General features: G+C 41.0%; 2 protein-coding genes across 3 annotated transcripts; one reads left to right on the top strand and one right to left on the bottom strand.

The window, feature by feature from the left end:
• Window positions 1-75,971: 75,971 nt before the first annotated feature.
• On the bottom strand, window positions 75,972-126,949 carry Sec23a (SEC23 homolog A, COPII coat complex component). Its single transcript, XM_057783087.1, has 20 exons — window positions 126,787-126,949; window positions 121,790-122,035; window positions 119,990-120,047; window positions 119,181-119,267; window positions 116,138-116,374; window positions 114,492-114,571; window positions 113,090-113,234; window positions 111,390-111,548; window positions 110,251-110,366; window positions 107,556-107,679; window positions 104,463-104,543; window positions 103,496-103,585; window positions 101,505-101,611; window positions 99,101-99,254; window positions 97,579-97,656; window positions 95,899-96,060; window positions 93,531-93,617; window positions 87,871-88,026; window positions 85,508-85,573; window positions 75,972-77,374 (listed from the first exon to the last, which is right to left on the bottom strand). Exons 2-20 carry the CDS (start codon window positions 122,008-122,010, stop codon window positions 77,285-77,287), a joined length of 2,298 nt encoding a protein of 765 aa, XP_057639070.1. The 5' UTR covers window positions 122,011-122,035; window positions 126,787-126,949; the 3' UTR covers window positions 75,972-77,284.
• A 1,678-nt stretch (window positions 126,950-128,627) lies between these two features.
• On the top strand, window positions 128,628-143,443 carry Gemin2 (gem nuclear organelle associated protein 2). Of its 2 annotated transcripts, XM_057783132.1 has the most exons (10): window positions 128,628-128,791; window positions 129,131-129,215; window positions 131,690-131,779; window positions 132,017-132,076; window positions 134,575-134,688; window positions 135,633-135,677; window positions 137,025-137,093; window positions 139,113-139,223; window positions 141,510-141,568; window positions 142,962-143,442. In XM_057783132.1, exons 1-10 carry the CDS (start codon window positions 128,655-128,657, stop codon window positions 142,999-143,001), a joined length of 810 nt encoding a protein of 269 aa, XP_057639115.1. In that variant the 5' UTR covers window positions 128,628-128,654; the 3' UTR covers window positions 143,002-143,442. The 2 variants fall into 2 exon arrangements, with proteins under 2 accessions (XP_057639115.1, XP_057639116.1); XM_057783133.1 differs by lacking the exon at window positions 139,113-139,223 and having other exon boundaries at window positions 142,962-143,443.
• Window positions 143,444-144,179: the final 736 nt, after the last annotated feature.

Genomic DNA, 144,179 nt, shown 5'->3' with positions numbered 1-144,179 from the left:
AATGAACATGGTTGAAAGTGTCTCTGTGGTATGATGGAGAGTATTTTGAGTATATGCCCAAGTGTAGTATAGCTATATTTTGAGGTAGATACACTCTCAGCTTCCTGAGGAAAGATTTCCAAAGTGACTGTACAAGTTTGCAGTCGCATCAGCAGGAATGAGTGTTCTCTCTGTGTTCCACATCCTCACCAGCACGAGCTGTTCTTTGATTTATTGATCTTGGTCATACTGACAGGTGTAAGATTAAATCTCAAAATATTTTTGATTGTTTTTCCCTAGTGACTAAGAATGCTGAACATTTCTTTAAGTGCTTCTCAGCCATTTGTGTTTTCTCTTTTAAGAATATGCCATTTAAATTTGTGCCCAATTTTTAATTGTGTTATTTGTTTTCTTGATGTCCAGTTTTGTTGGGGGGGTGATTTTTGGTTTTGTTTTCTTTTTTTTTTTTTTTTTTTTTTTTTTTTTGGTTTTTCGAGACAGGGTTTCTCTGTAGCTTTGGTACCTGTCCCAGAACTAGCTCTTGTAGACCAGGCTGGCCTTGAACTCCCAGAGATCCCCCTGCCTCTGCCTCTTGAGTGCTGGGATTAAAGGCGTGCGCCACCACCGCCCGGCTGGTTTTGTTTTCTTTTGTTTTGAGTTCTTCATATATTTTCGGTATTAGTCCACTATCAGATATGTAGTTGGAAAAATCTTTTTCCATGTTGTAGCTTGCTGCTTTGTCTGAATTATCATGTCCTTTGCCTTACAGGAGCTTTTCTGTTTTATGAGGTCCCATTTATTAATTGTTGATCTTAATGCCTATGCTGTTTATGTTCTGTTCAGAAGGTTCTTTCCTGTGACAATGCACTCAGGATTATTCCAACTTTTTTCTACCAGATTCAGTGTTCCTGGCTTTATGTTGAAGTCTTTGATCCATTGCGAGTTGTGCTTTGTAAAGGATGGTAAGTGTGGATCTATTTGCTTTCTTCTTCAGGCAGACTTCCAGCCTGACCAGCACCATTTGTTAAAGGTAAGGATAGTCCATGACCCCAGAGAAGCTAGGTAACAAGGAGAATCCTAAGAGAAAAATACATGGATCCCCCTGGGAAGAGAAAATAGACAAAATTTCCTGAGAAAATTAGGAATGTGGGGGTGGGGAGGAGGGAAAGGTGGAAGGGGAGAAAGGGGAAAGATGGGGAGGGGAGGATAACATGAGGGAATGGGATGGTCAAGATGGGGAAGGACAGAGAAGAAGAGCAAGGAAAGAGATATCTTGACTGAGGGAGTCATTATGGGGATAATAATAAACCTGGAACGAGGGATATTCCCAGGAATCTACAGGATGATCCCAGCTAAGAACCTAAACAATAGTGGAGAGGGTGCCTGAACTGGCCAATTGGTGTTTTATTAAACCAACATGAGTGACAAATCTTTACAGGATACGAGAGCATTTTCCCACAGCACCACTGATGACCAGTTCTTCTCTGCATGGTTTCTTGGTGAATGGCTTTCTTCCTCAAGGTCACAGAATACCCACTGCAAGTTCTATCTGGTATTTTATTTTTTATTAATTAATTTATTTAATTATTAAAGATTTCTGCCTCTTCCCCACCACCACCTCCCAATCCCTCCCCGTCCCCCAATCAAGTCTTCCTTCCTCCTCAGCCCAACGAGCAAGCAGGTTTCTCTGCCCTGTGGGAGGTCCAAGGACCACCCACCTCCATCCAGGTCTATTAAGGTGAGCATCCAAACTACCTGGGCTCCCACAAAGCCATTACATGCAATAGGATCAAGAACCCATTGCCATTGTTCTTCAGTTCTCAGTAGTCCTCATTGTCCATTATGTTCAGCGAGACCGGTTTTGTCCCACGCTTTTTCAGACCCCGGCCAGCTGGCCTTGGTGAGTTCCCGATAGAACATCCCCATTGCCTCAGTGTGTGGGTGCACCCCTCGCAGTCCTGAGTTCCTTGCTCGTGCTCACTCTCCTTCTGCTCCTCCTTTGGATCGTGAGACTTCAGTCCAGTGCTCCAATGTTGGTCTCTGTCTCTGTCTTCTTTCATCGCCTGATGAAGGTTAATATTCAGGGGGTATATACGTAAATCTATCTGGTATTTTAAAAAATTCAAATAACTACAATGCTCCTAGGTTTCAAAACCTATATTTCTGTTTGTTTCTGATTTCTGTTTTCTTTTGTTGAGACAGTGGTTCACTTTGTAACTTAGACTGACCTCAAACTTGGTATCCTTCTACCTCTAACTCCAGTGTTGAGATTACAGATGTGCACCATCGTGCCTCAGTCTTTTAAAACCTCCTCTTCCATTCTTCCAGGACAAGACTAAGCCCAATTTTAATGCCACTATTACTTATTGTATTTACTCTCATCCACAGACAGAGAATATATTTTCATTCTAGCCTAGTGATGACTACTTGCCAAGAACCACAGCCAGGAAGGGCAGAGTTGATTGACACAGATTATCAGAGGTTCAGACTCTCATGTTCTGGGCCCCTCCCTCAGATGGGCTGTGGCAACAGACCAGGATTTCATGGAAACATCTGTTGCTCCCCAAAAAGCTGAGACTATTTCCAGCAGGGGTTGGAAGAGAAGAGATAATAAGACAGATTCAAGTCAGCCTTTTAAGTTACAAAACTATTCATCTAGTGTATTATTCATAAAAAGAGTGCTATATATTTCATAAAGAACTAGAAGAAAGGAGTTCAAAGTTATCTACCTCAACAAAATGAATAACAATCAAGGGAACTGAAGTATCAATACCTCTATTTGATCATTACATATTTTATTCATATATGAAGTTACCATACTGCATTCCATGTAAATGTATGATTGTTATATGTCCATTAAAATGGTATTTCATAAAATAAAAACATTCTCATTCTCCAGTTCCAGGAATCCTAAGCCATGGGGACTGAAAAACTTTATAAAGAATGATGTTAATTACTGAATGCCTTTGTCTTAACTACTAGATCTTCCTGTGGGCTAAGTGCAAATAAGAAAATCTTTGTCATCATCTTAATTTAAACACAGCACTCACATCACAACTTCAGGAAAGGCCTCTGCTCACCACAGCAAAACATGAATGACATGACTGCTCAAATGTCATTTTCACAGATGAGCACATATATTCATAACATTTCAGAGAAAAGAATAACCAAAAATACAATTAGAGCCACTAGAAACTTTTAAGAGCTGATTGTATCTAAGGGTCCTAATCTCATGCCTCTATAGGATACTAGGGCTCTACTTGGAGCAAGCAGGTCACTGGGCGTGAGAGTTGGACAGACGTTCTCTCCTCCCCTCTCTCCCTCACTCCCTCCCCACATTCTCCCTGCCTCCCTCCTTCTTTGCCACCATGAACTGACTGGTTCTCCTTCACTGTGAGGTTTATACCCCACCACTGACCAATGAGTAATTTGGACAACCATGAGCCTCCCTAACCATGAGCTAAAAGAGTCAAAATGAGCCCTTCTTGCCTTCCCTGGGTGTTTATGCTCAGGCATTTGTCACCGCAACAGAAAACTAACTGACATCATGCCACCATAAAGCAAGGTGAAGAGAATGCAGTGGTGTGATCAAACTCTATCATTACAGAGATAAAAATATCTTTTTTTTTTTTGATAAGTTCAAACAACCAGAGCACAAGAACTTCACAGACGATGCTGAGAGAGCAGGATCATTGATGGTCCTCAGTTGTTACTCCTGCAGTTTCATTGGGAGGAGAAGGTAAAAGGTCAGGTTCTTGTGGGAAAGGAATAGATCTGCCTACAATTAGAAAGATGAAGGGGGGGGCTGTAGAGATGACTGCTCTTCCAGAGGACCGAGATTCAATTCCCAGCACCCACGTGGCAGCTCACACCTGTCTGTGACTCCAGTTACAGGGGATCTGACACCCCCATACCAATGCACATAAAATAAAGTTAAAGAAACTGGGGGAGGGGGGGATAAGGATAAGATCCTCCTATCTACTCACCTTACTTTAAAAGATTTTCTGTCTTGTGGCCTAAAGTATATGGTCTACTGTTTTGGTTAGGCGAAGGTTTGAAGGTTGAAACTTGAAAGTTAGGTTTTTGTGTTGCTTTTTCTGAACTGAAGTGATTTTTTTACATAAAATTAGTCATCTTAAAGGAAACAATTCAGTAAGGTTTAGCATGTCCACAGTGTGAACAGCTATCGCTATTAGACCCACTTGGCACTCTTTCCACAGGGCACCTCTTCTCCCAGGCCCTAGCAATCGCGCATCTGTCTTTTGTTTCAATAAAGGGCTATGAAGCATATGTTTACGCACGTTATCCCAAGAACATAAACATGCTAAGCCTCAATTTGGTGTTAACTAAGTAAGGAGAATAGCCAGATTTCTGAAGTTGTGGAACTAATACTCGTTTAGACCCAGCATGGCTGCTGGAATTCCGCTGCCTTTTTCTAATACAGCTCAGTATTTTGCCCACAAAATGCACACAGAACACTCTATGCTCTGGATGTCAGTGACTGGAGTGGAAGGTCAGAAGGCCTCCTGGGTCATGAAGACAAGGTTCTCTAGTCTTCCCTGTCCGTGCCTCCTGGCTTTGTAGCAGATTCTGACAAGAACGCTATGTGGACTCTTTGCAATATTCCTGGAACGACTTTGCTTTGTAAATGTCACTCCATCCCCCAAAACAACTGTGAGCTAAATTGTTACCCACAGTATTCTGTTACAGAAAACTAGGAAAAGAAAAGTACTCAATTCACCCCACAGTGTACGGGAAATCGTGGATAACGTGATACCTTCATGATGTGGTGGAGTTCCCATGGACAGATCATACTGTAATAGCTGACTGTGAAAACAATCAAAACCAAGATGCCTAAAAGGCAATCAGTCACTCAGCAGGTGCTATGGTGTTCTAGCCAAGAGAACAAGCTGGTCTAGATGTTTGAATATCAGAAAATAAACATGGGGGGGGTGATGTTGGGAAGACTGTCATTTATATAAGTATAGGTGCTCATCTAATTTTCACACAAAAATTATACAACTCTAGTATCACTGTCATTTCCACCTATCGGGAAATGAAGCTGAGACCCCCCCCCAAGGATGTGGATGGCTTGCCTGCCATCTGCACAGCTCCTAGAGCTGGAGGTCGGTCAGGAACACTCAACTCCTGAGTCCATGCTCCTCAGTCAACAGGCTGTTCAGCTTCTTCACCCGGTAAAGACATAGAGCTCTGTGGTTCAGATGCTGAACTACTCAGGACACAGTTGAGGCCTTTTGTGCGCAGCACACAACAGAAAGGGAATGCTTTGCTGTGCTACACTTCCTGTGGGTGTACCTTAGCTCCCCCGGAGTACCTAAAGGAGAGACTTTCCAAGCCAACTGCGTGGCTTCTCAAACTGTATCACCCGCTTAGAGTAGCAGTCTGCCTACTGAAGGAGCTGGCGGTGTGCAAGGACACTGTGGTAAATTATATCACAGTATCCCTCGCAGAACAGGTCATGTGTTCCAACCCTGCAGTCCACATTGTCAACGTGGAGCTCAGACAAGAGATGCCTGACTCTTGTCTGGCATTTGGACTGACTCATGGGGTGCTCTGGGAATAAACTTACAGGATGATGGGTCTTCATTCTGTGTCCAAATCACAGGTTTGGGCCGAGGAATTCTCAAAACTATAAAAGGGAAACAATAAATACTAATAAGCTCCAAACACTAAGAAGAGGCCTGGAGGTAGATGGCTACGGCAAAGCATGAGTCACGTGAATGTTAAACCGAGGTCAGAAGCACTTACTGCCCTTCCAAAGGACCTGAGTTCAGTCCCAAACACCCATGTCAGATGATTCACAACTGCCTGTAAATGCTGCTTCAACGGATCAGACACCCTCTTCCTGCTTCCAAAGATACCCACATATTTGTGGCATACATGCACACAGATATATACACATAAAAAGCATATACACATAGGTCTTTTTTTTTCAAATAAACTGATTAGAGCAATGACAGTACATAATATTAACAGCTTTAGGAAGCTGGGAACTGTTCAGGCAAGATATCTTCAAAAATAAGAGACAAGGATTACCATCTAGGAGGCACAGGGTTAAGCCCAGAGAACTCCTTGAGCTTCTGCATCTGCCGCCCTATTTCTAGCACACCAGCATAAATGAGATGGGCACACTGCTGGGGAACTGAACTGCAGGGGCTCTGTGCTCCAGGGCAGGGATAAGTGTAACACTGTGGTGGATTAAAACAGGGCACACAGTCAAATCTGCACGCTGAATGGATGGAGACGCTCGACCCTTTCTCTCACTCAATTCTGGGCATACAGACTTGTAACTCTCAAAAAAAGATTCAGTCAATGCCTCCTCCAAGGCATACGCAGCCTCTGAATAAAGAATGATAGTACTATTTTAGACTAATTCTTTAAAAAGGCTTTTGCTATTTTACATACGTATGAAAGCTCTGCTCCTGGAAGGCTAGATTAGTGCCCATTGTAAGGCGCCTTGAACATAATTAAGCATTCAGTAAATGCTTTTCGAATTAAATTTCGGCAAGAAAATTCCTAGGGATGTGTTACTTACTGCTATTAACAGGCATAGAATTCTATTCCCTTTTACATTTTTTTTTAACACAGGAGCTCACTCTGTAGCACAAGACCAGCCTGGCTTCACATGCATGACCCTCCTGGCTCAGCTTCCCAAGTGTTAGAATTATAGGCATTTACCACCACACTCCTCTGTAGCACTGCGCATGAAAGCATTAGCGCGTGCGCGCGTGCGAGTAGGCCAGAGGTTACCTGCAAGTATCAGTCATCAGAACCCATGCAGCTTGCTTTGGGAGACAGAATCTCTCATTGGCCCAATTCACACAGGGCTAGGCAGGCTGTCACCAGTCTCCACCTCCTCGGTCCTGGGATTTTAAGCATCCATCACCATATGCAGCTTTTACATGAGTGCTGGGGACTGAACATAGGTCCTCAGGTTTACCTGGTGCAGAGTTTACAGGCTGGGCTCCCTTCCTGGACTCTAAAGTCTGAATCTTTGGGTTTGTTTTGTTTATCTGGAAGTTGCAGGCCAGAACAGGGTGCTGGTCATTCTCTACCTTGTTTCTCTGAGACAGGGTCTCTCACTGAATCTGGAGCTAGGCAGGCAGCCACCAAACCCCACAATCCCCTGCGTCCACCTTCATAGCACTGGGGATACAGCCACCTTCACAGTCACCCCAGCTTCTCCTGTGGGTGCTGGGATATGAACTCAGTCCCTTCTACTTGCACAGCACGCTCCATTATCCGTGGATCCAGGTCTCCAGCTTCTAAAGTCTGAATCTTAATGAGCAAAACCATTTGGTCAAAACTTCCTAAGTCCAGCTAGAACTCAAAACCCAACCAAAATTGAGTATTCACTATGCTCGCAGGGAACATATCAGCCAATCCTTCCTTCTCTGAGTTCCCTGCCATATGGCGTTTGGACGCCCACTTCATACCCTGTGATCATGGCAGAGTTGGTCTTCATATTAAAGATAATAGCTTGATCACATAGCCAGCCCTCCACACCAGCCTCTTGTTTCTCTGTGGCCTATTTAGTAATCTTAAGACCACCTTCCAAAATATTTACAAACGTAATTTTAAGTTTGAAAGTTTGTTAAAATATTTTTAAATGTTTCTAATACATTTTTGTTTTTAGAGTTCAACCAACTATATTCTGTACTACTTATTTTTGAAAAACTGGTTAAAATGGCAGCTTAGCCCTTAAAATAGTATAGAGGTCTTGGGATGGCGTTCAGTTGGTAGAAGGCTTGCCTAGAATGCGCAAAACCATAGGTTTGATGTCATAAAACTAGGCGAGGTGCTGTATACCCATAACCCCTGCATTGAGAGAAATGGGAGCATCAGAAGTCAAGGTTATCCTCAACTATAAAGTGAGTTTGGGGCTAACCTGGCCCACATGGCACTCTTTCTCAAAAATTCAGTAGCATTAATATAGAAAAAAGCTTTCTTATAAAGCAAAAGTTGAAAATGTTCTGCTTTACTTCTATAATTTTTAACATTCCCTAGCCAAAAAAAAAAAAAAAAAGTATCCCAGACCAGATTGATTTTATGCTGTCAGTTCTGGGAAGTTCTCTGTGGTTTTTATCACCAGCCATTAATATTAGCTGCTGATAAGCATCACTAAGTGATTTTCAGGGCTTACAGAGCAAGAGGTATCTTGGGAGCTCTCGGCAATGCTGTGTTTGCACCAAGGATTGGCAGCAGTTCAGGAATGGGGTGGCCAAATCACCCACCTTCCCTCTGAGTAAGCCATCAGGGTCCAGAGAGAGAGGGGGGTAACAAAGAAAGGCAGAAGCCAGGAATCCTTTGTCTTTTTTCTCACAGATGAGATCATTCTCAAAACATTTACTCGCTGAAAAACAACCATTTTAAAACAAAGTATGATTAAGAGGGACAGCTGTAGGTGTACCCCACAGTGGCCTTCACCTCCGCTGCAGAGAAATAAGAGTGAGGAACAGAAAACAATGACAGAGCACAGACTAATAATGTCTGTGTTCATCTCCCTCTTCCTACATGCCCAACTTCCTGTGAGCTGAGACCCAATGGGGACTTCCTCTCTCTGAGAAAAGCATGTGCTTGAACTCTACCTTCTTGTCCTGGTTCCCACTGAGGAGTCAGCCTCTCTACCAGTGCCTCCCTTCCCTGAGGCTGAGGCCGTTCATAGCTCCACAGGTCCCCAAGCTAAGGAGACGCTGTAAGTACCTTCTATGTCATTAATCCCCCATCTTCAAATAACTAACCAGTCCTGTGAGGCCCGGGTCACTTCTGACTCAGTCGTCTGCCCACTTTCAAAACACATCATCAAAGAAGACTTTGATATAAGAATCACTATAACTGCCAGCAGAATGATGCAGAAAAGAAATACGATTCTAAAATAAAATTAACTTCTATCTTTTTGCCGCGCCTATGACTTTCAATTACCTCCTTGGATACCACTGTGAAGCACCTGTAATCTGAAGGGCTTTCAGCTTTGGCACAGGAGCTAACATACTAATGGCTGAGCTTCATAAGGAAAGAGAGAGGTCTCATGGAGGGAAAACAGAAGAAACGAGATGAATCTACGTCAAGACAAGCAAAGTTCCTCTACTGGAACATCAGCTTGAGCCAGCCGACTTGAGCTAAGGGAGCCAGTCCAGACCACAGGTGAACAGGCTGTTCAGGTAAAAAAAGAACAGCAGGTGTTTCTTTTCTTCTGCGGGTGCAAGAAGTTTCAAAAGCTGTTCTTGTACATGAACTCCCCGGCCTTGTGTTTGGTGGGCTTCAACGTAACCCAGGAGCTGTTGGGTTATCCATCATCCTGCAAGACACTCCCGGCTTGGAATTCAGCCTGAGCCTTATAAAAAGGCCAAAAAGGTACAGGTGCTTGAGCAGCAAGGAAACGCCAGAGTGGAACAGACCACCGATCCACTCCATTGAGCAGCGGGCCAAGTTCATGCTGTATTGTAATATCGGATAAAACACTTCTTGAGTGATAGACATGTCTCCATGCATGGTTGAGCAAAGTCTGACTCCAAGGTTGAAATAGAACGAGGGACAGACACAATATAAAGACAAAATTCCGTGCCTTTTAATTTAGTCATTCATCAGACAGCAGTGGGCTCCAGCAAAGAGTCAACGGTTTTAGCAAATGCAGCCTTTAAATTTAACCCACAAGTCAGAGGTATTATCTCCAGTAAGCTAGTGGGAAGCTAATAATGTATTGCTCAGCTATATGACCTTCAGAATATGTGATTTTTAGGTCAACCACAAGTAAATGCTGTGATCTTGCTCTGAGCTTTTTATCTGGCATCTGAGCTGATTATATTTTATAGGATGGAGATTTTCCTTGGTAATAATTCCCCCTTGAATTGTTTGTCATTTACACGGCCATCTAGAACCCAACTAGCTTTAGCTTGGCTTAGTTATAGAGGCTTTTAATCTATAAACATTCTGGCCTCATGGCCTAATGTGTGGTTTTATGGCAGAGCTGTTGGTAGAGTGCAGGATGAGGCAGAGAGAAGTGCACATCCGGCTTTAAAAGGTAACAGACTAAGTGCCCAGAGCTGGTTGGTGTTGCCAAATATTACTTTACACTTTGTGAAGATGTGTCACTGTGATTGGTTTAATAAAGAGCTGAATGGCTAATAGCTAGGAGAAAGAGGGGTGGACCTTCTGTGAACAGAGTGATCTCAGGAAAGAAAAAAGACAGAGTTGCCAGCCAGACAAGGAGGAAGCAGATGGGCAAAATCAAGATGAGGTAACAAGAAGTAGATAAACATATTGGTTAATTTAAGTTCTAATAACTAGTTAGGAACAAGCCTAAACTAAGACCAAGCATTGATAATTAACAAGAAGTCTCTGTGTGGTTATTTGGGAGCTGGTAGGTGGAAGAGAGAAAGACCCATCTTTTAACTCCACAAAGTGGTTCCTGTGTGACTCGAGCTGTATAGCACTAAAGTATCCACATTTAACTACATACCACTAATAAATGTGGAAGTCTGGGTTCAATCGAACCAAACAAGGTATTGTTTGAAGTACACCTGTAATCCAAGCATGGGTGTGGTTGAATCAGGAGGATCAGGAGTTCAAAGCCAGATTCAGCTCTTTAGTAAGTTTAAAAACCAGCCTGAGCAACATGAGATCCTGTCTCAGAAAGCCAAAACTCATTACCCAGCAACCAATGTGCTATCATATCAAGACAGAGTAGGTTATGACAAAGGCTGTCAGATAGCAACAAAAGGCGGGAAAGAGGTTTCAAAATCTGTATCATTCATTAGTGTGTTCTCTCAATTGATGCTCCCTGTTCCCAGGTGAACCTAGCTGTGTCAAGTTGACAAGAACAATTCGGCCCAGTTGTCTATGTAACTGCCTTGTCTTTGGTCACAATATGCATTTCTTTTTTCCCACCTAGGTCAATGTGACTTGGTGGAGACTGGCCATATTCCAGCTCCAGAGGTGGCTTCTGATTAGTCTCAACTGACAATGATAACCCAGCTCCCTCCTCGGGCATTGGCTCAGAACCCAAGGTTCAGTCTTGCAGTGTGGCAATGCTTCACATTATTCATTGACTCAGGTGGACACAAACTTAACCCTGCCTCACCAAATGACTCTTTGGCTGGGAGAGCCCCTCCCTTAGCATTAAATGTGACCAAGCAAGCATGAGACCCACAAGCAACGGGGATCCATCTTTCCACCACAGGGAACGCTATCTAAAGGCCAGTCAATACATGTAGGGAAACGGGGAATTAAAGCAGCTGAGCCTGATCACAGCATGGGGCTCTCCACCTTCAGACTTCCCTTTCCAAGCTGGCAAATGCCCTCGTGAACAAAGCTGGGCTGAATCAAATTTTCTCTCACTTGTAGCTAAAAGCATTCTGATTGACAGTATTTTATACGTCACAGATGCTTTATGAGTAAAGACAGCTATATACTTCTTTTTTTTTTTTTTGGTTTTTCGAGACAGGGTTTCTCTGTGGCTTTGGAGCCTGTCCTGGAACTAGCTCTTGTAGACCAGGCTGGTCTCGAACTCACAGAGATCCGCCTGCCTCTGCCTCCCAAGTGCTGGGATTAAAGGCGTGCGCCACCATCGCCCAGCACTAGACAGCTATATACTTAAAGTAAATACCTGAAAGTGACTGACCGAACTGAATTAACACTAACCTCTAGTAAATGATGATGGGAACTGTGGGAGACAGCACTGCCCAAATCGAGTGCCACGTTCCACAGGATGTACGTCCGATCTTCTATTCTCGCGATAAGTATGTACATGGCTTTTCTAAGGGTTGTTTTTTAACAGTTTTTTCAGATTTCTACATTTTATTTTATATGTGTAAGTGTTTTGCCCGTGTATGTATATATCCATGTCAGGTGCCTGCAGAGGCTAGAAAAGGGCACCTGATGCCCTGAACCTGGAGTAACAGGTAGTTGTAAGCTGCCATGTGGGTACTGGGAACTGAACCCCATCCTCGGTGACAGCAGCCAGTGCTCTTAACTGCTGAGCCGTCTCTCCAAGCCCAGTATGTGAAAAATTTTAATAAGCATGTGCTAATAAAAGTACGGTGAGGAGAATGACTAGTGGACCTTTCAAGAATACCTTCCCATTCTATTAAGAACCACTTTGTTGTTGTTGTTGTTGTTGTTACTGTTGTAGTGGTTTGAGCCACTAATTATGAGAAAAGCCATAAATAAGACACTTACAGTAGCTTCCCAACCCAAGCATATTCCACTGAGAAATGTTCCGCCCTTAACCTCCCGTCCTCATCTATCTCCTTTTCCTCCTCACCCATACCCTGCTCCAAGAACGACCCCCTACCCAAGACTCCCAGGAGCCATGTTTATACTCCAAACCTTATTCTCCTGGCCACAGCTTCTTAGCCACATGATAGGCGCTTAACCAGATAGGCTTCCTACTGCTGACTGAAACTGTACTCTTTCTGCTAACAACAAGATAGAAAGAGACCTTTTTAGATATCAGCAGCAAGAATTTAAGTTAGAAGTTAGAATTCCTGTCTGGTACGGAGACACAGTCTAGAGACTGTGATGTGACGTGCTCAGCCTGAGGTACAACTTCCACATCACTCTTGCTGCTCCCAAGGCTCAGGGATCATCACAAAGAGGAAGGCAGAAGGATTGTAAGAGTCAGATGCAGTAGGGGACAACCGCAAAATCACATTTCCTGGACGTGGCTGGACTTCGGCACACATGAACTCAGCAGCTGTGACTATCTATGCAAGACCTGTGGAAATTCAACCCAGACAAAACCCTAACATGGGTATGGGAGGGGTTCACAAAGTCCCATGCCTAACCGAGGAGCTATTGGAAATTGATGAACCCCTGGGAGGGAAAGTTTTCTTCAGGGACACTGTCCCTCAAAGACTGTTCTCCAGGGATGGCCCTGTGACCATGTTCACAGAGGTGGCACTCAGTGGACTCAGTGGTTTTAAAACAGAGCACATGGAGCTGGGAAGGAAGAAAGTTGGGGGAAGTATATAAGCCGAGCTGGAGGGGACAAAATAGTGGTGGATTTGATCAAAACACAGTATATGCATTACTAAATTCTCAAACAATAAATTTTTTAAGAATTCAAGTCTAATTGCTATTGAAGACCACTATTGACTAACCTTCATAGGGATGCATTTCATTCCCTGGGTTTCTATCTACTGTGTGTTTCTCTTTCATCCCAGTAACATGTGTCCCCCTAACACTACTCGAATCTTTCTAGGGGATTACTTACTTAGATTTAGAGATGTGTTGCTGACTGTGGCAATCAAGAGTGTTTACTAGGGGTCATATACATCTGGGGAGCATAAAACTAGGGTCTGCTCATCCTAATAGGCAGTACTTGGATTGTTAAAGTCCAGAGAGGGGATCACTAAAAGACCTAACCGTCTCTTTACCAGGATTGCAAAGACTAACTGTAGGCTCCACATGACTCGCAAGTCCCAGTGACCTTAACAGAGAAGGGCATTGCTGTATCTTTTTCAAATGTTAGATAACTCAAAGATAAATTAGATCTCCCTTCCCATATGATTTATATACCTTCCTTCAATGTTAAGAAAATCCTGAAGTGATAGTTTAGTTTGATATCTGTTTCTGTGATGTAATACTCTGGCCAAAGAAACTTACAGGAATAAATGACTTATCTCATTACAGGTCACAGTGCCCCATTAGAAATCAGAGCGGAAATTTAAGCAGGAACTTTAAACAGAAACCATAGAGGAACGCTCCTTGCTGGTTCTTTCCCAGGTCCATGCCTAGCTGACTTTCTTATACAGCCCAGGTCTACGTGCCTAAAGAGTGATGTCATCTACAAGGAGCTACACCCACCTACAATTAACAATTAAGACATCCCCCACAGACGGGCTCACAGGCCAATTTGATCTAGTCAGCTTCTTAACTGAAACTCTCAGGTGACTCTAGGCTGTGCCAAGTTCACAGCCAAAGTTAGTCAGGACAGAGGGATACAGAAGTGCATGAGGCGATGCAGTGGTTGACCTTCCGTATCAGTTGGATCACAGTTAAGCTGTGATACCTAGTTATTCAGCCAGATGTCCTTCTAGATGGTTCTATGAAGGTACTTAAGATGTGATTAATATTTAAAATAATACGTTTTTCAAGGGTGTGTGTGTGTGTTTTCATGTGGTATCTGAGTGTGTGGCACATGTGCCCGTGTACACACACAGAGACCAGAAGAGGACATTAGGAGTCTTCCTGTATCACTTTCCACCTTGTTCCCTGAGACAAATTATTTCAGTCCTCCTCACCTCACCCTTTGCAGCACTGGGAGAGCAAACATGTGCTGCTATGCCCAGAATGCTACATGGACCCCAGACTTGGGGCCTCCTACTTATCCTTATCCATTGACTCCTCACCCCATTCCCACCAAACAGTAGACCTGGAGTAAAACAGAAATGTTAGCGAGCTTCATCCAGTCAGTTCAAGACATTAATAGAAAAAGACAAAGCTTTCCCAGAGCAGAAGAGGTTCTGCTCGTAGCCCCACCCCACCACACTGTCTCCATCCTGGTCCCTAGCCAGCCCGACTTCCCTGCTCATGCTACACCTGAAAGTTTCCATGACTGACTGAGCCTTAAGATGCATAGAGTCAGACAGACAAAATAACATTCTGTTGGTTTTATTTTTCAGAACAATGCTGGTTTATACAACTATCAAAAATATAATAAAATCATAAAATAGTTGTCCTTAAGGTTTGTATTAATAAGAGAATGCTTACGTCCATGCATGAGACCCTGATATCTACCCCCAGAACCACCAAAAAAAAAAAAAAAAGGAGAAAACTAGTAAAGTTAATATAGGTGAAAAGAAAAACCCAAGCATACAATTACCTTCCAAGATGAAGTCCACAGGTTTTGCAAACTTTACTAAATATGGACCATAATTTTAAATGGAAGTTTCCTTAATAAACTGCTCAAAGAAATAATCCTAGTAATGTACACCATCTCAGAATTTTCATGAATTTTTTTAACTATTTTGTTAAACCACACACACATGCACGCACACACACCTGACAAGAATTCTTCCCATAAATCTGAGCAATATAACCATACTGCTTTCTCAAAAACATTATTTTTTTAAACAACCACTTGAAAGGGCCATTTACATTCCCGAAAGGCAAATTTTCTCAACCTTCATTGAGAAGGTTGATAAGTCAGGTTCCCGCTGGAGTCCCAACACCAAACACCTCTCCCCACCACACTGCTCAAAGCCACAGCAACACAGTAGTTAAGGACCACTAAGTCAGACCTGCCTCGGCAGCTCGTTAGGCTTTTGGGCGTTTCTGAAATGTGAAACAGCTACGTGAATAACTGACAAAGCTATCCAAAAGACCCTTAAAAGGGAACCGTGTGAGTTCCGATTCTTCACTGAGAAGAATTCTCTAGGGCCATACCACAGGTCTAGAAACATCCAAATTCCAGGGTCTACCTATAATCAATAGGAGATTTTTTTCCCCCTTAATTCACGTGGTAGTTAGAATAGGAATGCCCTCCCATAGATTTCTGTGTTTGAGTACTTGGTCCATAGGGAGTGGCAATATTAGGAAGTGTGGTCTTGATGGAGTAGGTATGTTGGAAGAAGTATGTCAACTAGGGGGTGGACTTGGACATCTTAGAAGCTCAAGCCAGTTCACTTTCTGCTGCCTGGGACTCCAGATGTAGAATTCTCAGCTTCTTCTCCAGCACCATGTCTGCCTGCATGCTGCCATGCTTCCTGGCATGCCAATAAGGACTAAACCTCTGAAACTGTAAACCAGACCCAATTAAATATTTTCCTTTATAAGAGTTGCCATGGCCATGATGTCTCTTCACATCACTAAAACCCTAAGACAGTTTCCTTTTTCCTTAGTTTATAATGAATACTAGCTCCCTTCATAATTCCTCCTACCCAGACAGTAATGAAAACTGTATTGTCCATAGAAGTTGAGCAAAGGTTACCTCAGAATGAGTTTAAAGCATGGCAACTCATAGATAACCAGAAGAATAATCAACATAGAAAATATGTCATCTAGACAGTGAAAACAGTCAAAAGACTAGAAACAAACTTGAAGTGTGGTCTGCATCCTTAATTGGCCATATAAAAATTTTTCCTGGTTTGTTTTTTATCTAAATGTTTAATGTGGTGTAGAATGAAACTGACTAGTGTAAAAGCTCTAGACATGTCTGCTGAGCAAAGACTGTCTTTTTTAGTAACAGGGAGCAGGGCACTATAAAAACAGGATTTTATAAATTATTACATTTATTTGTTGGGAAGAAGGCATGTGCTTACACTTTGAGGGAGTCAATCCCTTCCTTCCCATACTGTCCCAAAGTTCAAGCCCAAGTAATAAGGCTTGTCACCAAATGCCTTTACCCACTGCACCATCTTGCTAACCCATGAACCTTAATGTTGTTTCATCTGTATTACCAAAGAATGCTATGCAATCACTAAGAACTAAGGATTTCCTGATGTTTTTAGGAAATCATTGTTAATTCCAACATATACATCTACACCCCGACAAGCTACCTATTTTATCAACTCTAAATGATGCTTAAAATATATGTAAGAGGACCTGTGTGATGGTTCTGTGAGTAAAAATGCTTTGTAGAACGAGTCTAATAATTTGAATTTGATCTCCAAAACTCACAAGAAAGTGGAAGGAGAGAATTAAGGTGTCCTCTAACCTCCATATGCATGCACCATGGCACACTTCCTATACACACCCTATAATAAATAAATATATATTAAGAATTATATGTATTTACAAGAATTTCTCCCTCTTGAATCCATCACCATCACTTCTTATTAATTGCATTTGTTTATTTGAATTACTTATTCAAAACAGCATTTGATTATTCAAAATAGTGTTTCTCTGTCTTAATTGAATCCTGCAGCAAGCTGGTATGCAGCTTCTCGGCTTGCATAGTAATTTATCAATACACTCATTATGCATTTGGGATGGGGAGGACATAGATTAAAATGACAGATCTGGCTAAAGCTATGTCTGTTTTTCTTTAGGCAGAACAAAAGAGAAGAAACAATTGGAAGTGTAAAGGGACCCTTTTTCTTAAGAAGTCTAAATACTTTATCATATCATGTCAGCAATATTTACTATTATGAGGCATCTTTATTCTAGGGAAACAAAAATCTGCCTCTACCTACAACCCCAGGAGTGACATTTTTATATTCAACCAAGTCTGAATGAATTGAAGACGGCAACAACTAATTACTTGATTGAAAGTCACAGATGGATCAATGGAAGAGAATCTTCCACAACCTGGCAGACCAAACTCTTTCCTCATCCAGCACATTTTCTTTCTTAAACTAAACATGTTTACTTTTGCAGCAAACTTTTAGAAATAACACACTGCATCTCCATAGAATTGGTATTCTCTCCACAGCTACATACTATCACCAGGCAGATCTAGGCTCCAGATATAGAAATGGTTTTCTGGCCGGTGTATTGTTTGTGATTTTTATGGTGGTGATTGTTAATGGACATAAATATCAGGTCAGGATACAGTACTCAATTTGCCCACGGATTATCTCCACCAACCACACTGTTGACCTCACCTTTCCAAAAGTTCTACAAATCTGAGGGCCTTTGAGTTTATGGCCTGAACCATGTAGATTAAGTATTCTATTCCAACGAAAAGCATCTCTGTTCTTTGGCTTTGAAGCCATTTCCTACTTTACCGTTTTATTTTTCCTTCTCATTCTTTCACTCTTCCCATCCAATGTCATTAAGTAAGATTGAAAATTTGTGCATCATCAACTGTACTCATTCAGCAAATTCTACTGCATCCTTGCATGGTTGAGAGCAACAAAATGGCAAGCAGAATGTCCTGACTTCCAAAGAGAAACTTTCTGGAAGAGGCACATTGAGTTTGCTGACCCATGGGAAGGGGAGGGTTTCTGGAAGGTGTCTGATGGGAGAGCAGTGTGTGCAGTATGTGAATGAGAAGGCATGGGTCCCAGGCATTACTAGAGAAGAACCGCAAGGGAGGCGCATCTTGTATACCTGGAGATAGGCAAATGTAGAAAGCTAGGTTGAAGGGGTAAGCAAGCATCACTTCATATCTGGCCTTCTAGGCCATACTGAAGATGCTGAACTTTCTCCAAATGTGAGAAGAGCTACTAGAGATTTTTATGCTAGGAAATCACATAATATCAATTTATACTTCTAAGAACTGAATCTTGGTACCATATTTAGAATGAAGTGTAAAAGGGCCAAAACAGATGAAGACACAGGAGATGCTCCAACAATAGAGATGATAAGGGTTTTGTGTTGTAAAGGCCTTAGCACTAACAGTCAGGTATGAACTACACTTTGGAGCAGGAGCTAAGAAATAATCATATGGGAGGCATTTACTGAAGGAAGGGTTTACAGGATTTGTTGATGCAAGGATAGAAAGTATATCAGTGGGTTCTTAAGAGAAGCAAGCAGGAGCTCTGGATAATAACGAGTTGTAATTTACTGTCTTACATTCTGGTGTCTACAAGATGGGTACCCAGTGCATTAGTCAGGGTTCTCTAGAGAAACAAAATAAATACTAAAGTAAGAGAGGATTTATTAGATCAGCTGACATGTCAGAGGCTAGATAGCCTCACCATGATCATCATCTGCAAGCTGAAGGAGTAGCAAAATCAGCAATTGCTCAGTCCTAGAAGCTAGAGCAAGTAGATCTAACTACACAGCCTCAGTATGAGGCAGGAGGCTTGGCAGCGCTCTGGTAATCCATGAAATACCATATCGCATCCAAAGACTGAAGAAGCTCTAGTCTAACATCCACAGTGATGGCAGCAGAAGAAACTGTACCGCTAGAGACAATCAGGCTTCCGCAGTCAAGGTCCCCACTAGTCTTTTCTGGCCCACCAGGCTCTCAGCATTTCCACCCAATTTTCTTTGGAGGTAATTCTTCCTGACTCTGTATACAGACCCACATGTGAATCATCTACAGAAACATTCTAATGACTACACCCAGAAACATGTTTTACCAATTTTCTAGGTCTCTCTAATTCAGTAAAGTTGACAACCAAGACTAACAGTCCTGCCCAGGAAAGCCATGGTGTAGTGCTGGTCCTGAGTCTGACGGCCTGAGAATGGCAGGAGCTAAAGGTGTAAATCCCAGAATAATGGGAGGACAGAAGAAAACTAATGTTCAAACAATCAAAGAGGCATAAAGAGGAAGTAGAGAATGAGGGAGATGAGGGGAGGAGAGAAAAAACAGGGAATTCTCAGTAGGCTGGAGTGTACCCATATTGGGAAGTACAATCTGCTTAACTTTGTCTACAAAGCTGAATACACCGAATGCAATCACATTTGGAAACACTATTATAGACATTCACTATGTCCCAGTAAATAAGGTGCATAAAATTATACATCATGAAGATTAAAAGATGAGTAAGGGTGAATCTAAGGTATTCTGGTTGAGCAACTATACAATTGTGTCAATTCCTAAAGTAAAGAAGGCTAAGAGAAGGTTTTCAGATAAAATCAAGACTTAGGTTTTCATCAAGCAGATTATGAAATGCTTATTAGACACTTAAACGGAAATAGCATATAGGCAATTAGGTATACAGTTCCAGAATTTAAGAGAGAAGGGTTATCTATTTAAAAGTATAAATAAATGCATGGTATATGATGCCATGGAAGGGAAAGAAACATCAAGGAACCAAGTATACACAGAAAAGAGGTCTTAGAAGGAAGAGATTGGGATCAATGACACCAACTAGCATGAAGTGTGGCACTGGAGTAAAATAAAGCTTGCAAGGGCACGATTTTTGTTATTGTTGCTGTTGCTGCTGTTGTTGCTGTTGTTGTAATTGTTATTGTTGTTGTCTGTTGTGGAATATTATTTTGAGATGTGTTATATTTGTTTATGCTATGGAACATTTGTTTGATGGTGCAAAGGTGTGTTGCATTCTTTCATATTGCATTTGTTTAACTCTGTGAACCTGTTACTTTGTCTGTCTAAAACACCCAATTGATCTAATAAAGAGCTGAATGGTCAATAGGAGAAAGGATAGGCAGGGTTGGCAGTCAGAGAGAATAAATGGGAAAAATTCAGGAAGATCGAGGACTGAGGAGGAGAAAGAAAGGAGAACTCCAGGGACCAGCTACCTAGCTACACAGCAAACCATAAAGTAAAAAGTAAAGAAAGATACATAGAATAAGGAAAGGTAAAAGCCTAGAAGCAAAAGATAAATGGGATAATTTAAATTAAGAAAAGCTGGCTAGAAACAAGTCAAGCTAAGACCAGGCATTCATAATACTCTGTGTGTGATTTGTTTGGAAGCTGGGTGGCGGCCCCCAATGAGTAAAGAGTGAAAAACAGTCAACGACACATGCTGTCATCATTGTCATCGCTGTTATTGTTTCTGTTGCTCTTGTTGTCATTGCTGATCCACCAGGCCCCCAGCCTGTTGAACAATGTGACCCCCATTCAGAGTAGATCTTACAGACTCTAAGAATGCCATACTCTGAAAACCAAGGGCAGACAAAAGCAAAGTTGAGAGAAGCAAAGACCAACCTCAACTGGGAACTTCTCTGACTACACCTCAGAAGACACAGAAAGGAACAATATGGAGGTTAGACTTGGAGGTCCTTTACAGTTAGTGTGCATAAATAATAACACATGCTGAAAGCAAAAGAATGTGTGGCAAAAACATGAGAAAGAAAAGTTAGGACCTTCTCTGATTTTTAGCCCCACCTGAACTAACCAATTAAAGCCCTTAGGTGGTTCTGGGCAGATTTTGCACTAAATGACATTTTACTGGGATTCGTAATTCTAGGGAAAATGAAAGGCAGGACTAAATGGCAACTGGGATTCTTTTTTGTGGATCTAACCTTTATGATTCTATTTATAAGTCCCTTACTTCATCATTTCCAGTGAGTTCCTTGAAGTATTCTTTGCTGGCTTTTTACTTCTGCCTCTCTCCATTATGGGAGAATAATTGTCAAATCAGGTGGGCAATAGTTGGTGGGTCTTTTTCATTAATTTCACAATAGCCAGTCCTGTGTCCACATTCCTGCAGCAATCAGCCTGGAACAATAGTGACCTGTCTCCAAGTTTTGTTCTGGATGCTTTGCAACTTGAGTACAATTTTTTTCTTTTCTTCTTCTTTTTTTTACTAACATAATACCTTAAACACACACAAAAAATAATAAAAAAGTAGATAGGTATAAGATAGATAGATAGATAGATAGATAGATAGATAGATAGATAGATAGATTAATATACCACATTGACCCCGAAAAATAAAACTCTGAAGTAAGCATGACATTAGCTAAATCTGATGAGACAAGCATTCCTGTATCTGTAGCAGGTCATTTTTCTCAAGGGATTTAATGATATATGAAGATTAAAATACCCATGGGATGGAAACTACACCTGCTATTTCCAAGTTCACTTGACACAATCCAAAATCAATTTTCTCCTTTTTCAGAAGTTAGTTCTAATCTGTCAAGACCCATCTCTCTCTGGCCTCATCTCCAGCTACATCCATTTTTTCCATCATATTATTTAAGGACCACGATTGCAGACCACAGAGATGGAGATTCAGTGAGAGATAAAATATTGCTGAAACGGTCCAGTAGTATCACAGAGTAGATAGTGGATACAGTAGTATCCACATGGACACTGCCTTGCTGAAAGCTCACAAGCTTGGTCCCAGAAACAACTCTAATTATCTAAGTCATATCCAAAGAAGATTTCAAGAATTACAGAGATCTATAAATAAAGCAGAACAGCACAACTGAGCTTATTAAAAACCTTTCTCCTGAAACCTGCCTCGAGCTGTGTCTCTGGCCTGTGTTAGCGATATGTGGTGACTTATTCCACTTCCCAATAAAGACTTAAAGGATGAAAGCAGTGGAGAAAACAGGATGATTCACTCTGGAAGCCCAAGTTCTTTTCCTCTTGTATCCTGGCAATTTTTTTCCTGGCAAATGATCTCTTTAAAGGCAGTGCCAGGATGCAGTAGAACTAACTTCCTGGGTTTCTTTTTGAATTTTTTCAGCAGGAGTTTGGGTGAACATGATCAAAGAACATTGCGTGAAATTCTCAAAGAATTAATAAAGATACAACAGTTTATACAAAAATGTCAGTACCACACCTATTCGCTGTTCCTTGGATCCGTCTTACTAGCTTGAAGGGTGGGAGAAGAGAGCATATGGCAGAGATTTGAAAGCTAACAAGTTGATTGATAAGGACAATGTCAAAACAAACATCACACACTGTGAAATCCAGCAATGTGTACCTGCTACAAAGGCCATAAAGCTCGGAGTATACGTGGTGCATAGCAAAGATGGGGGTCTTAGCTGTATAAGATAGGTGGACAAGATAATTTTTTGAAGGGTATGTCAGATTTTTAACTAGATTTTGAAATATCAGTAATGTTCAAAGCCTTAATATTTTGTGGGTACCTTCTGTGTCCTGTCACTTCTGACACCTAAGCAGATTTGACAACTGCTCCCTCTGTCTGTCTCTGATGCTGCAATGGCCTCATTTCTGCTTCCACCTTGCACTCCCAAATCTACTGATTGTACGGGCCAACTTTTAGCTCTTGGAACATTCCAAGGATCTTCCACCACGTCACCCTTGTCAACTGTTTTTATGGATTTAGAATGTCTGTCACATAATAGCTGACCAATAAATATATATTCATTCAGTTCATTTTCTTCCTCTCCTGATTCACACAGCTATTGATGGAACCAGGGGAGAAACGGAGGAAAGAAGAAAATATGGACAAGAGGGAGAAAATAAAAGAGGAAGGAAGGGAGAGGAAGGAAGTTGGGGAGAAATAAGCCAAATCCACATAATGACTTTTGTTCTAATAATAAATATCTTCATTATTATTGTCATAGTTCTTCCCTTAGAAACAATCACATCATGACCCATCATGTGATAAAGGTGATTCTGTTAAATTGTTTTATAGCTATTTGCCTATGTTGTTTTAAACAATAAAAAAAATCGTAGTAATAGTTTCTCAATTGCTGTCAAAGAATTGTCACTAATATCTACTGTGTGTCTGAATGTTAATAATTAAATACATGTTTCCAGTCATCTTAACAAGCCTATTACATGGATATTTTAAGACTACTTAAACAATAGAAGTTCTTATTAACATTCACATAAGGTAGTTTGATTCCTATAAAATAAGCACACATGCTCAGAGAAATACAATGTTTACACATGCTCAGAGAAATACAATGTTTACACATGCTCAGAGAAATACAATGTTTGCACATGCTCAGAAAAATACAATGTTTACACATGCTCAGGGAAATATAATGTTTACACATGCTCAGAAATACAATGTTTCCACATGCTTAGGGAAATACAATGTTTCCACGTGCTTAAGGAAATACAATGTTTCCATGTGCTTAGGGAAATACAATGTTTCCAGGTGCTTAAGGAAATACAATGTTTCCACTGCTTAGGGAAATACAATGTTTCCACGTGCTTAGGGAAATACAATGTTTCCACGTGTTTAGGGAAATACAATGTTTCCAGGTGCTCAGGGAAATACAATGTTTCCACTGCTTAGGGAAATACAATGTTTCCACGTGCTTAGGGAAATACAATGTTTCCACGTGCTTAGGGAAATACAATGTTTCCAGGTGCTTAGGGAAATACAATGTTTCCACGCTGAAGGTGCTATTACTTCAGTTATGCTAGCTACATGAATTGATCTTTTTTGGTGGGGAAGCCTTGTTAACCAATTATCTTTAAGAGGTGGGACCAAGTTAGGATGTGGTTTCTGGAACCCAGAGAAAAATGACGCGACTCAGGTGCACGCTCTCTCTGTGTTTTCTCGCAGCACAGCCGAGCTTGGACTTCTCGTTCCTGTTTCGAGAGTTTTCCCCTTACAATAAATAAAAATATAAGTGTTTTATCTTTTAGCTAGCCTGGTTATTTCCCGAATTGAGTTAACTTCTACACTTTTTAATAATCATTTCTAATTTACGTATATAAGTATTTTGCCTATATACATGACATGCACCACATAGGTGTCTGGTGCGACAAAGGCCAGAAGAGGGTACCACATAACCTGGAACTGGAGTTACAGAAGGCGATAAGCTGGAAATTGAACCCAGGTCCTGAAAAAAGCAGCAAGCGCTCTTAACCACCAAGCCATCTTTCCAGGCCCTGAATTGTACTTTTTTTATTCCACTAAAGCGTGTATCTGTTGGGTTTAAGAAACAGCACCATGAACAGTGTCGTATTTAGTGCACCATGTGATGATACTTGATTCTAAACCGAGCATTGCTTTTCACCCTTTCCTATAAATTCTTCTTTCCTCTCCTTTCTTTTGCCGTTTAAGAGCTTTTCAGGTCACACTTCCCAAGCACAGAAAGGTACACGTAACCTGAACAAAATAGGAATAAAAGTGTGCTTTGTTAGTCTGCCAGGAAGTGTAACACGGTATTAAAAACATCATAAACACAGACAATGGAGGGAGGAAATATTTTTGCTGGAGAAAGATGTAAAGATCTTCCGTGGATAAGGAATTTAAATGCATATAATATGGGTCATACATAAGACCTGCAATGTATAAATTTGGCTTCACTCAGCACAATAAAAAGTTTGATCCAGCCGGGCGGTGGTTGCGCACGCCTTTAATCCCAGGACTCGGAAGGCAGAGGCAGGCGGATCTCTGTGAGTTCGAGGCCAGCCTGGTCTACAAGAGCTAGTTCCAGGACAGGAACCAAAAAACTACAGAGAAACCTTGTCTCGAAAAATTCAACAACAACAAAAAAAAGTTTGATCCAATATAAAACTCTGTCAACAGTCTTTCTCCAATAACGAAAAACTATTTGTTTTTAGAAGAAAATAAATGCAATTTTTAAATGTACTTATGTATATATTTGTTTGAGTGGGGGGCACAGAAAACAATGTGTGGAAGTTGATTCTCTCCTTTCCCCCACACGGGTCCTGGGGATCCAACTCAGGTCACTGGGCTTGGTGGTACCTTTATCCACTCATTGGCCCAGTTAATTCAATTTTAATAAAGGAAAGTGAAACTAAAATTGCTTAAAATTAAACTTGTAATTTTTTCTCCATCTTTAAGAGACAAGAATTCTCCAAGCACAGCATATTCATTACACAGGAATCATTTCTCTGGGACTAGAGTGACCTTGATAAGTCTCTCAACACACTTTGTAGTCCCAGCACACCCGTAATCCCCACACTATGAGAGCTGGGGCAAGAGGACAATGAGTTCATGGCCAGCCAGAAAACATAGCAAGACATTTCTTTAAAACAAAATTCTTTTTCCTGTCCATTTTTATAATGAACTGAATTCTCTTCCCAATGTGTTAGTAACATTCTCCTGCAGCAGACTAACCAGCTTCATTCTCTCCTATTCACACTGACCACTAAAGAGAACACCATGTACCTAACGACAATTCAGTGAGTTTACAAATTAACCTTTTGTACTACTCTTAATCAGTGCCTTCTACAGAGAAAAAAAAAAGAATTTTTTTAAAAGTTTCAAAATGCTACCATAATTCTGCCCTCAGAAGTTAATCACTGATAGTGTTTCTGTGTGCTCTTTCCTAGTTAAGAGGTCATCCCTTCAATCAATCAACAAATACTTGTAGCTTATCTCATACATGCTGATCATCACATTAACAACACCATAGAGCAGAGCAAAGCTGGCTCCCAGTGTGGAACTAGCAATTGGTAATGAGCAAATTTATAAAACAGGAATACAGATACTGTGAGGTAGAGGCCTTTAAACTAACTAGTATCTGTAGCAATGGGGGACAGTAGAAAAGGAGGACATTAAAGGAAATAGAGAGTCTGGTTGAGACATATTCCATTTATAAAGGACATTAGTTATCTGGTGGTATATACTGTTTCTAATGGTTCGTGTTCTGTTTCTCCATTTGACATTTAATGGGTATTTTTTTATTCAAAAACATACAAGGGACTAGAGAAATGGCTCATCCATCCATAAAGAGTACCTATTGTTCTTGGAGGAGACCCAGGTTTGATTCCCAGTGCCCACATGGTGGCTTCATAACCATCTACAACTCCAGTTCCAGGGAACCCAGTGCCCTCTTCCGACCTATGTAGGTACCATGTATACATGTGGTGCACAGACATATATGCAGGCAAACCACTCAAACACATAAAAAAAATAAAATTAAATAAAAATATACATTCTGGACAAGTGTGATAGCCCATGCCTGTAATTCCAACACTCGGCACAGGAAGATTGCCATGAGTTCAAATCCAGCCTGGGCTACAAAGTGAGACCCTGTTTCAAAAAACCAAAAACAACAACAAAGCACAATATACACATGCCTATATGGTGTTCTCAAAAATAGAAACCTGGCTCAAAATTCACAAAATTGATGTAACTGATTACCTATTGCTGAATATTCATTTATGCTTTGTATAATTATAAGAAACTGTCAGCATAAATTCTCTTCATACATATTAATTAAAACCCCTGATTATTTTATTATAGTAATTCCTAAATGTGGAAATACTTGATCAAAGCATATGTACATTTTAATGCTTTTGATTAGCACGGCCAATGTTTTTCTCCAGAAAGATTATATCAGTTTTCATAGTCACCGCTTGTCACTTTGTATGTTTTTCTTTTGTAGAAAATAAAGCTCTTCCCTGTTTTTAATACAATACAAAAATGGTGGCTAACTTCTATTGAGAAATTACTACATAAAAAGTCCTATGCTTGCCGGGCGGTGGTGGCGCATGCCTTTAATCCCAGCACTCGGGAGGCAGAGGCAGGTGGATCTCTGTGAGTTCGAGACCAGCCTGGTCTACAAGAGCTAGTTCCAGGACAGGCTCCAAAACCACAGAGAAACCCTGTCTCGACAAACCGAAAAAAAAAAAAAAAAAGTCCTATGCTCATGCAAACATTATTTGAAACTTTCACATCTTCTTTGAAAGTTAAGAAATCCAAGCTTACAAAGCGCTAAATCATTTGCCAAATTACCCTCAGATATCAACTCGGAACTAAGATTTGAGTTCAAGTTATCCAGGCTTCATGCCCGTTTTCCACTAAATCACACCCCTGTAGGTGATTTACTCAACTGATGACTAATTGACAATTAGTGTTTGGTAGTTGCATTGTTCTTTAAATGTTATAGTATATTTGATTGTTTGGTGTAAAAACATACCACGACCAAAAGCAACTTACATAAGAGTTAATTTTGGCTAATGGTTTCAGAGGGAAAATCCATAACCGCAGAGGAGGTACTGCAGGAAACAGCGGGAAAGCTGGCCCATCACGTTCCCTTCCACACATGTGGGACGGAGAGAGTAAACCGGAAGTGGGACAAGACTATAAGCCTCAAAGTGTGCCACAGTGATGTGCTTCCTCCAACAAGGCCTGCACCTCATCAAAGTGTCATAACCTCCCAAAACAAAATCACAGACTGGGGGCCAAGCGTTCAAACAGCTGAGCCTATGAGGTACATTTCTCATCCACACCACCTTACCAAAATAATCCTTTGTCCTCTTTAGACAAGCACCTCATTCCAACAGGCTCCCCTCTAGCAGGATCTTGAGTTTCTACCCCCTAAAGTAGCAGCATCTTGCGAGAGAAAAACAGATGAAGTTATGAGAAAAGTGACCCTTGATCCATTCCATCATCCAGGACCTGATGTCATATATGACTAGGATAAACAAGTGCAGAAGACGGCCGCTGGATAGACAGCTAGGGAGAGACATCCATACCGAGCTAAACGCTCCACTCCTGAGAATATCTGTCTGCTCAAATGTGCTGTGTTGGTCTTGTCGGACAGCCAGTGTGAGGAGCTACAGTGTCGCCAGAACACACTTCCCTGTGTACTGTACGTGCCGTTGTCAGCAGATGTAGACTCAAATGTTTAGAAGCTCATTAAAAGTATGGATTCAAGCATGCTCAACGAACGCTTTGTCTTCTTCCTACAACTCAAGCTAAGGACCCTCCCCACACCATTGTTTTACATAGATCCCTGAACAGTTAAGTAAAGATCTTGGCTCCCAGAATAAAAACAAACAGATGTGTAACTTCTGTTACAGAATGCTGGAGAGCACATTTCTCCTGAGCATGCTCCACTGTTCTTTCCTCTGTATTATTTCACTTCTTCCTTACAATAGTCTTGGGATCATTGAGGAAATAGATTCCACATGAATGGCCTGGCTAATACATACAACCAGTGAGTGAGGCCTGGGACTCTGGCTCCTATTCAGCTCCTAATCCAGTCTTTCATTTTTTTCACTTCATCAGGTGTTCATATATTATCATTCCGTTGAATTATATTTTTTAAAGAATATATATATACGTGTGTGTATATATACATATATATATATATATATTTCAGTTCAATAAGCTTATCATGAAACTTGCTTTTCCGTGGAAGAACCAGTTGGTGGTGACGGCTGTAAAACCCTCCCACAGCTTTGAGAGCTTTGTTTACTGCTCATTGATGGCCATGACAATGCTACCATAAATAACCCCAGATAGATTGCTGCGTATAATCACAGAAGACATCCATATGCATGAGTCACCTGTCAGCGCTCCAATCCCATCATTCCCAATACCTGTCAACATGTCATCAAGGACTCTCTCAGCTGTGACACAAACTAAAACTCTCCTAGGAAGTTGAAAAGAATGCACTGCTACACACGTTTGCGGCTAAAGGCTACAAGATAATTAACGCCCACTGTTTAGGATGAATGTGGATAGATTAGCTAGGTCACTCAGAGGTGTTCTTTTTCCCACCTCCGTGATGTCAGGACGGTCTTGAGGGCAGAAATTCAGATCCACTTCTCTCTTCTGCTTGAGGAGTCCTCACTTGCTCACTTCACACGAATCACAGGGCAAAGCACCGAATTCTCTCCCGGTGTGTTCTAGGTCACTTTACAGAGAGCAACCTTCCCTGACGTGTTCATCTACCACAAAAAATTTTTAGGGAAGGATCTGACCATGTGATCAGAATGAGTTGTGATGGTATGAGTGCCCAAGAATAAGCTTAAAGTGAGGCATCCAATGATAATACAAGCTAGGAAGTGATCTGGACTCAAGAAAGAGCCATCCTGTGGAGTAGCAAGCCCAGTAGGCTGCAATTAGTCTTCAAAACAGGGGGGAGATGGAATTTGAGCATGCAAGAGCCAGCCAACAACAGAGAGAAGGAAGTAACACTTAGGCAACCCGTGGGTAGGAGGACTCAAGCAGTAAATGTCTCAGTAAAATGCCAAAGCAAAGGGACAAATGATGCCAATTTGACTCTGATAAAAGCTTTGTCTCACCCAAGTACCTACAGATACTCTCTGCCAAGTACAGTGCACAGGTGCAGATAAGTGAGTTCACCTGTCTCAGACAGTTTTTTGTGGTTCTAAAAAAAATGCAAGCTAAAAATAAAAATTCAAATAAATTTGCATTTTAAGTTATCTAGCAAGTACATGTGAATAAATGCATTGTCATTTAAATATTTTAGAAGGCTAATGCATAAATCTGTACCCTTGTGTCTATTTCACTCATTCTATAAAATAACCAGTATAGATAACAATAATAATGATAGTAATAATAGTAAGAACTAATGTTGCTACACATCGGGCACTTCTCATGAATAATAAGTGTGCTGGCTAGTTTTATGTCAACTTGACACAATCAGAGTCGTCTTAGAGGAGAGAACCTCAACTGCCTTCACAAGATCAGGCTGTGGGCAAGCCTATGGGGCATTTTCTTAGTGAATGTGGGAGAGCCCAGCCCATTGTGGGTTGGGCCAAACCCAGGCCGGTGGTCTTGGGTTCTATTAGAAAGCAGGCTAAGAAAGCCACAAGGAGCGAGCCAGTAAGCAGCACTCCTCTATAACCTCTGCATCAGTTTCTGCTCCAGGTCACCCCCGAGTCTGAGTTCCTGTCTTGGCTTGTGTGGTAGTTTGAATATAACTGGCTCCCATAAGCACATAGGGAGCGGCACTATTAGGAGGTGTGGCTTTGTTGGAATAGGTATGGCCTTGTTGAAGGAAGTATGTCATTGTAGGGGTGGGGTTTATACATGCTCAAGTCACGCCCAGTGTCCCAGACTATTCCCAGTTGCATGGAATATAGGAATATTTCCAGTCAATATATAGGAATCTCAGCTCCTGCTCCACCGCCATGTCTGCCCACACATGCCACCATATCACACCATGATGATAATGGATTAGATCTCTGAAAATGTAAGCTGCTCCAATTAAATGTTTTTCCTTTATAACAGTTGCAGTGGTCATGGTGTCTCTGCACAGCAATGGAAACCCTGAATGAGAAACTTCCCTCAATGGACTGTGACTCGGGATATGTAAGCCAAATAAACCCTGTTTTCTCCTTTTCCTGCTAATGATATTGCATCATTCCCCATTACTAACTTTCTCATTCTTCTTAAACGCCTGTCCTTTCTCTTTTTCCTTTTCCATATCATCAATTAACATTTTTCAACCCTCCCCAAATAATTTTTCTCTCTTCTCCATCACTCTTTCTCTCTTCTGTATTCTTTGCAAACAAAGAGTGAAAGCTTGAAATCTGAAGTCTCTCTTTATTCATTTGTGTGTTTGTGTGTGAATGTAATCCATGCATATGTGTGCACATGTGTATGAAGACATGCAAGTGGAAAACAGAAATCGAAGTTGGGTATCTTCCTCTCTCCCTTTCTACCTCATGTTTTGATACAGAGTCTCTCATTGAATATAAACTCAGTTTTCGGATTTGCTGGATAGCCAACAATACCCCAGGACCCACCTGTCTCTGTACCCACCCAGCCCTGGGATTACAGATACCACTGCCACACCTAAATTTTACATGGGTGCTGGGGATCCTAATTCAGGTCATCACGTATGCGCAGAAGACACGTTGCCCACTGAGCCATCTCCCCATCCACTGAAGTTATATCTTCATTCTAACCATCCTGATTTCTAGCTGGAGCACATATCTCCCAGCTGAGTGTGAGTTCTATACAAAGCCCAAGAACAACACCTATGGAAATATAACCGACCCTACATCAAATCAGCCCCCCAGTTCTGTAGACATGACCTTTTCCTTTCTGATACTTCCTCCTCTGCTGAACCATGATACCGTGCGCCAGGATGAAGACACCCATGAGAGTGGGAATGAGGGCAAAGGGGGATGGTGTGATGATAATGGTGATGGCGAAGACGATGATAAGATGACAGCAGAGGTGGCAGGTGAATAGCATCACTATTCTACTACTTCTCTCTGCATTGTCACCCCCCATCTCCCAGACCCGGCTAATTCACACTCGTTCTTTAAAACTCAGCTTCAAGCCGGGCGGTGGTGGCGCACGCCTTTAATCCCAGCACTTGGGAGGCAGAGGCAGGCGGATCTCTGTGAGTTCGAGACCAGCCTGGTCTACAAGAGCTAGTTCCAGGACAGGCTCCAAAACCACAGAGAAACCCTGTCTCCAAAAAAATAAATAAATAAGTAAATAAGTAAATAAATAAATAAATAAATAAATAAATAAATCTCAGCTTCAGCAGGCTAGAGAAATGACCCCAAGGTTAAGAGCTCATCCTACTCCTGCCGAAGACCAGAGTTCAGTTCCCAGCATCCAAGTTAGATGACTCCCAGCTGTCTTGAGCTCCAGGAGAATACGGTGTCCTTTTCTTGCATCCAGGGGCACCAGTACTCACATACCTATACACATAATTTAAAATGAAATAATTTTTTGATTAGCTTGAACCAAGACCTCTGTAGCAAGGCTTCTGAAAGACTGTGTTTCAGTGGCGTAGGAAATCCATCTTGGGATACTATTTGAAACATTAAACTAAGGTTTTTTTTTTTTCTTCCTCCTAGCTTTCTTGACTTTTTCATTCACAGTTGGACCAATGACCTTTCCTTCTCCAGGAAATATAACATACACATAAACACGTCCACACACAATGAACTAAGGAGTCATTTACCCTTATAAAGAGAAATTAGATGTAGTATTGTTTCCCCCGACCACTAGCCCAAGTTATTCAGAGTTCATGATACTATACTTTCAGTTTTTAAAATGTAAAATTGCATATTCAGTCATATTAGGTATCATTTTCTTATGTAGAATTGGTAGCAACCACCCTATGTAACACTTTCAGAGGAGAATGTCGAAATGAATGACTCTCATGTTAGCTATTCTACATCTATTCTGAGAAATTCTCAAGACTGTCAGAGTACAGCTAATCTTGAAGTAAATTTGCAAGCAATAAAACAGCTAATAGAGTTGCAAGGTGCAAGGTTCTGGTTATATCCTACAGACTAAACCAATTATGTACAAAGTGCAGTATGACTGTCAAGTCTGCCATGGCCACTGGTGACTCATGAGCTCTTGAACAGTTTCATCAATGTTGCTAAACACCCAATGACAGAACATATCACCAATACCTCAGACCTGAAACATAATCAATACAGCAACACAGAAGCTGGGCTTATTACATTTCAAAGTAGCAGGCTTTAAACAGATTACAGGAGAATACAAAACAGTTCTTTATGAGAGGACACAGAAGAAACCCTTAACAAATGGGGTGAAACACTGCCTCACCAGCAAGAAGAGATTTTGATTAAACTGCCTCTCCCAAGGATTTCCCTAGACAAAAGAGCTGAGATTTACTTTCTAAAAAAGTGTCAGTCTAGGCAGACCAGCCCACACTGGGGGAAAATGTGGCAGATGTAGGTTCTATTTGACTAAGATTCCAAGTTGACCAGTCACACAAACAGATTGATTACAAACACCCCCCAAACAGTTATATAATTGTCAAGGGAGGTTTGGTGGTATGGTTTTATAAACATTTCCTAACTTGTTCTGTAAACAGTTATTTACTAACAGACTAACAACTGGGTTTTTTAATCTTAATTCTACCAACCGCTTTCAAAATTGTGTTTGATTGCTTTTAGCCTACATTATCTTTTACAAACTAATTTTCTGAGGCAGAAGAAAACTATGCGGCTGTGTTGCAAAGAGCAGCAGACTGTAATTGTGATCAGGCAGGCAGGCCAAAATATAACCCTTCAGGGAGCAGAGTGTGTGTGTAACGGTTCCCACAGCCTTCCTGTGCAGATGAAGTACATGCCATACACCTTCCCACATGGAGCGAAGAGATCCCTAGATACGGGCAAGCCAAGTATAAAAATGGCAAAATTTATATTCGTATATTACGCATAGTAAGCCTCATTGCTTTAGAGTTGCAATAGGTAAGCCTTCAATCACAAATGCTAATACCAAATAACCTTAATTTGCATCATGAGCTAGAGATTATCAAGAATTCCCATGCACATCATCTTGAGTGATCCTTACCATATCACTCAGGAATACTATTACATCTAATTTTAGCTGAAGAAATTATCGTTTAAAAACTTAAGTAGCGCCGGGCAGTGGTGGCGCACGCCTTTAATCCCAGCACTCGGGAGGCAGAGGCAGGCAGATCTCTGGGAGTTCGAGGCCAGCCTGGTCTACAAGAGCTAGTTCCGGGAGGGGCACCAAAGCTACAGAGAAACCCTGTCTCGAAAAACAAAAAACAAAAAACAAAAACACTTAAGTAGCTTGGTGAAGGTCATTCAACCAGTAAAGAATGAGCCAGAGATTGGTAGTGAATCTCTCAAATCTAGTAGTTTTTCCAAAGTATGTATTTCTAGCATTTATCTGTGACTACCTAACTATACCTATATCCTATGAACTCATTTATTAATAAACATTTACTGAACTTACACAAGATTCTTAGCGCAATGTTACACACTGCATACTCAAAAACAAATCAGATAAATTATTGGCCCAGGGAGGCAGTAACATCATCATCTTATCAATTGAGCCATGTTTTTTTAATGTACCATGAGCCAGGCACAAATATAATCTCTTTTTAAAAACTAACTCAACTTAAACTCATAAAAACTCTTTGGTGTTGGGCAGCATTGATATTGCCATTTTTATTGCAGGATTGAAGGTTAAGACAAACTATTCTAACAGACTGAAAAGTAGTAAAAGATAGTTTATGAATTGATGAATTTTCAACAGAGTTGATGATATTTCTGTTGGGGTCTAAAACATGAACTGAGCTGTAAAAGGTTGGAAGGAAAGTAAACATTTCCTCTCTGTAGTGACTGAAATAAGAATGGTCCCCATAGGCTCCTATATTTGGATGCTTAGTCATCGGGGAGTGACTCTCCTTGAGCAGGTTTAAGAGGTGTGCCCTTGTAGGGAGAAAGATGTCACTAAGGATGGGTTTTGCAATTTCAAAAACTGAAGCCAGGTCCAGTGTCTCTCTTTCTACCTACGACCAACACGTAGTTCTCAGCTACTGCCCCATCATCACCTGCGTACTCCTGTGCTCCCTACCATGACGACAATGGGCTATACCTCTGAAACTGTACACAAACCCCAATTAAATGCCTTCCCTTATGAGAAATGCCATGGTCATGGTGTCTCTTCACAGCAGTAGAACAGTAACTAAGACTCTAAATATAGACCATGAGAAAAGGTGGCAAGTTTGAGAGGCCCCTCAAATATATATTATGTGTTGCATAGCCTCCCTATCTTTGTGTTGTTCCTCTTATATAATCTAATCTATCAGTCAAAACTTGGTCGATTAGTTGGATGTGACTTAAAGAATAGGGAAGTCAAGAATGATTCCAAAATGTCTGAGAGGACCAGGAAGGATGGAGAGGCTGCTCACTGAAATACAAGAGGGTGGGCGTTTCTCTTTGAAGAGGAACTTAAAATAAGCTATACATGTTGGTGCACACAGTCAAAGTATTGCACCTCACGCAGGCAAGAAGATAAGGGCTCTGTCTAAATTTAAACTAAATAAATGAATGTCATGGAAACCCTTAAGAAACTGTTTAGTTGCAGGCATGGTAAAGGATTTACTAGACAACCAAATAATTTGTCAAATAAGCAGTTGAATAAACAAATCTGGACATCCTTGAAGTGCTCAGAAAGACAATTGGAAAGTTGCCAGTTTCGCTACACTATTTAAAATCATGAGACTAGATGAACTCATCAACGGAGAAGGAACAAAGGGAGCACAAAGGCCTGAGGTCTGCAGTGCCCACTGCTGGAAGATCAGATTGATGAGGATAGCCAGCAAAGTCAACCAAGAAAGAATAGCTAGCAATAGGGAATTTAGATTACACTGTGGAGAATAAAGTTAGAGGAATAAAGTTAAGTTCAGATGATAAATAAGTTTTAAAAAGCAACTGGAAAGTGACTTCTGGGTTTAGTAATACAACCATCTCTGGCCACTCTAATAAGAGAAATTCTAATGAAATAATGATATAGAACACTGAACTGAACACTAAGAGAAAATGGTAGGCAAATTGGAGACAGGGAGATAAGAACTCAGAAAGTTCTGGTGTAAAGGAAAACCAGGGAATGGAACACTTCTTGGTGCTCCTAGGAACTGATATTTGCTGTGTTTTAAGTTGGAAAGCACACATGCATGCCCAGATGCTGGTGAAAATGACCTGGTAGAGAGGACAATGGTAATGCAGAAGCAAGAAGAGAATTAGTGAAGCAAGAATCTTGAGTCGATATTACAAGATGGAATCCACACCAATGAAATGACTGACCTTGGCGAAGAGTACAGACAGTTCCTCCATAAGAATAGAAAAGGCAGAGTCCAGAGTCGTGCTGGGGTAGTGATGGGACTTGGCACGTGTCTGGTATTTATTATTTTATTAGAGAATGGAAAGGTAATTCAGCACCTGAAAATCAAGACTGAAAAATACTTAGAAGGACTGGCAAAACATTGTCTGACAAATATACAAAAAAGGATGAGTTGCCAAGGACGTGGAACGATGGATTCAGTCATACACTGCTGCCCGATGTGAAAACTAGTGAGAACACTTGACAAGCAGTGCCTTCATTCTGTGAAGGCAAAGATTCACAGGCGCCACACCTCAGCAAAGCCGTCTCTAGGGACTGACATTGGAAAGCTATGGCTGGGTGATCGTGGGCCAAATAAGGCTCGTCATGCTTTGATTACTCCGACAGCAGGTGGCTAAAACTTACCACCAAAATAATATCTTCGAGGTATAAATTAGTAAGAAAATAATAAAATGATGGTTACTATAAGGAAGAAGTTGGCCAAAAGGGAGTGATGGATGAATGAGGGGATCTGAAACACTAGCACATCCATCTCTTAAAGTGGGTGATTTGTTATACAAATACATCGTGTTCGCCTTCCTTTAAACATTTTAATGTTCAGGTATTAGATGTGTTTCAATTTAGTTTTGGTTTATACCTCTTAGTTGAATAAACTCCATCAGTTAAGATCCTTCCACTCACTGCCACCTCTCCTTCTCCTCTGACTATGACATAATTTCCCTTGGGATTCCATAAAATCCCTGACAACTAAAGGAGGTTAAATGGTCCACGAGTAATTATCTGCAATCACTAGTAGCTCATCTCCCCTAGTCTTGGAAGACATGTTCTGGTGTTTGATACACAGTAGGCTCACTTTGAGCCTCTGCTCCGTACTGGTCTTGGAGGTAGCCTGCCCGAATCTTCTTGCATGAGACCTAGGCTATCTGTATCCTATTAGTGCCCGCGATGCTCTCACATGGCTGTTACGTGGCTCTTATGTGACTCTTCTGTGGCACTTGTGTGGCTCTTCTGGACTCAGAAACTCTCAGTTACTTCCTGTGTGCTGCCCTGAGCTCAGCATGATGTCCTAGTGGGGCTGCCTCCGCCTTGTTCATCCTTTGCTTTTCATCTTCCTGCCCAATGTTATGGAAGCTCTCTGGGCTCCAGGACAGTCCCAAATCAGGCAAGCTTCTCTGGCTTCAGCCCCTCAAGATCCACGCTCCAGACCTGCCCCACAGATAGCCACAATGTAATCTCCTCTATGTCCAGGTTCATTTTGTAAGTGTCCTCCTCTGAGCATATCAGGTTCTGACTTTTAAGATTTAAACAGTCTTACCAATCCACTGAGCATCTGGAAAATTCTGAAAAAACATGAGTTATTTTTATTATCTTTACGTCTGTCGTTTTGCTTCTTGTACTTTAAAACTTCACTATCAGGCATGCATTTGCTATTGCCATGACCTCTTTATGTACTGACCTCATTTGTTTGCTTGCTTAGGTTTCTAGTAGTGGAGAGGTGGTGCTTTGGTTTTGGTTTGTGTGTTTGTTCTATTGTAGTTGTGGTTTGGTTTGGGGGGGGTTGTTTGCTTATTTGAAGTCTTCCTATGTAGCTCAGTCTGGCCTCAAATTCAAGATCCTTTTGCTTCAGCCTCATGACTGCTGAGATACACAAGAATATGTCACCACCCCCCAGCTTGACTTATTTAATGCAATTATGCTACCGTTGTGTCTTATGGTAATTTTTGTCTCAGAGTTTTAGCTGCTATTGTACAGTTTACTCAGCCCTCTTAGGCTTATCACTTATATGCTGTATCTTTTCTCCCATTTATTTGTAACCTACAGGTCACTGAGGCTCTGTTCCTTTTTCTCTTTTTTCCCCCTGTCTTTTAGATTAGATCATTTCAATTGACCTACCTAAGCTTCCCCAAATTTTACATATGCCATCTTCAGTCTTCTTTTAAACCTCTTCAATAGATTATTTCAGATGTATTTGTCAGTTCCAAAGTCTTCCATTTTGTTATTTTTTTGTAATTTCAATTTCTTCACTGGGGTATGAAGGTGTGTGTGTGTGTGTGTGTGTGTGTGTGTGTGTGTGTGTGTGTGTAAAATGTCACAGTGAAACCTATTCTTTGTTTGCTAACAAACAATATTTTTTTAAAAATGAAAATAAAAGAAAGAAAAGTATTTTCCTTGGCATCTTTGAACATACTACCTTTCTGCTTAGAGACTTTCCTTTGCTAAGTGAAAAATCTAGTCACCATCAGGTCCATCTTTTCTGCTTGACACAGGAGAAAGCATATATCTTGTATCCTTCTTATATCTTTCTGGTCAATAATTTTATGTCATTATTTATTCAGAGGGATTTGTTGTTTTCGCCATTGTTTGTTTGAGATGGGCTCTCAGTGTGTATTGGAAGCCAGATCTCAAACTTGAGATCCTCTGCCTCCAGGTGCTAGAAATACAGATGAGCGCTGCCACACCCCACCATCCTGTCCTGTAGCTTCTGGTTGCGTCTAGAACATCAGAGGTTATGGAGACTCTGGATTCCTGCTCTGCAGACATTGCTACTCCTGCTTGTAGGTGAAGCTGGTAGAATTCAAGCACCCATTTCTAACATCCAATGCCAAGCTCTCAGTCTTAACTCAGTAGCTCGGAGCCTTGTTTCCTGTGGATAGTTCAGGGCTCAAACAGAAATCCAAGAAGATGATACACAGAATTTGGGGCTCCATTTTTGTGGCTCTATTTGCCGAGATCCCTCCCTCCCTTTCAGTCATTGTGGTTACTTTAAATTCTATTCTCAGGAAGGCTGTGAGATTTCCATCCACATTTAGTATCTTAGAGTGCCAACTATGACTCCCTTCCAGGTTAACATTTGTAAGAAATAAAGCTCACAGCCCCAGAGACATACAAGGACCCTAATAGAGACATACAGGATCTACAGAGGAAGGAGAAAAAGACAAGATCTCCTGAGTAAATTAGGAATATGGGGATCATGGGAGAGGGTAGAAGGGAGAAGGGGAGAAAGGGAGGGAAGCGGAGAAAAATGTATAGCTCAATAAAAAGCAATTTTAAAAAGTATAAGAAATAGGGGAGAGACATTTATTTTCTTTAGCTCCGTAGCCACAGGAAAGTATCTGTGCTCCTGTAAACAAACTCCAACCTACATACACTCTTGTAAGCAATCCTAATGAAACCCATTAGCTCACACACACGTGTGCACAGGAGAGTGGGAGTGAGGAGACAGGAAAAGAAATATTTTTAATGGGAGTGGGAGGAAGCGAGAGGGTAAAGACAGTGAACATGATGAAAATGTGTTGCACTAATACCCAAGAATATTGTGAAACCCATTATTATATATAAATTATATATGCTAAAAATTAAAATTCAAAATCTATGAGATTAGAGCTTGTCAGCACTGTTCCTCCCCTTCAAATGTCCATGTAAAATTCACAGGCACAGCCTGTTCAGACTGGCGTTCTCATGCCTCCGGATGATGACTGCGGTTTGTACTTCTGAAGGATTTTGTCTATTAGAGAAAGTTCTCTGATAGGAGTTTGTGCCATTGCCAAAAGCAGAATCAAGTATTTGCCATTAAATCAACAGTTTCTCTCTTGCCCCTAGACTCCTGGCTGTTTCTTTTATTTTGTTGTTATTTTGCTTTACTTTGATTTTTTTTTCTTTTTCCCTTTCTCCTCCTCATTCTCATCCTCCATTTTTTTTAAAGACGGGGTGTCATGTAGCCCAAGCTGGCTTCTGACTTGTTATGTTGCTGAGGATGACCTCGAGCTTCTGATCCTCCTGCCTCTACCTCTTTAGTGTTGGAATTATAAGGGTGTTTGCTGCCACATATTCTGAGAATTGAACCCAAGACTTCATGCAGGCTAGACAAGCGCTCTAAAAACTGAAGGACCTCCCCAGCCCTGTTGTTTTCTGATTTGAAACACATGGGGCCAGGACGACGGCTCAGTGAGTAAAAGTGCTTGACACCAAGCCTGAGGTCCTGTGTTGCTTCCTGGATCCATAAGATTGAGAAGCAACTGCTGAAAACTGGCTTCAGACCTACATGCTGTGACACGTGGACACCCACACACATACAAAAAGGTAACTGATTACTTAGAGATAAATTAAAACCAAAAAATGATTTAGAGCACACTGAACTCTATCCTTCTTTCTGTGATTTGTTGTGTCCTTCCTTCCCTGGGACAGTAAGAGTCAAGCTTGCTGTCTAACATTAATGCTGAAATGCTAAAGGAAAGAAGAGGAACAAGTATAGATAATTTTAAGTATCACTCTGTAAATACTATGGATGTATTGGGATGCAGTTATATTCCAGAGCATTTAAAACCGTAAAACAATCACTTGAAGCAATTCTGCTGCTGATCAGATTCCCTGCTAAGGTCAGAACTCCAGCACCCACACCTAGGAAAGTAGCAGACCCAGGTGAAGCCTCTCAGTGTGGATGATCCAGGTGGGAAAAAACAAGAAGTCTAGTGTGTTGACAGAGGTTTCTGCCCCACCCGGTCCTGCAGCCAGTTCAGCCCTAAAGAAACACACAGAGGTCTACATTAATTACAAACTGGTTAGCGTATTAGGTCAGGATCCTTATTAACTAACTCTTACATCTTAAAATAACCCATAATTCTTGTCTGCGTTAGCAATGTGACTTGGTACCTTTTTCAGTGAGGCATTTTTATCTTGCTTCCTCTGTGTCTGGATGACAACTGTAGACTGAGCCTTTCCTCTTCCCAGAATTCTTCTGTTCTGGTTGACCCACCTATACTTCCTGCCTGGCTACGCCAATCAGCATTTTTTTAAACCAATACAAATGATAAATCTTAACAGGGTACAAGACCGTTGTCTCACAGTACTAGTGGGGGAAGAAAATGCTCAAAGACATTGTCTAAGAAAATGAAGACACCCTCCATTTTCACCCATAGCTTCAGTGTGTTTTAAACTAAAGGAGACTTAATTGACTCCCCTGACTTTAAATACACAGACTTTATTTTAGGGGCAAAGGAGCTCAGTTCCCCACTTCACAGGCTTCCTACCTTAGTCTGCCAAAACCCCTCTCCCTAAGCACAGACTTGGCACTATCATAACCTGTTTTATAGCAGCATGGGCCTGTCTGCTGGGTGGTTTTGTTTTTTGGGGTTTTTTTTTTTTTTTTGAGTAATCAATATTGTGTTGCTGACTTTAATTTTGAGCTGTTTAAGCCATGCTAATGCATGATGGAGAATTCATCCTCTCTTTCAAAGTTTCAACCACAGCAGAGTGAACCGAGGCTTCTTTATGATCTTGTAGGAGAAGGGTTGTTCCAACTGCCTTTTCTAATTGTTATAAAGTCATATGTCCTCCCGTGGATGGTTTGTCATAGCGACTACATATTCATGGCTCATAGGCTCTCACAAAGATTAATTCAGATGAGCTCATAAGTGTGTTGGCGTAGGTATCTAGTGGGTGTTCCCATCTGTGTGCAACTGATATTGAGGATAATATAATGATGCCAAGTTGAGGCTTCCCTGCCTGGTGCCGCCCTTAGATTCAATCCTTAGTCTGAATCTGTGTTCTCCCTGGAGCATCTTTTTGTCATCTCAAATGAGACTGACAAGCTGAGATCAATGAATTTCAGAAATGTTGCTTTCAATTCTGCGTCTATGTCCATGGGTTTATCCTTTCAACATTCGGGTTATATAACAAATGCCAGCATCTTCTGGACAAATCCATATACATCAAGAGAAGAATAACTGTGTTTCTACTCAGAAGACAGCATGTGCTTCCCGTGACATTAGGGGACTAGTGAAAAGAAAGTCAACCATTCATAATGCAAGATTAAGAATTAAAATAAAAATACAGTGATTTATGTTCTTAAAAATGTATTCAGAGAGCCTATTATTTGGAATGCTAACTAAAGAAATTGGCTTAAAAATGGAGAAAAATGTCTTTTAGAATGGTTCACTGAGGGCTAGGTCAGTTCCGTGGTAAATCACTTGAGAAACATGCACAGGGCTCTGGGTTTGATACCCAGTAGCACAAAATTAAATAAAATGAATAATAAAATTCTTTGTTACACTAAACAGTGGAGCCCACTCAGATTACCCAAAGAGAAATTTAACAAATAATCCCAAATGTCCACTGTAATTGATGATCAACCTAGCTTTGACGAAAAATAGATATAAGCATTTGGGATTTATTTTTAATTCTTTCCTCTTATAAAATAAATATCAATATTTTAAATGTTTGCTTTTTATGTGTATGGGTGTTTTACCTGCATGTATGACTATGCACCTTGTTCATGCAGTACCCACAGAGACCAGAAGATGGCCATGGAGTCACAAGTGAAGGTAGACGCTAAAAAGAAATCTCACAGTAGCCCAGAACTGAGTATAATAGAGGGTTGTTTATTTAGGGGTAGACTCACAGATCACAGTCCTTTGCTTGAACAGGAAATAGCAACCAAATCCAGCAGCCGGAAGAGAGAGGGAGCGCGCACTTGACATTGGCATTTATAGTATAAGAGGCCATGCCCAAGTGGGCGGGTAACTTGAAAGCTACTGGCTGAAGGATTTCCTACAACACACAGGGACTGTAGTTAGAGATGACTGAGTACCTGTGGGTGCTGGGAATTAACATAAATTCTTGGAAGAGCAGCCAGGGTTCTTAATCCCTGAGCCATCTCTCCAAGATGTGAGAGGAACTGGGGAAAGGGAAACCATAATTATAATACACTGTATGAAAAAAATCTATTTCCAATTAAAAACTACTGCTTTAAATTTTTTAATTATTTGAAGCTACAATTCTATATCTGAAAGAGAATTTTAAATGTAACCAAGGCAGATGTGGCAGCTCACACATATAATCCCAGCATTCCGGAGGCTGAAACAGGAGGATTGCCATGAGTTTGACACCAAACTGAGCTACAGAGTGCTATCCTACCTCAAACACACACACACACCACACACACACACACACACACACACACACAAAGGGAACTTGGCACCTGAAAATAACAATGCTTGACATCTCTTCAGCAATGCGTATGTGAGGGAAGGAATACATGCTTCATACGTAACTCGATGAAGACGTTAGGCCTCGCTCATATCCTGAGGATTGCCTCTTTTCTATTTTTAGATTTGGGGGTTTAATACTGGAATCCTTGCTAAGGAATTTTTCTCCTGTTCCCAGACTACTGCTATTCATTTTAATCACAAGCCAATGACTTCTACGATACCTAATCACAAATCACGCAGACCACAAATAAAATGCTGATCATTTCGAACAGAACATGAATCCTGATCTAAATGAGAAACAATCAGGGAAAGACTGTAATGAGCGGTGACCGTGGAGCTGGGGGATGGCTCGCCTGGTGAAGTGCTTGGAGTGTTTGCCTTGCCATCATGAGGACCTGGGGTCTAGACCCAGAACTCACGCGTAATGATGAACATTTGTAACCCCAGCTCTAGAAAGACGGAGACAGGGTACCTGGAGCTGCTGTGAAGACAGTGTAGCCTGATTGGCGAACTCTGGACCAGTAAGAGATCCTGTGTCATAAATAAAAAATAAATGTGGGCCAATCCCTGAGGAAGAGCACCTGAGGTTATCCTCTCACGTCCACAGACATGTGCACATGCACACACACATGCACACATGCACACACACGCACACACGGGGACACTGATGTTTATATGTGAAAACAGACAAGTACAATATGAATATACATGTTCCATAGTAAATTACGGGTATGTCCAAACGGGTCAAAACAAGGGGGAATTTAAAAGACAAGACACTTGTTGAGACAACAGAAGTGGCCAAAGAGAAAGGAAAAAAAGGAAAGGAAAGGACACTGGAAACTGCAGAAGAGGCCAAGGACCTGGCCAACAGGGCTGCCACCAAGCAGCCACAGCAGCGGTAACAGTGTGTGTATCCCACCGGCCAGTGCGATTCTACTCCCTCTCCCTTCTCCCCATTGGAGAGGATTGGCTCCGTGTTTAAGAGCACTCGCCGCTCCTTCAGAGAACCAGCGTTCAGTTCCCAGCAACCACATGGTAGCTTGCAACCATCTGTAACTCGGGTTCACGGAGCCCTCTCTGGCACCATCTTCGACGGCACTAGGTATGCACATAGCGCACATACATACGTGCATATGAATAATTAAGTAGATACATCCACAGAAACAAATTGAGTCCACTTCCAACCCTTTCTGCTGCCTGGATGGTGAGTGGGAGCCTTGTCCCTCGTCTGTGGGACTCCAGGCTTGGTGTCCACTCTGATTCTGACCTCAACCCCAATGGGCAGCTGATGACAGGTGCACAGGGGTTCAGCGACTTTCCAAAGGTCACACGTAGTAGTACATAAGCGAGGTAGTAATAAACGAGAGATAGTAACGTACGGTCGCTGAGGGCAGGGCTCATTATTCTCTGATGTGTCCCAATTGCACAGAACAATATTTACCTAATAACGGGTGCTCCATAGTGCTTGATTTGATTGACACAAGGGCGGAAAAGAAAGAAAATTTTAGAAAACCGTTAAGAGTACCCCCACCAGGTGATAAGATGCTATCCAGGCACCACCATATAGGTCCAATGCACTAAGGAGGGAAGGAGGAGGGGACAGAGGCTCTCCTGACAGGGTCCCAACATCTCCCTCACTCTCCCTGTTTTCCTGCCACGCCCCTGAACGTCACTGGACACCACGGCCCTCAGTCTTGAACATCACTAGACATCGCCCTCAGACTCGATGCAGCGAATAAGCAACGCCAATTTCCTCTAGCCTCCGGACAACCTCTCCTGTGTGGATAAAGTCGGCATAGATACTAATGGGAAACACAGCAACATTTTTTGTTGTCATGAGTGTCCTGGGGCTAATTTGGAAGCTTCCTATTTAATGAGCTCAGTGAAGAGTTCTATAAGATGTCAGACAACACAGAAAATCGAGGAAGCACGAGATAAAGAGGAGGTGTGGGGAGGACAGGAGGAGAGGAGGAAGGGAAAACTGCGGTCAGGATGTAAAATAAATGAAAAAAATAATTAAATTTTTTTAAAAAAAGAGGGGATGAGTGACCCAGGCACATGCCAGTCACGAGCATCTTTGCCTCCTGCCTCCCAGCAGTGCGCAGCCACCTGAGCCTCTGCCCAGCTGAATCCATTCCATCGCGTAAGGACTCAGTATTTTAGTGTTTAATTTATTTATAATTCAGCCCAAACTACTAATCTTTAAAAATTAACCCCCACAACTGCACAATTTTTTGCATTTTTCCTTATGTCATTGTGTCTTGAAATAAAGCCTGCTTCTGATTGAGAAAATTAACCCTTGTTTATTTCCAAGGGAAACGGCGACAACTGCCTATTATGTGGTGACTATGTAGGTGATTGTCAGCATAAGAGACCCAGATTTCCACGGGGCAAATACAGCTCACAGGCATGTTTCAGTGGGGCTGACAGTATAAACTTCAGAGAAATAGAGTGTAGATGGCCACTAAGAACAATTATAGTGAACTGAACAGCAGGCTTCATAATTAAGAACAATGGCTGTCCTTGCAGAGGGCCTGGGTTTAGTTCCCAGCCCCCTCATGGTGGTTTCCAACTGTTTGTAACTCCAAGAGATCTGATGCCCTAGGTAAAACACACATACACACACACAAACACACACATACACACACATGCACAAACATACACAAATACACACATGCACACACACATACACAAACACACATACACACACATGCACGCACGCACATACACACATGCGCACACACACATACACAGACATGCACATGCACACACGCATACACACCACACACACAAGTAAATCTAAATTTCTTTGAAGAATGGTGGTATTGCTATGACCTTTCAAATAAATTAGACTTTATTCCATTTTGAAAGCTCTCTTTAAAGTCTCTAATATCCTCTGACAAAGGTGCCTGGGTTAATCCATTTTCTTCACTAAGATATATGTTCTGTCCTTTTGATGCTTTTGCAACAAAAAAATATAGTTTTTTTATATATTGTAATTCTTTGGAGTGTTTAAAAACTAATCCATCTTGAGACAAAATGAAAACATAAATAAGCACTAGATTGGGCTTGACTGGAACAATTACATTTCCAATAATTACAATATGTGAGTACTGAAATTATATATTGGGGGAGGCAGCCATTTATTTACAAACATTATAAACATAAGAAAACACAAGAAAAACACTGACAGTTCATAACACTAAATTCAACCGTGACGCTAGGTGTCTTACAAAGCAAATCTAGAATGAATTCCCTTACAAAGTCTGGCGTCTAGTAAGTCTTTTTCCCATTTGTTCTAGTTCCAATTTATTCTTTCCATATACGCATCTGAGCCAGAAAAGGGACTTTAAAAACTCGATGGCAGTCCGCAGTTGTTGAGAGGAAGCTGATGTCTATGAAATCCAGTCAGATCTTCACAAGGGACTGGCTCCTGCCAGGTTCTCTCTCTCTTCTTAAGGAGAGCCAACAGCTGCCTTCTTCTGTCTCCATTTGACCTTCATCCCATGTGTCTCGGGGGTGCCCTTAGCCAGAACAGGCCCAGGCTCTGGGCTGCTTGGAGTTCCAGGGCCTAGATTCAGCCTAGAAGACTGTTTTCCCTCTAATCAGGAGACGTGATGTGAGAGCCAGAGTTACATTTTAAGTTTTAATGACCGTGCCTAAGAGATCCCTGAAAAATGCCTCTGCTCCACAAGCCTCTAGTTCCTGAAATGGTGGAGGCTGCTGTTTGAGGGAGATCACAAGTCACGTGTTTTCACTCCCCTAAACAAGTTTGTTTGGTCCATCTGCGCAGGATGTGCTTGGTCACATGTAGGTGGGAGGTTCACGGGTAGGAAATACGTCAGTCTGTATGTTTGTACCTTATTGGATCTGATGGAAATTACTTAAACTGTGGCAAAACTTGATTCAGGGCCATTATTTTCAGGGAAATCAGAGGTGAACCTGGCCAGAACCCATCCACCTGCCCAGTATTTAATTAAAGCTTGTTTCAACTTTGGCTATAAACTGTGGGAGTGGTCTTATTCGCAATCGGCAGGATTAACAATGCCATCTTCTCTCACAGATGACTCTGGGGTCCAGATATCAAGGGCCGTGAACACATGAGGTGAACTTCGAAGTGCTTGTACGAAGTTCTCCCGCAGCTCTGGAGACTGAGCAGTAACCAAAGCCTTCCCAGGAAGATCTTTTTCTGAGGGACTGCACTGCCTCTCTGTTTGAGGGTATAGCCAGTGTCTGACTAAAAGACTGAACTCTCACGGGTTAGCCGTGGAAACTTGCAGGAAGATTTTCTAGGTAAGGGTCTTGCCTGGTCTGGGTGATGATGTTTCCGGAGTGCTGGAAACCAGTTTTGTGAGGCTGCGTCAAGTCGAGGTGATAACCCGGGAAGGGATCCTGTCCCAGCTTGCAGGGCGCCTGTAGAGTGTGGTTCGTAAGAGGCAGGAGAGATTCAAAATGGTGTGTGGGGCCCTCCAGTGGCTGTTGGTGAAATAGCAGCTGGGCTTTCTGGAACAGTGCAGTCTCCTTGCAGGGTGACTATAGGTAAATAAACATGACTACAAGTTGAGTCCAGGTCTGGGTCGGGCTCCGGTTGCAAACCATGCCTGGGGAGAAGAAACAAAAGAGTTCCGAGGTACAGTTCTTTGTGTTGGGGAAGTCATGGCAGCAGGAACCTGAAAGAAGCTTATTGTGTTCCCATCACATCATCAGAAAACAGAAAAAGGCTGAAATTAGAGTTTTTAAAAACAAGGTTTGACCAGCCCATCGGTGGCAGCGCACACCTTTGATCCCAGCACTCAGGAAGCAGAGACAGGCGAATCTCTGTGAGTTCAAGACCAGCCTGATCTAAAGAGCGAGTTCCAGGACAGCAGAGCTGTTATCCAGAGAAACCTTGTCTCAAAAAAAAGAAAAACAAAAAACAAAAAAACAGAGTATGACCCTAAGGGTCTTACTTTAGAAATAATGTGAACCTACCTCATGATATTATTAATACATATAAATATATTTGTTTGCCATTGATGTATTACTATTAGATAAACATAATGTCTCGACTTTAAACAGATTAATTTCATCACCACCGCCACCCCCATTTAAAAATGAATCTTGTATTAGTTCGTAAAAATTTAGGTGCAATATCTAGCATTAAAGCTGAAAGCAGAAACTACCTCAGAATCATCTCCTTAAGGTAAAATTAAAAGGCGAAGGAGTGATGATGTAGATTCGTGAAGGAGTTTACTAGCATGTTCAAGGCGCTGGGTTCAATCCTCAGCAGCGGGGAGGTGGGGGGAGGGCATTTCCCAGGTGAACATAGTAAGATTTCAGGGCTGGGAGCTGGGGTGTGTGGGACGCAGCTCCATTAGTGGAGCGCCTGCCTAGCGCGCACAGGACCCTGGTTTGGGCCCCGACAGCACATAAAGCTAGCCATGATGGCGCACACTGTGATCCTAGCACCTTCAAGGTAAAGACAGGGAGATCAGAAGCACAAGGGCACAGTAAGTATGAAGATAGCCTGCGTGAGCTACGTGAGAGCCTGTACACAAGCACACACACACACACTTCCCGGGGCGTGGTTTCCACTAGTGATGCACGCCCATAGCCCCAACACTAGGGAGACGATGGCGGGTGGACCAGAAGTTAAAATTGTCCTTCCCACATTGAAAGTTCATAGCCAACGTGGGTGACATGGGAGCCTGACTCGAGGAGAAAGGACAGGAAGAAGGGGAGGAGAGGTCAAATGGGGAGATATTAAGTAAGATTATTGTAGACTAAATGAAGAATTCTATGCGATTCCCAATGGGGAGAAAATGTGCTGAGGTTAGCTGTTCCTGCCGTATTTTTAAATATTAAAGGAGAAAGGAAGGAAGGGGTATTCCCAGGGATATGCACAAACTGGGCCCTGGACCCTGGGAATCCCACAAAGAACAACCCATGTTTCTTTCTTCTCTCCTAGAGTCTATGTGTGAGAGACTTCAGAAAACTCCGTATCATAAGTTGCAATGAAGCCATGAGCGCACAGAAAGAACGCTGGGGGCCTCCGTGTCTGGTTAGGACCTCCCCCTGATCCCCGCATCTTGTATGCAGATTTCTCATAAAACCTTTATCTTAAGGTTTTTATTGTTCGTTACTATAGAGGGTGACCAAAAATTAGCGACACTTTAAAAGATTAAGAAACCTTACCTAAGTCTTAAAAACACTGGCCAGGTGTGCAGCTCTTGGCCTTTTTCCCTACCTCGACTCATAATGAAGTCACTGTTTGCTTCTAATTGAAGACACAAATTAGGAAGAATAATAAATCCATTCCAGGAGTGTCTTCGGCGTGGTGGGAAGTGACCCTCTGTTCAGCCAGCATGGAAAATGGGAAGGGGCATCAGCGATGTCGTCACAGCACTCGATCTGGGCTTTTAACCATCAGCCTCAGCTCCATGAAGCCCGCTCAGCAGGGGCTGCAATCGCTCATAAAGACAGCTGAAGCAGAGGGGTCGGCTCTGGCCACCTCTTTTCATTCTCCCAGTGGCTCCTCAAGGTCAGCTTTGTTCTGGAAATCTCCATTAGGCAGCAGAGCTGTGCTCAAACGGAGCCTTTCCAGGGGCCCTTGAGGGAAGAGACTGGGGATTTAGTTACACAGCATCCGGAAACAGTGAATAGATAAGCAGAGGGAACGGTCCAAGCGAGTGGCACAGAGGACAGAAACTATGGATTGGGACTAATTTGAGAAAGTACTGGAAATCCAAGTGTGGGTGTGTAAGATGGTATAAAATGAAGTCACTGCAGGGATTTCTGCGTGAACTTCTCTCTCTTGGTTCAGAAGGCAGCAACTGGGAGCTTTCACAACTTGTGAAGAAGTATCAGGAAGTGACCAAGGGAGAGCAGAAAGAGGTACAATGGAAGCACATTTAGAATTAATGGCAAGAAGAAATATAGGGAGGAAAGAGAGCTGAGGTCACCCCTTAGTTCCTGCCACTTCACTACAATTCCTGAACATCAGCTACAAGCGTAGCCTGTTCAGAACAAGCCAAGGGTGCAGGGCATAAACTTAGTGTTAGGCAGCTTCCAAATGAGGAGATTGAAAGGCAGAGTGGGGTTAATATGCATATTCATGGGCGTGGCTCAGGCAGAGTGGGGTTAATATGTGTATTCATGGGCGTGGCTCAGGCAGAGTGGGGTTGATATGCATATTCATGGGCGTGGCTCAGGCAGAGTGGGGTTAATATGCATATTCATGGGCGTGGCTCAGGCAGAGGGGGGTTAATATGTGTATTCATGGGCGTGGCTCAGGCAGAGGGGGGTTAATATTGTATTCATGGGCGTGGCTCAGGCAGAGTGGGGTTAATATGTATATTCATGGGTGTGGCTCAGGCAGAGTGGGGTTAATATGTGTATTCATGGGTGTGGCTCAGGCAGAGTGGGGTTAATATGTGTATTCATGGGCGTGGCTCAGGCAGAGTGGGGTTAATATGTATATTCATGGGTGTGGCTCAGTGGTGCAGTGCTTGTCTAGGAAGAGTGAGAACCTGGGTTCTTTCCTAGCGCTGTGTTTGGTGGAATGTAAAGAAAAAGGAAAGAAGGGAGGGAAGGAGGGAGGAAGGGAGGGAGAGAGGGAGAGAGGGAGAGAGGGAGGAAGGAAGGCAAGCTTACCTAGCTGGGAACTGCAAATCATTCCCTGCATTCAGATCTGTTTGATTCAAACCTTCCTCTCCGGCAGAGCACCCCCTCCCAAACCCTTTGGTCTTAAGAGAGTCCCTGAGGTGCTTGCTAGCCTTACCCCAAAATATGAGAATCACTCTCTCATAAAGGAAAATCAAGTTCCACTTGGGACAGCACATTCAGGCCAACAATCTGATTTAAAAAAAAAAAAAAACTGGATTAGCACTTCATTCAAGGAGGACCCTATCTCTAAAACCTCTGTCTGCTTTGCATAAGAGCATGCAGAATGCACACAAACTGAAGCAGGCACTGTTGTGGAATACTATTTTAAGATGTGTTCCATTTGTTTATACTGTGGAATATTTGATTAATGATGCAATGGTGTGTTGCATTCTTTTATATTGCATTTGTTTAACTCTATGAAGCTGTGTTACTTTGCCTGTCTAAAACACCTGATGGTCTAATAAAGAGCTGAAAGGCCAATAGCGAGGCAGAAGAAAGGACAGGAAGGGCTGGCCGGCAGAGAGAGTGAATAGAGGGCAGATCTAGGAGTGAGAAAAGGAGGAGGAGTTAAAGGGCCAGCTACCCAGCAAAACAATAAACCATGGAGTAAAAAGAAAAGAAAGGTGTCCAGGAATAGAGAAAGATAAAATCTCAGAGGCTAGAAACAAGCCAAACTCAGACTGGATATTCATAAGTAAGAATAAGACTCTGTGAGAGGTTTATTTGGGAGCTGGACCCCCCCCCAAAAGCCAAAAGAGTAAAGAATAACTTAGCCAACAACAGAGATGGTTCCTGTGTGTTAACACCATCACCCTGTGAATTCTATCTGACTGCCACATGTGAGTTATTCTTCTGAAATATTATGAACATTATGAAATTCTCATTGTTTTTTCCCATCCTGCACGAACTGCCTGGAAGATGAGATGCAAATTAACACATAACCTAATTATATCTGCTCTCACCCTATTCAGAAGTATTTTTCTTTTCCAACAGACTCAGGTAAGTGACCCTTATTTTGTTTAATTTGCAACATCCTATTCTAGTCCTGGAACCAGGAAAGAAAATGAATAGCCAAAGCAATCCTAGGAAGTAAGGACACAGCAGGAGGTATCATAACATCCAAATTCAAGTTAAATTTGGGGGATATAGTGATTTAAGAAAAAAATCTGGTGCTGCCATAAAAACAGACAACTAGCCAGATGGAGCAGAACAGTGGACCCGGAAATAAACCAGCAAAGCTATTGTTGTTGTGCTGGCTAGTGTTATGTCAACCTGACACAAATTAGAGTCATTTAGGAAGAGGGACTTCAGTTGAGAAAGTACCCGCACCAGACTGGCCTCTGAGCAAGCCTGTGGTACATTTTCTTGATTGACAGTTGATCTTGAGGTAGTAGGACCAGTTCATTGTGGGTGGTATCACCCATGGGCTAGTACACCTTGGAGCTATCATAATTTAGACTGAGCAAGAAATGGGGAGCAAGTCAGTAAGCAGCATCCCTCCATGGCCTCTGCATCAGCTCCTGCCTCCAAGTTCCTGCCATGTGTGAGTTCCTGCCCTGACTTCCGCAGTAATGGACTCAATGAGAAACTATAAGCAGAAATAGACCCTCTCCTAGCTAAGGTGCTTGTGGTCATGGTGTTTTAGCACAACAAGAGAAACCTAACTAAGGCACCCATCTAATTTTTTTTTTTTTTTTTTTTTTTTTTGGATTTTTCAAGACAGGATTTCTCCGTAGCTTTTGGTTGCTGTCCTGGAACTAGCTCTTGTAGACCAGGCTGGCCTCGAACTCACAGAGCTCCGCCTGTCTCTGCCTCCTGAGTGCTGGGATTAAAGGCATGCGCCACCACTGCCCGGCTTCATCTAATTTTTGATAAAAATACAGGGAGGGGAAAGATAGCCAATTCAACAAACAGTACTGATAAAACTGGATATTCATTCACCAACAGAAGAATAAAATTAGATTCATATCTTTCACTTTGTGGAAAAAATAAATTCAAAAGACATCAAAGCCCTTAATTTAAAACATGAAATGCTGAAACTCCTAGACAAAAGCATATGAAAGAGCCTTCAAGACACTGAGGTCAGCAAAAGCTTTCAGAATAGAAAGAACTTCAATAGCACAGGAACCAGCCCCCAGGATCAACAGATGGGAGAACATGAAATTAAAGTTGCTGCACAGCAGAGGGAAATATCAGGGGAGCACACAGACAGCCCACAGAATGGAAGAAAATCCTTGCCAACTACATTTCAGACAATTCAGAATTTGTTAATAAAAAAGAACCTCGGAAATTCAATGCAAAGGGAGTAAAACTGCCAATCAAAAAGTTGGCTAATTAATTGAACAGATAGTTTTCTTTTTTTTTTTTTTTTTTTTTTTTTTTTTTTGGTTTTTCGAGACAGGGTTTCTCTGTGGCTTTGGAGCCTGTCCTAGAACTAGCTCTGTAGACCAGGCTGGTCTCGAACTCACAGAGATCCGCCTGCCTCTGCCTCCCAAGTGCTGGGATTAAAGGCGTGCGCCACCATCGCCCGGCAACAGATAGTTTTCTAAAGAAGAAACACCAATAACTACTTTTTAAATGTACTCAAATTCCTACTTCTCAGGTAACTTCAAATTAAAACTATGTTGAGACATCACACCACTCCAGTTATAAAGAAATCCGACAACACATGTTGGGAAGTGTATGGGAAAAGCAGAAACATTGTTCACCGCTGGTGGGGGTGCAAATTAATCAATACAGCCATTATGAAAATCAGTTTAATGGTTCGCCAAAAAATTAAAAATATAACTACCTAAGACCCAGCAATTCTACTCCTGGCCACATACCCAGAGAGCTCCACGCCTCATCATTTGCATAGAGACGTTTGTATTGCATGTTGATTGCTGCTCTCTTTACTAGAGCAAGGAAATAGAATCAACGATATAACCATCAAGAGGTGAATGGATAATGAAAATTTGGTACATGAGGACCTGAGTTCAAATCCTCTGGAGCTCTCATGAAAATCCATGCCTGTAAACCCAGAGTTGTGGGGCCAAAGACAAGAGGATCAATGGCTGGAGTTCACTAGTTGCCAGCCTAGCTCCAGGTTCAATGATTGTCCTTGTCTTAAGGGAATAAGGTGGAGTGTGAGGGAACAGGACCTTTGATGTCCTTCTTTGCTCCCTGTGTGCATGCATGGGTGTACACACCTGCATACAAGCATACTCACACGCCACACATATGCCTCATACATACCCAATAACAAGAATGGAATAACAAAGCACAGACCTTGTGCTTCTAACATGTATTATTAACCGGGGGAAATGTGAAAATATATAAAGTATGAAATCATTCTGTATCCCCGTATCTTTTTCTACACCCTCAATAACCCCTTCTGCCTTCATGTTTTTTGAGTTTTCCTAGATTTATTTATTTTATTGTGTGAGTGTTTGCCTGTATGTGTGTATGTACACCATGTACCTGCCTAGGGATGGAGATCAGAAGAGGGCATCTGATATCCTGGATAGGAGTTTCAGATGGTTGTGAGCCACCATGTGGGTGCTGGGAACACCTCTACAAGAGCGAAAAGATCTCCCAGCCGCTAAACCATCTCTCCAGCCTCTTACATTTTTCTTTTAATCTAGATTCTGCATACGAAAGAAAACATGAGATGTCTGTCTTTCTGGATCTGCTCTCTATCTCTCTCTCTCTCTCTCATTGGTTTTTGTTTGTTTGTTTGTTTGTTTGTTTGAGACAGGGTATCTATTGTGCATACACATTTTCTTTAATCACCCATCTACTGATAGACATCCAAGGTCATTCCATAACTGGCTGTCAGGAGTAAGAGCCACAGTCAACATGGACATGCACTCAGCATAGACATGCAGCTGCCTCTGCAGACAACAGGACATGCAGCTGCCTCTCCAATATGCTGTGCAAGATTCCTTCTGGCAAATACTCAGAACTGGTAAAGCTGGATCATTAGTTCTATCTTTAGTCTGAGGAACCCCCAAGCTGATTTTCACATGGCTTCACCAGCTCAGAGTTCTACCAATAGCGTGAAGGATTTTTCTTCCGCATTCTTGCCAACACTCGTTGGGCTTTGTATTCTCATTACAGCCATTCTACCCAAAGTGTGATGCAATGTCAAAGTTATTCGGAAGTGCTAAGGATGTTGACCTTTATTTTTCATATATTTCAGAGACATTTGAAAAGTTCAATTGCCCATTTGTTAATTGGATTATTTGTCCATTGGGGCATTTGATTTTTTTAGTTTTTTATGCATGTGGCTATTAATCCCACGTCTGATGAATAGCTGACAAGGATATTTGCCCATTCTGTAGGCTATCCCTTCATGCTGGAAATTATTTATTTCACTCTATGGAAGCTTTGGATCTGACACAATTCCATTTTTCAGTCCAAAGTCAGAAAAGCAAATCCATAGCAGCCTCAAAAAATACCTTATAATAACCTCTCTATATTTTTTTATAATTGAAATTTGTAAATGTATTCCCTGCCCTAAAACAAAAATTTTAGTCTTTTGGTACTTAGTTCTCACTCATTTATTTTTTGTCGTATTTCCCCAGAATTCCCTGTACTCGTGGTTAATTTCTTGATTTTGTCTTGATTTTTTTTTACTGGAAATATTCAAATGTCCACATGCATTATTTTATATAACCTCTCTACTTGGGCTTTCCTCAGATGATAAAGGTAACATGGGTCAGATAGAAGGGGACAGGTTCAGAGTCCAAGCTGATGAGTGGTGAGCATTTTCATCCTGTCCTTCTGTATGGTGGTTAGCCAAGAAGGTCAAATAGAAAATGAGTCACAGTTGAGAGTTTATTGCTAACAGGCATGTAGGAGGCACACGGTCCTGTTCATTATTCTATTTCAGATTCAATATTAACATGTCTTGGATCGTAATGCTTCCTCTATTGTTTCTACCATTAGCATGGTGCACCCAATGGGAACACTGGCCCAACACTAATGAGCTATTCACAGGAGAAGCAAGGGCAGGGTACCAGGAGCCAAGGTAAAACAATTAGAGGGAAAGGGAGATGCTTGGCTCCTGACCTAAATTGAATTGCTTTTAAGAGACAGAAACAGATTTTTTAATTATGTAATCTCTTTGTTTCTCATTTCCTTTAAAATGTAAAGGTCAAATTCCCCTTGCAAATGCTAAAGGCCAGATCTGATATTTATTGTCTGTGATGACTGAGTTGACTAAAGCCAGAAGCGCCCCATCTAGCCAGATGCAGCAAAGCTTGTTTTGTTGTTGTTGTTTCCTTTCTGTTATCATCCACAGTGCTATCTGGAATAATTAATAACTGCTGTCTTTTTTCCTTTTGCATCTTTTCAAATACTGTTCTAGGGTTGGGAAAGTGAAAGAGTGTTCGCCCAGCATGTGTGAATTTCTGGGTTCAATCCCTAGTACAGGAAAAGAAATAATTAAATAAATAAAACAAAACACTGTTCTAAGAGACACCATTCCTGTGGAAAACGTGAAGACATTTCTCCCCCCACACAGTAGACAAGCCTGAAACATCAGACAGTCTCATCCTTGTCTCGACTTTGCCAAATACTTTTCCTCTTTTCCTTTGCCACGTATATTTCTTTTCCTGCTGCCCTAACCTCTGTGTAATAAATTAGAAGCCATCTGAGGAATGATGGTGGCCTAGAAATACTCTAAAATACATCTATATGGAGAGAATATCAATCATCATGAGTGTGGGGCTATTGCAGTTGGGTAACCTTGGAGGCACACAGTTAACTGCCTCCCTCCCTCTTGGCAATATCTATCAGTCTCACAAGGATTGAGCTCATTCATTGCTGTGTACTAGTTTTCCTCTGAGATAAAACATTCCATCTTAGAGGAAGGCTCCTTAAGATACCTGATATTCTTAACAACAACAACAAAAAAAATTTCCAGCCAGGCGGTGGTGGTGCACGCCTTTAATCCCAGGGAGGCAGAGGCAGGTGGATCTCTGTGAGTTCGAGACCAGCCTGGTCTACAAAGCTAGTTCCAGGACAGGCTCCAAAAAAAACCACAGAGAAACCCTGTCTCGAAAAACCAAAAAAAAAAAAAAAAAAAAAAAGTTCCATCTTACAGGGAAGTTTGCTGAACTGGGGAACTAAACAACTCAATCGCTTTAGGAAGTTCCTGAAACTGAACAGAATCATTAGGCCTCTCCCTCCCCAAGCATATATGAGCAGTAAGGATTTCTAAGAGAAACTTGCAAACATGCTGAGCTGCCTATAAGAAGCTCAGACCTGAATAACTGCCTAAAAGAGACTGAGACCAGTCAAACTGCCTGTAAGAAGGCAATCTTATAAACCTCCAACCTGTCAAACTGGCTTCAAGTTATGGCATGAACTCCAGATTCCAGCTTTTCCAGCTTTTCATGCTGCTCTGGGCTTTTGGTGATAAAGTTGTCTTGAGTCATCTCCACTCCCAATAGAACTCATTGGTTCACCACAATGGACTTTAGGAGTAAGTAACACCTGACTTTGATTTGTCAATGGTTGCCTATCTAAGGTGAGTGGATGCTTGTTCACATCTTCTGAGAAACAGTGCCACACAACCTTCACCCACATCCCTGGCCTTTCTTGAGCAATATAGCGCCTACAGCAGTATTCTCTTAGCTGTACCTTGGTACTTGAATTATCCTGAACTTGTACTTGAATAAAGTCCGCAGCCTGAACTTTTTCTTAACTGTACCTGTACATCCTCAGTATCTCCAACTAGAATGGAATAATTGGACATCAATTTCACTCCCTTGTATCGTCTCCCCATTGCCAATGTCTGCCCCCACAGAGATCTCTGTGAGATTCTCTCAGTAGCCCCAGTGATCTGTAACTCCAGGTATCTGCACACTATACTTTCATCTCCTGTGCTTGACAGTTCACTCTGGGGCCAGCTGCAGTCACAGAGTGCAGTGGAGATGATACTGTGGCAGTTTCAGGTCTTGGGAAAATCTGGAACTTCCACATTTGAGCCCATGGGGCTTCTGATATACTGTGGAGGAGTCCCAACTATCCCAGCATCCAAATTTTGTCTAATCTCTAATGAGCCAAGAGTCAAGTGAGTGACAGCAGTGGCCTCGGGCAAAGCTACACAACTATCTAACTGTGTAAATACTGAAAAAATCTAAGAAAATTAAGGATTTTTTTTTCCTTCAAGCCACTAAATTTTGGGTTTGGTGTACAAGAGAAAACAAGTGCCAGCAAGTACATTGAACAATGAAGTGCCAAGGTAAAATTTGTCTTCCAAACAAATCTTTGTGCAGATAATTCCCATACCTTCATGGACACTTATAGACAAATGGGTGTAGCCACCAGCCCCAGCTTCACACACAATACCCTCAGTTCAATGGCACTGCTTTCACATGTACAGCCAAGCCAGGCAATGGTTATACATACCTCGAATTCCAAATTTGGAAGGTGGAGGAAGGAAGATTGGAGATTTAGCACCAGAGCATCTTCAGCTACACAGTGGATGCCAGCATTGACTACATGAGATCCTGACTTTTTAGAAGAAAGATAGACTGTTGGCTGAATACAAAGTCACTTCCTGACATACCCAACCGGATCAATAATTTTGGGTGTGACTACAAATAAGTATGCATTTTGATTAGATCCTCAATTCATTCTAATGCACAACCAAGTTTGAAAGCCACTATGGTAATTCATTTAAAAAAATACATCTACTTCAAGTAAACTATTAGTGTTTATGTCTCTGAAAATTTGTTCTACTGGTGGCATGTGAACATGATGTGGTTTTAATTATATGGGTTGTCTGTCTTGACATCTTCAATTCTCTAGATGTCTTCAGCCAGATTCTCTAGTGCTGACTTGTCTAATAATGTAATATCTGAAAGCATGAGTTCTTCAAACTCATAATGATCATCTCATCCTAAAACTTTAACCACTACTCTATAAATTAACAAAGGAGATTCAGGTTCGGCTCTTTAAACAGATGCTAAGGTATCTTTACTGTAATATTTCCAGCTATTGTAAATCATGTATATAACCAATAAGGATAGTTCAATCAATATCATACCACATAAAATGTGGTATATACTATTCAGCCTTGGTACATAGCAAGCTATATCATCTAGGTTTGTACAATCACACTTTGATGTTTCTGCAACTACAGAGAAAATATACACTTGCCTTCATGTTTCTCTCTTTATTAACTAAATATTACTAACATCATTAAACTTATTCTGGTTAAAATCCTCCAAAAGAGCTACCTCTATATTTGCACAAAAGTGTCTATGAAAAATATGTGACAAGGGACCATTGAAATGACTTGCTGATGAAAGGCACTTGACACCAAATCTGATGACCTGAACTCAATACCTTGATCCCCAAAACCCACATGATAAAAGGATAGAATCAAGTCCTGCTAGTTAACCTCCACTTGTATACTGTGGCCTATGTGTAAATACACATAAATAAATAAGTAAATAAATAAATAAATATGAATTCCGTGTGTGTTTGTGTGTGTGTGTGACCAAATTGATCACACACAATTAAGTGATGAATAACTTCCTGCCAGGGCTCCACAAACTAATGAGAAAAAGACAAGCATAAATATTGGGAAAATAATTTAACAAAGTAATATCAAGATATTATTGATATATTCTTTTTCATATTTTACAGTGATCTGCATATTAAAACCCAGATTGTGCTAGCAAAAACTGGATGGAAATTAGAAATTGGTCAGAAATTAAAAATTGAAGAGTAAACAGGGCCTGTCAAGTAAGGTGACCAAAGACATGGCTGTACTCCTCAACACTTAGAGAGATGTAAGTGAAGAGATGCTTTGGAAAACAAAAACTTAGATCGAAAGAGACATATTGGAGCAAAGTGTAATGACATCTATGTGGGGTGGAGGGGAGAGACTGCAATAACGAAACCCACTGCTTCACATGCTTGCTTTAATTTTAAAAACGTGAGCTTTGAGCTAGGCGGGACATGCCTGTAATCCCAGCACTCTATAGGCTGATGCAAGAGAATGAGGAACTCAGAGTCATTCTCTGGATCACAGCAAGCTGGGAGTCAGGTTGAGTGACATGAGTCTGGTCAAATAATCTGAAAACACCAGCAACAAAACTTTGTAACTAGGAGAGAGAGAGAGAGAGAGAGAGAGAGAGAGAGAGAGAGAGAGAGAGAGAGAGAGAGAGAGAGAGAGAGATTGAAGAAAGATGAAAGCAAAGGAAAATAAGATCTGTATTTCAAAACAATGGAAATGCAAAGAAATATGAAAACAGAACACGAAACAAGATAAGAGACTAAATGTGCAGAAGTCAAAGGGCTTCAGGCTGGATGCAGAGCTGCTATTTTACAGAGATCCACAGAATATAAAGTGACATGGATGGGTGAGATAAAAGGAAAGTAAAAGGAAATACAGGAGGGGAGGGAGGAAGGCGCTGTGCTGGAATTACAGTCATCACATGAAAGATGTTTAGTGCCAAGGCAAACAGGGGCACTATTAATAAACATGTATAAGGCAGTATTAATAAACATCTTCCTTGGGGCCACATTAATAGTCATAAATGTAAATTCTGGTCAGAATTGCTCTGAAGTACACGCTAGAAATGATTTTCAACGCCCGGGTACATTTTCAGTAAGTCAGCAGTTGTAAGAGACTGGCAGAGCCTCCCTGCATTCTCACAAACCAAGTAGGCAAAATATGAGCCAGGCCAATGCTGTAACAAATGCCTCATACACAAATTAATGGTAATTACCTGACCCAAATCACAATATACACCCCACAAACAAAAAGCTACCTCTCAAAAATCTCCTAACCTTTTGTTTTAGGGGGGAAAAACTATTATTAGAATCTATTTAGAGATAACAAAAATAAAATATAAATAAACTCTTTAAATAGTAACAATAAGGTAGCAAAATTAGCCGAGCACGTGTGAAAACAAGCGGTGAAGCAAGATAGAGGTAAGTGTGAGAGAGAAACGCCAGAAAGAAAGTACTGAAAGGAAGCGGGGAAGCTGTAAAGGTTAAGGCGGCAGAGAACCCCCAAAGACTGCCTCCGGAAAGAACCAGTACCATGACAAATGTCTCTTAATAATCTCATACATGTACACAATGCTTTTAGAATATACCCACTGCCCGCCACCTCCTCCACCTCCTCTGGACTCCCACACACGCATTTCGCTCTCAACCCCGACTTTGTCCGATTTGTATTTTAGTAACCCCCTGACTACAATTCATACTGCCTATATGCAATGGGTTCAGAGACATCTACTAGAGGTTTGGCCACCTACCATGGGCAAAAAAAAAAAAAAAAACTGACCCTAAAGAAAACTAACTCACTGCTCTCTCCCCCAGCAGTTCCGCGGGTATGGGTGGAACCTCACACGCTCCTCCCTGATCGGTGATGGGACGCTGACTGGCTTGGCTTTGTGCAGGTCTTGGACAGGCCCTCACAGCTGCTGTGAGATCAAGCATGACCGTGCCCTGTCATGTCCAGAAGACACTGCTGTGCAGCGGCCCCCTCCGACCACTTTAGAGTTGGAGGAGTGGAGCAGGCAGGGGTGATACTGTGGCTCCATGGAGGACCAAAAAATTCCATAGTTACTATATTTCTGTGCTTTGACCAATGCTCAAACAAAATACCACCACGAAGGGTCTCTATATTAACTATATTCAGCTATTAAAAAATGCTTCTTGGATGAAGAGTGGGAACTGCATTATCTATAGGGATAAAGGTAAATACTGAGAAGGCACTTTGATGCTACGCCCATGTAGCAAAATGGTAGTAACAGGGTCTCCTCCTGTGACCACTATAGCCACAGGTTTCTCGGTCAGGTTTACAGTGCCAAGCATGAGTTCCCGCTTGTGGAGTAGACCTTAATTTAATCAGAAAGCTGTTGGCTGCTCCCATCCTTATGAGTTCTTTCCACTATTACATTCATAGGCATATTTTGCTAGGCAAGTTAGTGTAGCTCCCAAGGGTCACCGCTGGGTAAGACTAATGATAACCCCCCCCCCATCTTGTGTAGCCCCTGTCAGCACAGTGAATGTAAGGCAAAGAAAGGAACTGAGTAGTAAAAACCTAAACAACTGGCAGAATATAATGGCTGAGTGGAAGCAAATGCTACAAAGCTTCACAAAAGTGAACTCCACCATGAGAAGGTGGCGGGAAGAGAAACTGGTGGCCGAGGTTCTACTCCAGCCATCTTGGCCACCCCCCCTTCCAGCCATCTGTCCTTCCAATGACTTCATCTTCCTAGGGATAAGTTTTTAGTAGCAATTACTTTTCCTGGAAAAAAAAAACAAAAAACAAAAAAAAAAACACTTATCTTAAAGCATCGCTTTCATTTTCATTTAAAAAATTGTTCCCTCAAATGAAAAATAAGTAAAAAATACTATAAGTTAAAAACAAGAGACAAGGGCTAGGAGATGGTTCAGAGCTTGAAAGTACTGGCTGCTCTTCCAGAGGTCCTGAGTTCAGTTCCCAGCACCCACATGGTGGCTCACAACCATCTGTAATGAGATCTGGTGCCCTCTTCTGGCCTGCAGGCACTCATGGAGGCAGAATGTTGTATGCATAATAAATAAATAAATCTTTTTTAAAAAGCAAGAGACAAATTTGTGCAGAATCTAATTAGGAAACAAGAACAGAAAGATAAACACAGAGGACTAGACATTCAGGTGGGAAAGTATTCTTAAATAAAAGGTTGAAACACAGGACTGGGAAAATAGTTCAATTAGTGAAGGGGTTGCTTTGGAAGCTCAAGGACTTGAGCTAAATCCTCAGATTGCATACATACACACACACTCAAAAAAATTGGGGAAGGAAAAAATTGGAAAGGGTAAAATGTGCTTGCAATTCAAGTGCCAGGGGAATAGAGACCAATGTATCTTTCACATCCATTGATCAGTTATCCTAGCCTACATGGCATATTCCATGCCAATAAGAGACCCTCCTCCTTAAAAAAAGGATTAAAACATTTGAAAAGCCTTTACAAAAAAAAAGATAAAATACCCCATATACACATCCCCAGTTACTCTGAAAAAATTCTAGCTACTACTGCCTGGATACAGTTGAACACATTAAGTTTGTCCCCAGATGTAGTGGAGACTGCTCATTTGTTTCCCAGCCACCCAGACCCAAATAATCACACAGAAACTATATGAATTACAACACTGCTTGGCCTATTAGCTCAGACTTCTTATTAACTAACTCTTACCTCTTAAATTAACCCATGTCTATTAATCTGTATCAGCACGAGTCTGTGGTTTACTGGTAAGGATCCAGCATCTGTCTCCCTCAGTAGCTACATGGCATCTCCCTGACTCCACCTACTCTTTCTATATACCTACATGATCTATAAGGAAATTACCAATTCCCAGAAGCTGTCATCTAATCTCTACATATGTACACACCTATATAGAGAGACACAAAATAAGCAAATAAGATGCAAAAACAACAAATGTTTTTAAGAATGAGTGTTTCAGTGGTGACATTGGAGCACTTTTATCGTGAGGCTAGCTACCTGCTGTCTAGTTGGGCTTAAGACGCACTCAACAAGAAGGTGTTCGTGCCTGCTGTTGTAGACCTATTCAATTACCCACACCAGGAGAGGTTACAGACTCGAGAAGAGAATGTACTTCCTTCAGCGTCCTAAACTAACATAATTTCTGTTTCTTAAATACCTACCTTTATACCCATATAAGTGTGTAGCTCTCCTCAGCTGACCTGAGTTCATGGGAGCTCACCGACTCTGGACCAACAGCTAGGAAGCCTGCATGGGACCCATCTAGGCTCTCTGCATGTGTGTGACAGTTTTATATGTTGGTCCGTTTGTGGGACTCCTAGCGGTGGGATCAGGGCTTGTCCCTGGCACCTGAGCTGGCTTTGGGGAACCTATTCCCCATGCTGGGGTGCATCACCCAGCTTTGGTGCAGGGAGAGAGCTTGGTCCTGCCTCAACTTGATGTGCCCTGCTTTGTTGATGCCCATGGGAGGCCTGGCCATTTCTGAATGGTGACAGAGGAGGAGTGGATGGGAGGCTAGAGGGGAGGTGGGGGGTGAGAGGAGGGGCAGGGGGAGACTGTGGTCAGGATGCAAAATAAATGAAAAAAAATTAATAAAAAAAGTGCAGCTCTCTCACACACACCCATCTATGGAGACTATTGCAGAGATCCACAATAGATCAAAATGCAGAGAATGAGTGACTGCGGGGTGCTCACCCCCACCTGACACTGTAATACAAGCTCAAGGAAAATCACAGAAGGGAGGGAGAACAGATTGTAAGACCCGAGGCTCAAGATGCCTGTGGATAAACAGCACCCTCTAGACACGACAGAGAAAATACTTCAGAAGCTACCAGAAAACCTAAAATCAGCACAGCGGACTTGGGTGGCTGTGAGCAGTCACAGACGATGGACACAGGGACAGATCAGGAAAGTTATGACGGCCCACAGCTAGCAAAAGGACATCACGGTCCTGGCACCAGGAAACCTGGGCTGATGTCTCCTGGGATGGTGATTGAGAGAAAATCCTGGACTATATGGTGACTGTCGGGTAAGCCAGAGACCAAATGGGCCAGAGAATTGGTCACTGTCTGGGGCAAGGAAAGGAGAAGGGCGCGTGTTCTGGGGCAAACTCCCTGCTGACAGGGCAGGTCATTCGCAAAGAGCGCTATGGGGCCGATCTCAAGGCAATCCTCAGACCACAGACCACATGCTCTCCGCGTGCAGTGGAGCCTCCGTTCGTGTCAGGCGCTACTAAAGACTATCAGTTTGTCCTTTGCCAGGCATCCGTGTGCAATCTCCTGTCCACGGTGTGCCAGACACGAAACCCTCCTTAAACCGTCGTGTCTGTCTCTGTAAGGGCAGGTGGCGATGTGGTGTAGGTCACACGTGAGAGACTCAAAGGCCTCCTGCGACCATGAGGACAGACAGCAATCAGAGGACATTTATTACAAGACAGACAGTGTCCTAAGCATATTAGAGCACTCAGCCATCAACTCTCACACACTCTGTGTAGGTCTAGCATTTTCCCTTCATGAATGTAAGGACACAGACGCAGAGAAGTTAGGGAACCTGCCCAGAATCGTTCAGCAGCAGGTGGCAAGCTGAGCCTTGGACCCCCATGGTGTCCCAGAGTTTCTGGGGCACACTGTCACTTCCTATGTGTGTGCAAACATGAATCAGATTTCTCCTTTAAAAAAAAAAATGCCCTTATACCTGTTTCCCCTCTTTGCTGGGTAATGATCCATTTGATATTTCTTCCTTATTTAAAGTCTGCTGTGGCTGGCCATGCCAGAGGAGCAGCCGATGGTAAATGACCTCAGGGGACCAGCTCAGCAGGAAACAAAACCCTGATGGGTAAAGCTGAGATAGGCAAGGCCCCCAGCCCAGAGCCCACAGAGTGTCTTTTGCCTCTGCTCCTCCTCTGACATGGCCACTGGCGGTCTGCAATGTATTGTATTATAAAATACTAAGTGGATGAAACATACAAGAATTGTAAGCATCCTATAAACTTAACTGAATATGGTAACAGAATGTAACTACTGGAGCAGAAGAGAAGTTTCTGATCCCAAAAGCACTAAATCAAACCTAATCAGAATACAGATGTAGTCTTTCCCGTTAAAATTAGCACTTCATCTCTTAAATATCCTATATATACACTGAGATGTGTGACATTGCCATTCTAAAACAGTTGTTACATTTACTATTGCTTTTGTAAATAATCACTAAATGACGTGACTGGCTCTCATAATTTGGTGAGAGAGACCAAGAGAAAGAGGGAAGGGGAAGGGAGAGGAGGGGAGGGAAAGAGAAAGAGAGGAGGGGAGGGGAAAGGAGGGGAAGTTTCATAGTGAAGCACTGGGTTTCTCAAAAAAATAATAATAATAACCTGCCAAATAAAGGGAGAGCCTGTTTTCTTTTTGTTTCAGGAGCACACTCGTCTTGGGAAATTTCTTAAATGTTTCTTAAATGGTTAGAAAGCTGAAATGGCTTCTCACAACTCAGTCATTTATTCTTTTCTTTATGACAAAATGGACCTCAAATGGAGCTACCAAATCTTCATTACTGGAAACAAATAAACAAACAATAACATTGGCTTTTAAAATGCAGACAAACAATTTTCTGGACAATTTCGGTTTTAATATTTCATTTAAAAATTACAAAAAAGGGGGGGGTTGGAGAGATGGCTCAGAGGTTAAGAGCATTGCCTGCTCTTCCAAAGGTCCTGAGTTCAATTCCCAGCAACCACATGGTGGCTCACAACCATCTGTAATGGGGTCTAGTGCCCTCTTCTGGCCGGCAGGCGTACACACAGAAAGAATATTGTACACATAATAAATAAATAAATAAATATTTTTTAAAAAAATTACAAAAAAGGCTAAAAAGCTATACTCCAATCCCAATAATACTTTTTAAAAGATTTAGCTTTTTATTTTATGCACATAAGTATTCTGCCTATGATACGTATGTGCACCACATGAGTGCCTGGTGCCTTCAACTGCCAGAAGAAGGCATCGGATCCCCTTGCACTGGGATCACAGACAGTTTCTAGCTGCTGGGTAGGTGCTGGGAACTGAACCCAGGTCTTCTGTAAAAGCAGCAAGCATTCTTAAGCATTGAGTCATCTCTCTGAGCCTCTAGCAATAATTCCAAAAACACTAAGAGCAGAAGCTGTAGACCAGTGTTTACCTAGCGTGTATTGGGTACGGTCACACACACCTGAATCCCATCACTTCAGAGGCAGAGGCAGGTGAATCAGAAGTTCAAAGTTATTCTTAGCAACATAGTGAATGGAGGCCATCCCAGGCTACTTGAGACTTTGTCTTTAGGAGACAGTTCTGGGGGCTAGAGAACGGTTCAGCGGTTAAGAGCTCTTGCTGTTCTTGCAGACGACCTGAATTCGGCTCCCAGAACCGGATGGCTCACAATTGCCCGTCACTCCAGCTCTAGTGGATCTGATGTTGCTAACCGCTGTGGTCACTGGCACTCAGGTGCAGATACTTAAATACACAATATACACAACTACATATCATTAATAGCAAAATAAATCCATTTTTAAATTCTCTATATCAACTGTTGGGCTATGCAAACTGGATCAAGCCGGTACTCAGAAACGGCTGATTAGAAATAGCTCTCCACAACGCTTACCACCGTGGCATATCTGCACGGAAGAACTTCGCTCACATGGCAGGTGATTGGTGCAAGCAAGGGAACTGGACACGAGGCAGCTTCGAGCTGTAAAATCGTCCACTGAAGGTAACGTTCTGACATGAAGTCCCAGTTGGGGGCTGATTATTGCTGAATTAGGAAGAGCCTCATACCTTAAATCTATACTCAGGTTGTAGACAAAATGGAAATTTAACTAATATATTAAACGCTGTGCATGAGGATGGGGGCCAAACTTGGTGTCACCTCTAGGGATGCAAGGGTGCTGTGACTTCCATGGCCACACAGGCTTCCTTGTGCTTCCGGGCCATAAATGACCACTTTTAAATGAACTGAGTTACAAAGAAAATTAAAGGCCTCATGTACTTACCATTTTCCTATGGGAACACAGAGTCTGAAAGCTTTTCACTTGTGTTGGGAAGCTAAAGTGTTTTCCCATTATGAACCCTTTCAGCAAACTGTACTTTACTTTTAGGGTCCAATTATTTCAGACAGAAACAGATAGTAGCTTCCGAAGATCAATTATTAACAAAGCATGGATGCTGGTAGGGGGGAAATCACTTAAAGTATTAGAAAAATTTCCAAATTTAGAGATCAGAAAGGAGTCAGGAGTTCCGTTATGTGGTAACTCCTGCCGCCTGGTGGAGCAAAGGTGCTAGTGCATCCAAACTGCCCTTTGGCGCTTGATGGGCGTGATGACGTATCTCCGTTTCCTTTTAGTGTATCGTTCCTTATTTCATTTCTTTAGGAATTGCATCCGTTGTTCACTGGAAGATTCATAAGGAACGTAGGTGGATTTAAATGTTCCCTCAAGAGCTACGGGAGCAATTCTCCAAGTCGGTGGACAACACAACGGAGAGAAACACAGTGACACATGTTCCAGCAGAATGACAAGCCCGGGATAAACTGCATCTCTTGAGTTTTGCTGTCCAACGCTCTAAAATTCAGCGATAAAGAGTATTTGGCTAATTTTGTCAAATCACAAGATTCACAAATAAAGGACAAAACTCTAACGCCTGAGTCACCTAGCACATGGAAAAATCTTCCACTGATGATCTGAAATGAGATCATGGTTTTCTTCCCAGAGAGTTTGGGGAGGACAGATGATTAAATATCGTGTGCCTCTCTCCCTGAAGATATATGGCTGGTGGGTTATTTCTGTTTCTACCTTTCTCGAATCATCAGCAACTGATACTTTTAGCACGGGGCACTGCTCTATAAATCATTTCCCCTCTAGTTTATTAGGGCTTATGTCACCTGCGTATGCTACAGAGAAGACGACTGAATGGTAGCATCCCTGGGCTGACATTTACCAGTGTCATACAATAGTATAGATGCCAAGCAAGCAGGGAATTTTCCGACTAAATGCCTTTCTTTGCCATAACTGTAGTCTGCAAAGGATACAACCCCCATCCCCCGCCACTGCCCAGAACAAAGTCAATGGACAGAAACCCTCAACACATACCAGGCCATATGATGTTGTGACCTCAAGTAACCATTTGCATTAGGAGCAGAAGGGGGCCACTGGCCAGCAACTTAGAGGCAAGTATGGATTCTCTATTTATTTATTTATTTATTACATGTGTATTGTATGATACCATACATGCCTGTGTGCATTTTTTGCATATGTAGGCATGCTCATGTGTGTGCAGGTCCACAAGTGTGTGGAAGCTCACGGTCAACAGTGGGTATCTCCAGGTGGCAGAACCTCTTGATGAACCTGTAGATTGCCAGGCTTCCTCATTTAGCAGATTCCCTAACTGCCTCCCGAGTGCTGGGAACAAGCGTTTACATGGGTCCTCATACTTGTGTGACAAGCGCTCTCTTCACAGCCAAAGCAGACTTTCATTAGGATTGGTTGCCACTCAATTCTTGCCATTGTACACATGATGAGAAATCAGATTATGCTCCACAAATATATGCAATTTCTATGTGTCTGTGTTTAGAAGAGAAACAGCTTTTAAGATTTGGGGAAAAGTTGATAAGCAAAATCTATGACGATGAATGAAAATATTTTTAAAAGAATTTTTTAAAAAGAATTTTCTATGTAATAGAGAAATCATTATGGGACAAGAGTTGAGTGGATGAATCACAATGGAAATCTCCAGGGACTAAATGAAGAGTAGATAGAACAGAGCCATTCCCAAGACAGTGGTTAAGAACCACCCCTTGGAATCAGGATGAGGACTGCCTGTGTATCATCTATACTCCTCTGGTGCATAAATATGCAGCAAATGGCTTGGACTAATGTCGAGAAAACACAGTAGATTCCACATGAGCTGAACTAAACCATCACAGGGAAACATAGATAAAATGATTTCTTAACCCAGCACGGGACAAAACGAGGCCATTGTTAAGTGGGGCTATCTGTATGGAGAGGCTTTTATGTGATGCCAAAATCATCAGGCTGATAGTGTTCACTGAGTGGCTGGACACTAAACAAGATTAAAGGGACAGCTGGAGATAAAAATATAGTAGGTGTTTTTGATAAGGCCTAGTAGTACAGTTTAAGAGTACTCTGTGCTCAGCATGCATAAGGACCTGGATTCAAGCCCCCACATCACACACACACACACACACACACGCACACAAACACACCAGGTGTGGTGAATCACATGCCTTTAATCCCAGCACCAGGGAGGCAGAAACAGGCAAATTTCTTTGAATTCAACTCAAGTTTAGTGTACAGTGAGTTCCAGGTCAGCCGTGGCTACACAGTGAGGTTCTGTCTCAAAAAAAAAAAAAAAAATCTAGCTTCCGTGATTATTCAGCCCTTGTTTATTCAGTGTGCTAGTTACAAATATCTGTGTTGAATCGCATGTATTTCCCATTATTGATGAAGACCTACTGTTGCTGGAAGATGAGATGACTCCACAGGTAAAGGTGCAATGACCTGAGCGCAGTCCCTGGAACCGAATGGTAGAAGGAAAGATGCCCACATGGTAGATGCCCACATGTTATCCTCTGACCTCCACTCAGAGCTGTGCATACAAATAAATAAAGGAACTTTAGCATTTTTAAAGTCCTAGTCTACTTAGAAAGTCATAAATATTAATTCCGCTGGATATTGTTAAATAAGACACCTCAACTGAATGAAATTTATCTTTTCTAAGAAAACAGAAGCCAGGTGGTTATGGCACATGCCTTTAATCCCAGGACTCAGCAGGTAGAGGCAGGAGGCTCTTTGTAAATTGGAGGCCAGCCTAATTTTCAAAGCAAGTTCCAGGACAGCCAGAGCTGTTACACAGAAAAACCCTGTCTCAGAAAAACAGAGAGAAATAAAAGAAAAGAAAAGAAAAGAAAAGAAAAGAAAAGAAAAGAAAAGAAAAGAAAAAAGAAAAATATTAGAAGGCATTTCCTGGAACTCTGATCCAATATGCCACAGATTTTATTTCTGGGTTGGTTGGGAAATATTGGATACCTATTTATTCCAACGCAGTCAGGTCAAAGGGGAAATCATTAGTCACCAGGACCTTTGTTCCACAGGTAAGTTTAATTTGTCTCAAAGAATGCGTAGCTATTTCAACAGCTGAACTCATTTAAAAGCAATGGTCAAAGGAACTCACGGCCATACTCAAGCTTTAGACAATTTGGGAACCATGTTGCTGCAGCAGCCACTGGCAAGCCTTCACCTTGATGTCCCAGCACCAAGTCATTGCTTCTAGAGTGTGTTGCTCCTCTGTCTACCCTCTTTCCTCTCATCACAGGATGCCTGGGGCCTTTGAATGTTCCTATCCATCCTTTCTAGAATATAGCTGCTCATTGACCACCATTGATTATCCTTAGATGGAAACTTCTCTATACCAAACTATTTCATAGATCAGCAGCCAGTCTTTGAACTTGGTAGAAGAGAAAACTGGGTCACATACCTTTGCTTAAGGAAGAGACCGACACTGGTTGCTTAGTTCAGCAGAGCAGCAAATGAGAGGATGTGAAAACGGTCGCTGACAGGTCTAGTCTCCTGTGTTGAGCATTTGGATATTTTACTCTGGATAGGAAATTGTTAACAGGTTTTAGTATAGGGATAGATCAGAACATAACCTACAATTTGATAGCTACATCACTATCAAATCTATTTTGTGATTACCTTCTTAACAAAAGTTGGCTTTGCATGCTCTAACACATGCCCGATTGGCAGTTACCACTTTAATAATTTATCCATAAGAAATGCATCAACTGGGCACATTCATTTAGTCCCAGCACTAGGTAGGCAGAATCTTTATGAGTCTGAGGCCACAAGGTGAGTCTTAGGACAGCCAAGACTACATAATGAGACCCTGTCAAGAAGAAAGGAAGGAGAGAGAGAGAGAGAGAGAGAGAGAGAGAGAGAGAGAGAGAGAGAGAGAGAGAGGAAGAAGAAGGAGGAGGAGGAGGAGGGAGGGGGAGGGAGGGAGGGAGGGAGGGAGGGAGGGAGGGAGGGAAGGAAGGAAGGAAGGAAGGAAGGAAGGAAGGAAGGAAGGAAGGAAGGAAGGAAGGAAGGAAGAAGGCCCTCCACAAAGCTATTTATTGATTGTTTTGTGGAAGAGCTTGCAGAAGGTGGAGATTTTCCAATCCAGTAGTCAGTTTCCTTCAGCAGACTCAGGAAGACTCTTCAGTGTTACAGACAGCTAATGATATAAACTTAGATTCAAAAGGTGCCGATGGAGAAGCAGGTGTAGCTGTTGCTATACAAGCCGAGTAAGCACAGCAATTCTGTCTTGCCAAAAAATCTGCAATAATAAAAAAAAAAAAAAATTCCCTGAAACCAAGCTGGACTGTAGGTGCCAAATGGAAACCATTCATCAGTCATTTCCATGACTGTGTGAGGAGTGTGCATAGCACTCAATAAACAAATGTAACTGGAATGCCCTCTTTAAATGAGAAAAGCACTGTATAGCAAACATAACGCAGAAGTCTCTGGTCCAAAGTCAGATCACAGTGAAATTTATTTTTTTTTTAGTTTCAGATAGAGCCATGTCTATGCACCCTGTAATAGTTAGCTAACCAATTACTAAGCATACCTAAGTAGGAGCATTTAGTAATATGCATTGGCATTCTTCTACAAATCCCTAAATGTAAGATCTTTCTTAATTAAGAGCAACTGTTAATTGAACCATTTCACAATTTATTACTCAGGATCTTATTTTCTTAACATCCCCATTAAAATACAGAACATAATTCTGGGTATTATAACCCAGGATTCAATGAAAACATTCTCTTCAGTTAAATGATATCGTACTACCATTAATATTTCAGCAACTTGATAGCTTTTTTAATAGAAATACTTCCTTGCTGAAAAATATATATTTGATAAATCAGTAGGCTTAATGCTCTCATTAAAAATAGAGTTTTAGAATTAAACATCATAAGAGCCCATGCATGACAGTATAATCCGTGCCCAAGGAGGAAGACTGTGTCTGACACTTGCTCCCTACACACCTTGTTAGTTCCTAATAAATAATTAACGAAGGGCCATCTCATCTAGTTGCAGAACTTGAGCTATCAATTCCATGCCCGTGATCCCCAAACCTGAGTCTCAGGATTCCAAAATGCGCATGACCCACTGTCTATCTTCCTGGGAAAGTCGTGAAACATCGAAGACACATTAGACCCCCACAGTGGCAGCACTAGTATCTCCTTGGAGCTGTTAAAACCAAAAACTTTCCTACGGAACAGAAGGCAGCATTTGATCACCCCTCCCCACACACACATACACACGTGCCCGCACACACACAAACACACACACCATGTTTCTATGCACGTTCAAGCTGAAGCAGCATTGAGTTGGGTGCTCTTGTTTCTGTTAAATTTTACCTCTTCACAAATGTTTCCCAACATTTAACCTATGAGCATCTCATGAAGATTTCACAAAGATTAATTTTTAAGTCTCTGGAGATTAAGCTATTTTTACACTGCCTTGAAGAAAAGGCTCTAAGTAAAATGTGATTCCTCCTTTTAGGAGGCTCTTAGTAGATATGCCACTTCAGAGCAACCTTTATTCACAATTAATCTCCAGATTTGTTATTCTTAAGATTTTAATCCCTATGACGATTGATTTTATGAATTTCTTGATTTATCTGAAATATACAGTGTGGAGGCCAAAAACAGAAGGCCCATTTCCACCTCGTCTGATGGTCAGAGTTTGGAGATTGACAGGTATAGTTGCCCGTCCTAACTCAGGAGGTGATTGCTTGGTTCTTTTGACATTAAGAGAGCTCAATGCCATCCTGACAGGTGGTCAGGATACGCCAATGTACTTCTGTTCCTTCTGCTGTAACTATGAGGTCACTTGGGGAAGGGTGGTCTTCAGCACCTTTGCAGAACAAAATGCTAATGATTTGATGTCTCAGAGTGATAAAACTATTGACTGTGTGAGTTGTCCTTTTGTGTCATGTTAATAAAGTCTTTTGTTACCTTCTACCCCATTTATATTGGGTATAAAAGCTGTGGAAAAAAGTTCAGGGTTTCAGTCACTGGAATACCCTCCCAATACTTTCCATGGTTTCTTTCCTGTTTTTTTTTAATGCATCTTCATATTCTTTACTTATATTCCTTCAATTCCCATGCCCCTACCCTGGTAAGAAGTATTTTTGTCGAGGCTAGTCCTTGACATATAGCACCCAATATGGGGCTGACCGCTAAACCCCAAAATGCATAGAAGTGTGGCCAGGTGTACAAGAGAGTACATGAGGAATTGTACCACAGGCAGAGAGGTGAATAATAAGCACTCAAAAATAAATGGTAGATAATTAAAAAAGAAAATGGTGAAAAAAATCAAAAGTAAAACTGTAAATAGTTGTAAATTTGGAACAAGAAAATTATTCAATTATTGGTATAGTTGCTTAAATGTATTTTAATAGTTAGAGGAGCTAAAATGGAGCAAAGTGGGGCTGCTCCATGTCTCAAGGAGGCCTAAGTGCAGCCTTGCCTTCTCCTGCAAGCGGCGGTAATTTGGTCACTGAGCCGCAGCCTCTGTTGCTGCTGAACAGATGAAAAGAGTGAAAAAATACGTTTGTCTTAGCAATGGCCTAGGTTACCACTGAGATTGTGGCAGTCCATGCGTGCACGCTGTAGCCAACTGAACACAGAACTTTTGCAAACATCTAGTACTAGAGTATAGTTCTACTTTCTTGTTGGGGCTGCCTGCCTGCAAATGATGACATAGAGACATTTATTAATTATGAAAGCTTGGCCTTAGCTTAAGCTTTTTCCCAACTAGTGCTTATAACTTAAATTAACCTGTCTCTATTAATCTACATTCTGTGACATGGCTTGGTTACCTCTGTCTCTATTAATTCAGAGTCTCACTGGCGTCTCCCATCTCTCTTCTTCCTAGAGTTCTCTCTCTCCCCAGAGTTCTGCCCATTCTCTCCCGCCTAGCAATTGGCCATTCAGCTCTTTATTAAACCAATCACAGTGACACATCTTCACACAGTGTAAACAAATATTCTTCAACCCTAGTGTCTAGTGGGAATGCAAATTCAAATACCTCTTAAAGAAAATAGTTATGGGGCTCTCAAAAACACTAAAAATGGACTGGCCACAGGATTCAGCTATCACTTCTGGGTATTTACACACAGAAATGAAATCATTCTATCAAAGATTTATCTGAACTCCTATGTCACTTACAGCACTAATTTATAATAACCAAGATAAGGATTCAGATGAAGACATAGATGAAATCTGGTCTAGGCAAGAGAGAAGCAGGAGTGGGAGAGGGCAGTGGGAAGGGAGAATAGGAATATAGTGTAATGAAGCATATGTGTAAAAATGCCATAATGAAACACATTATTCTGTATACTGACCTAATACAAACTTTTAATGTACACACACACACACATGTGAGTATTGCTGAATCATAAGAAGTTTGAAAACTTGCTATTTATAGCAAAATGCATAGAACTGGAGGTCATTATATTGAATAAACCAAACCTGGAAAAACAAATAATGCTCTTTTTCATATGTGAAAACTTTTTAAGTTAGCCAGGCATGGTGGCACATGTCTTTAATCCCAGCACTCAGGGGGCTGAGGCATAAAGATCTCTGAGTTCAAGGCTGTCTGGTATACAGAGCAAGTTCCAGGACAGCCAGAGCTACATGGAGAAACCCTGTCTCGAAAAACAAGAATGTAAAGTTAATCTCAAAATGGAAGAGAACAGCGGTTGCTGGAGGTTAGTGGTTGCAGGAACCAACAAACAGACGGAAGTCTTAGATTCAAGAGCAACAATGGTTTAAAAATAGCCATCCATGACTTTTGTAAGAACCAGAAGGCAGGAGTTCCAAAGTTAATACATAAGGAAATGAAAAAAGAAGACTGATAACCCTGACCGTTGCATGTTACATGTATGAAACATATTACTGGATCACATTGTGAGCCTTAGTGTATATAATTATCTCTATTAAAAGGAAAAGTAAACAAAGAAAATATATATTGGGTTTTGTTACCACACAGATCCCAAATAACACACCTAAAGTTAACACTCAGGTCAAACTAGACACTCCACACTACTCTTCAACTGTGTGTTCTGCACCATTTCCTAGGGGAAGGGCTAGACTCTGGAGTTACATTATATGAAGTGACTAGGCTGAAATGTTTGAACTTTGTTGTAAGGGCCAAGGGAGGTCCAGTTTGTGTTTCAGAAACTGAATTTGGCCATCAAGATGCCTCAGTGAATAAAAGCACCTGATGCAAATCAACAACCTGTATGCAATCCCCACAACCAGGGCAAAAGCTGGATACAGTAACACACGTCTGTTATCCCAGCACTCCTCGGGACAGGACAATCATCTAGAGGCTCAAAAGTCAACTATCCTGGAGCAGCAGCATGGCAGAAACTAGAGACTGTGCCTCAGAGTACACAAGTAAAACTACTCTCAGAAGTTGTCCTCAGGCAGAAAATGGTGCTGCGTGCCTTTAATCCCAGCACTTGGGAGGCAGAAGCAGACAGATTTCTGAGTTTGAGGCCATGATGTACAGAGCGAGTTCCACGACAGCTAGGGCTACACAGAGAAATCTGTCTCAGGGGGAAAAAAAAAAGTCGTCCTCAGATTTCTACCACTGTGGCACTCGTGCACCAGAATTCACATATATGTATCTCTATCTCCCTCTCTCCCTCTCTCTCTCTCTCTCTGTCACACACACACACACACACACATACACATTCATACCATAGCAGCACAGTAGTCAATGGACACTAGGAAGAAGGGATAGAGAGGAAGGTACCAAAATATAGCTGAACAAAGTTCCAGTGTTCTTTAGCACAGTTGAGTGACGACAGTTTACAATTTATTGCATATTTTATAAGAATTAGAAAAGTCTGAAAGTTTCCCACACAAAGGAATGTTGAAGAAATGAAAATGCTAATTAAGATAATCTGATCATGACTATACAGAGGTATTGAATTATCACACTGTACTTAAAAACTTGTACAATTGTGTGCCGATCAATCAAAAACTTTAGGCCTGGCATGGTGGCGAATACCTTTATCACAGCAGAGGAAGGCGGATCTCTATGAGTTTGAGGCCAGCCTAGTCTACATAATGTGTTCCAGAACAGCCAGAGATAACATAGTGAAGTCCTGTTTCAAAAAAAAAGTCTAATTTACATTAAGCTTCCTGGGCTTTACTAGATTTTAAAATAACCAAGAACACAGAGAAATTATATTTTATTGGCATATTGGCCTAGCACAGTTCAGTTCAGATAAAACAGAACAAAGCAGTTTATTTAAAGAGTTGAGTATAACAATTAGATGTTTCTGTTTTGCCATCATCTGATTGTGTTCATGCAAGTACAATCACAGTCATCACCATCAGAGCACCTCCATGACATCACCACCGTCCTCAGCACCGTCAAAGCACCGCTGTGACGTCACCACCATGCATTTGCAGCATGGATACACCGAATTCATCGTCATACTTATCTGCTTTAGCAATGTAAACTTTTGCTACAAGTAAACTTTAAAGGTAAAACTAAATGATATTAATCAATAAATCAAACAGAACATATCTCCACATGACATAATTAAACATTATATAATACTGTCTCAGTAAGAACCACAAATTAATAAATTTCACAAGGAAACGGAAACTAAAAGTGAAAACTCCTAAAATAGTGTTACAAAAGGATACAATGGGAAACTTATCTAAGAAGGGGAAACAACCAAATGATATAACAAAAACAAAATGTAATTAATAGTTACAATAATCTTTTTACTGCAAAGAATTTCTTTAATCACCCTAACAACATGCTTTATTTTTTAGCTTCCTTAAAAAAAATTACTCTATTTAGTCACATGCGTTGGGTACTTTGTGGGAATTTCACATTTAATGTCAGCAGTGAGGTTGTAACCTCACTCAAATTTTTTAGCTCTAAATAACTTTTGCAAATAACCAAAAAATATTTAAATTCCCTTCATAAGAATTGCTACTATAAAGTCAAATAATTCCTAAATAAATCACAAAAATAAACCTACCTTAACAAAATACAGAATAGGGTATACATGTGTGCTTAAAAAAAAAAAAAAGCAGAAATATTACTTGACAAAGAAGCATACTGTTCGTATATCATCACTACTAATTTGTTCCTTTCTGGCTGCTATTAAATACTCCCTAACAGGTCAGTGAGGATACAGTGCCACTTTGGATTTGTCTGCATATACAATTAGTGGTATCTGCACTACAGAGCAGACCATTCTAACTCTTGAAACATAATTAAATCAGAAAGACCTCAAATTTATAAAACCAGTTATAATACTGCACCAAACAAAACAAACTTGTTCTCATTGCTCTTATTATACTTCAGCTTAATCTACAATCATCAAAATTTTTTCATATGTCGCCTCAAATCATTCTGACACAAAACAGATTTAGAGAGAGATTTCTGTTGTTTCCATAGATAAATGGAAAAAGCAAAAGAAACTGGAGTAGAATTTCATCTTGAATGTCTACCATGTCTGGCATGTCAAGCAGCACTTGACACAGCAAGTTTCTTCAAATGATCCATAAACACTTGTAAGCTAACGTCATCAGTGAGAATCGGTGCTCCAGACTCCTGGCGGAAAGAGAAGGATTTGTGATTAAAGCACACAGTGGCACTAAAGAATGAACACATAAAGCTCTACAACAGACAAGGAACTCACTTTTAATAGAGTAATGGCTACCGTAAGGCCACGGTTCCTGAGAAGGAACTCATCTAAATCCCCAGGGCATCCTGAGTAGCAGGACTGGCTGCTCCCAGAACTTAAGTCTCTACTAGGAAATGAACTACCTCAGAATGGGCTAGTTACCACAAAGACCAACAGTATGAGGGTGCAGGATTAGGGCTTTCAGATGGCCTGAGCTGCAGGGGATTCAGGGAAAGAGGAGCCACCATTGCTGGTGGAAATGTGTGCCACCATAGATACACTATAGATGTTCTTCAAAAACACGCCTTAATATTTTCATTGATGTATGAACCAATGAAAATGTTAGCAATTCCTTCAAGCAACAAGCAAAACCGGAGCTGCCATATGAGCCCTCTGTCCTGCCTCTGAGTGGTACTCAAAGGATCTAAGTCCCACCACAGAGATGCTTGATGTTTGCACACTCACATTTATTACTGAACTATTCACAATACCTAGGCTGCAGAACTAGCCAAGATTTCTATGAATGAACAGATGAACAGACAAAAAAAAATGTGGTATGCACGCACAATAGAATATTATTTAGATGCAAAGAAATCACGACATTTACACAAACACACACAAACACATTTTCTCTCACACACAGAACCTAGGCTTGAGAGGGAGAGTGTGTGTGTGTGTCTGTGTGTCTGTGTGCATATGAGGTAAGACTAGGAAGGAGACGGTGAGAGAGGAAGAAGTTATTTTAATGGAAGAGTGTTGCAATAGGGTATATTTGACATAAAGTAAAAGGAGTACTTAGGGCAAGAAAAGGGAAGAAGACGTAGGGGACTGAAAAAGGCAGAAAGACAGGGAGACAAATTAGAATAAAATTGAGGGCTCTAACCTCTACATGTACTGTGGCATGTGTGCATACACACACACCCACATATCCCAGTAACAAAATTTAAAAACAAAAACAAATAAAATACATCCGAGACTAGACAGCGAGGCTCAAGCTCTCCGTCACTGAGGACGTGAAGCACTGCACAAGTGTTACAGTGATGCCCTCTGCAGGCCACTCACGGAGAACACTCCCACTAGAGCTTTGTAGGTGTGTGCATGCATGTGTTCTTTTTGTTAGTATTATTAATATTAGTATTAGTATTTTATTAGTATTATTTCCCCCACAGGCCTGACTCGCAAGCCAGGATCTTGTTTCTATATTTTGATTATTCATCAACGTGTTTCTATTTTCAGAAGCAAAGATATCATCCAAAATGTTTCTGATGTTCTTATTTTTAACTTGGTACTGGTTGAATCAAAGCAGCTGAATTTGAAACAAGTTCACCATCAACCTCAAGGATTAACTCATCTTTCTGGGACTGAGATCTGAACAAACAACACGTGTCCCCCTGTGAACTCTGATGGAGACGTGAGCACAGGAAGATCTCCTCCTGTGATGGAAGCCCCAGTGTGACATCCTTTGCCATGGTGTGCTCTGACTACAGACAGTACAGCAGCCAGTTCCTTCCCAACCCTGCCATCCATCAGCCCACAGCCACAGCCTGCTCTTCCCAAAGGAACTGGGTTTGACACAGATGTGACTAAAGTTCCTCCAGAGACTTCCTCAGGAGCCCTTCACAGTAACTAGTAACTATGCGCCCCCTTCCCAGTGATGTTGATGTTTTCTGGCACACTGACATCTGAGTGCTGAGAATGGACTTCATCCTCATAGCACTCGAGGCAGAAAAGACTTTTAGACTTTTTCCTTTGGGGGGTGCAGGAGGGACAAGGACATGTACCCAGGGCTATCCCCAAACTCACTATGTAGCTAAGGATGACCTTGAATTCCTAATCCTCCTGCCTCAACTTTAAAGGCTGAGGTTACAGGTGTATGTTAACATGTGCAGCTGTCACTGGGTTCTTGATTTTTAGAAAAATAAGAGATCAGATTCCATTAATTTTTAGCAAAATATTTAGCTAGTTATTCCAAAATTGCAATTATTAAATTAATTTTAAATATAAATTCTGAATCTGGCCTGGGTTTAAAACAGGTCCTTGGCCATCCTGAATCTCACTCTGTAGACCAGGCTGGTCTCAAATTCACAGAGATCCTCCTGCTTCTGCCTCCCAAGTGCTGGGATTAAAAGGTGTGCACCACCATGCCCAGCTTTTGTTTGTTTGTTTAAATAAATAAATAAATGGTTTGTTGTTGCTGCTGTTGTTGGTTAACCATATGTCAACAAAGACCATCGAGCCAGGGCCAGATGTAGCAGCACAAACTGTAACCCCAGCACCCAGGAGGATAAAGTAGAAGGATAGTAATTTCAAGGCCAGGCGAGGCAACAAGGTAAGATCTAGTCAAAAAAAAAAAAAAAAAAAAAAAAAAAAAAAAAAAAAGGAGGAGGAGAGCTGGTCTACCTAACACATTCCAGACCACTCAGGGCTCACAGTGAGGTCCTGTCTTTAAAAGAAGGGACAGAAGACAGAGGAAGAAAGAAACAATCCTGTTGTTCAAATTTACGCTTTTAAAACCCTGCTTCTTGTCATTGTGAAAGAATAAATGTGTTCCTTAAATGTCAGGGGAACAAGGATGCCTGTCCTAACTACTGTGTTCAGGATCACACAGAAAATTCTACGTAGCGCTACCAAACACTGAACATGCAAATTGAAATAGGAATAGTAAATACTTTATTGGCAGATGGCATAATTTTGCATGTATGAAATCATGAGTATTAGATTAAAATTGTAAAAAGAATAAATGTGTGAGGCCATAAGCTAGAGGTTAACATGCAAATATCAATTTCTACATCATGTCAACAGATTTTCAAAATCACAATTAGCTCAAACAAAATAAAACTAGTTAAACACATTTAGTAGGATAAATGCTAATTTTATAGACGAGAAATAAAAATAATAGAAGTTGTAGAGGAAATCTAAATAAATGAGATGTTGGAAAAAAAAAAACAACTCTGCTTCTGGGAAGTAATAATTAAACTCCAGGTCCAAAATAGGTTTTCTTCCCTTTGTTAAATATTGTGTGTGTGTGAGAGAGAGAGATAGAGAGAGACAGAGACAGAGACAGAGAGACAGAGACAGAGAGAGAGAGACAGAGAGAGAGATGGAAGGAAGGGCCACAGTGTTCCGAGGTCAGAAGACAACTCTTGAGTTGGTTTTCTCTTGTCACCTTGTAGAACCAGGGGATCGAACTCGGGTTATGGGACTGTCCCAAGAGCCTCTACCTGTGGAGCCATTTAACCAGCCCCAATGTAATTTTTTTGGCTCTGTCTTTGGGTTTTGTTTTTGTTGTTGTTTGTTTTTTGAGACAGGGTTTCTCTTTAGCCCTGACTGTCCTGGAACTCTGTAGACAGGCTGGCCTCAAACTCACAGAGATCTGTCTGTCTCTACCTCCCCAATGCTGGAATTAAAGATGTGCGCCACCACCACCCAGCTCTGTGTTATTTTAAGAAGCTACTTTCCAATGGTAACAGTGAAAACTAATAGTCAATGTGTACTATGTATCATTGTCTGCATGGAGCACATATAAATCTTACACTCTGCAGACAGGAAGTGAAGGCAGAGAGAAGTAAATAATTTAGAAAGTTTGCAATCTCAACCAGCATTCCAGAATGATGTTCCTTCCAGATTACCAACCTGACAAGTTATTTCCTATATAAGCCTGTCAACTATATTTTCATACTGAAACTTAAGGCCAGAAAGAGCAATGACAGGAAATGCTTCCTTGAAATGTTTAATTTCATAAACTCAGTCACAGTTTACAAATACAGAAATGTAGCAGCAAAAGCTAGTAGTGTTTCATTAAGTTTTATCCTTTACTATTTCATTACATTGTGTGTGTGTGTGTGTGTGTGTGTGTGTCCGTCCTAAGGTCAGAGGACCACTAGGGAGCATTAGTCTCTCTTCCACTATGTGGCCCTGGGAACTGAACCCAGGTCACCAGGCTTGGTGTGAAGAGCTTTACCCACCCATCTCACCTGCTACCCACCCGCATTTGGTTTTTCCACTTAACTGTGTCAATGGTAGAAATCATCAGAAGGGAAAGTGTAGTTGCTGCCTTTAAAAAAGAAATTGTTCGCTGGGTGGTGGTGGATCATTGTTGTAATAGGAGCGGCGGGGCTGCGTCCCTGGCACCCGGCCGCCCACATGGCTTTACCCGAAATAATTATACGGAAACTGTATTCTTTTAAACACTGCTTGGCCCATTAGCTCCAGCCTCTTATTGGCTAGCTCTTACATATTGACCTAACCCATTTCTAATATTCTGTGTAGCACCACAAGCTGGCTTACCAGGAAAGATCTTAACCTGCGTCTGTCTGGAGTGGGAGAATCATGGCAACTGCCTGACTCGGCTTCTTTCTCCCAGCATTCTGTTCTGTCTACTCCGCCTACCTAATTTTTTGTCCTATTAAAGGGCCAAGGCAGTCTCTTTGTTTAACCAATGAAATTAACACAAAACAGAAGACTCTCGCCCATCAGCTCATGCCTTCAATCCTACCACTCGGAAAGCAGAGGCAGGAGGATCTATGTGAGTTCCAGGACAGGCTCCAAAACTATACAGAGAAACCCTGTGTCAAAAGCAAAAACAAAAACAAAAAGGAAGGAAGGGAGGAAGAAACTGTTCTTCCCCACAAAGCCTAGCTCACCAGGACTGAACCTGAATGCCAGGTTTTCTTAAACCCAGCTAGACAGCTAACTTTGCTTGTCTGCCAATCAACTGGCCTTTAGGGACTCACCTGGTCCTTAGGAGCACTTGATATATAATCCATCACAAACATTATTCTTATAAATTTATTTATTATTTTATGTGTATGAATGTATATTCATGTATATATGTGAATCACATGCATGCAGGGCCCACAGAGGTTAGAAACAGGGACATCGGATCCCCTGGAACTGGAGTTACCAATGACTGTGCAGTCATATAGCTTGCTGGGAAACACACTCTAGTCCTCTGCAAGAGCAGTAAGCAGTCTTAATGACTTAGTTATTTCTCCAGTCCCACAAGTACTATTTTATTTTAAAATCTCCTCTGTCCCCCTTTTCTCCATGCTAATTATTACTTACTTCTTTGAACTAGTTATTGGTGCTATTTTCCTAGCCTCTTGGTTTTGTTTTTAGTTTACTTTCTTAACTATATCTAAATTTTCTTACTCTGGGATCCAAAACTAAAACCAAAACTCAGTTCTCAAAATTAAGTACAGTAGAAGGCTGGCTGATGAAATATTCTGTGTCTAAAACTCTATTTCTTAGTCTTACACTTGGCTTCTTGTCCCTCCAGCAAAACGGATGTGGGTGAAAGACAATACTGATAATGTATATGTATGCTTAGTCATAAATCCTTTCATATAGTCATGCCCTTCCCACACTCCCAAGATTGAGTTCCTTTCCTTACTATAAATATCTCCCCATCTTTCATGACTTTTCAGTCTTGGATTTGATGTATGTGCATCACAAAACCTAAGACAAAAACAAACAACAAAAACAAAAACAAAAAAACCCTAATTTCAAACCAGCTCCACAGATCTCCCATACACTAGTCTCTACTCTCCTGACACGGCAGGGATAATACAATAATCAGTCACACAACCATAGGAGAGATCTCAGGGATTCAGTGAAATGGCACCAGTCTGGAGCTGGGACAGAGTGAAGAAACAAAACCACAGAGAGGACATCAAAGCAGATGAACTTTGGCTAATTTGAATAAAAGGTAAAAATGATAGCTTTATTTGTTTGTTTGTTTGAGGCAGAGTTTCCCTGTCTAGCACTAGTTCTCCTGGAACTCGCTCTGACCAGGCTGACCTCAATCTCACAGAGATCCACCTGCCTCTGCCTTCCAAATGCTGGGATTAGAGGCGTGTGCCACCACCTCCCAGTCAAAATGGTAGCTAACCACAGAAAAGATATTTGGGTAGAGCAGTAAGAACCCACAGTAACAATATAAAGAGTAACTGATATCATATGTAATTAGTCAAGAGTGTTGATTTTAGAGCTGACTTCCAGGCTACTATATTAGGAAGACTAATCTGAGCACTGTGAAAATGGAGTAGCTGAAGTCTTAATATCACTTAGCAAGGAATTGCAGCAGTCTGTGACAGGAGTAAGAGGGCCTGGTCTTGGTCCATGGCAAGCACGAGAGGGAATGGGTAAATGAAATAGACAAAACGGACATGAGATGAGGGAAATGTTGTAAATGACCAGCTTTGAGCCTTGGGCATGAAAAGACTAGAAAGGTGCTCTGTGGAAACAGAAAACCAAGAAGGTCAAGCTAGTGTATAAAAGGAGGTAAGGTCAAGGCCTTCCATGTCCATAGGAAATTCAAGTCTACAGCTCACTTTGAAGCCAAACTAAAGATGAAAGCTGAAGCCATGGAATCGATACAATCATCCAGAGAAACCATCAGGACAAGTTTTGGCACAGTTCTATAAGCAAAGGGATGTGCTTGCATGATTGCTAAGTTTCAGAAGGAAAAAGACTGTGGTGGGCAGGGCTGATAAGAGCTGGCTCGTTAGAGCAGCTGCTGCAATGAGGGCTCTTAGCACCAGGCAATGGTGCCTGTGGGCTCCGGCTTGAGGTCTTCCCTGCACAGCTAGTTATTATTCTTCCCATCCTGTGTCCCATAGCTAGTCAGTGAGCACCTCTCTACAATATCAATATCAAAAATCAGTATTTTCCTTCCATTCTCCCACTTACTGGCACATGTTCTCCCAGAGATGTGGGTTCAAACCTTCAACTTACACTGTTCCCCTATCAACTACTTTTAAGATGGTTAGGAAGAAAGTACAATAAGCAGCCACGTGTGGGACACCTAAATTCACTGGTTAACACTGAGCCACACTGGCTTTATGTTTTTAAATTTTCCCTTTTCTTTTCTACTGAATCATTTCTGAAAGTGTGAAGACGTCAAGACATTTTACCACTAAATGTATCCAGATGTACCTTCTAAAAGTAATGACAAACGTCACATAACTCCAAAACTATAATCACACTCAAGGTACTGCATTAGTTATCTGACAGTGTGTGTTCAAACTTCACAGTACACCACATTCACGTTCATTGTAGCTATCCCCTCCATCTAACCCAGGATGCAGTCAGGATTCAGACTGTGTACGAAGCTGCCCTACCCTGGAGTAATGTAATTCCGGCAAATTCCACTCAAGTGCCATGAAACCCCCTTTGGAACTACGTCCTGAATCTATTCTCAGTGCCACCGTGCTTCATTCCTCCTCGCTTGCATTACTTCAACCAATACCTGCACATGTCGAAGATTCAAATTTGCTCCTCTGATTCAGTAACTGTCAAGTAAAGACAGCTCAGTCTTCACCCAGGCATTCAAGTCCTCCACAATTTACTCCACAGTTTTAAGATCTGCAGCTCATCTCTACATACACCCTATCGCCTTAGCCCATACTTTCTGCTAGCTGAATTCCCTGCTCAGCCATCTCCACCTATGGAGATAAAAGCCTTCCTTAAACTAACGTCTTGTCACTGAGCTCTTTCCTCCTCACACACCCTCTCCTCTCACCACGCTTCTTTGTCTTCCCCTCCAGTCCTCTCTAGTTCTCTGTAGTCACACTTTGCATATTCTGTCTGGTCCTTCACTGATGTAGCTTATCTCTAGTACTAGACCAGGAGCTCTCCAAAGGTGGGGCAAGCCGTCATTGCACACCCTGAAGTCTTAGCACAGAAGCCCATGCAGAATGGATAGTCTATGAATGTTGGCATGTTTGCTTCTCCTTCTTAAACCAGAATCCTTGGGCTCTCCTGGCTTCCTGTGGTCTTCTATAGCTCAGAGTTACACGTTACACTTGAATTATCATATGCCTGTCTTATAGATGTGATTGCTCTTGTCTCCAGTGTATTGGTTCTAAACTTGGAATCTGAGGAAGTTTTATGTGTCAGGATTACTTTTTTATTTTCTAAGGTAGTACCAAATGCTAATTGTATTTTCTATTCTTCTATTTTCCCACAGAAATCACCATTAAATACACATTAAATAGCTTTTACTGAAATAACTAAGAAGACAAAAGGAAATTATTTCTGAGACTGTCATTCACACTTACCTGTCCCCATGCATACATGTTATTATGAGTCTGTGAGGGGTTGACTTTGGAAAGGAGGAAACGTGCCTTAAAAGCAAACACAAATAAATAAATAGTTAGATAAATAAATAAATGTAAGTGCCGGTCAGAAACAGACTTAGTAAGAAAAGCTACATACAACAAACCGTCTAACATCAACTTAACTGAATACATTGGTAAAAATAATTTTACTAAAATTAAACACTTAAAAGGATTACATTTTAAAATGCACAGGCCACAATATAAATAATGTATTCTTTCAACAATACATATAAAATAATAACAGTCATAAAATAATAAACCACTGAATTCCAAACTCAGCATATAAGAAATATATATATATATATGACTAGAGAGAGATGGCTCAGAGGTTAAGAACACTGGGTGCTCTTCCAGGGGACTTGGGTTGGATTCCCAGAAAACACATGTGACTCAAAACCATCTGTAATTTCAGTTCTAAGGGATCTGATACCTTCTACCCACTGCCTTCGACACTATATGAATGTGGTCTACAAATGTAAATGCAGACGAAACTCCCAAACACATGAAATAAAAATAAGTTTAAAAACTGCTTTAAAGCCGGGCGGTGGTGGCGCACGCCTTTAATCCCAGCACTTGGGAGGCAGAGGCAGGCGGATCTCTGTGAGTTCGAGACCAGCCTGATCTACAAGAGCTAGTTCCAGGACAGGCTCCAAAACCACAGAGAAACCCTGTCTCGAAAAACCAAAAAAAAAAAAAAAAAAAAAAAAAAAAAAAAAAAAACTGCTTTAATTGTAAACATAAGAATTATGTTAAAATAAGTCTGAATATACAGGTTTTACCAACTAGTCTGAAACCTCATAAAATGATGCAAACAAAAAAAAAACCATGAAAATCTACACTTTTAGTTTAGTGAACCTCAAATTTTTTAAGCCACAGACAATAACTTAGGCAAAATTTTATCCATCCCTACTTCAGCTAATCATCATGAAATCAATCAATAAGTAAATAAATAAGGAACATTATGCATATTAAGATATTGATGAATGAATTTGTCAAAAATTTTAATTCATTTTAAAAGAACAAAAGCAATCTAACCTTGAAATTTAGAACCATACAAAATCTTTCCCTGCTCTTCAGCAGCACTAGTCCTAGGGTAAGAAACCTAGAATTCAATTACTAACGACTAGTTGGGTTGGCTGGGTTATAAACGTAACCTCAGTATCCAGAAGGCTGAGACAGAAGAAATGTTCAAGGTCAGCCTGAGCTATACAGAAAGATACTGTTTCTTGTGAAGAAGAAGAAGGAGGAGGAGGAGGAGGAGGAGGAGGAGGAGGAGGAGGAGGAGGAGGAGGAGGAGGAGGAGGAGGAAGAGGAAGAGGAAGAGGAAGAGGAAGAGGAAGAAGAAGAAGAAGAAGAAGAAGAAGAAGAAGAAGAAGAAGAAGAAGAAGAAGAAGAAGAAGGAAAGAAAAGAAAAATCTTAGCTTCATCATTTAATGTGCTTCCTTGACTACAAATAATATCACTTAACTCTATTATATATAAAGTAGAGAAAGCAACAGATTGGCATGAGGCGCAAATGAAGGAGGCATGGAAAATATTGCAAAGTCTCACTGCATGATAGCTCATATTATAAATACAGTAAAACTAATAACTGACACTGTATCTAAAGTTGTTGAATATCACTGTGCTAGATACTAGGAACACGACAACGAGCAGACTATGCCCTTCTCTTATTTATGGAGCAAGTAAAATGTGTAATAACTTAAAATTAGAGTGCTGTTATACCTGTAGCCAGAATATATTTCATGAATGCGTGCTAGGCAGCCCTAACCTGACCATCACATGTGTGTGTACAGATCTATTCACTGCCCTGTAACTCACAGAGATCCGCCTGCCTCTGCCTCCCTGAGTGCTGAGATTAAAGATATGTGCCACTACACCAGCTCATAGAGTTCTCTTTAAGGCCACAGTGTAATCTGAAAGGTTACTTACTACAAAACTGAAACAAATTACCAAAACTTCATATTCATAGGCCCTGCCTTACCAGTAACACCTGTAAGGAAAGCACACTAAATTATCTTCCAAACTCTTGTTATGTTCTTGCTAACCTGCAGCTGGCACATCGTCAGGATGGCACACCATGGCTGCTCTAAGAGCTATGGTGAAAGCAGAGCTAAAGAATGCGGCTGTTTTAGACAACTAGGCAATAACTGTATTGCTTTGTTCTCAAAGCATTGAAAAAGCTCCCTTCGCTTCCTGTCTCCTTCCCTTGCTCTGGCCTTCTGTGGCAGACTGCTCAATTACAATCAGAACAAGCAGCAGCATCTCACTGCAGCCTGCACACAACACAGCACGCTCCTCACCTGACTTCCACCGTGCTCAGTGTCAATGTATCTCGGCATTGGAAACCTGGAGTGAAGAATCTCCTGTGCGTCATCTACTGGGGCTTGCAGAAGGTGCCGGAAGTTTTCATATTCTGGCATGTCCTGGTATCCTGACTTCCGCCACTGTGCTATGGTCTAATTTGAAAACAATTAAAGGAATTATTTTAAATTTCTTGGTAATCTAATGTTCTTGAGTAGAATCTTCTTCAAAGGAGGTTATCTTTGCAAAACAAGAGAATAAGAAAATATTTCCACTTACCTCAATTTCTAAAGTTACAAGTATTTATTTCAGTAGAGAACATTTAAGTAAATATAACTAAATATAAAATTAGCATAGTTCTTTCCCAATTTAAGAGTAAAACAAAACCAGGAACAATAAACACATCTTGTAGCCTCAGCTGCTGAGAAAGTAGAGGTGAGGTTCCTTAAGCTCAGAGTTCAAAACCAATGCAGACTATGAGTACATCCCAATCAATGATGAGGGAGGGAAGGAGGGAGGGAGGGAGGGAGGGAGGGAGGGAGGGAGGGAGGGAGGAAGGAAGGAAGGAAGGAAGGAAGGAAGGAAGGAAGGAAGGAAGGAAGGAAGGAAGGAGACCAATATAAAAACGGTTTAAAGAAAGTAAAGTCAAAGCAGGCATGATGGTGCATGCCTGTAATTCCAGCACTGAAGAGGCAGAGGCAAGAGGATCAACACAAGCTTGAAGCCACCCTGGCCAACCTACCAAGTCCAGATCAACCAGAGTACAAAGTATGAGCATGTTTCAAAAACTGAAAACAAAAGGAACAAAAATAAATATAAAGTAAAGCTATACTGTTTTTAAACCTAAAATAAAAGAAATAGAAATGTCAGGAAAACATTAAAACACTATCATTCCAAATTAATATTCACTAAAATATATCTTTCCTTTTCTGTGAGGGGGTTTCTATTGAGACTTCCTAGAGACTTCAAAAATAATGACTTTCAAGAAATCTTTGCTGATGTATTTACATTCTCTGTTTTCCATTTGCTGTTGCTATTGTTGACAGAGCCTCTCAGTATAGTCCTAGAACTAGCTCTCTAGACCAGGCTGGCTTATAGTCCTGCAACTGGCTCTGTAGACCAGGCTGGCCGATAATCCTGGAACTGGCTCTGTAGGCCAGGCTGGCCTCAAAGTCACAGAGATCTGCCTACCTCTACCTCAAGTTCTGAGATAAAAGGCGTGCACCACCATGCTCAATAAGAGTTACATTCTGATCAGGAACAAGACAAGGTTGTCCACTTTCTCCATATCTATTCAATACAGTTCTTGAGGTCCTAGCTAGAGGAATAAGACAACAAAAGGAGATCAAGGGGATACAAATCGAAAAAGAAGTCAAACTCTCACTATTTGCTGATGATACGATAATCTGATAGCTTAAATAAGTGACCCCAAAAATTCTACCAAGGAACTTTTACAACTCATAAACATTTTCAGTAATGCAGCAGGATACAAGATTAACTCAAAAAACCAGTACCGGGCTGGAAAGATGGCTCAGCGGTTAAGAGCACTGACTGCTCTTCCAGAGGTCCTGAGTTCAATTCCCAGCAACCACATGGTTACTCACCACCACCTGTAATGAGATCTGGCGCCCTCTTCTGGCCTGCAGGCATACATGCAAACAGAATACTGTATACATAATAAATATTTTTTTAAAAAGTAGCTCTCCTTTACACAGATGATAAATGGATTGAGAAAGAAATCAGAGAAACATCACCCTTCACAACAGCCACAAATAGCATAAAATATCTCAGAGTGACTCGAACCAACAAGTGGAAGACTTGTATGAAAAGAACTTTAAATCTCTAAAGAAATAAACTGAAGAAGATATCAGAAAATTGAAAGATTTCCCATGCTCTTGGGTAGGTAGAATTAACATAGTAAAAATGGCAATCTAACCAAAAACAATCTACAGATTCAATGCAATGCCCAATAAAATCCCAGCAAAATTCTTAACAGACCTTGAAAGAAAAATACTCAACTTCATATGGAAAAGCAAAAAAAAAAAAAAAAAAAAAAACAAAAAAACAGGATATCCAAAACAATCCTGTACAATAAAAGAACTTCGAGAGGCATCACAATCTCTGACTTCAAACTCTACTACAGAGATACAATACTGAAAACAGCCTGGTATTCCAGAAAAACAGACAGGAGGACCAATGGAACTGAATCAAAGACCCGGATATTAATCCATATACCTACAAACACGTGATTTTTGACATAGAAGCAAAAAATATAAGATGGAAAAAAAGAAAGCATATTTAATAAATGGTGCTGGCCTAACCCCACATCAGACAGAGGTCTGATCTCCAAAATATACAAAGAACTCAAAAACTTGGTCACCAAAAGAACACATAATCCAATTTAAAAAAAAAAAAAATGAAGTACAGACCTAAACAGAGAACACTCAACAGAGGAATCTAAAATGGCTGAAAGACACTAAGGAAATTCTCAAAATCCTTAGTCATCAGAGAAATACAAATCAAAACAACTCTAAGATTCCACCTTAGACCTGTAAGAATGGTCAAGATCAAAAACACTGATGACAACTTATGCTGGAGAGGTTGTGGGGTAAAGGGAACACTCCTACATTGCTGGTGGGAGTGCAAGCTGGTACAACCCCTTTGGATGTCAGTGTGGTGATTTCTCAGAAAATTAGAAAACAACCTTCCTCAAGATCCAGCAATACCAATTTTGGGTATATACCCAATGGATTCTCAATCGTACCACAAGGACATGTGCTTAACTATGTTCATAGCAGTATTGTTATCATAGCCAGAACCTGGAAACAACCTAAATGCCCCTTGACCAAAGAATGGATAAGAATAATGTGGTACATTTACAAAATGGAGTACTGCACAGAAGAAAAAAATATCTTGAAATTTGCAGGCAAATGGATGGAGCTAGAAAACATATTGAGTGAGGTAACCCAGACTCAGAAAGACAATTATCATATGTATTCACTCATAAGCGGTTTTTAAAAATAAAGCATAGAAAACCAGACTATAAATCATAATCCCAGAGAACCTACACAACAAAGAGAACCCTAAGGCAGACATGGATCTAATCTACATGGGAAGTAAAAGAAGACAAGATCTTCTGAGTAAATTGGGAGCATGGGGACCATGGGAGAGGGTTGAAGAGGAGGGAAGAGGCAGGGAAGGGAGCAAAGAAAAATGTAGAGCTCAATAAAAATTAATAAAAAAAAAAGATAAAGTAACAACCTTTTAAAAAAGTTACATTCTGATAAGAGACATAAACTAAACTTTACTAATATAGCAATAATGTTATAAAGACAATGCATTGTAGAAGGGCAACTGTATCCACTTTTATATTAATTAAATGAGTCTAGAGGCATTTTATTTAATTTACAATTTTAAGGCTGGTTTAGAATCCAAGTTATCTGAGTCAGTCAATGTGTAATCTGTATAATTTTATATTTTGTATTTCAAAGACTAATGTACTTTGGACTTCCTCAAATAACAAAGTTAAAGCAAAAATTACCATTAAAAAAGAAAAAAGAGAAACCCTGTCTCTACTATTCTTTCTAAGATATAAGGTTCATTAGAAGCTGGTATCAATTAAAAATAAACAAAAACCAAAAAGTAGTAGCTGGAGAAGTGGCTCCGTGGTTTAGAGTACTTTGCAGAGGGCACAAGTTGAGTTGCTAGCGCCCACATCAGGCAATTCAGAACTGCCTGTCTCCAGCTCTTCTAACTCCATTAGCACCTGCACTCAGGGGTGCATGGGGCCCAAAGTAAACACTCACACTTAAAAAATAAATCTTAAAAAATACAAAACAAATAATTTAAAAAAATTTTGAGACAGAGTCTCACCATGCAGCGTGGCTGGCCTGGAACTTGCTATGTAAAGCAGACTGACCTCAAACTCGCAGAACAGACTTCCAAGTGCTGGATCAAAGACATATGTCACCAAGTCCAGTGATAAATCCTTTTTTAAAATACTGGATAGTATTATTTAAACGGATATTACAGGACCACCTGTGGTGGCTAACACCAGTAATCCCAGCATAGGAGGTTGAGGATGGAGAATTAGGAGTTCAAGGAAAGGTTGGGCTATCTTATCAGTGTGTCAACACTCAGTTATCCTCGCCAATAAATAAAATATAAAATAATTTACAAGTAAGGCAACTAGAAAAATAAATCCATTTAAGTTATAATATACACTACAAGCTCAAGCACGGATCCAGGAAAAATAAACATGCCTTCCAAACTGCCCATGGCAGAATTTTCATACATGAGGGATATACTGAAGTATTGGTTAAATGAATAAATGCAGGAACAGACTTCTGCTAAATACCCAAATTAGAGCTTAACAGCTATCCACTCTTTTCTTCCAGCCCCTCATCACATCAAAAAGTTATAAATTTCCATTTATGCCTTATGAGTTTTCAGGTTAGACTGAACATGTAGAAAAACGTTTAGTGCCAGGCAGTGGTGGCACACGCCTTTAATCCCAGCACTCAGAAGGCAGAGGCAGGCGGATCTCTGTGAGTTCGTGGCCAACCTGGTCTACAAGAGTTAGTTCCAGGATAGACTCCAAAGCTATAGAGAAACTCTGTCTCAAACAAAACAAAACAAAACAGAAAAGAAAAAAAAAAAAAAAAAGTTTAGATTACATTTAGTAACGAAAAGACAAGTTTGCCCATTGAAAAAAGCTGACTTTTTCCCTCTGATTCTTTAGGTGAAACCTAAGAGAGTGATATGTCCATGTTTATACTTTCATAATACTGTGCTATGTGTAAATTCATTTGTCCACTAGTGTGTGAACAAAACAACAAAATAAACAAAAGCAGGATAAGTTAGATTGATGCCTAAAATCCTATACCACGAAGGAGCACATTTATATATATATATTTGTATATAAATCCCCAAGAGAAGAAGTGCTATGCATTTCAGGTACTTTTATTTTTATGTATTTATGTGTATATGTTATAGGTATGTATAGATTCATATTAAGATACTTTGGGGAACAAGAACCAAGTCTAAACACAAAATTCACTTAGGTTTTAAAAATGTCTTATGTCTAAAGACAGTACTTGCATTTCAAATTTACTTTTGAGCATTAGGGGCAGGAAGACGGCTCAGCGGGTAAAGGCAATTGCCTTCACGCCTGATGACTTAGACTGATGCCAGGCACTCACTAAGGGAGGGAAAAGCTGATTCCCACAAGTTACCCTCTGACCTCTGCACATGTGCGTGCATTCCTCTTTACACAGAAAATAAACAAAAACTAATTTTATTTTAAAAATTTAAATAACTATGAATGTACTCAAAATGGTTAGATATTGAAGTACACTAAATTTTTTTTTTTTTGGTTTTTTCGAGACAGGGTTTCTCTGTGGTTTTGGAGCCTGTCCTGGAACTAGCTCTTGTAGACCAGGCTGGTCTCGAACTCACAGAGATCCGCCTGCCTCTGCCTCCCGAGTGCTGGGATTAAAGGCGAGTACACTAAATTTTTAATTTTGGGATTAGACAGTCAACCTGTATCTTATTATAAATCAAGGCTTATCATGGACTAAATATGAATCATATATTGGACAGGAAAAACTTTTAGAGAAAAAAGATATTACATACATAACTTTAAATGTCATTGTCTTACCTCACCGTGATAAATCAAAATCTGGAAAAATGTGTCCATGAGAAGAATGCGATCTGCAAGAATGCTGCTGCTGTCCAGAAGAACTGGCTGAAAGGAAGCAATGATAGATAGAAAGGTTATCATCTAAATGCTATTAATTTTTGTTTCAAATTTGCATATAAGGTATTACCTATTACAGCATTATCCAGCAAAGTGTGCTTTTGTAGCTACTTCTCCCTCATCTTATTTCTTAAATTTTAAATTTATCAAACATTACCTGACATTATGAATTCTCAATAGATTCTAATTTTCTACAGAATCTCTCTAACACTGAAGTAACAATTTTAAAAATCAATGTGCCAGGCATGACAGTACACAGCTTTAATCCCAGCATTTAGGAGGCAGAGGCAAGGACCTTTGTGAGTTCCAAGCCAACCTGGTCTATACAGCCAACCTGGTCTATACAGCAAGTTTCAGATTAGTCAAAGCTATATACAAAGACTCTGTCTTAATAAATAAATGAATTAATGAGTGAATGAATAAATAAGATAATTAAGGAGACATCAAAGACAGTCCCCAAGCCTGATGACAATAACACTGAGGGAAAGAGGAAGGCTTGGGATATAAGAAATTTAGGGTATATGAGAAAATAGCTCTGAATATGAAATAGAGCATCCTGAATTGGTTATAAGTTTGATTAACACATAAACCAAGATAGCAACCAAAGCTATAGGTTTAGACTGCATCATTTAGAGAAACTGAATGTAAGGAAAATGCAAAGATTGAGCCCGCGTGAAGTAGAGAGGTGTATGCCTGTCATCTCAGCACTTGGGAGGCTGAAGCAGGAGAAGAGTTCAGGCCAGTCTAGGCTACAGAGTAGGAGACTGCCTCAAAACAACAAAAAAGACTAACTTCTTAATCTCTTTTTAAGACTTGGATTTAGAAGTCTAAAGGGGGAGAAACCAGAAAAATGAGACTAAAAAGTTCTTTGTGGGTAGAAAGAAAACTGAGGAATAGTAGGAGACAAAGTCCAGAGCCAAAGTTTTTGAAGGAAAGAGCCCTCTGCAGAGAAATGCTGTTGATAATTCGTTGAAGGACACTGTCCAACACGTTCGCTGCACGTAAGCTGAGAAGAGAATGTGAGGTCAGAAACAACAGGACTGGAGAGAGAACACAGAAGCTAACAGCACTGGCTGCTCTTCCAGCGGTCTCGAGTTCAATTCCCAGCAACCACATGTGGCTCAAAACCATCTGCAATGAGATCTGGTGTCCTCTTCTGGCCTGCAGGCATATGTGCAGGCATAATACTATATATATAATAAATAAATAAATCTTTATTTAAATAAAAAAAGTTACTATGTTAATGAAAACGGCCCAGATAGAGGAAGAAAAAAAAAACTGGGAGAGAAAGAGAACATAAAAGAAAAGCATTAGGCAAATGCAGTTACACAATGGCTAGGCTGATCAGGGACAGGTGCTCAAGCTGGCGAACTTCAGCTCTCTTCTAAGATATTCTACAGCTATCAGGTGGAATAAGTAATAACAAGCCAGGCATGGTGAAACACACCTGTACTAGGGAAGCAGAAGCAGGAGGATCTCTGCCTCAGTGCTGGAATTAAAGGCAGTTATATAGTTTTAAATGGTAGAATGAACAATTCAAATTATCATAAAGAAAGCTATTTATTTTTTTTTTAATTTTTTTTAAATATTTATTTATTTATTATTTATACAATATTCTGTCTGTGCGTATGTCTGCAGGCCAGAAGAGGGCACCAGACCTCATTACAGATGGTTGTGAGCCACCATGTGGTTGCCAGGAATTGAACTCAGGACCTTTGGAAGAGCAGGCAATGCTCTTAACCACTGAGCCATCTCTCCGGCCCCAAGAAAGCTATTTATTTGATAAAGATAAACATGTGTGGAACAGTTTCCCAAAATAGCTGAGGGTGACTTTATCACTCTTCCAAATCCGTACCTTTATGATCAATGTATCATATGTTCTCAAAGGACCAGAAGCAAACAAGACACATGAAAACAAGAGACTCGACTGTGACAGCTTGTCCTCTCAGACAATAAGCTAAGATGCCAGCCATTTACTCCAGAACCATGGCCATTTCAGAGCCTTCAAAGACTAATCATAAACTCTAGGGAGCTTTGTCAACCAAAAACTAAACACAGTCACCCGAGAATATTCTATAACAGATTTGTATCATTTAATGATATAACTACCACCCCACCTACTATATAGCGAACACACGTAAGTATTTTTAAATTAGTATCTTGCAATAATAATTTAACAAATTCCAACTTCATTTCAAAACAATGTTGTTTTCACTCTCTCATGCCACACATCACAGTCACAAGACAAATCATCTCTTTTTCCTCTTACCTCTGGAGGGCCACTAAAAGAATAGGCATACAGAATGGGTTGAATCATGATTAGAGACTGGGTCAGATCTTGACGCATGAAATGGTGACGATAATACGAACTCTCATCAGGACTATTATTAAAAACTTGCAAGAAAGGAGATCTTCTTAAATGAAACATAAACTACAAGATAAAACAGGTGAGATAGCTTTTATTGATTTTAATATGGCAATAGCAGTTTTCTAAGAAAACATTTGCTTACATTATTGTGTCACATTAGCAACCCACAAAAACACGTTCTGTTAAGAATATACTAAAGTAGGACTGGAGAGATGGCTTAGCGGTTAAGTGTACTTACTAATGAATTCAGAGGTAAGAGGCTTTCAATTACTAGAACCCACACTGGGTGGTTCACACCTCCCTGTAACTTCATTTCAGAGTATCAGAAGCTCTGACCTGTGCAGGCTATTGTATATACATGGTGCACATAAGCTCATACAGACACATACACAGGCATTTAAAATAAAAAAATAAATGTTTTCTTTAAAATATTCTAAAGTATATCCCAAGAAAGTTTATCCTGATATTCATGAGCTATGTCTGGGCTGGTGAAATAGCTCTGCAGGAAGAGAGCTTGCTAGGCAAGCTTGGGATAGGAGTTCTGCTCGGGCACCCAAATAACGAGCTATCCGAGAAGGTCAAGGCATGCCTAGGCTGGAGACCTTGCCTCACGAAGAAAAAAGGCTGAGCGGTAGTGGTGCACACTTTTAATCCCAGCATTTAGGAGACAGACACAGGTGGATCTCTGAATTTAAGGCCAACCTGGTCTACAGAGTGAGTTCCAGGACAGCCAGGACTACACAGAGAAACCCTGTCTCAAAAAAAAAGAAAAAGAAAGAAAGAAAGGGAGGGAGAGAGGGAGGGAGGGAGGGAGGGAGGGAGGGAGGGAGGGAGGGAGGGAGGGAGGGGAAGAGAGAAGAGAAGAGAAGAGAAGAGAAGAGAAGAGAAGAGAAGAGAAGAGAAGAGAAGAGAAGAGAAGAGAAGAGAACATTATAAGCTGAAGTTCCAGGACAAAGTTTTTATAAGCAAAAATGAATTTCACTGAAGCACTAAAGGTACAAGTATATAACCCCAGCATTTGGAAGACTAAGGCAAGAACATGACAAGTTCAAAATGAACATTGGCTACAAAACAAGACCCTATCTCAAAAACGGGGAGGGAGATGGGGGGGACATGACAGACAAGCACAGAGATGGTAAAGGAGCTGTAAGGCAAGTTAGGCTCACGTCTCTCACCTGGTACAGCACTATAAAACTGTTATCAGATGATGAATATCCCCCAGATTTCATCATTGGTAAAATCACTGCACAGACACTCTTTTGGCATTGTTGTAATTAGAAGCTCTTACCTCAGATGGTCCGCTAATGGACATTAGTCTTGCTTGCACCCACAGCACCTTCAGCTAAGCCTTCAGGCACCACAAACAGTGACTATTTATAAGGCCCATACAGGGATATTATATTCTTCTCATTAACCACAGAGCATAAAATTAATTGCTGGGTTATCCAAAAATTTACCAAACTAAAAGAATAATCTAATAAAATAAATGCATAGATGATTATTAAAAGATAAAACAACAAAAAAGATGAAACTCAGTGCTATTGGTAACAAGAGAAAAGAGCAGTTCTTTGCCCTGCTTACCTGTGGATAAAGGGAAAATGTTTCTGAAAATCGGAAGGAACTTGGATCATCCTTGTGATATTCTCCAAACTTCTGACACTAAATAAAATATTTTTGATTTGTTTCTGGTAGAATAAAGAAAATTCTGCACATAAATATTCTCTTTATAAAAAAAAGTTGCTACTTTTTAGGAGAAAGATATTCAACATAGTGTAAAGTTGGAATATTACATATTGACTTAGCAAGGGATTAATTACAACCAAAAAACATTTGAATTTCAGAAATGCAATAACTCACTCTAAAGGTTTATATTTGTAATAAGTAAGTGACTTTTGTAGCAAATAAAGATTATATAAAGGCCAATGGGGTGGGCAACAAAGCTTCCTAAGACTATCAGAGTATCTTTTTCAATACTGGCCAAGGACAGAAAGATACACAACCAACACACCACAGCAGCTACGAAAGTAAGCTGTTAGTACAAAGTTTGCCATACTGAGAGTGCCCAAAAGAAAAAATAAGTTTAGTAAAGAAAAGGATTTACAGAAGCAAAATTAGAATAAAATAAGGTCACTCGCACAGGTAACAGGGAAGCAAGTCACGTACAAGAATATGGCAAAAGGCATCCAGCTGCCTTGCACAATGGTGAGCTCTTACTACAACAGGCAATGAACCTTAACTACCAGCCTCTTTTGTCAAGCAAAAACTCTCTGCCCTACAGGCCCATGTGTTAGAGGCTTGGCCCACCACCAGTCACAGCACCAGTTGGGAAGGAAAGGGCCTAATGGGAGGTATTTTGATTTCTAGGAGCATGCCTTAAAGGGAGCTATATACTCACAGTCTCCCTTTCTGCCACAATGTCACAGGCCAAGGATCATAAATCAAAAACCCAAAAACTATGAGCCAAAATAATCCCTTCCTGTGCTATGGTGAAGCAAATGTGACATATTTGGATAAAACCATTCTCAGTTTTGGACAAAATACAGCTAAGGCACAAAAAAATGAGCAATAGCTGTTTTACAAAAAGTAGAACAGTAGTTTGACTGTACCAACCTTCCTCCCAAATGACCCCCACTAGTCTCCTCTTGATGGGACCCTCCACTCCGTCTACAGCCTGCCCTCTGGCCTAGCTACCTGGCTCTGTGTGCGTGTTGCAGAATGTTTAGTGTGAGGCTAAGAGCTGTCTAGACACAGTGTGAAAAATGTTGTTTTGTGCCTAGTACAACTGTCTCATTTGGTTATTCACTAGACCCTTTTGATTTTTATTAGTGTTTCTCTTTTTAAAATATAATAGGTAATTACAGCAGTTTGTGAAGGTGAGATATGAGATAGAAAAGAAGGCTAAGCCTGCTAAGAACTCTTTTAAAACTTGCAATCCTAAGTCTTGCTTGCCATGCACTTTGACGGGAGCGAGTAGAACGCTGCTCTTTACCACGAGGTCCCGTCCTTTGGAGAGTCTGTCCTGCAGGTCTCCCCACCCACTGTAAAGCACATTCACTACAAATGAAAGCTGACAAGCTGAGAAAAGTGCATGTCTGCTCCTTACCAGGCGAATGAGCTGTCTGTCCAGCCATCTAAGCACATCTGGCCCTTCCTCTGTTTCTGCTCTGTATATTGCCAGCCGGGCCATGAGAATGGCAGCTGCTTCCTGGTCAAAAGATGCAGCAATGTTTTGGATTTGAGTTTGAGCATCTGCCCAGCTAAAGAAATAAGAAAGCACAGAATTATAAATGAATTATATAATACCACAGTTGGCTGTCACACAGAGCTACACTTAGAGAATATAAAACGCCTCCTCAATATTTCAAGATTATAATACTATACAGATTAATTAGCATTACTAAAACATCACAACTAGCTTTCATTATACTGATTTGCCTAAAAATAAAACCAAACCTTAAAATATTTTCTAAAATAACTCTAAAGGAACATCACCAAACATATTCTTTAGGACATCAAGACTTTTATAGTAAAGAAAATAGACTATGATGGGTCAGGAGGACAGGGCTCAGTGGGTAGACACACTAGCACATAGACCTACAACCTGAGTTCAAGTACCAGATCCCATAGCGTGGCAGGAGAAAACTTACTCCTTAGTGCTGTCCTCTGACCTCTACCTGCAAACAGTGACCTGCACATGTACACACATACTTACACAAATCAAGATCTTTTTTAATGAAATAGCATGTGTGAATGTATGATATAAAAATCCTGATGGTGACCTCATTCCTAAGAACTCTTTTCACAAAATTAAAGTATACATGCACATAAGCACACACTATAGACAGAGAATACCATATACGTATGTATAAACATATACTAACTTCTACCAGTCTTTATCTTTTTTAACTTTATATTGATTTTTTTTGTGTGGATTTCACACTATGCACCCCAATCCTACTCATTTCCCCATCTGTTTGCATCTACCTTCTGTCCTTGCAACTCTTCCCCCAAAATAAAATAAAATTTAAAAGACAAACAAGGAATTTCGACATGGTAGCTATAATGTGTCACAGTGAAGTCACAAAGCACACTTTTAGTCCATACATCTTTACTTGCAAATGTTTGTTGCAATGAGTCACTGCTGGGTCCAGGCCTCTGGCTTCTGCTACACTGTCAGTACTGGACCCTCACCGGGACTCCTTCTGGTTATCCCATTGTTGCCCTGTGTTGGGGAGGTCCTGCAGTTTTGGATCAGCAGGACTGGCCCCTCTTGTGCTCCAGCAGTTCACAAATGGGGTGGATGCCGGGACTGGCCAATTCATAGCTCTGGATCTGCGCCTAGGTGGTGGCTGAGTTGGTCAACCTGCCAGCTCTCTCGCATCCTCACCACCAGGGTGAGTGAGCTCTCTATCACTGGCCCCAGCTGGCTCACTCAATGTCACAGGCAGCATATATGTATGTGTGTGTGTGTGTGTCGCTACTAAATAACAACATTTGATTATCCCCATGGAGATAATGTATTTCTACTTTGATGTTGTTACTAATTATTATTTAGCAGTGAGTATATGTAAATGTGTCTGTATATGTGTGGGTGGATGCCTGCGAGGTGTTAAGAAGGCATTAGATCCCCTGAAACCAGTTGCAGGCAGTTGGCTGTTAGCTACCTGACATGGGTGATAGGAACTGAATTTGGGTCTTCTCCACAGCAGCAAGTGCTCTTATCTACTGAGCCATTCCTTCAGCCCTTTGTTTGCTTGCTTTTCTGAGAAAGTTTCATGTATGCCAAGCTGGCTTAACTCCATCAGAATGACCTGAATCTCCTGATCCTCCTGCCTCTACCTCCCAAGTGCTGAGATTACAAGTGTGTGCCACCATACCTGGTCATAATAAACACGTTTTTAAGTGTGTGACTCAGGAGCACTTCTGTGTGCATGTGTGGTTGCACATTTGTGCATTGGATACGGAAGGCAGGGAAGTATCTCCCTGAGGAGTTGTCCTCAGAAGCCAGGCACCTAATTTTTTGAGACAGGATTCTCACTGGCCTGGAGGTCACCAATCAGACCAGACTAGCAGGAGAGAGAGTCCCAACAATGCATCTGTCTCTGTCTCTCAGAGCTGGGACTACACATGGGCCCACCACATCCAGCTTTTTCTCCATGGGTTCTGGGGACCAATCTCAGGTCTCCATGCTTGCAAGGCAAGCATTTTACCAACTGGGCTATCTTCCCAACCCTGAGGAGTACGTTTCGTTTTGTTTTGTTCTTGGTTTTTGAGACAGGGTTTCTCTGTAGAGCACTAACTGTCTGAGGAGTGCTGTTTAAAGACTGCTATTGCACTTATCACTGACTATTCTACAAAATAAGCTAGGTCTGAAAGAAATAAATCACAAATAAACCCTTAATCATAAATGTTTTCTAGTCATAAACGTTACCCAAATAAGAAACCCAACTTGAGAGTATGACCTACAATCCTCTAATAAAAAACAAAATTAAATTTAAAAAACTTACTTCCTAGCAATTGTGGTCACTCGGATACGCCTCTGCCCACTTGAGTGCTGATACTGGGTCACAAACTGGACTGCACCTCGTCCTCCTTGAGGAATTGGAGCATTGTGCTGTATAAAAATAAAGAAGCAAGAATAAAATATAAAATCTACTATGGTGTGTCACAGTATCAACAACTATATCTTCTCTAGCACTAAAAACAATCATTCTAGGGTAAGGAAAAGTCCAGGGGCTAAAGAGATGTCTCGGCAGTTAAGAGCATCAGGCTTCTACCCCGCTTTCCAGTCATCTCTCAGCACTCTTCCCCTCCGCCCACCCCCCAACCCGAACCCTCAGTTTCCCATGCCCACCCACCCCTAGTCCAATGAGCTCTCCTCCTCTATTTCCCCTTCCCACAGAGATCCACGTGTCCCCACTTTAGCCCTCGTCGTTACCTAGCCTCTCTGGAAATGGCTAGCCTGGCTCATGGGAACTCACAGAGACAGAGAACCTACATGGGATGGACTTAGGCCCTCTGCATATATGTGAAAGATGTGTAGCTTAGTCTCTTTGTACGACTGCTAGCAATAGGAGCAGCAGCTGTCCCTGGTGCTTGGACTGACTTTTCTGAATCTATCCCTCATGCTGGATTGCCTTGCCCAGCCTGAATACAGGGGAAAGTGCTTGGCCTTAAAGCAGCTTGATGTGTCATGGTTTGCTGATGTCCATAGGAGCCCTGGCCCTTTCTTAGCAAATATAGAGAAAGGATGGGAGGAGAGGAGAGAGAGGAGGATGTGGTCAGTATATAAAATAAATTAGTTAAATACAAAGAAAGATCACCTTGTTACAATAAGCTGGTACTAGGAGGCAATAAATTCTGCTTTGATTGAGAAAAATAAAAAAGAGTGAATACTGGCCAGACAGTGGTGGTACACACCTTTAATCCCAGCATTCAGAAAAAGGCAGAGGCAGGCTGATATCTGAGAGCTCCCAGCCAGGGCTGTTACACAGAGAAACCCTGTCTCAAAAAACAAACAAAAAAAACAAAAAAAAAAAAAAAAGTGAATACTACTCTTGCAGAAGAATCAAGTTGATTTCAGAACAAAGACTAGATGACTTACAACCACCTCTAACTATGGCTCCAGAAAATATGATGTCTCTGGCTTCTGTGGGCTCTTGCACACATAGGCACATAACCCCCACACATATACATAATTTTGAAATAATTATTTTTTAAAAAGTCAGGCATGTTAGCAAATGCCTGTGATCCCTGCACTTTAGAGACAGAGGACCAGAAGTTTAAGGCCATCAACACCTATACAGGGAATTCAAGGCAGCCTGGTTACATAAGACTATCTAAAAAAAAAAAAAATCTGTAACATTGTCATACACCTATACCAAATTCTCTGAAATGGAAATCAACACTAGGCATAGAGAATTCAATGGTGGAACATCTACCTAGCTACCCAGCAAGAATAAAGTTTAGTCAAAGGGGGAGAAACTTGGTTCAATCCCCAGCACTGCTGAGGGAAGGAAAGGAAAGGAAGTGGAGAGAGGGGGAGGAAATATTCCCATTTATAATAGTGAAAAAATACCTATAAATAAATCCAAACAAAGATCAAAGAAATTAAACAAAACCATAAACAAATGGAAAGATATCTTTGTTCATGAACAGGAAAAATCAGTATTTTTAAAATGTCCACACTACCCAATTCAACCTACAGATCCATTGCCAATCTATCAAAATACCAATGACATGATTCACAAAACTAGAAAATAAATCCTTCACTTTATATGAAAGATTCAGTGTCTCAGTTTAGTACATGCTTACCCTCCAGTATTAAAAAGCAGCCAGACATGGCGGCATACACTTTTAATCCCAGCACAGAGACAGGCGGATCTCTTTGAATTCAAGGTCAGCCTGTTCTACATAGTGAGCTCCAGAGAGCAAGAGCTACCTACTCTGTCTCAAAATACCAAAAACCTATTTTTTAAAAAAATGTAGACAGTCATACCTGGTTAACAACTTCAAAATACATGGCTAAGGTTGTAGTGGGACTGAGTCCACATATCTTCCACTGACAAGTGCCACCTGTTCCAATCTCCTAGAAAAATAAACACAGGGTGCTTGAAAGAACATTATTTATCAATTTATAGGAGGAAGAAAAGCAGAGATAAGCCTCCAGTAAGAAAAACATAGTGTTCAGATTTATTCAATAAGTGTTAAAACTTAAAAAATTTAAACACCATAATCACAAATACATAATTAAATACAAGTAAGCAATTTTTACATGACAAAACATTAAGATCATTAAAAGGTTTGCTGAGTAAATTAAAAGAATACAAGGTATTTTGAAGCACGCACTATTTAATGAAGGATTAATCAGTAACATTATCTTTCTACCCAAACTTCCTATCTGTGTAAAGGAATTCTATATATATGCATATATGACTAGGTCCTCTGCACCAGGATTATAAGCATTCTAAATGTCAAGAAAATTTAGATGCAAATGTTTATCATAAAAACAGCATATAAATTGATTTTTTTTTGCTTTGTCATTTTCAAAAGCTGATTATCTATTTTGTGCTGTCTTATCCTATCTACAACTACATGACTGTAATTTTGGAATGCATTATAGTCTCTCAACAGACAGAGGGGAAAAAAAGGAGTTGAAACTTAAATCTCTCTGATTTGGTTGTTCTGTTGCTAATTTTGGTGACAAAAAACACTTGAAATTAATTCTGGCTTTCAGAAACCTAAATACTTCCAAGTCATGAGAATTCATTTAAGAGCACACTAAGACAAGGGATAGCTTAGCCACATAAAGTAGAGCACTGGTGGCAGTGTATGGGAAACACATGGAAGTGCAACGGAAACTCAACCACACAACAATTTTAAAGGAAAACTAGAGGCTTCCATGATGGATCTGTTTTGTGCTAGCCTAGAAATTGACTGTATTTTTTAAGACAAACATTACTTACATTTTCAGATACGCAAGGTCCTTTAGAGTTAAGAGACACACAGGGTCCAATAGCTCCTGAAATCTTTATTTCCCTTGAGGTCTGTAAATAAGAACATGGTACATTTGGTTCCCTCAAAAGTAAAGCCAGGGCTCGAAAGACGGCTTGAGTGGACAAAGGTACTTGCCACCAAGCCTGACCGACTGAATTTGAATTCCAGGGACTACATGGTAGAAAGAAAGAACCAACTCTTCTAAGTTGCCCTCAGACCTCCATACAAGCAACACAGCATGTGCATGCACACACATGCGCACGTGCACACACACACACGCATACATACGCACACATGCACATACACACACAAAATATAGTAAAATTTTTTAACAAATTCAGATGTTTATAGGAGTTTAAGAATATAAGACATTCTTCCATATTTAAATCTCAAAAGTCAGTGAAAAGCCAGGTATGGTGGCGCACAACTTTAATTCCAGCACCTGGAGACAAAGACAGGCAGATCTATGTGAGGTTGAGGCGAGTCTGGCCTATATAGCAAGTTCCAGGACAGCCACAGTTACATAGAAAACTCCATCTCAAAAACAAGGCAATGAAAATATGATAAAATTAATTAGCCATTAAGCTCTAATTTAATTCTCGCCTTCTATTACCACCAGCCACAGGAGAACTCCATTTGGGAATCTGACCCTAACTTCAAAGTCATGCCATACCCTAAATTCAAATTACATACATTAAAACCCTAGGCTTAGCTATTGCTTATCCACAGAAAACTATCTTTAAGATTGATCTCTCTTATTTAAATATCTTATGTGTGGGAACGTTTTGCCTGCATGTATGTCTGTGCACCACAAGCATGTCTAGTGTCTACAGAGACAAGAAGAAGGCACTGTAGTTACAGGCAGTTATGAGTTGATGCTGAGAATCATATCTGAGTCCTCAGGAAAAGCAGCCAGTGCTCTTAACCACTGAGCCACCTCTCCAGCTCCAAGACCAGTCTCTCTTCAGTTTCTTCTTCTATCAAATTTAAGCTACTATGTTGTCTTGCAAATAAAAAATTAAAAAAGGCTGGGACTGTAGCTCAGTGACAGAGTACTAGCTTAGCATTGAAAAGATCCTTAGGTTCAATTCCCAGCACTATAAAAAAAAATCTACTTTGCCGGGCATGGTAGCACATGAGTCAAATGGATCTCTATGAATTTAAGGACAACCTGGTACACATAGTGAGTTGCAGGGCAACCAGGCTATACAAGTGAAACAAGGGTTCTCACTAGCCCTCAAACAACAGACATGCGCATCTCCAATCTACAAGCAGCTCACATAATTAATACTATGGTTCCTATATTTCAGCAGAAACTATCCACTCTCACAAGACATTTTTTTCAAACATCTTTTGATGCTCGCCTTCACGAATCCCCTCACATTGGGCTACTGAACAAAATCCACTTTCCTCTCATGTTTCAGAAATTAATAAAAGCTACACTCACCTGCTATTTTGTTTTAATTTTTGAGACACAAGCTTTCTCTGTTAGCCCTGGCTGTCCTTTGTAGATCAGGCTGGTCTCAAACTGAGAGATTCACCTGCCTCTGCCTCCCGAGTCCTGGGATTAAAGGTGTGCACCACTATACCCCACTCTCGCTTCTCTTCCTAAACTATACCACTTTGTTTTTTACTGCTAGTTCATCTGATCATATACATTAATCTCTCTCTCCAGATGAATTTCCCTAATAACAAGACCTATAACTAGAGGTCCCTCTCCCACCCACCAATTCCCAAATTACCACTCTGAGGTTTAATATTAATTACAAACTGTTTGGCCTATTAGCTCAGGCTTATTATGAACGAGCTGTTACAACTTAACCCATTTCTATTATTCTATATTTTACCATGAGGCTTGTTCTCTCACATCTTGCTTCTCCAGCACCTGCTGGCATCTCCCAGACTCCGCCTTCTTTTTCCCTGTATCTTTGCTTAGACTTCCCCACCTGGCTCTATTCTGCTGGGCTATTGGCCAAATCAGCTTCTTTATTAACCAACAGCAATAAAACATTATTCACAGCATACAAAAGGGACTCCTACATCAAAAACTTCCACCTTACAGATCCAATCATATCTCTATAATTTTCCACTATCATACTGATTACATGGTAAGCATTCAATAAGATAATGTCAATAAGAAACATTTATTGAAAATTCAAAATCAGTGTTTTTATAATATCCATGTAATTCACACATAGCTTTACAAGTGTTTTAAGTCAAAATTTGAAATTCATGATGGAATTTCATGTTCAGCCAACACTAACCACAAAACTAAAGAATAATTTCCTCTGCCATTATAAAAATTAACACACAGCTGGACAGTGATAGTATATGTCTTTAATCCCAGCACTTAGGATGCAGAGACAGGTGAATCAGATCTCTGAATTTAAGGCCCTCCTCGTCTACAGAGCAAGTCCCAGGAGAGTCAGGGCTACACAGAGAAACTCTGCCAAAAAAAAACAAAAACCATACACACACAAAAACAAACAAACAAAACAAAAACTAGCATATGCTGGGCATGGTACTGCATGCCTTTAATCCTAGCACTCAAGAGACAGAGGCAGGAGAATCTCTGCATTTGAGGCAGTCTGGTCTACAAAGTGAGTTCTAGGACATTCAGGGCTACACAGAGAAAACCCATCTTGAAAAATAAGACAAACAAATAAACAAAAACTAACATATAAATTTAGTATAAAATATATATGTAATGTTTAGTGCCAGGTATAGTAGAACACATCTGCATGGCAACACCTGGAAAGTTGAGGCAGGAGGATCAGGAGTTAGAAGACAAACTAGATGAAACCTTATCTCTAAAACACAAAAATATCCAACATAAGAAATTTACTTACATGACTCTCCTTCTCTAACCATTATTAGGAACGATCCCCCTCTCATATACTCTTAATGACTCCTTTTACTGGGAAACAAAATCTCTAATTCAAGGTTCAAAGTAACCATTATTTTTAAAGTACCTCTGAATTTGACTGATATTTTAAAGTTACCATTAAGCCTACAAGGTTCTCACTTGATAAACATCACACATGTCAAGTTTGGGTTCTTACCTTTATTTCTAATGTGCCACCAAAGCCCATTTTAAATTGTCCATGTATATCTTTGGTGAAGACTCTTTGAAAAGTCTGCTTGAATAAGGAAGTGTTGAAAGAGTCACCCATTACCATGTATCCTCTGCACAGAAAAGGCAAATAAACATACAGAACACAATTAACTGGGCTCATGTGTTACTAGAAAAAAAATAAATTACTTAGACTATGAACAAATAGTAAAGACATTCCCCAAAACAAATGTAATTAACACTATTTTCATTAATAATTCTTAATTACATTGATGACATTGTGTATATGGGTGTGCACACAACATAGTGTGCATGTCAAGGTCTGAGAACAACTTTCAGGTCACCAGTTCTCTCCTTCCACCGTGTGGGTCCCAAGTACCCAACTGAGGGCATCGGGCTTGCCATCAGAGCCTTTACCTACTAAGCCACCCAACCAGCCCAGATTTGCTCCTTTCATACATATCATCTAAGATTATCCTTGTTACACAACACTTGATCATGCATCATGCATTAATGACTGTTCCTTTTCACAGTAAGTGTTTACAAAAGTTGTCTCTACTTCTACTTCTCACAGTGTGGTCCTTGGTCTAGCAACATTAACCCCACTAGTAAGCCCCATCTCACACATACTAAAGAGCACTGGTTTTTACAAGAAACCTGAGTTATCTGTACAATACCTGAGAACCTCTTGTCCATATCAGTTACTTCCAAGTCTCTCCTCTTGTTGTCTTTATAATTCACTCTAGGCCAACTTTCATTGTTTTCAGTGAGATTCTCAATGACCTCCACAATGCTGAAATAATTCATCTCCACCCTGCATTACTTTGTGTCTGTAATGTCTGACACAGATGAGCAGGGCCTTTACGTCTAGAACTTTCCCTGCTGATCTCCTAGTTGTTTGCATTTCCACGGTATATCTAAGACAATACTGGATGAAGATGAACCCCTCCTTTACTAGTTGTTTGCATTTCCATAGGTGTATCTAAGACAATACTGGATGAAGATGAACTCCTACTTTACTTTTTTTCAGCAATGAAAAGAAATACTGGCTATACTAAATGTGCATAATAAAGAAGCCCGTGGTGGGCTGGAGAGATGATTCAGTGGTCGAGGGCACTGGTTTCTCTTGCAGAGGATCCCAGTTCAGCTCCCACACTTACAAGGTGGCTCATAACCATTGGTAACTCCAGTTCCAAGGACCCAACTCTCTGTTCTAACCTCCTTGAGCACCAAGCAAATACACAGTACCCACACATAGGCAAGACATTCATACACATAATTTTTTAAAAGAAGCAAATGGTAAACCACCACTTATTATTCCATTTATAGGAAACATCCAGAAGAGGCGAGTAGTATTGCCTAGGCAGGAGGATGTGGTGAGACAGGAAAGAGGAATGGAGAGTGACAGGAAACAGGCAGTCTCTCCAGGGCCTGACAAGAGTTCTAAATTTAATCACAGTAGTGGTCATATACTTGTGAACATACTAAAACCTCAACAAACATTTTAAATGGATAAATTTCAAGTTCTGCTGTTGTGGAATATTATTTTAATTAGGCAAAGATGAGTTACATTTGTTTACACTGATAAAGATTAATTTAACTGTGTAAGGGCATATTACATTTGTTTATGCTGCAATTGTTTAGTTATAAAAAGATGTATTGCTGCTTCATCTTTCCCGCCTAAAGCACCTGATTGGTCTCACAAAAAGCTGAATAGCCAATAGCTAAACAGAGAAAGGAAAGGTGGGACTGGTAGGCAGAGAGAATAAATAGGAGGAGAAATGTAGGCTCCGGGGAAGAAAAGAAGAAGAGAATGAGAGAGAAAAAGAGGGACATGCCCAGGGCCAGCCAGCCAGGCAGCCACCAGACAGACAGACATGGAAGAAGCAGGAAAAGTAGGACATACAGAAAGGAAGGTAAGAAGTTCTGAGGAAGATAAAGAGAAACAAGGTAAGTTAAAAGAGCTAGCCAGAAATGAGCCTAAGCTAAGGCAAGCATTCGTAAACTAATAAGAAGTCTCCCTGTCATGATTTGGGAGTGAAGTGGGAGTCCCCTCTGTGTGCTGTGAATACCACTGGTGAATAAAAAAACTGCCTTGGCCTGTTAATAGGGCAGAACTTAGGTAGGTGGGGAAAACTAAACTGAATGCTGGAAGGAGGAGGAGTCAGAGAGAAGCCATGTAGCCCCACCAGAGACAGACGCCAGAATTTTATCCAGTAAACCACAGACTCATGGCAATACACAGATTAGTAGAAATGGGTTAAATTAATATGTAAGAGCTAGCCAATAAGAAGTTAGAGCTAATAGGCCAAGACGTGATTTAATTAATACAGTTTCTGTGTGATTATTTTGGGGCTGAGCAGCCGGGAACCAACAAGCAGCCTCCTCTCTTCAATATGGGAGATTGTTGGTAGCTCAAAAGAAAAAGCCTGTTACAATGTGCTGTCTCAAAAACACTACTAAAACAGAGCAACATTAGAATAAACTTTTTCAAAAGAACTTGTGCCTTCATAATCCTGCTTTTTTAGAAAAAAAAAGTAACATAAGATCCAAAGAAGACACAGCAAAGCTGTCAGCAAATATTGCCATGAAGCTGCAAGATGATGAGTGGGTTTTTCATTTCCCAAGCTCTCAGTGTTGGTCCATATCTGTACACAGGCATTATCAGATATGCACATACGTACCCGGTAAGGTTAGGGCAGCACTTCATCTCTAGAAGACCCGTCTGATCTAATGCACATGCGTAGATATCAATAACATGCCCAGTCGTAGCAGCTCGATTAGCTAACGCTTCAAAATGCTACAAGAGATTTTGATTAAATCAAATATACAGCCTAACTTTCCAATAAATTTTTTCCTATTAACAGATCAAAATAATTTAAGAGTAAAAGAATAATTTGTCATAATTTACATATGATTTAGTCTCATTCAACTTTCTACAGTTTCATAAAAAAGATAAAATGACTTCTAGAAGTCTGACTTACAGTCAGACATGAGACAGACATCTGAAATCCCAGCACTGGGGAGGCTACAACAGGAGGATCATGGGCTATACTATATACAAAGATTTGTCTCAAATAAATAACTAAAGCCTGATATTTTAACATCTTTGACTTCAAAGCCATTATTTTCAGGTCTACTTCTAAGTAAAGCAAAACTAAAGAGAGTCATACATTCTCTTCTTCAACACAAACACACACAGAACAGAGAACTACACAGCTCCTTTTCCTAGCTAAATCCACAGGCAAATAAAAAACATACCCGAAAAGAGAGGGAAAGAAAAGAAGATAAGCAAACCTAAAGCATTTTTAGCAGCTTTAAATAAAAAAATAAAAAATAAATAAAAAAATTCTGAGCTCAAATGGCAAACTCATTAGAAGACAAAAGCGCTCAGTATCAAAAATTATGACATCAATTATGGTTAAAAATATAACAGTGGTTACCAAAAAATAACAAACAATATAGCAACTAATAGCCTGAACTAAAAATAATAATAACAAGGACATCAACAAGCAGAAAAAATATCAAAGAGTCAAGAATCACCATTAGCGAAATATAGCTTTGCAAACCACTCCTAAAAATGTAAAGTTACAGTCAGGTGGTGGTGGTGCATGCCTTTAATCTCAGCATATAAGAGGCAGAGGCAGGAGAATCTATGTGAGTATGAGGCCAGCCTGGTCTACAGGGTGATTTCTAGGGCAGGCTCCAAAGCTACACAGAGAAACCCTCTCTCAAAAAAAACCGAAAGAGAAGAAAAGAAAAAAAATGAAAGTTACACAAATAGAAAATAATTCACAAAAAAAAAAAAACAACTAAAAATTACCTTAGTTCCCTTTTTAACATATTTGGCATTATCCTTTTCAATGTCATGCCAGGATCTTATTGGTGTCTTTAATTCATCTCCAACCACCATCCCAGGCCCCTGGGTAGCAGGACCACCAATGAACATCATGATCCGAGCACCAGTGTTGGGGAAAGTACACTGTTTGAGAAAAGGAACTCAGTCAGAAAGTGTAAAGAAAAACAAAACGCAGATACATACACTTCTGTCTCAAATAAATAATTTCCCAGCCCACACACAGCAGCTCCCAGCTGCCTGCAGCTCTAGCTCCAGAGTATAACCCTCTTCTGTCCTCCAAAGACTGTTCACACACACACACACACACACACACTCATACAAACACACGCGGCACACATGAACTCTCTCCCTCTTTTACTCCCTCCCTCCCTCCCTCCCCATAAATAATAATAATAATAATAATAATGAATTAAAGAAAAAGACATCCTTCTCCAAGTCTAACCAGTAAGTGTAGTCCTCACACCCTCATCAAGGAAGCCTCTCTTTGCAACAGGGAAACCATTACAGAAAACCACAACCAAAGAAAACGCACAGTGGAAGAGCACAGTCCATCTGAAACATCCACAACACAACTCCTGCACCTGAGGCTCAGGAATCATTGCAGACAGAGGAGAAGATTTAACCAGCCTGAGGAATAGGAAGTTTGCTGTATGACTGTGTCTCCTAGAAATGTCAGAGAAGCTACACCCAATGAAATCTCACCAACACCCATACCTCCAGTTCTGCCTCTGACCTCTGAGGGCACTTGTACTCAGATGTACACACACATGCACACCAGATATATAGACACGCACCCACACATACACACGCACATAATGAGGGCACTTGTACTCAGATGTACACACACATGCACACCAGATATACAGACACACACCCACACATACACACGCACATAATTTAAAATAACAAAAATAAATTCCTTTTTAAAAATCATATGGACTGGATTTGGAGAGCTTCTGGATAGCTGAACCCATGCCGCTTTCTAGAGTGTGGTGTGTAGAAGGGACATGTCCTTTCTCTGATGTATGTATTTCTTCTATCAGGGTGTGGCTTTTGTAACACTCTATAAGTGATACATAAAGTAAAAGGTTTCTCTAAGTTCTTTGAGCCAGACACTATAGCATTAATCAAACCTGAAGAAAAGCCAACTCATAGAAGTAAAATTAACAACCACTACTTGTAGCTGGTATTTGAAGTGAATAGCAGGTTCATAGAACCAAGCCCTTAACTGTGAGAACTAATGCTACTTCTAGTAAATAAATATGCAGCTAGCTTCTGCCCCAGAACTGCCTGAGATGTGGAGCTTAAACAAACAGTATGTATAGCGATTATTGAATGAGAGAAGAGCCGTGCAGGGTGGTGCACAGCGATAGTCCTACATTCAGAAGTCTAAGTAAGGAGGATGCCATATTTCAAGTGCAGCACTAACTGAACTACATAGCAAGACAGAAGAAAGGATGACAAAGAAGAAGGCGGAGCAAGGAAGAAGAAAAAGATGAAAAGAAGTAAGAAAAGGAGGAGAGAAAAATAAAGGGACACTCACACCAACCACCACCATGGTGTTCGGCTCACAACTTTACTATTCCACATGTGCACACACACTCATGCACATACACACACACAGAGACTCTTACATTTCAAAACTACATTTTCATCATCACTACCTCAAGTAGCCCTACAGCTATAGAAAGTGCCACTCCTGAGGAACGCAAAGGTCTCTTTCCTTGTGGGACAGGCCAAGGATCTCGCTGAAGTTCTCCCAGAAGATCCGTGAGATTCATGTCTATTTTCTGTACTGGTTGTAAGAATCTGCAAAACAACAGTAAACCAAAAGCCATTTGCAAGTGTGATTTTTTTTTTTCTTTTTTGAGACAGGGTTTCTCTGTAGCTTTGGAGCCTGTCCTGGAACTAGCTCTTGTAGACCAGGCTGGCTTCAAACTCACAGAAATCCGCCTACCTCTGCCTCCCAAGTGCTGGGATTAGAGGTGTGCACCACTACCGCCCAGCTTCAAGTGTGATATCTTAAGAACTTTTCCTAAAAACAGAGAAAAATATTTGATGCACAGCAGACCAGCAGTTCACAATTTTCTGTGAGCAGCAGGACACACTGGAGTGTCTCTTCAAAAGCAGTTGCTACTGGGGAGCTAGCTCAGTCAGAAGAGGGCTTATCTAGCAGGTAGGAGACCCTAGGCTGGATCCAAAGAAGTGGGGGGAAAAGAGAAGACTGAGGAGGAGAAGGAGGCAAGAGGAGAGGGAGAAAGAAATGAGTCAGGCATGATGGTATATGCCTGTTATCCCAGCACTAAGAAGGTGGAGGCAGGAGGATCAGGAGATCAAACTCATCAATGCATAGGAAACTGTCTCCAGAGAAAGTGGGAGAGCTATTACTAGGCGCCATACCATAGTCTGTTTTTCACTTCCAGTTGTATTACTGCTACAAACGAAGGAATACAATTGCTATCAATTTCGTTTAAAGTTTTAAGGTTACCAACATAGTTAGAAGACACATCAACACATATATCAATTTTAATAACAGCACCTCTGCTTCGAAGGTTATAGGAAAGCTACCCATAAAGACAAAATTAGAAGTTTTTGAGGCCCTATTTTTATATAGCTGCCTTCAAACCACATAAAGGTTTTATGAACTTAAAAATAAATAAAAAGAAACATATCAAAACTAAACTCCTAACATCATAATGATAAAGAAATGAATCATTTCAGTAAAAAAGAAAGTACCTCAAAAAACTATAGTTTGTTTTTTAAAATTATATATTACTGCAATCTATTTATATCCCTGACAATACTAAATATTATAGTATCACCTAATGCCTTTGTTCAAGTTGAGGCATGATGTTTGTTTGTTTTAGTTTTTCAGGACAGGATTTCTCTGTGTAATTTTGTCTGTCCTGGAACTCACTTTGTAGATCAGGCTGACCTCACAAAGATCTGCTTGCCTCTGCCTCCCAAGTGCTGGTATTAAAGGTGTGAGCCACCACTGCCCAGGCAAGGGCATGATGTGTTTAAGTACCTACTTGAATTATAGAAGTCTGTTGCCATATTAATTACCTATTGGAAGGAGGTGGCTGCTGGACCTGAGGACCACGTGTGGCTTGAGTTACGGGTACTTTCGAGAGTCCCAGCATTTCCTGTAAAGAGATGTGAATTCAGTGAGATCGGTTTATTTACTTCAACAATATTTGTCAACTTCTTAAGATGTTCACGGTGCTACGCTACAAATTAGGAACACAAAATAAGCATAAGGTCTCTTTCCCCAGAAGGCAAACAGTCTAGCTATGGAGACTGAGCTCCCTCAGTAGAAAGTCACCAGGAGAGAGCAAATGCAAGGTATTTAGGAGTACTTCTTACCTAATGCAGTCAAAATACATTAATGGTTAACTTAAATGTCTTTCTTCTTAACTTATACGCATTTATCCTTTTCAGCAACTATTATCTTAAATAAGTACTCGTAGCAGGAATATAGTAGTTTAAATAAAAATACTCTCTGCTCTCATAGTAGTTAAAATCTAGAAAAAATTATGTTATTAATAAAGTAGTGTAAAATCCTAAGAAGAAGAAAGGAATGAAGCTATCTGATACAGCAGTCTTAGCAGCAGCAGCATGAGGAAGCACACAGGGACTGGAGACATGGCTCAGCAGCTAAGAACCTTGCAGCTGCTGCAGAAAAGCAGAGTTTGATCAGCACTTCTATCGCGTGGCCCTCACATCAGCCTACCAGTCTTTCACAGCCTGCAACCCCAGCTCTAGGGAATCGAATGCCCTTTTCTGCCTTTGCAAGGACCTGCACTCATGTGCCAGACAGTAGTAGTTTATGCCTTTAATCCCAGCACTCGGGAGGCAGAGGCAGGTGAATCTCTGTGAGTTCGAGGCCAGCCTGGTCTACAGAGCGAGACAGTGTAGTCAGGAAGAGTATTTATGACTTAGGAAAAGATTTTCCTCAAAAGCATGAAGATCTATGTCAATTGCAGAATGAATTAAACAATCTGGGTGAGTCAGGCAGTGGTGGGCACATCTTTAATCCCAGCACTTGGGAAGCAGAAGCAGGCAGATCTCTGTGAGTTTAAGGCCAGTCTGGTGTACAAAGCCAGTTTCAGGACAGGCTCCAAAGCCACAGAGAAACCCTGTCTCAAAAAACAAAACAAACAAAAAGAATCTGAGTGTAGTGGTGCAAACCTTTAATCCACTACTTGAGTGACAGAGACCTGGGGCTTAATGGCCAGTCAGCCTCGCCTAACCATCAGGTTCCAGGCCAAGGGGAGGGCCTGTCTCCAAAATAAACAAAATATAAAAATAAAGTAGAGGGTGCCTGATGAATAACAACGCCTTAGGCTGTCTTAAGACCTACACACACACACCTGCATATATACAATCACTAACTAAACAATGCACAGAGTGACATCCTAATAAAGTACACAATGAAATTCTAATAAAGCCATTTACAGAAATGGAACAGGTTATATATGTGGGCATGAAGAGATATCAAAGACACACTATGAAAAGTAAAAAGTCTTCAATTTTTATGACAGCTAAATTATATAAGAAACAAAATTGAAGTCAATACTAAAGTTAAAGCCTTGTCATAGTGCAATTATAATAAAATTAACTCATCATGTTTCTTAAAAATGCATGCATCTAGAAAGTATTAACACACACTGTACACAAAGAATCAGGTGAGCACTCCCATTCTCACTCACCTGCAGCTGTTTGGCAGACAAATCCTTTGTTCCCCTGAAGACATAGCTTTTTGAAATGCCTTCACATCCAAGTTCATGAACCTGCACCATTCTCCCAAAAGTAATAAGTCCAACCAAAGCTGTAGGTGGCAAAAGACTCAATGACATCTGCATGGATTCCTTCAGAGCTTGTAAGTCCTCATCTTCTATGCAAGTATCAACCACATAGAGAAATATCAAAGGCATCTGGGGACCACGCTTTAAAAAAAAAATGCAGTAAGAAACGGATTTATAAAGGTATTAACATTTTAGCACAATATTCAAGACAGTCAATCAAGAACTAATTAAAACTGCAAACAGTGAAATACTAATATGTGCATACTCTTTTTAACTAACAGAGTCACCATGGAAAAGAAACAGGTTATATATGTGGTCTAGGAGAGAGCTCTGGGACACAGCACGGAATGAAGACTGAAGTTTAAAGGGCTGACAAGGTGACACAGCAGGAAAAGCACTTGTGGCACAAGCCTGACGGACTGAGTCCAGCCCCAGGATCCTCAGTAGGAGGACAACACTGACTTCTACCTCCAAACACACGCTAGAGCAGGCACAAACCTGTGCTGTGCACACACGTAATAAAATTTTTAAAATTTAAATGTAAAAAATTTTAAAGAAAATTAAACTTAGAAGCATATTCATGGAGATACACGCCTTTGATGCCAGAACTTAGAAGACAGTCAAGTCAAAAGGATCAACATAAATTCAAGGCCAGCCTGGTTTCACACAAAGACCCTGCCTTACTTAGCTCAGTGGTAGAGCACTGTACAGAGAGGCCCTGGGTTTGGTCCTCAGCTCAGGGGTAGGGGATGACACACAATACAGCAAAACAGACCAAAAAATAAGAAGGAGGGTAACAGAAAGACCCTGCAAAACAATATGTGCATATACATATATTTAGCTATATTTAGCTGGGTGTGTTAACACACACCTTTAATCCTAGCACTTGGAAGGTAAGAGGCAGGCAGATTCCTGTGAGTTCCAGACCAGCCAGGGCTGTAGAACAAGATCCTGTCTCAACACACACCACATGCATGAGGGGTTACTTAACTACATGAAGTTTAATTTATTATAAGTATTTATTATTTTCAAACTGAGTGTGGTAATGCACATGCAGAACCACCAAGAATTGAAGGCCATCTTCATCTACATAGAAAACTCAAGGCCAGCATGACATACATGAGAATATGCTGTAAATAATAATAATAATTTTAAGGTATTTTCAAATAATCATTAAACAACTACAAAGTTCAGGCCAGGTATGGGCACACCTGTAGTCTCAGCTATTCGGGGAGATCAACAAAATCAGGACAAGCTTGGTTTTTTTTTTTTTGTTTTTTTTTTTTTTTGGTTTTTCGAGACAGGGTTTCTCTGTGGCTTTGGAGCCTGTCCTGGAACTAGCTCTTGTAGAGCAGGCTGGTATCGAACTCACAGAGATCCACCTGCCTCTGCCTCCCAAGTGCTGGGACTAAAGGCGTGCACCACCACCGCCCGGCTCAAGCTTGGTTTAATAACAAAGTGGGGTGCTAGATAAAAAAACAAGAGATAATATATATTACTTTAAAAGTATAAACCAGGGCTGGAGAGATGGCTCAGTGGTTAAGAGCATTGCCTACTCTTCCAAAGGTCCTGAGTTCAATTCCCAGCAACCACATGGTGGCTCACAACCATCTGTAAAGAGGTCTGGCGCCCTCTTCTGGCCTTCAGGCATACACACAGACAGAATATTGTATACATAATAAATAAATAAATTTAAAAAAAAAAACCCATCCTTAAAAAAAATAAATAAATAATAAAAGTATAAACCATGTACCAAGTTTTTGGTCAAAACTTGAATAAAAATAAAATAAGTTAAATATCCTTCTACTATGAATAAAACAACATACTACTCACATGAGTGTATTTCTGAAAGTACAGTCACTTTTTAAAATTATTTTTGTTTGTTTGGGCTTATTTCACTTTTAACTATGTATCTGTGTGTGGGTGTGTGGGTGCAGGTGTCCCCCGAGACCAGCGTGTGTGGGTGTGTGGGTGCAGGTGTCCCCCGAGACCAGCACAGAGCATCAGATGCACTGGAGCTGCAGTTACAGTTGAGCAAACTGACACAGTGCTGTACACTGAACTCAGGTCCTCTGTAAGAGCAGCAAGTCTTCTTAACCACAGAGCCAACCCAACACAGCTATATTTAAATAATTTGATGGCTCAGAGGTTGAGAGCACTGATTGCTCTTCCAGTAGAACCGGGTTCGATTCCCAGCACCCACAGGTCAGCTCACAACTGTCTATAACTCCAGTTCTAGGGTACCTGACACCCTTACAAAGACATACATGTAGACAAAACATCAATGTACACAAGATAAAAATAAATGATTATTTAAAATAATAATAATAATGAGATAATGTTTAGAAAATAATTTCCTAAGCCTGGGATGACTCTTCAGAAAATCAAAACCTAACCTGGTTTGACAAACATAATGACAAGTTCTAGTGAATCACAATTCTGTTCCTGTACCACATTCAGATACTTTTACTGGCCAGGCATAATGTGGTACACCTTTAATCCCTGCCCTTGAGAGACAGACAAGAGGAAGCCTGCTCTACAGAGGTAGCTGCAGGCCAGCCAGTGCTCTGGAGACAGGCACTATCTCAAAAATACATTTATAGTTTTAAATTTCCACACTCTTGTGATTTTTGTTGCTTTGAGACAGGATCTCATAAAGTCCAGGTGGACTTGAACTCATAGACCAAAATGACCTTGAATCCAATCAGTCTGCTTCCACAAGCGAAGTTCTGGGATTACAGACATGACTAATCTGAATTCTGACTAATCATCAGATAATTTCAGGCAGAAATGACCTTCATCAAATCGACCTTGAGGTTTCTTAACTGTGAAATGCTCAATTCAATTTGCTGTCAGGCCCTTAATGTAATCTCCATTTTCATAATGATTCTGACATAAGCCCTTGCCTACTTATAGCTTTCTTAAATACCTACTCTCGCGTTCTTACCAGAACTACATATTCAATGCTTGAAAACTGGGGTAAAAGCTCAGCAGGCTGGTTCAGTTCAGATATCCCAGCATATGTAGGTGGAAACTGCAAACAAACAAACAAAAAAAAAAGTTATCAAATTATTGCCAGAAATAAGGTTTTAAACTCAAAATTATTTCTTCATCATTTAAACTTTTGTCTAGGTTTCTGTTGTTTTTGTTTTATGCAGCCCTGGACGTCCTGGAACTCACTATGCAGATCATGCTGGTCTCATTTAATCATTGAAAAATTATTTTCAGGCTAGTGAGATGATTTAGTGGCTAAGGGCTCTTGCTTCTAACGCTAACTACCCGAGTTTGATCCCTGGAGCCCCTGGAGTATAAGGAAAGACTCAAATCCTCTCAAGCTGTCCTCTTACCTACACAGGCTCACCACTGCACGTGCACACCCACCCACAACCAGTGAACCCAAGGAAAACAACTATTTTATCCTTTTTCACATAAGCATTCCCTACATGACCAGCACTACAGCATTAGCATCCTTAAGAAACGTCCTTCCAGCCGGGCGGTAGTGGCGCACGCCTTTAATCCCAGCACTCGAGAGGCAGAGGCAGGCGGATCTCTGGGAGTTCGAGGCCAGCCTGGTCTACAAGAGCTAGTTCCAGGACAGGCACCAAAGCTACAGAGAAACCCTGTCTCGAGAAACCAAAAAAAAAAAAAAAAAAAAAAGAAACATCCTTACGTGGAGGGGGAGGGAAATGGGAGGCGGAAATTTTTTCAATAATAATAAAAAAAAAAAAGAAAGAAAGAAAAAAGAGATGTCCTTACCTGATTCCTTTGGTAACAAAAGTTGCAAGCCCAGAGTTTTGCTCGATAATCCACTTGACTGTTTTAAGAAAAGACAGATTAGTTAGGCAATGTTTCAGTTAATTTTACAAGGACCTTAATTTAAATAAAATTAATTTTATTTAAAGACATGAATGGATTAAAATTGATGATCAAAGTGACTTGCTTTTAACTGGGAGCGTAAGAACCCAGGTAGTAGGCCTCTGCTACCACACCCATCTTAAAATACTACTTAAGTAGCAATAATAAAGTCTAATGGGCCAGCAAGATAGCTCATGGGTCAAAGTGCTTGCCAAGTAAGCCTAACAACCTCAGTTCAATACCCAGTGCCAAGGGAGAAGGAAAGAACCAGGTCTTAAAAGTAGTCCTCTGACCTCTATGCAATAGCATCTGTCTCTCTCTGTCTCTGTCTCTGTCTCTCTCTCACACACACACACACACACACGATTTATTTAATTATACATATAAGAAAACAAGGGGGCTGGAGAGATGGCTCAGTGGTTAAGAGCATTGCCTGCTCTTCCAAAGGTCCTGAGTTCAATTCCCAGCAACCACATGGTGGCTCACAACCATCTATATTGAGATCTGGTGCCCTCTTCTGGCCTTCAGGCATACACACAGACAAAATATTGTATACATAATAAATAAATAAATAAATAAATAAATAAATATGTGTGTGTGTGTATATATATATATAAAAAAAAAAAGAAAACAAAGGAAGATATTTCTACAGAGTGTGTGTGGAGCAGTTACTTTACAGCACAGCCTTCTTGGGTAAGCATGGCAGCACACACATGCAATCCCAGCACTTGGGAGGCAGATGCAGGAGGACTGCATACAGCAAGTTTGAGGCCAGTCTGGGCACATAACAAGTTCCAGGCCAGCCGGGGCTACCTTGTGAGACTGTCTCACAAAACACAAATTGACAGCAGCAAAGATAACCAATAAAAACAAAAGAGATCCTTCAAAACTTGAAGAGCAGTCTGAAGAAAAAGAAGCCAATGACAGAAAAACCGGAGGCAGAACAATAGCTGAAGACACAGTTTCAGGCTGTAAGTAGAGCTGGTATGCTCAAGGCTCAGGAAGAAAAGAGATATTAAGATGGTACATCAACCAGGAAGACTGGGTACGCCTATAATCCCAGCACTAGCAACACCAAGTAAAAGACGAAGACTCCACAGTGCTCTGGATCAGACCTGACTGCATTCCCTAGCAAACTGGATTGGAGAAAAGGCAGAAGAAAGAGAAATTTAAAAAATGTTTCCGGAGATTTTGCCTTAGAAATAAGTAGCACCTTTTGAATATCATGCTAACTCATTTATGACTTTTCCAAGTCCTACATACATAGCCAGCACCGTTCATACATAGCCAGCATCATTAATAGGACATAATAGTTCTTATAATGATGTTTGTATCTGGTCTCTACATTACTAATTCATTATAACTAGAATACTAAAATTTAAACTCTTGGGATTTCTTTGACTATAACTCCAAATACAAAAAGATGGAATTCTTTAAATAAATAACTTTTTGTTGAGATATCTTATGTAGCCCAGGCTTTGAATTTGCTATGTAGCTGAAAATAATCTGGAGCTTCTGATTCCCCTGCCTCCACTCTCTGAATGCTGAGATCGCAGGTGTGCTGGTTTATGCGATGCAGGGGACTGGACCCAGGATTTTGTATGTGCTAGGTAAGTACTCTATCAACTGAGCTAACCCCCGGCACAAATTACAGTTCTGAACTATTTTACCACAGTAGTTACTTCCATGTATTTTAATTACCATAAAGGATTCAAAACTGCACGGCAAGTGGTCCTACTGCACAGGACAGGCTCGTATTGAATGGGCGGTAAGTCGGGTCTCTCTTTTAGCGGTGTGAACAGGGCTGCCACTGGAACAACCATTCTCGTAGCTTCCAGCCGACTAGATGGCCAAACATTCCAACTGAAGCGGACGCCATCTCGTTCTTCATTTTGTTGGATAAATTCTAAATAGGTTGTCATTTTAGCGCTTGATTCTTATTTCTGTCTGAAACATAAATTAAAGATATTTAAAAATCCAGAAGCCTCATAAGAAATTCAAAGTAAAAATGTTTTCCTACCTCCAGCAATATTAACACATTAAAAATTATGACCAAATGAAAATACAGTAACTCCACTCATAATCTATAATAGCTCTACAAAGCCTATTGCTCGTGAAGCTTAGTAAGAGGAAGGGATTTTAGATAACTTAATTCACTCTTAAAAGTACTGAGAAGGTAAGATGGCTCAGTGGGTAAAGGAACTTGCTGCCAAGTCTGATGACCAGAGTTTGATCCCTGGGACCCACATGGTACAAGGAGAGAACCAAGTTGTCCTCTGACTTCCAAATGCGTGCTATGCACAAACGTGTACTGTGCACACAATGAGCCACATGCACTTAGTCACACACAAAAGAAATAAGTAAAATTTAAAAAATAAGAAACTATGACAAATATATAGTAAGCGTCCTTATTATTTATCTAAATATGTACAGAGGAAAAAGGACAAAAAGGGAATAGGAACCTAGGCCCTACGATTCCCATCAACTTTGTAACTTATGTAATTCTAATAAACATACAAAATCATAAAATTCTAAAATATACATGGTTTTTAATTCAAAAATGACAAGCTCTCACCTGAATTTCTAGAGGAGAGCATTTAATAGCATTTCTGCTAACAAGAAAGCTTCTCTTGAAACCAGGTAGAGAGTACTAGAGGCAAGGCAAACAAACGCCTGTTAAGTAGTATCCCAGGATTTACATAGCACAGAGCTCCTCGTAGAAACTGAATCCTAACTTGTGAAGGCATTTTAAGACATAAAATATTAAGATACTATTGCAAAATCACAGCCAGGTTTAGGCTTTCTGGTTATTATTTGTCACTCTCGTCGTTTTGAAAGGTCTCGCTATAGAATCCAGGTCACCCTCTAGCTGCAGCCTCCCAAGCGCTGGAATTATAAGTGTGCGTCGCTACAACCAGGTAGCTTATCACTTTCTAAGTGGCTGGCTAAGGTGTCGGCTTTCCCATCTAGAATTCAGTCCTGACTCAGGCTTTTAACCACAGAGTGGTTTGTCATGAATGGAAGCCAAAAAATTTAAACAAAATACAAAGTACTAATCAACAAAAATGAAGGAAATTGGGCTAAAAGACTGAGGCTGGAGAGACAGTAATAGTTAAGAGCTCAGTGCTCTTTGCAGAGGACCTAAGTTAGTTTTCAGCACCCGCATGGCAGCTCACAAACATCTGTAACTCCAGTTCCAGGGGCTCTGATTCTCTCTTCTGGCTCCCAAAGACACCAGGTACACAAGTAATGCAAAAACATTCAGGCAGGCAAAGTACCCATAGACATTTAAAAAAAAAAGAAAGAAAGAAAGAAAGAAAAGAAACAACGTAAAAAAACAGGAGGGCTGAAGAGATATGTCAGTGGTTAAGAGCACTGGCTGTTGGGTTCCATTCCTAGTGTCCACAACCAGATTCTATAGCTGGCATAGAAGGATCTGGCACCCTCTTCTGGCATCTGAAGGCAACAGGCACACAAGTGGTATACGGGTATTCACACAGGCAAAGCACCCATACACACAACACAAAATATTTTTCAATTTTTCAAAAAAACAGAATTGAAAATCATGGACCTACACTGTCAGAAGAAAGAATAAGGATGTTAAAGTAGCCGAGAAGGATGGTGGGAAATAAAACTGATTTCAAATGAATGGATTGTTGGCTTTATTTTTAAAAGACTGCAGAAAACTATCCTGCCTTTTCTGCTGTGTGAGAACACACTGCAAAGTACCACGTATGCACCAGAGGGCAGGCCTTCACCAGACACCCAATATAGCATCTTGATTTGGGATTTCTTCTAAAACTGAGAAATAAGTTTCTAATCAATAAAAAATACTGATATGAGCAGGTTGAAATGGTTTTAGGTGTTGTCAAACTTAGGATTAATTCTGTGAGCCATTCCGCACTAATGGATGAAGTTGCTGGAAACCACCAAGCTTGGATGACTTTCCATCTGCTGCTGTCCTATGTGCTAGGCTCTCTCCTTGAAAAGAGAAGCAACCAACCCGTCTGGTATAACCAGCAAAAAGAAGCATGATGGAACAAACATGCAACCCAAGCACTAGGAGAGGCTGAGACAGGAGGATTACTGTAACCTGCGCTACAGGTTGACAGAGTGAGATCCTGTCTCAAAGAAATAATACTAAAAGTAAGGGGAGAAGAGAAACTAAGCAGAGATCATATAGTAAGACATGGTTACATAAATAAAAATCTTCAGCTGTTTCCCCTCTCCTCTCGGTTGGAATGCAGACTACACATAGCAGTCTTTGTTTAAGAGATATAAAAGTAAGCATGTTTTTCTTCAGATCCTCAACAATGTTTAAAAGGAGGTCCCGAGAACCACTGTTTAGCTCTCTCTCAGTGAGAAAGATTCAAAGACTCAGAAGGTGTTTACGAAAGAGCCAGGTTTAAGTTTCCACAACAGGTTGTAGACTGGATATTTTTTAAAGCATATTACATCCAGAATACTTTCTTAAATGATTTACTGCTCTTTTTATGTGTATTGTTGTTTTGTCTACATTTATATTTGGTGAGGGTGCTGGATTCCCTGGAACTCGAGTTATAAACAGTTGAGAGCTGCCACATTGGGGGAGTAGGGATTAAACGCTGGTCCTCTGGAAGAGCAGCCAAGGCTCTTACTGGCTGAGCCATCTCTCCAGCCTATGGACTGGATTCTAACTCCGAAGGCTTGTATTTTATTAGGATATGCAAAATGTCACCTGAGTGATATCTAAGCATGATTTCCCTTTCCTCTGTGTGTTCCTCCCAACCTCTCTGCTTTAAAATCACATTTACTCAATGATATCCGCTGTGTTTCTGAACTTCTGTGCAGGCTGCACATGCTCTCACTTGGTCTAGTTACAGGGTCATGCACAACACTTCCTTACTTTGAATAGCAGTAACTGCTCAAGCTGAAAATCACAAATCCCAGCACAAAAGCCCTTTCGCGAACTTACTTAATGTGATGACATTATTTGGCAAGCACTTTATTACCTAGTATTAGCATTAGCCAGGCATTGTTTTTATTACCTAACATAAATCCAGCCAGGTATGTTGGCACACAACTTTAATCCTAGCACTTGGGAGGCAGAGGCAGGTGGATCTCCTGTCAGTTCCAGGCTGCCAGAGTGAGACCCTGGAGACCCTGTTAAACACACAAACCCTGAAATATCATTAGAATGCAGATTTAACAAACTCATCTTTTTTTAAAAAGTGACATAATACAAAAGGTCATCCTAAAGAAATGTCACATTTTTCCAAAGATTTATAGCAGTGAAAACTATTTTAATAACTCCTCCTGGTAGAACAAAAGCATCATGTCACTTTCACGTAGCACAGCAAATATTTTCCTATAGTATCTTGAAAGGCTTTCCCTAGTATTGCTTTTTCTCTATTCCAAATTTAACCTCCTTATGCATTCCTAATTGAAAATCACACAAATTGCAAATAACTTAAGCTCCTTAGTTATTTGTTACCATTGTTCCTCTCTACATTTCAGTTGTAAAATATTTTACATATGTATTTATTTTTTTGGTATGGGTGTTTTGCCTGCATGTGCATCTGTATATCATGTGTGTGCAGTGCCTGTGGAGGCCAGGAGAGAGCAGTGGACGCCCTACAAATGGAGTTACAGATGGTTGTAAGACAGTAGTGAGCCGCTGTGTGTGTGTGTGTGGTGTGTGTGTGTGGTGTGTGTGTGTGTGTGCGCGCGCGCACGCGCGCACACGCGTGTCTACGTCTGCACAGGTCCTCTGAAAGAGCAACCCACTGGTTGCTCTTAACTTCTGAGCCATCTTCCCAGGCCCAGTTGTAAAATTTTCAATGAAATGAACTGAGTAACAAATGTTATGCTCTTGGGCAATAAACTTCCCTGACCTTCAATTTTCACATCAGTTAGATAAGAAATTTAGGCAGTAACACTATAGGTCTAAGAAACAATTAAAACCATGACTTTTGAAGACCCTGGAAAGAAAAGATTTAATATTCATTTATATTTAAATTTCTTTAAGCGAATATACCTAGTTGCCGGCGGCTTAGGGTGGGAGTGTGTTAAGACAGGACCGGACAGAAGGTGAGGTGAGATGAATCCACACCCCTCTAGTGTACCTATGCATTTACTGTGAATCTTACTCTTCCTTTTCCACAAACAGTAAAGCTCCACCAACAGAATGGATGCCCGAGTGCACGGTACTGCTCCGCTCCGAAAAGCGAGCATTAGGAACGGGCCCAAGGCATCAGCTTTCCCCGGTACTTTTCTCCTTAACCTTTCCAAGGCCCAAGGCCGAATCACGGGTGAGGTAGTCACCTGGGTTCAAAGTCTAGGGCATTCCTGATGAAGTCAAGAAACGAACCCGGAGGGCCCAGCCCGGGAGCCCTGGGCAGGGATGGGAAAGTGTGCCATCCAGGGGGAGCGGGTGGGTGCTGGGCCAGCTGCTCGGAGCGCCCTTCTGCACCCCGCTCCCAGCCTTCCACCTGAACTCGGGGTCCTGGAGATGGAGATGAGGGCGCTCGGTCGCCGTGACAGGCTCAGTGCTCTCGGGTCAGCGCTGGGCCACACAGCCTCCGGCGCGCCTCGCCCTCAGGCTTGGGGACAACGAGGACAGAGCCAACACCGTCCTAAGACCCCGGCCCGCTGCCCGCTGCCCGCTGCCCGCCTCCCAGCCCGGGCGGAGCAGAGGTGGCAGCGACGCCCGTCCTTACCACCGAACCTTCCGACGAGCTCCGCACCGGTCGCAGCCTCCGCCTTGCAAAGTCAGTCTCCTCCGCCGCCCGGGAGCAGCCGAGGCACCGCAATCAGGGGCGGCACCGCCCCGCCCCCGGCCTCCAGGACGGCCTCGGCCTGGACAACATGGCTGGTGCCGCCTCTGCCACGTCAAAGGGGAGGAGGCGACGAGGGGCGGGCAGCGGAGGGGCGGGGCGAGAGGAGGCAAGGGGCGGGGACAATCCCGGAAGGGGCGGGGCGCTCAGGTGGTAATGGGCGGGATGAGTGGCGGAAGAGACCGAACGGGGGTAATAAAGAGGGTGAGGCGAGCGAAGACGTCCCTGATTGCCCAGGCAGAGGGCGGGGATAGTTCAGGAAGGGGCGGGGCGAGCGGCGGAAAGGCTGTAACCCGGGTAGTAAGGATTGGGACGTGGCGGAAAGGCAGCGCTGCGAAGCTGCAGATCTCCGGAGTCGGGGATTCATATTAAGGTTAAAATAATACGCGACTGAGAGCCGGGCGGTGGTGGCGCACGCCCTTAATCCTATCAGAGGGAGGCAGAGGCAGGCGGATCTCTGTGAGTTCGAGGCCAGCCTGGTCTATAAGAGCTAGTTCCAGGACTGGCCCCAAAGCTGCTAGAGGTAAACCCTGTGTAGAAAAACTGAAAAAAAAATAAAATAAGGAAAATGAAAATGCACGACTGGGATATAGTTACGGGAGAAACTATTTCCTGGTAACCGCCAGAGGGGCCTTTCGTGTCTACTCTTTGAATAATTGTTTTTCAGCTTTCTAATATATAGGAAAAAATTCCTGCGGTTTTTTTTTTCTCTGACAGATCTTATCCGTTCAGATGGAGAAAGAACGACGCACTAGCCAACAATATTTGAAATATTTACTACAAAGAGATACTAAGGTCCTTCCAATTTTGAATTTTCGTCAGTGTGTTAAGAGTCTATGAAACGGCCCAGCCAGTAAACTCGCTTGCCCCAGAACTCAGAGGTAGAAGGGGAGAACCTACTCCCCAAAGTTATACTCTGCCCTCCGCACCTATCTCATGCACACATCCACACACATGCAAAACCACAAACGTCGTCATTTTACACTTTTTAAGTGTCTCTATAAGGTGGTGGTGGCGGCTCGTGCCTGAAATCCCGAGAGTCAAGGTAAAAAGACAAGCCAGCTCAATTTACATTGCAAATTGTAGACCCTTCTGGGCACTCTTCTGAAGAGGCACAATCTCAAAACCCGAAAAATTATCCACGTGGGATATTTGGCTCATGCGTATAATCCCAGGACTAAGGAAGCTGAGGCCGGAGAATCACTGCAGATTGTAGGACAACTTGAGCTACTTAATAGGTTCGAGAATAGCATGAGCTGCACACCACTAAGATGTTCTCCGAAAAAGTAAAAAAAAATAAAATAAAAATTAAGCTCTCTATCCTTCCAGTTTGTGTCAATTTCTTCCCCCGCAAAGCCGGAAAGGCACCACCCTCGTCAAAGGATTGTAAGATTTAGATGAATGTAATGTGCTTCAACCAGGGGTTGAATTCTTTAGGACTCTAAAAATGATCAGTACAGCATTAATTTAGACACTATTCAATGCTATAAGAGTTCATCCTCGGTCCCAGCTCCCTACCCAAGCTTCAGAAGAGAAAATGGAATTAGGTTTTAAAAAAGAAGACCTAGAAATTATTTCGGAACCACTTCCGTTAGCTTCATTTCACCGCCGGAGCCATAAACTTGATGCAACCATCAGGTTTGCGCGGCTCCGCCCCCTTAGGCCCGTCCGCGCCCCCGGAGGTCGCCGGAGCTCCTGCTCCGGGCGTCGGCTGAGCGCAGGCGCAATAGGGCTTGGCGGGTTTGACTACCATGGCGTGGGTTCAGGCCGAGTCTGCGGTGGAAGAGTTGATGCCACGGTTGTTACCTGTGGAGCCCTGTGACTTGACGGAAGGTTTCGATCCCTCGGTGCCCCCCAGGACGCCGCAGGAATACCTGAGAAGGGTGCAGTGAGTGCGAGTGGGCATAGACCTGGTGTCGCGCTTGACCCGCAGTGTGCGACACAGTCCCTTCTCTGTTTGGGTTCCTGTCTCGGGCGGTCTGGGAAGTTTAAGATCCCTGTGTATACCACCTACCGTGGGCAAATATGCCTTGAACTTGATTGCACGTTAAAAGGTGTGCTCTTAAATCTCTTTGCTTTTAATCTAGGCAGTGTCAGGCGTTTTGTTCTTTTGTTGGGAGTCTGAATTTTATTTGCGATTTCGTAATGAAGTAACATGCATCTATTGCACTACACACGAGACACGAGCAAAGAGCAATAATAAGTTTCACACATGTACTGCTTGTAGGATCGAAGCAGCTCAGTGTCCAGATGTTGTGGTAGCCCAAATTGATCCAAAGAAGTTGAAGAGGAAGCAAAGTGTGAATATTTCTGTGAGTTTTACTAACCAACTGGGACTCTTCTAACCACACACAAATGAGTGAAACTTTTCTATCTTATCAAGAAAATCAGTTATGGCCTGATAGTGGTGGTGCACGTTTTTAATCCCAGCATTTGGGAGTTTGAGGCCAGCCTGGTATGCAGAGCTAGTTCCAGGACAGTTAAGACTTCACAAAGAAACCCTGTCTCGCAAAACCAAAAAAAAAGAAGAAAAAAAAGAAAAGAAAAATAGAATATTAGTTACGGTCTGTAGGGCAAGGTTAGATTGCTCCCTACAAAATTAGACACCAGCCGGGCGGTGGTGGCGCACGCCTTTAATCCCAGCACTCGGGAGGCAGAGGCAGGCGGATCTCTGTGAGTTCGAGACCAGCCTGGTCTACAAGAGCTAGTTCCGGGACAGGCTCCAAAACCACAGAGAAACCCTGTCTCGAAAAACCCAAAAAAAAAAAAAAAAAAATTAGACACCACTTGCAGGCTAACGAATTTTGGGTTGGATGCCAACCTGCATTATGAGACCCCTCTGAAAGTGTAAATACGTGTGTGTCATTTAAAAGATTACATACACACACCCCGAAAAAATACTTCAATTGCTTTCTAATGCGGGCCTTTACAAGTAAAATATGAAGAAATGTTTTACTGGCTATACCTTTATAGTTATTATCAAACTGGTGCTTGGTGCACATTCTCTATTTGACCTGGTATTTTCTCAGAATGAAAACACAAATGTCGTAACATCTTTCTATCCTTTCTGTGCAGACTCTGGTCTTTATTCATTTGCTTATCCTGCACACTTTTTATTAAGCAATTAGGTTGCGCTGGATACTAGGAACACAGCAGAAGATAATAGAGGAAAGGTGTCTACAGAGCAGGCATGTTGGTAACACTTGTAATCCTAGAGGTAGAGACAAGAGTGTTGGGAGGTCTAGGTAATTTTCTGTTTATATAGAGGGTTTCAGACTAGCCTGGAATATATAAGACCCTCATCTCAGAAGGAAAGAATGAGGGAAGTCCACTATGCCTGTACAGTAACAGTCTCCTAATGGACACAGAAAATAACCAAATAATTACACCATCTGGTCATTGCATGAAGAAAATGAACAACGCTCAATTAGTAAAACGACTGCAGGTCTGGAAAGATGGCACAGTGGTTAAAAGCCCTGGATGTTCTTCCAGAAGATGCAGGTTTAATTCCAGCACCCACGTGACTACTCACTACTATCTCTAAGCTCTAGTTCCAGGGGCTCTGATGCTCTTGTTTCACCCCTTCAGGTACCAGACCTGTACATGGTACACAGACATGCATGCAGCCAGAACATGCACACAAAATAAATGAAACTTTTTAGTTAAAAATCTCTCAGCACGAGGGAGACAGGCTGGCAGACCTCTGTGAAGTTCAAGGCTAGTCCAGTGCACACAGTGATTTCCAGAACAACCAAGGCCACGAAGGGAAACCTTATCTCAGAAAAATGGAGGGGGGAGGTAGGCGATTGCTGAGATCAAGTTTTTGGGTGTTTTTGGAAGGTTTTTGATAAATTTTTTGTGTTTGAGACAATTCCTTTAATGTTTATAATATGGATGCTTTAATTCAGGTACTATAAGGTTTTATATAGCTTCACAAATTTTTACTTGATGGCACATGATTTCATGTAAACTTAGCTTTTTTTCAAATTTACCCCACTGTTTTATTAGAAGACGATGCCTGATCACTTGTTATCTGTGTGCTGTTTTGGGAAACAAGAGTAAGGTTAGGCACATAGGGTATTTAACTACTTCGTTTGAGAACTCCTGGAGTCATGATGCCGTCACCATACCCACCCTTACCCCCCCCCCCCAAAAAAAAAAGGTTTAAAAAATGTAGACTTTTTTCAAGTCAACTATCTTTGAGTTTTGGGATACATTTTTGACCATTCCAAAATTTTTTATTCTCTCTTCTTTGTTTCTCCTCACTATTATAGAAAAATAGAATTAAGTTATAATCCTTTAGATTCATATCCTTCATATTTCATAAGAACTTCACCTCCAACATTCAGCCCATATTTTTCTAAGTAAAATGACAAAGGATCTCTCTTTTTTAAAAAAATGATTTTTTTATTTTTACTTAAAACACATTGGTGTTTTGCCTGCTTGTATGAGGGCATCAGATCCCCTGGAACTGGAGTTGCAGACAGTTGTCAGCTGTAATATGGGTACTGGGAATTGAACCTGGAATCTTTGGAAGAACAGTCAATGCTCTTAACCACTGAGCCATCTCTCCAACCCCAAAAGATCTCTTTTATTAACTGGTTCATAGTTGTAAAGTGAACTACCTGCCTTTCTGCTCTGATAAAATGTACCTTTATTCTCTTAAATAATCTTATCATTCACTAAAATGTATTTATTCTTCATCTTGATTTTGCTCTTACTCTGCATAGGCATAGATTCTAGTTATAGCACTGAAACAGCCTAACATCTGTGACCTAATTCCCAGCTTTCAGGATGCCAGCCTGCCCCAGAAGGTTATTCTCCAACACTTCAGTGGCAGCAGCAGCAAGTGGTCCAGTTCTCAGCTGTTCGACAGGTAAATGTCCCCTTCAATCAAATTAAACCTCCTCAGATGTATTTCTGTCCTTAGTCTGTAATTGAAATAATTATAAATACTCAAGTATTTGTGAATTACTTACCAAATTATTCTAATCATCAGAATATATTTGGCATTTATATATTTTTTACATTTAGGGTCGTTGGAATTTTGTAGAAAAACTTGTTTCTTTTTAGTTTTTCATTCTCTGAAGATCATTAACTTTCCTTCCTGTAGAGTGTGAACAAGCATAGACATCACTGGAAATCTCAGCAGTTGGATAGCAACGTGACAATGGTATGTGAGTTTCTCAGCTTACGTTGTCCAGTATTTGCCTTTGTGAAATAATCCATAGTCTAGTCTTTAAAGAGTTAAATGGTTAGTCTATATTATTTCCTACCTTTGCCAATATGTGTGTATATCAGTTTGCTATAGTAGTAGTCTGAGTCGGTGTTTAGTTTTGTTTTTTTTTTTTCTTTTTTTTTTTTTTTTTTTTTTGGTTTTTCGAGACAGGGTTTCTCTGTGGCTTTGGAGCCTGTCCTGGAACTAGCTCTTGTAGACCAGGCTGGTCTCGAACTCACAGAGATCCGCCTGCCTCTGCCTCCCGAGTGCTGGGATTAAAGGCGTGCGCCACCACCGCCCGGCTCGGTGTTTAGTTTTTGAGAGAGGGTCCCACTACATTGCCCCAGCTGATGTGGAACTCATTATGTAGACCAGGCTAACCTTAGACACAAGAGGTTTGACTGCTTCTGCCTCTGGAGTGCTGGAATTAAAGGCATGCACCACCAAGACTGGCCCATGACTGTTCGATTCACCTTATCTTGAGAGACTTAGGGCATGTGAGAATTGTCAGGAACAAAATAGAGTATTACTGCTGTATCAGTTCTGCCAAAATAACAAGTAAGGCTGAGAAGTTAGGCTGTGTTCTTAGGATTATAGCCTAACAATATCCATAAAAGACTATCACACTACAATCTTACACAAGACCACTACCACCTTGTACAGAAGGACTTCTGAGTCAGGAGCAGTGGCACTCTCCTAAATCCCAGCACTCTGGAGGCTGAAGCTGGAGGATCATAAGTTTGAGGCCAGCGAGAGTAATTTAAAGGTCAGCCGGGGCTTATAGGATAATCTTATCTCAAAAAAGCAAGTAAATGCAAACCTCTACCAGGACGTCTGCCCAGCTGCTCGTTGTTTGCCCTCAGACTTCTTTTTCAGAGTTTGCTGTGGCCCTTTCCTCCGCCTCCCTGAGTGCTCCTATGTGTTTATTTTTCCTGCAGTGCTGGGGACTAAACTCAGGGCTCTGCGTATGTAGTTCTTAGCCCTTGATTTCTTAAAACAAGTTTTGCTGTGTAGCTCAGCCTAGCCTTAAACTTGGAATCCTCAAGCCTCTACCTCCTGAGTGCTGAGACAGGCATGTGCTGCCGTGCGGGCATTTCTGGTTTTTTCATTTAGGTTGACAAATGGTGACTGTGTGGCCTCTCCAGGCTTTTAATGATTCTTCTAAACTGTTGCTTTTTTAGACTTTAAATACATTTTCAGAATCTAAAGACACTGAAGGGATTATTAGATTTTCTTGGTGAGATATTGATGTCGTGCAATAAACATATTTATACTGCTTCACAGTAACCTGTGTAATAGTGAAGCCTGTGGTCCATATTGGGATATTCCTTTCTGTATCATAGCAACTTAGATATAATTAATTAACCCCCTAAAATATTAGTAGTTAAAGATTAGAATTGGGGAAGAGATGAATACATTGTTCTAGGCAATTTTCTCCAATCTTCTAGAGAATCACATATTTAAGAAATTGGCAAAAGCTATTTATCTTGAAAGAGAAGAAAATGTACTCCTTTTTTTTTTTTTTTTTTTTTTTTTTTTTTTTTTTTTTTTTTTTTTTTTTTTTGGTTTTTCGAGACAGGGTTTCTCTGTGGGTTTTTTTTTTGGAGCCTGTCCTGGAACTAGCTCTTGTAGACCAGGCTGGTCTTGAACTCACAGAGATCCGCCTGCCTCTGCCTCCTGAGTGCTGGGATTAAAGGCGTGCGCCACCACTGCCTGGCCTACTCCTTTCTTTTTAAAGATTTATTTGTTTATCATGTGTACAGTGTTCTGTCAGCATGTATGCCTGCAGGCCAGAAGAGGACACCAGATGGATTACAGATTTTTGTGAGCCACCACGTGGTTGCAGGGAATTGAACTCAAGACCTCTGAAAAGAGCAGCTAGCACTCTTAACTGCTAAGCCATATCTCCAGCCCCAAAAATGTATTCTTTATGATCCAAATTCCCCCGTATAAATAGACCAGGCAGGGACCAGTGAGGTGGCTCCGTTGGTGAAGGCAATTGGTGACCCAGTGTCTAATCTTCAGGACCACATAGTGAAAGGAGAGAACTGACTCTTTCAAGGTGTTCTCTGGCATGTACACGCATGAATGAGTAGTAGAATTGGTTTGGGTTTTTGGAAAAGAGGATGTCAAGTTAGAGTTCACTATGCAGCTTCAAAGGTCACATCTCCAACGGCCATCACAGCCTACGGTTCTCGCAGTTAGTCCTAGCGAAGGGGTCTGCAGAGTGTACACAGTTATGTCCATAGCTAGCACCATGTCTTTGAGTTGGGGTAATCGAGATATAGGGAACCCTCAGTTTCCTTTTTTTTCTTGAAAATGAACCAAAATTTTTATTTGTTCATTCCTTGCATTTGAAGTTCCCTTCAGTGACATCTTTAGCCTCGCTTCTTTTTATGATGATCAGTATAAAAATAAATAAATAGAAATAAGTAATTTTTTTTTTCTTTCAGCCAAAATCTGAAGATGAAGAAGGCTGGAAAAAATTTTGTCTGGGTGAAAGGTTATGTGCTGAAGGGGCTCTTGGACCATCTAGAGATGAAAGCCCTGGGATTGATTATGTACAAGTAGGTGATGACCTAGATGAACATAAGCAGTGACAGACGTGCAGACATTGACTAGTAGACTGCAGTTACCACAGCCTGTTTGTGTGCGCCTCGTGACCTGAGAGTGGCTCACTCTCTTCTCACAGGTCGTTACAAACAAAGCCGAGTGTGACTGCAGTGACTGGCGAAGACGAACTACTTTCTGATTCTGTGTAGAAAATACTAACCAACTTCCCACTTAGTTCATTGGCTTAGAAAGGATCAGCCCACTTTCTAATTTACTGGGCTGATATTCTATCGTGTGTTAGTTATATAATGATTTTGTGAGTTAAAAGATTCTGTTATGGAAGGTGGAAGGGGTTTTATTTTGGGACGGGCTCTCATTGCTGGGGCTGGCCTTGATATTACCTTCCTCCCGCCTTAGTCTTCTGAGTAAGCTAGGATTATGCGTACATGCTGTCCTGTCTGCCTAGGATTCAGGGTTTGCTGGTTTGTTTGGTTTGGTTTGGTTTTTGTGAAGCAGAGTTGGGAATTAATAAAGAACATTTTAATCTGAATTCAAAGCACAAAGGGTAGTAGAGAAAGAGGCACTCAAAAAATGCATACCCTGGAACATAGGTGTGTACTTCTCAAGAGCTGCTTTGGTTTTGTTTGTTTTGTTTTGTTTTGAATGATAGGGCATGGGCTAAATACTAAGTTATAAGTAGTTATTGATAAATTTTTTCTACAGATGAAATATTGAGAGTATTTTTAAATTTTTCATAACTTTGTGGAGGATATCGAAACAGAGTCTTGCCCAGGGCTGACCTGGAAATCACTGTGTAGCCCAGGATGGCCTCAACCTCATAATCATGATGGAATTTTTTATCCTTTGTTAGGCACGAAATTTTCCAGTTTGACCAGAAATAAATGAAGCCCGACTTGTGCTGTCATTTAGTAAACCCCAGTCTCCTTTTATCTTTTAGATTGGTTTTCCTCCCTTGCTTAGTATTGTAAGCAGAATGAATCAGGTAAGCATCCTCAAACAGTAATTCAGTCTTTTCTTGCAGTGTATATGAAAGGGTTTGAATCCACTTACTCAGCATTTACAGTGTACAGGGTCTTGTCCTAGGCCCTGCAGTGATTCTGATTATATTTCTATGTGAGAGAATAATGTTAATGGCTGTTTTATAGCTGAGCAAACAAAATTTCATCAAAGCCAGGCGGTGGTGGCGCACGCCTTTAATCCCAGCATTTGGGAGGCAGAGGCAGGCGGATCTCTGTGAGTTCAAGACTAGCCTGGTCTACAAGAGCTAGTTCCAGGACAGGAACCAAAAGCTACGGAGAAACCCTGTCTCGAAAAATCCAAAAAAAAAAAAAAAAATTTCATCAAGTAAAAGGATCCCATGACGACAGATGACTCTTGTGTTCCTGATATGGTACTAATGTGTTCATTTGTGTACATTTAATTATGTGTGTTAAGTCTACATCTGAAATTCAGTACTTGAGGCCAAGACACAGTTCTAGTTTTGTTTTGTTTTGTTTTGTTTGATTTTTCAAGACAGGGTTTCTCCGTAGCTTTTGGTTCCTGTCCTGGAACTAGCTCTTGTAGACCAAACTGGCCTCGAACTCACAGAGATCCGCCTGTCTCTGCCTCCCGAGTGCTGGGATTAAAGGCGTGCGCCACCACCACCCGGCCACAGTTCTAGTTTTAAAGGACCTGTCTCAGCATAGTTCGTGAAGGTTAAAATACATAATTTATTTGATAAAATAGCTAATTTATTAGACCAAAGGGGAAAAACAGATAGAATTTCATTCATTAGTCCTTTAGGAGAGGAGATTTTTAAGTACCCAATTCTCCGTGCATTGATGATTTCATCTGTGTGATTTTAAAACAACCTTCTCTAGCTAAGTTTGCTTCTCTTTAGAGTTGGTTTTCAACTTTGTTTGAATTGGTAAGTAAACTAAAGGCTCTTTTTGTAGGCGTATTTGAAATTTTTTACTAGTGACAAACTAAATTTAAAGCCTGAGTTAACACTCGAGACTGTAAGACTATTTCTCTGAAAAGACTTTACATCAGGCTTGTGCTCACACTGGGAGGCAGAGGCAGCAGGATGGCTACAAGTATGAGGCCGTCTGCTCTGTGTTGTGAACCCAGGCCAGTGAGGGCCACATAGCGAGATTCTGTCTCAGACAAAACAAAAGACCGGTTGCTAGTTCCTGAAGGTTTTCTCTGGAAGCCTAAAGAACAAAGCCACTTTAACCTTCCAGTTGCTTTTTAGCTACAGTTAATGAAGCTCGCGTTGAACTTGTCAGTGTTTTACCTCTAATGTCCTTGCCTGCCCTCACCCCGCTGCTTTTTATTTTATTTTTTTTAGGCAACAGTCACTAGTGTCTTGGAATATCTGAGTAATTGGTTTGGAGAAAGAGATTTTACTCCGGAATTGGTAGTATTGCATCTTTTTCTTTTCATTATGCAGGCAAAATTATATGAGGTGTATACACTTATATGAGGTGTAACTGGGGTATTTATATTTACATATGTGTATGCATGTATATGTATTCATGTGTTCTGCAATATAAAATCCAAATATTGTGTATAAATAAGCACCTTATTTTCCTCATTAAGAAAGTCATAGGGACTGGGATTACCATGGCACCTATCTATGAATGTAGCACTTGGGAGGCAGATGTAAGAGTTTGAGGGCAGCCTCAGCTCCATAGTGAACTATAGGTCAGCCTAGGCTACAGAATAAGACCTTATCTCAAAAACACTAAACAGGGGGCTGGAGAGATGGCTCAGAGGTTAAGAGCATTGACTGTTCTTCCAGAGGTACTGAGTTCAGTCCCCAGCAACCACATGGTGGCTCACAACTATCTACTATGAGATTTAATACCCTTTTCTGGTGTTCAGGCAAAACATGCAGACAGAACACTGTATACATAATAAATAAATAATTTTATAAATAAATAATAATTTTTTTAAAAAAATACAAAACAGGAACCAGGCAGTGGTGGCGCGTGCCTTTAATCACAGTACTCAGGAGGCGGGAGCAGGCAGGTCTCTGTGAGTTTGAGGCCAGACTGATCTACAGAGTGAGTTCTAGGACAGGATCCAAAGCTACACAGAGAAACCTGTCTGGAAGGGGAAAAATTTTTAGAAATGTATTAATTATACATTAATATGTTTATAAATTAAATTAATATGTATAAATATATAATGTATAATATGTAGTAACATGTGAATATATGTAAAGTGTTTATATATCTATAAAATATATTTGATATATGTATATATTGCAGGTTTTAAACGTGGGTATTAAGAGAAAAAAAACTTTCTAAAGAAAATTAATACTGAGCCGGGCGGTGGTGGCGCACGCCTTTAATCCCAGCACTCGGGAGGCAGAGGCAGGCGGATCTCTGTGAGTTCGAGACCAGCCTGGTTTACAAGAGCTAGTTCCAGGACAGGCTCCAAAACCACAGAGAAACCCTGTCTCGAAAAACCAAAAAAAAGAAAAAAAAGAAAATTAATACTCACCAGGGACCTGGATGTGGTCTTCTCTGAGAGTCACTCTTTCAATCTTCAGGCAGGTGTAGTAGCACATGTAGTAAGGAAATCCTAGCACTGAAGGCAGAGGCAGGCAGATCACTCATGAGTTCAAGGCCTGCCTGGACTACATAACAAGTTTAAGGCCAGCAAAGTCTACAAAGTAGGCCCTGTCTCAATGAAAACAATTCTTTAGCATATTTTTTTTAATTAATTAATTAATTATTATGTATACAATATTCTGTCTGTGTGTGTGCCTGCAGGCCAGGAGAGGGCACGAGACCTCATTACAGATGGTTGTGAGCCACCATGTGGTTGCTGGGAATTGAACTCAGGACCTTTGGAAGAGCAGGCAATGCTCTTAACCGCTGAGCCATCTCTGCAGCGCCCTTTAGCATATTTCTTAATAAGATAATACACCCCATTGTGGTGATACACACCTTTAATCACAGCATTGTAGAGGCAGAGGCAAGCTGGAGACCAGCCAGAGATACATAATAAAACTTTGTCTCAAAAAACAAGATTTTGCTTATAATTGATAGCCTCAGAACAAGGCATGGTATAAGAACCCCTTTAATCCCAGCATTCATGAGACAGAATCAAGTAGATTTCTGTGATTTCCAGGCCAGCCATGGCTACACAATGAGACTCTGTATCCACAAAAAAGGTGGGGAGGGACCTAAACCATAGTACAAATATCAGAAATGAGTTTGTTGGGAATTGGGCACTATTTTAAAGGAGCTAATAATGGTCCAGGTCTGTGGCTCTTGTAGACAAGACGGAAGAACTATCATTTGATTTATTTGTCCCTTGATTTGTTTATAGCATGTAAGCAGATAACAGCATTAGGCATTTAAAAAAGCAGATTAAATAGGTGCTTCATTGTTTGTCTATTTATTACTTCTTAAATTTTACTTAGGGAAGATGGTTTTATGCTTTGCTGGCTTGTCTTGAAAAGCCTTTATTGCCTGAGGCTCATTCACTGATTCGACAGCTTGCAAGAAGATGCTCTGAAGTTAGGCTCCTCGTGGTGAGTTACAGTGTATATTTCAGATTCTAATTGTCTACTCATGTATATGGTAGGAGAGAAGATTTCAGTGATATATGAAGTAGAAAAATGTGGGATTAGCTAGGCGGTGGTGGCACATGCCTTTAATCCCAGATGCAGAGGCAGGCGGATCTCTGTGAGTTCGAGTCCAGCCTGATCTACAAGAGCAAGTTCCAGGATAGGCTCCAAAGCTACAGAGAAACTCTGTCTCGAAAAATTTAATTTAAAAAAAAAAAAAAGTGGGATATGTTATTAGTTGAGAATAAAGCGGCCACAAAAGTAAGTCTCAAATATACTAAATTAAATAATGTGAAGCCAAATATGGTGGGCAAGACTGTAATCTTGTCACCTAGGAGGTAGAAAGGGGGTAATGCAGTTTAAGTCCAACCTGGGCTATACAATGACCCTCTCAGCCGGGCAGGGTGGCACACGCCTTTAATCCCAGCACTCGGGAGGCAGAGGCAGGCGGATCTCTGTAAGGCCAGCCTAGTCTACAAGTGAGCTTCAGGCTAACCACGGCTATATAGTAAGACCTGTCTCAAAACAAAAAGAAGAGTATGGAAAAAAAGTACAGTGAAGATTTTCCCCCAGGTAAAGGAAGTGTGAAGGTACACAGATAAGATCTAAAATGACCGAGTCCCAGAACTTCGGCTCTGATGCTCGTGACTTTTATCTTTCTCTTAGTCTGTTTTGTGCTGCTATATCAAAGTACCTGAAGACGGTGTTTACTAAGTACGGGGAAATCGAATCCAGGGGCCTGAGTGTGCTGGGCAAGCACTCTCCCAGCCTGAAAAAAAAATGATTTTAGTTCAGTTTTGGAAGCTCAGAGGCCCCATCTATTCTACCTCCCAGCTACATCGTGATATAGTGGGGAGGCTCACCTAATGGGAGTGTATGTAACAACCCCTGTTGTAGTGCCCATAAAACTAGAACCCTTGGAAACAGCATTAATTTTTTTTTAACCTGCGACAGGGTCTCTCCGTGTAGCCCTGGCTGTCCTAGAACTCATTCTGTAGACCAGGCTGACCTCCAATTCAAAAGGTCTCCTGCCTCAGCTTCCTAAGGGCTGGGATTAAAAGCGTGCTCCACCACTGCCCCATCATTAATTGTTAATCTTTCTGAACAGCATCTTTCTTTAGATAATGATCTTGGGCTGATGACCTGAGTTTGATATATTGGGAAATACACACACACTAAATAGAAACATAATTAAATAAAATAAAGCTGCATGGTGGTAGCACATGCCTTTAATTCCAGCATTTAAGATGCACAGGCAGGAGAATCTCTGTGAGTTCAAGGCCAGCCTGGTATACAAAGTGAGTTCCAGGACTATTAGAGAAACCCTGTCTTGAAAAACCAGTAAAATAAAATAAGAGATTGTAGCTGGGGCTATAGCCTGTTGATTACAGTGTCATCTAGCATGCACAGGGTTCTAGCCATAGCACTGCGTATTTTAAGTATGATAACCCAAGCTTGTCAGCACTGGGGAGGTGGAGGCAGGAGGATCAAGGACATCCTGGAGACTACATAGGAATTTTAGGCCCCACTGGGCTACATGGAACCTAAGCCTCAGAGTAAAATAAGGGGCCTCTTGTTAGTAACTAAGGAATGTAGATACCTGGAGGCCCCATCCAACACCAATTGGCCAGCCCCGAAATTGTGTGCATAGGTAACAGTATATGGCCTAAGCAGATTGTGTATGTGTATAAAGAGGAGAAGAAGCCATGAATTTAAGAGAGAGTAAGATAGGAGTACATGGAAATGATTGGAGGGAGGAAATTTGGGATCAGGGAAAATAATGTGTTTATATTTAATTTTATTTTACAAATGAAAGATGGCCCGGATGTAGTGACATGCCTTTTAGCACTCAGGAGACCAAACAGGTCCCTGTCTACATATGCAGTCCAGTGTACATAAGGAGTTCCAGGCCAGCTGGGGGTATACAGTGCAACCTTGCCTCAGAAGAAAACAAAAAAATCCAATGTTTTCAGGGAATATGTAAGTTCAGTTTTCTTTTGTCTGTCCATTTTGGGGACAAGGCTGACCTTAAATTCACAGCTCCGCCTGCTTCTGCCTCCCAGTCTCTGCTGTCTAAGGCGTGAGTCAAACACCAGCACCCTGACAGTTTATTCCGTCAAGCACAGCGCCCTGACAGTTTATTCCGTGTGGTGATGGCTATCACCTAATAAAATTTTCACATTTTCATCTTAAAAGGAAATTTATTAAGGAAATATTTGAGGGAAAAACTGTACTTTTTCTGTTTTTCAGGGCAGTAAAGATGACGAAAGAGTTCCTGCTTTGAATTTACTGATCTGCTTAGTTAGCAGGTAAATTAGGAAATCTGACATCCTGTTTGTTATCCGCATAAGGTAGAACGTGCTTAATGCTTCATTCATTTTCAGCTGCTGTATATTTCTATCTAGTATGTTTAATTTCATTTTCTTTTTTTTTTTAAAGATAGATATCTTCTTTTAAGATTTATTTATTTTATGCAAGTGTTCTATCTGCATGTAACCTTTATGCTAGAAGAGGGCATCAGACCCCACTAGACATGGTTGAGAGCCACCATGTGGTTGCTGGGAATTGAACTCAGGACCTCTGGAAGTGCAGCCCTTGCTCTCTCAACTGCTGAGCCATCTCTCCAGCCCTTTATCAGTACTGAGGAAATAACCCAGTGCCTTGTATGACAGGCAAGGGTCTACCAGCTAAGCTGCTTCTCCATTCCTTGTTTGATTGAATACCTTGTATCAGAGTTTTACCTGAATTCATTTGAAAATATATTCTAAATCTAAACAAAAGGCACACATTGATTTTAGGTCTTTTTCTGGACATGTTTTTGCTTGTTGATCAGTGGTTTGTTATTATTGTTTGCTTTGTCCTATTTTTGCTAGCGCCTTTCTAAAGCTTCATAAATATGCTTAACTAAACACCCAGAAGCCATTCCCTTCCACAGACAAGATAAGTACACATGTACTGAACTAAACTGAACTTCTACGGGTTTTTTTTTTTTTTTAGTTTTTCGAGACAGGGTTTCTCTGTGTCCTGGAACTAGCTCTGTAGACCAGGCTGGTCTCGAACTCACAGAGATCCGCCTGCCTCTGCCTCCCGAGTGCTGGGATTAAAGGCGTGCGCCACCATCGCCCGGCCCTAGGGGTTTTTCTTTGTTTTGTTTTGTTTTTGTTTTTTTGAGACAAGGTTTCTCTGTCTAGCTAGTCCCTGCTATCCTAGAATTTACTCTGTAGAACAGGCTGGTGTCAAACTGAGACATCCCCCTGCTTCTGCCTCCCAAATGCTGGGATTAAAGGCATCTACCACTGCTGCCCAGCTCATCTAGTTTCTTGGTCTATTAATAATTATGCTGTTTAATATATTTAATTTTACTGAGTACTTTATATCATGCTTTTTTCTTAGTGTTTCATAATAAGTACTCATTTAACCCTACACCGTTGATTAGAGATGAAGAAACTATGGCAGAAAGATGAAAAGTAACTTTCCTCCTTCCTAAACATCACAGGCGTAGTATGGTAGATAGCATCCAAACCCAGGCAGCTTTACTGAAGAACTCAGCATCCCCGCTTACCCCATTTTTTTCATGTGTAAGCTGTTTTCCCATCAGATAAAGGCTGTAGTTTAATCTCTTTATTGAGTTGTGAGCTTTTACTGCTACAGGTTGTGCTATACTTGATGTGAATGCATACACTGAATTCCTTTTATTACTAGGTATTTTGACCAGCGTGATTTAGCTGATGAGCCATCTTGATAGAGTTTAACTCCTAAGGATGGAAGATAGTTCGTCAAAGGCGGCCTGAGTCCGAGGAAACATAATACCAATTTGAGGACAGAGGACATCACTTCTTCAACACTCTTGAAGTGTTTCATCTTAATCTGCAGCTCAAATTGATATTCAAAATGTAGACAGTATTGAAATAGCTCAGGAAAAGCCCACGGGGTATCTGATGAACAGTTGGGATAGTTTCTTCAGTCATGTGCATTGAAAATAGATCAAGTGTGACTTATTACTTAAGCAGCTTGCATAAAAACTGATGAAATTTTATACTAGTCCCTGGTGCTGTTTCATTGTTTGTTTATAAATATACATATGTATTTATGTTGAAATGTATTTTGACTACTCAAATTTTGTTTGACTCTTGAACAAAATAAAAGACTGTGGGTACGCCTTTAATCCCAGCACTCGGGAGGCAGAGGCAGGCGGATCTCTGTGAGTTCGAGGCCAGCCTGGTCTAGTTCCAGCTAGTTCCAGGACAGGAACCAAAAGCTACAGAGAAACCCTGTCTCGAAAAAATTAAAAAAAAAAAAAAAAAAAAAAAAGACTGTGGGTGTCCTTATAATTAGAATTCATCCAGATGAAATGGCAAATATGTTCATAGTCAACAAAACTAACTAGATGTTCAGGTTTAAACTCAGTCATTTAATTGTACCATGAGATCTTTCTAGCAGATCATTTTCAGTAGTGTCCTAATAAGCTGTGCATGGTGGTACGAACTTGTAGTCCCAGCCTTGGGAGGTCTAAGCCAATTTAGGCTACATAATAAGACTCTACCTCAAAAAAACAAGGGAGTGGAGATGGATGATGAGCGGTTAGGAGCACTTGCTGCTCTTGCAGAGGACATACGTTCAGTTCCCAGAACCTGCATAGCAGCTGTCAACCATCTGTGACATCAGTTTCATAGATCTTGCGATGGACCAGCTCAGACAGGACAGGGTCTCAGGAATAGGTGGGTAAGGAGTCAGCAAATGAAAAACAGACCCAAGACTCAAAGGAATTGCATCTGAATGCGTCTTTACTAGGCATGGGACTCATCCTTTATACAGAAAAAAACTGCTTGACAGCATGTATTATTTTTTCATGTGATACAGATTATTAGAATAATTATTATCAGTTACATGAGAATAGAATTTCATCAGACAGATGTCCCT

This window comes from Chionomys nivalis, chromosome 10 (genome assembly GCF_950005125.1).
Source record: "Chionomys nivalis chromosome 10, mChiNiv1.1, whole genome shotgun sequence".
Lineage (NCBI taxonomy): Eukaryota > Metazoa > Chordata > Mammalia > Rodentia > Cricetidae > Chionomys > Chionomys nivalis.
Note: the sequence above shows the minus strand (reverse complement) of the source record. Positions and strands in the feature narration are given on the sequence as shown.

Excerpts from the sequence above, each read along its gene's own strand:
- Sec23a (XM_057783087.1), bottom strand. The coding sequence starts at position 122,010 with ATGACAACCTATTTAGAATTTATCCAACAAAATGAAGAACGAGATGGC. Across the intron at positions 116,375-119,180 it reads GCATTGAATATGTAGTTCTG|CGTGGTCCCCAGATGCCTTT; the intron begins GTAAGAACGCGA and ends TTTTTTTTAAAG. Across the intron at positions 104,544-107,555 it reads GTGGCACATTAGAAATAAAG|ACCTCAAGGGAAATAAAGAT; the intron begins GTAAGAACCCAA and ends TCTTATTTACAG.
- Gemin2 (XM_057783132.1), top strand. The coding sequence starts at position 128,655 with ATGGCGTGGGTTCAGGCCGAGTCTGCGGTGGAAGAGTTGATGCCACGG. Across the intron at positions 128,792-129,130 it reads GAATACCTGAGAAGGGTGCA|GATCGAAGCAGCTCAGTGTC; the intron begins GTGAGTGCGAGT and ends TACTGCTTGTAG. Across the intron at positions 129,216-131,689 it reads AGCAAAGTGTGAATATTTCT|CTTTCAGGATGCCAGCCTGC; the intron begins GTGAGTTTTACT and ends CCTAATTCCCAG.